The following is a 144179-nucleotide window of genomic DNA, read 5'->3' on the forward strand; positions in this document are numbered from 1 at the left end:
TACTCCTTTTTTGAAATTTTGACACCCATGCCCATCCGGACCAGTCCTGCTTTGACACTACGGTCGCTTCTAAGGCCTGGAGAAAATAGTGAAAAATCCAAAGTTTGAGTGCCAACGTGGTCGGAGGGTCCTGGCCGACCCGCCTGCCGAGTTTCAAGATGTTACTCCTTTTTTGAAATTTTGACACCCATGCCCATCCGGACCAGTCCTGCTTTGACACTACGGTCGCTTCTAAGGCCTGGAGAAAATAGTGAAAAATCCAAAGTTTGAGTGCCAACGTGGTCGGAGGGTCCTGGCCGACCCGCCTGCCGAGTTTCAAGATGTTACTCCTTTTTTGAAATTTTGACACCCATGCCCATCCGGACCAGTCCTGCTTTGACACTACGGTCGCTTCTAAGGCCTGGAGAAAATAGTGAAAAATCCAAAGTTTGAGTGCCAACGTGGTCGGAGGGTCCTGGCCGACCCGCCTGCCGAGTTTCAAGATGTTACTCCTTTTTGAAATTTTGACACCCATGCCCATCCGGACCAGTCCTGCTTTGACACTACGGTCGCTTCTAAGGCCTGGAGAAAATAGTGAAAAATCCAAAGTTTGAGTGCCAACGTGGTCGGAGGGTCCTGGCCGACCCGCCTGCCGAGTTTCAAGATGTTACTCCTTTTTTGAAATTTTGACACCCATGCCCATCCGGACCAGTCCTGCTTTGACACTACGGTCGCTTCTAAGGCCTGGAGAAAATAGTGAAAAATCCAAAGTTTGAGTGCCAACGTGGTCGGAGGGTCCTGGCCGACCCGCCTGCCGAGTTTCAAGATGTTACTCCTTTTTTGAAATTTTGACACCCATGCCCATCCGGACCAGTCCTGCTTTGACACTACGGTCGCTTCTAAGGCCTGGAGAAAATAGTGAAAAATCCAAAGTTTGAGTGCCAACGTGGTCGGAGGGTCCTGGCCGACCCGCCTGCCGAGTTTCAAGATGTTACTCCTTTTTTGAAATTTTGACACCCATGCCCATCCGGACCAGTCCTGCTTTGACACTACGGTCGCTTCTAAGGCCTGGAGAAAATAGTGAAAAATCCAAAGTTTGAGTGCCAACGTGGTCGGAGGGTCCTGGCCGACCCGCCTGCCGAGTTTCAAGATGTTACTCCTTTTTTGAAATTTTGACACCCATGCCCATCCGGACCAGTCCTGCTTTGACACTACGGTCGCTTCTAAGGCCTGGAGAAAATAGTGAAAAATCCAAAGTTTGAGTGCCAACGTGGTCGGAGGGTCCTGGCCGACCCGCCTGCCGAGTTTCAAGATGTTACTCCTTTTTTGAAATTTTGACACCCATGCCCATCCGGACCAGTCCTGCTTTGACACTACGGTCGCTTCTAAGGCCTGGAGAAAATAGTGAAAAATCCAAAGTTTGAGTGCCAACGTGGTCGGAGGGTCCTGGCCGACCCGCCTGCCGAGTTTCAAGATGTTACTCCTTTTTTGAAATTTTGACACCCATGCCCATCCGGACCAGTCCTGCTTTGACACTACGGTCGCTTCTAAGGCCTGGAGAAAATAGTGAAAAATCCAAAGTTTGAGTGCCAACGTGGTCGGAGGGTCCTGGCCGACCCGCCTGCCGAGTTTCAAGATGTTACTCCTTTTTTGAAATTTTGACACCCATGCCCATCCGGACCAGTCCTGCTTTGACACTACGGTCGCTTCTAAGGCCTGGAGAAAATAGTGAAAAATCCAAAGTTTGAGTGCCAACGTGGTCGGAGGGTCCTGGCCGACCCGCCTGCCGAGTTTCAAGATGTTACTCCTTTTTTGAAATTTTGACACCCATGCCCATCCGGACCAGTCCTGCTTTGACACTACGGTCGCTTCTAAGGCCTGGAGAAAATAGTGAAAAATCCAAAGTTTGAGTGCCAACGTGGTCGGAGGGTCCTGGCCGACCCGCCTGCCGAGTTTCAAGATGTTACTCCTTTTTTGAAATTTTGACACCCATGCCCATCCGGACCAGTCCTGCTTTGACACTACGGTCGCTTCTAAGGCCTGGAGAAAATAGTGAAAAATCCAAAGTTTGAGTGCCAACGTGGTCGGAGGGTCCTGGCCGACCCGCCTGCCGAGTTTCAAGATGTTACTCCTTTTTTGAAATTTTGACACCCATGCCCATCCGGACCAGTCCTGCTTTGACACTACGGTCGCTTCTAAGGCCTGGAGAAAATAGTGAAAAATCCAAAGTTTGAGTGCCAACGTGGTCGGAGGGTCCTGGCCGACCCGCCTGCCGAGTTTCAAGATGTTACTCCTTTTTTGAAATTTTGACACCCATGCCCATCCGGACCAGTCCTGCTTTGACACTACGGTCGCTTCTAAGGCCTGGAGAAAATAGTGAAAAATCCAAAGTTTGAGTGCCAACGTGGTCGGAGGGTCCTGGCCGACCCGCCTGCCGAGTTTCAAGATGTTACTCCTTTTTTGAAATTTTGACACCCATGCCCATCCGGACCAGTCCTGCTTTGACACTACGGTCGCTTCTAAGGCCTGGAGAAAATAGTGAAAAATCCAAAGTTTGAGTGCCAACGTGGTCGGAGGGTCCTGGCCGACCCGCCTGCCGAGTTTCAAGATGTTACTCCTTTTTTGAAATTTTGACACCCATGCCCATCCGGACCAGTCCTGCTTTGACACTACGGTCGCTTCTAAGGCCTGGAGAAAATAGTGAAAAATCCAAAGTTTGAGTGCCAACGTGGTCGGAGGGTCCTGGCCGACCCGCCTGCCGAGTTTCAAGATGTTACTCCTTTTTTGAAATTTTGACACCCATGCCCATCCGGACCAGTCCTGCTTTGACACTACGGTCGCTTCTAAGGCCTGGAGAAAATAGTGAAAAATCCAAAGTTTGAGTGCCAACGTGGTCGGAGGGTCCTGGCCGACCCGCCTGCCGAGTTTCAAGATGTTACTCCTTTTTTGAAATTTTGACACCCATGCCCATCCGGACCAGTCCTGCTTTGACACTACGGTCGCTTCTAAGGCCTGGAGAAAATAGTGAAAAATCCAAAGTTTGAGTGCCAACGTGGTCGGAGGGTCCTGGCCGACCCGCCTGCCGAGTTTCAAGATGTTACTCCTTTTTTGAAATTTTGACACCCATGCCCATCCGGACCAGTCCTGCTTTGACACTACGGTCGCTTCTAAGGCCTGGAGAAAATAGTGAAAAATCCAAAGTTTGAGTGCCAACGTGGTCGGAGGGTCCTGGCCGACCCGCCTGCCGAGTTTCAAGATGTTACTCCTTTTTTGAAATTTTGACACCCATGCCCATCCGGACCAGTCCTGCTTTGACACTACGGTCGCTTCTAAGGCCTGGAGAAAATAGTGAAAAATCCAAAGTTTGAGTGCCAACGTGGTCGGAGGGTCCTGGCCGACCCGCCTGCCGAGTTTCAAGATGTTACTCCTTTTTTGAAATTTTGACACCCATGCCCATCCGGACCAGTCCTGCTTTGACACTACGGTCGCTTCTAAGGCCTGGAGAAAATAGTGAAAAATCCAAAGTTTGAGTGCCAACGTGGTCGGAGGGTCCTGGCCGACCCGCCTGCCGAGTTTCAAGATGTTACTCCTTTTTTGAAATTTTGACACCCATGCCCATCCGGACCAGTCCTGCTTTGACACTACGGTCGCTTCTAAGGCCTGGAGAAAATAGTGAAAAATCCAAAGTTTGAGTGCCAACGTGGTCGGAGGGTCCTGGCCGACCCGCCTGCCGAGTTTCAAGATGTTACTCCTTTTTTGAAATTTTGACACCCATGCCCATCCGGACCAGTCCTGCTTTGACACTACGGTCGCTTCTAAGGCCTGGAGAAAATAGTGAAAAATCCAAAGTTTGAGTGCCAACGTGGTCGGAGGGTCCTGGCCGACCCGCCTGCCGAGTTTCAAGATGTTACTCCTTTTTTGAAATTTTGACACCCATGCCCATCCGGACCAGTCCTGCTTTGACACTACGGTCGCTTCTAAGGCCTGGAGAAAATAGTGAAAAATCCAAAGTTTGAGTGCCAACGTGGTCGGAGGGTCCTGGCCGACCCGCCTGCCGAGTTTCAAGATGTTACTCCTTTTTTGAAATTTTGACACCCATGCCCATCCGGACCAGTCCTGCTTTGACACTACGGTCGCTTCTAAGGCCTGGAGAAAATAGTGAAAAATCCAAAGTTTGAGTGCCAACGTGGTCGGAGGGTCCTGGCCGACCCGCCTGCCGAGTTTCAAGATGTTACTCCTTTTTTGAAATTTTGACACCCATGCCCATCCGGACCAGTCCTGCTTTGACACTACGGTCGCTTCTAAGGCCTGGAGAAAATAGTGAAAAATCCAAAGTTTGAGTGCCAACGTGGTCGGAGGGTCCTGGCCGACCCGCCTGCCGAGTTTCAAGATGTTACTCCTTTTTTGAAATTTTGACACCCATGCCCATCCGGACCAGTCCTGCTTTGACACTACGGTCGCTTCTAAGGCCTGGAGAAAATAGTGAAAAATCCAAAGTTTGAGTGCCAACGTGGTCGGAGGGTCCTGGCCGACCCGCCTGCCGAGTTTCAAGATGTTACTCCTTTTTTGAAATTTTGACACCCATGCCCATCCGGACCAGTCCTGCTTTGACACTACGGTCGCTTCTAAGGCCTGGAGAAAATAGTGAAAAATCCAAAGTTTGAGTGCCAACGTGGTCGGAGGGTCCTGGCCGACCCGCCTGCCGAGTTTCAAGATGTTACTCCTTTTTTGAAATTTTGACACCCATGCCCATCCGGACCAGTCCTGCTTTGACACTACGGTCGCTTCTAAGGCCTGGAGAAAATAGTGAAAAATCCAAAGTTTGAGTGCCAACGTGGTCGGAGGGTCCTGGCCGACCCGCCTGCCGAGTTTCAAGATGTTACTCCTTTTTTGAAATTTTGACACCCATGCCCATCCGGACCAGTCCTGCTTTGACACTACGGTCGCTTCTAAGGCCTGGAGAAAATAGTGAAAAATCCAAAGTTTGAGTGCCAACGTGGTCGGAGGGTCCTGGCCGACCCGCCTGCCGAGTTTCAAGATGTTACTCCTTTTTTGAAATTTTGACACCCATGCCCATCCGGACCAGTCCTGCTTTGACACTACGGTCGCTTCTAAGGCCTGGAGAAAATAGTGAAAAATCCAAAGTTTGAGTGCCAACGTGGTCGGAGGGTCCTGGCCGACCCGCCTGCCGAGTTTCAAGATGTTACTCCTTTTTTGAAATTTTGACACCCATGCCCATCCGGACCAGTCCTGCTTTGACACTACGGTCGCTTCTAAGGCCTGGAGAAAATAGTGAAAAATCCAAAGTTTGAGTGCCAACGTGGTCGGAGGGTCCTGGCCGACCCGCCTGCCGAGTTTCAAGATGTTACTCCTTTTTTGAAATTTTGACACCCATGCCCATCCGGACCAGTCCTGCTTTGACACTACGGTCGCTTCTAAGGCCTGGAGAAAATAGTGAAAAATCCAAAGTTTGAGTGCCAACGTGGTCGGAGGGTCCTGGCCGACCCGCCTGCCGAGTTTCAAGATGTTACTCCTTTTTTGAAATTTTGACACCCATGCCCATCCGGACCAGTCCTGCTTTGACACTACGGTCGCTTCTAAGGCCTGGAGAAAATAGTGAAAAATCCAAAGTTTGAGTGCCAACGTGGTCGGAGGGTCCTGGCCGACCCGCCTGCCGAGTTTCAAGATGTTACTCCTTTTTTGAAATTTTGACACCCATGCCCATCCGGACCAGTCCTGCTTTGACACTACGGTCGCTTCTAAGGCCTGGAGAAAATAGTGAAAAATCCAAAGTTTGAGTGCCAACGTGGTCGGAGGGTCCTGGCCGACCCGCCTGCCGAGTTTCAAGATGTTACTCCTTTTTTGAAATTTTGACACCCATGCCCATCCGGACCAGTCCTGCTTTGACACTACGGTCGCTTCTAAGGCCTGGAGAAAATAGTGAAAAATCCAAAGTTTGAGTGCCAACGTGGTCGGAGGGTCCTGGCCGACCCGCCTGCCGAGTTTCAAGATGTTACTCCTTTTTTGAAATTTTGACACCCATGCCCATCCGGACCAGTCCTGCTTTGACACTACGGTCGCTTCTAAGGCCTGGAGAAAATAGTGAAAAATCCAAAGTTTGAGTGCCAACGTGGTCGGAGGGTCCTGGCCGACCCGCCTGCCGAGTTTCAAGATGTTACTCCTTTTTTGAAATTTTGACACCCATGCCCATCCGGACCAGTCCTGCTTTGACACTACGGTCGCTTCTAAGGCCTGGAGAAAATAGTGAAAAATCCAAAGTTTGAGTGCCAACGTGGTCGGAGGGTCCTGGCCGACCCGCCTGCCGAGTTTCAAGATGTTACTCCTTTTTTGAAATTTTGACACCCATGCCCATCCGGACCAGTCCTGCTTTGACACTACGGTCGCTTCTAAGGCCTGGAGAAAATAGTGAAAAATCCAAAGTTTGAGTGCCAACGTGGTCGGAGGGTCCTGGCCGACCCGCCTGCCGAGTTTCAAGATGTTACTCCTTTTTTGAAATTTTGACACCCATGCCCATCCGGACCAGTCCTGCTTTGACACTACGGTCGCCCCACACAAACAATGTATTTCACTTATAATAGCACTCATTGTACACGTTTAAACATTTCTTGGAAAAAATAAATAGTTAAGAGAATGTTGGTGATGGTCCCCAGAAAAGAGAAATTAGTGCAAATTTTCGCACAGTGCCGCGTAGCGAATATAGACAGTTTGGACAAATAACAGCGGCTGAATAATTCAACATAATGTTCCATACACTACTAACAATCAAAAAATGGGGAACGGTCATTTTAACTTTTTCGGAACTTGTTTTTATCAACGACGGCCCACGAATACTCCATATCTGGGAGAATTCCTTTCACAAAATTTCACAAAACAGCTTTACTACCAGCTTGCATGCTATTTACATAGGTCTGGCTCCTTGTAGTTTTTCCTAAGATGTATCTAATTGTCTGTTTAGGGGTCATCATAACGCTGCCAGCGTCCTATTGCGTTCATTCCCTTCCATTCAGAACTGTACGACTTCCTTGCAGCGATTGCTCCCTGCGCCTGTCACGTCAAGTCGCCCATTGCTTATTATCCCAGAGAGGAATATGAAGAGTTCTTTTCACATGGTGTAGGTAGGTTATATTTAGGTTGCATTGAGCAGCACGTGCAAAGGTAAATTGTCTTTGCAGCAACAGAAAATCCAATAGTGCTCCGTCACACGAGTGAGCTTTAGTTTCTGTTAACTGCCACGCCTAATAAACAACGGTGTAGTCGGCATGTCACAATCATTTATTCAGAATGTCGTCCACAGTGACGGAAAAGAAGTCGACTGCATTGGCACGTCATATTATGCCTGCATGTAAGATGCAATGATTTAAAGGAGGCAGCTCACCTGTGGGATTGGTGCCATTGTGGACGAGGTATTGAAGAGAGTAAAATTATGCATCTTCCTTTCCTTCCCACAACAACAACCCCCACCTACACTTCCCTCCCCTCCCCTTGCCATTGGTGAAACAATGTTGCACTGTTAGTAAACCTGCCAGGGCTTTAACTCAGTTATTCCACAATTCATATTGAGACTAACATATCTATTCTGTTTTTTTTGTTGTTTTTTTTTGGGGGGGGGGGGGGGGGGTGTTGCTTTGGTTTGTTTGTTTGTTTGTTTGTTTGTTGTTTAACGCCGCTCACAGCAATATTCCAGCTATATAACGGTGGTCTGTGAATAAGAGCAATGACCAATAGAGGTATCCAGCGCTATAGGTCAGCACTGTGTACTGGGTAAAGTGACACACAGTGAGCCAGCTCACACATCCCGACCACCTGGCTACAGTGGGCTGACAACATGGGTTCTATGGGCCTGATATACAGCAGGCACACTGGGATGATTGGATAGTCACAGAAAGCAAGGCACGCCTTTCTGGGTACCTTTCATTTGGTTTTATTAAAACCCTGCAACTGTCATGGAGGACAACAATGCACTGGTGCTGCATTTGGTATATGATTTCATGTGCACTCTTTGTTTTGTCCAACAGTTTATGTCACTGAAAAAGTTACAAGTTGAACTTGGATCTGATGTGGTTCTCTTCATAATGTAAATAGTTGTAGTCAGCCTCAGTGTCTCCTGGTAGCCTCAGGGTTAAAGTGTTCACTTGTCATGCCAGGTACTGGTTCAATTCCCGAAATGAGTATAATGTGTGAAATGTGTGAAGCCCATTTCTGGTGTCTTCTGCCATAATGTTAATGTCAAAAGTCACATTAAACCATGCAGTCACTCACTCACTGAGAATACAGTTATACTTACACAAATACCACATTAATTTCACCTTGTCAAGCAAACTAATTATACATCTTTCTTTTAAAACTTATGTCAAGGGGTTTAGAGCTACTCAGATTAACATTACGAGACAATGGTCACCAGTCACAGGGTCAAGAGCTCCTGAAGAGTATAATACTAGTTAAATGTTCGGGGGTGCTGAGTAAACCTTGTGGGTTCAGTGATAATTTGTTGAAGACTAAAAGTGACCTACAAATATTCTAGTCATTTAAGGATACTAAGGTAATCAATCTATATTGATATTTCCTGCCACTATTGAATCAATACCTATGTCAATTGCATTACCTATCAATCAAATCAATCAAGCCCCAGTATTGACAACTTTAAGTATGGTAAAAGGCGACTAACGGGATCGGGTGGTCAGGCTCGCTGACTTGGTTGTGCATGTCATCGGTCCCAATTGCATGGATCGATGCTCATGATATCAATCACTGGATTGTCTGGTCCAGATTTGATTATTTACAGACCGCCGTCATATAGCTGGAATATTGCTGAGTGCGGCGTTAACCAACCAACCAACCAACCAAACTTTAAGTATGTTACAACTGTTGTAGCCATTAATATGTGCATATGTATCCCAGATAACATAATGACACAGGCTAGGGTGTGAGGTCTGATTATTTATTTTCTGTCGTGATAAACCGACACCCTGGAACAATGAATACAATAATAAACATACAATTATATCTAGTACATCAAAACCCAAGCAGATTAAATAATAATCTACTACACTTGTAGCTATACATGATATATCATTTATAACATTTCACAATTATAAGCTGAGATATGTAAGTTTAGTGGATTTACACAATCAATATATATATGGTACAATAAATATAATATTATGTAACAATGCAAGCAATATATAAGTAGATCCATATATATATATATATATATATATATATACCCGGTGAATCCCACTGGGGTGTATTTGGGTGGTCACAATCCCTCGTGAAAACCTGTTCATGATTTTAAATACATCATGAAGGTATGTTTATCTACACACATGAACATTACATGTAAACTATCATCAAATTAATACAAAATACAAGTTACTGAAATCACAAATGTCCTAGATTAACACAGACACACATATAGTGAAATGAAATATATCTAGTATACATACACTCACCATACACACTAATACTAGTAAATAAGACATGTTTAAATATAATTTAGGATCTATATAGACATTTAGTAAACTAAAGTGATTTTCATAATTATACTGGCATAAAATACACTTATAACTTTAACTACTAACCTTTATATAAGTATATGCTTTCTTCCAGTCCAGTGCACTGTGAAGTATCGATGCAAAGTGCAGGGTGAAAACAAATGGGTTTGAAAGTGGGACACAGAGATTTAAAACTAGCCAATCCAGAGGACGCCTGGGCTTACACTCTGATTGACCACCAAGCAGTTGACTGACCCACTAAGAAAAACATGAAACTCAGAGTATGCGAAGTAGGTGTCAAGATAGTTTTTTTAATATCAGAATTATTGATCATTTATCATATCTGTATCAGAATGCATGAGCTGGTGGCATGTGGTCCTGTGCACAGCGCACAGGTCACAAATCATGTCAAGTTGAGCAACACTGGTCGATGGGAGTAGTTGGATCGACGTTGTTCAGCAGCTAGGCTGTGAATGGGTACCTGGTAGGATGAGATGTCAATGTGACTTTTTACCTTCTAGTACCTCAAGGCAGTTTGGGTTGTATACTCCCCAGGGAGCTAAGAATGATTGTTAAGTGCACACTGATCCATTGAACGGGGTAATAAGTGTACTTTGAACAACCACATAGTGGATGGAAAACAAATGCACTTGTGTTGTATGAAATGTTGAGACAGTATAGATTCTCAAACGTTAAAAAAAATAATGCCAAACAGGCATAATAAAGAAAGTAAAATGACAGGTTTTCAGATCATCTGTATATAATGTGCATGTTAACCTCTCACACAAGACATGTCAGCACAACAGAGGTGCCCCCACAAGGCTTTTGTTCAGTGACCATGACAAAATGAAGTTCAGAATAAATAATCACAATAAATAAAGATATGCACTGAAAGTCAAGTCCCAGTTTAGATGATTGATGGCAGTAATGCCCTTCTGAGATCATAATTATGTTGACAAAATATAATATAATTGTTCATACAGAATATGCCTGTTTCGTGTGGTTGAACTGTTGAACAGTTTGTTACTCTAAGACCATCTTTCTGCTTTTATTTTGATATGGTTTCTATTTTCTTACTGATACAAAATTGTGTTTTCAGAAATGGATGTAATTACTTTGGCTGCTCTGAAAAGAAACGTTTGAGGAGCTGACCATCTTTACAGATGAGTATGAGTATGGCTTTTTTTCCAATTTGGGTTTTCATTTTGTATTTTGTAAAGCCATCTGCAACCTTCACTTGCCATTGGGCTTGTCTGTCATTTCTGCTTTGATGTTGCATTTCCTCCAGTTTGCTGAAAGCAATAGGGTGTATCTCCGCTTTGTCCAGAGCTAGCTGTGCCAGTCTGTCTGCTGTTTCATTCCCATGAATATCTGTGGGAGACAAGGATAATTTACAGTTCAAACATCTGGTATAGGCACCACTAAACACAGAGTAATAAGTTTGTAGTTTAAGCTTGTTTTAACAATTGCTGAATGTCACTTTGCTGAACCATTGTGCATGACATACCCCTCTTCTCACCGGTATTCGCCCACTTCACCTAATTTACCAGTTGGAGACAAACAAGTAATTAGGTGCTCTGTGCTAGACTGGGTTCATCAATCAGGTGATGTGGGTATGGAAAAGACCCCTCCTGAATTCTCAAGGGGTTACCTGGGGGCCCAATAGTAGAACAAAACATGGGTGATAGTGATACTCACATCGGCCCTGAGTCAGCCCTCCTGAATCAGCCTTGTCTGTAGTGGTTGACGGTTTGCCCCCATTTTGTTTCTAGGTTTGTCAGCACCATACCCCTGCTCGTGGGTTTCACCAAAGTGGTAAACGTGTGAGACCTGCATCACTTCGGGCTTCCCCCCACATTAAGCTGACACGTCGCGATATAACTGGAATACTGCTAAAAGTGGCATTAAACCAACTCACTCACTGTATTGCTCTTGTCTTGTATTAACATTTCACAATTATTTGTGTTTGCAAGTGACTATGTAAGTTTAATTTCATTTTTTGCAGTACCAAGGTAAACAAAATTAGATAAGGTGCAATAAAGTAGCAGTTTTGGCTTGGTGAGGTTTTGCTGAGGTGCCGTTTTAACTGTAACCGTTACAGACAACATTCAAAGAGGGGCAGTATGTAATTTTAAATAATACAGAAGTGAAATAGAATTAACCACAGACAAGGAGACTTTAACAATAATGTTACTTTACTCCCTTGAATAACGACGCTACATGCATAGAATCATTTTTTTCATTCAGTTGATAGTTACAGTTCATGTACATACCTTCTTTAGATAATCTATATCAAGTTTTAGAAAGAGTAGTTGGGGAGACACTCGACTGGCTGAATGAGACACGGAAAAACTCTTCACTGCTCGTGCCGCAATAGGAGGCGCCAAGAGCACTTGCCGGCACCGGAAGTAAAGTGGTCAGCGTCTGTTTACAACTGTGGCTGCACAGTGACAGCAATGTCTACACTCAAGGTAAGTATTCCCATTACTCAGCTGCCATTGAAAAATGTAATCAGATGTAGCAAATACAGTTAAATAGGTAACATAAAGTTGGATTACTGTCTGCGATCACCATGCAGCTGGACAGCTCTTTCCAGAAGTACTTGAATGTCACATGTCTCCTTCCCACACACATTCGTATTTACTTTTATATGATCGTATTTAGGGAATATTGCTCTATAGCTGAAACAATACCGGCGCAACATTAAATTTGAACTACCCCGTATTCGACCCAATAAGCGCCCAGGGCGCTTAAAATAAAGACAGAAGGGGTGGGCGCTTATTGGGACCAATTCAGAGTCAAATTGGCGTAAATTCATCAGTAAGCCTATCGATATTCTTCTGGTGCTGGGGGGCTAGGGAGATAAACTGTTACTTACATTTTACTGGTGAACATCTCCTCATTAACCGACTACAAAAGATTCTTGACCGTATGAAAAAAACAGGTGAGTAAATCTTACTTGGGCATCGGGGAAAACGGGGGGGGGCTTATTGGGACATGGGCGCTTATTGGGTCGAATACGGTAACTGTCTTGAACTGTCAATTTCAGGGCAACCACGACGTTTCGGATCAAATTAACAAATTTCAACTGGTCCCGGTTTATATAAAATACTCATTGAATTACTGCAATTGTGTATTCATCATTAGTCATAATAGTTTTTAATTGAAGCTAATCATGGCTGGATATTTATATCATCCTCTGCATTTGATATGAACTTCAATACTGTCCTCACTTAATAAGCTCAGGTTGCCACCATCAGTGTAAATTTATGTCATAGGTATTGATACTTCCTACACAAGTCATTTGTCAGTCAGTCAGTCAGTCAGTAAGGGAATTGTTTTTGTATCCAAATCGTGTGTGATTCTTGTCTGTATGATAAATCAGGCTTTTATTCACAGTGGATGCCATGAGAGCAATCCCAAGAGTTAAAAATTCTGTGGCACAGTTAAAATTGCAAAGACACACTTGGAAATAACAGTTTTTATCAGCAATGTTTATCATTTAAAGCAAGGGGTGAATGTATTTTCACTCAGATAGGCCTGACAAACACATGGAATATGATGGGCATATCCTCGTTTCATGCACAGTGGGATTATTAAAATGGACAAGGGGATTCAGAAATATTAGAATGGTCTGTTTAGACTAATGACCAGACACATATGGGCCTTTGTTTAGACTAATGACCAGACACATATGGGCCTTTGTTTAGACTAATGACCAGACATATATAGGCCTTTGTTTAGACTAATGACCAGACACATAGAGGCCTTTGTTTAGGTGAGGTGAGGTGAAATTGGGTTTAACGTCGCGTCCAAGATTATTGCACTTATATAGCGACGTGCATGCACGTGTATGTGTGTGTGTGGCTGCTTGTACTAGTCCGGACTGATGCCGATTTATAGTGCTAGCTCACTGAGATACCATGCCGCAGTTTAACATGAATACCCCACTCAGACACAGTATACTGACTCCGAGCCGACCAGTCCTTGTTTTAGCCCCTTAATGCCGAGCGCCAGACAGGGTAACAACAAGTACAATCTTTTAACGTCTTTTTGTATGACGCGGCCCGGGATCGAACCCTGGACCTTCCGCTCTCCGGGCGGACGCTCTACCACAAGACCACGGAGGCGGTCCCTTTGTTTAGACTAATGACCAGACACATAGAGGCCTTTGTTAAGACTAATGACCAGACACATATAGGCCTTTGTTTAGACTAATGACCAGACACACATAGGCCTTTGTTTAGACTAATGACCAGACACATAGAGGCCTTTGGTTAGACTAATGACCAGACACATAGAGGCCTTGGGTTAGACTAATGTCCAGACACACATAGGCCTTTGTTTAGACTAATGACCAGACACATAGAGGCCTTTGTTTAGACTAATGACCAGACACATAGAGGCCTTTGTTTAGACTAATGACCAGACACACATAGGCCTTTGTTTAGACTAATGACCAGACACACATAGGCCTTTGTTTAGACTAATGACCAGACACATATAGGCCTATGTTTAGACTAATGACCAGACACATAGAGGCCATGGTTTAGACTAATGACCAGACACATATAGGCCTTTGGTTAGACTAATGACCAGACACATAGAGGCCTTTGTTTACACTAATGACCAGACGCATATAGGCCTTTGTTTAGACTAATGACCAGACACATATAGGCCTTTGTTTAGACTAATGACCAGACACATAGAGGCCTTTGTTTAGACTAATGACCAGACACATATAGGCCTTTGTTTAGACTAATGACCAGACACATATAGGCCTTTGTTTAGACTAATGACCAGACACATATGGGCCTTTGTTTAGACTAATGACCAGACACATATAGGCCTTTGTTTAGACTAATGACCAGACACATATAGGCCTTTGTTTAGACTAATGACCAGACACATATGGGCCTTTGTTTAGACTAATGACCAGACACATAGAGGCCTTTGTTTAGACTAATGACCAGACACATATAGGCCTTTGTTTAGACTAATGACCAGACACATATAGGCCTTTGTTTAGACTAATGACCAGACACATATGGGCCTTTGTTTAGACTAATGACCAGACACATATAGGCCTTTGTTTAGACTAATGACCAGACACATATAGGCCTTTGTTTAGACTAATGACCAGACACATATGGGCCTTTGTTTAGACTAATGACCAGACACATATAGGCCTTTGTTTAGACTAATGACCAGACACATATGGGCCTTTGTTTAGACTAATGACCAGACACATAGAGGCCTTGGGTTAGACTAATGACCAGACACACATAGGCCTTTGTTTAGACTAATGACCAGACACATAGAGGCCTTTGTTTAGACTAATGACCAGACACATAGAGGCCTTTGTTTAGACTAATGACCAGACACACATAGGCCTTTGTTTAGACTAATGACCAGACACATAGAGGCCTTGGGTTAGACTAATGACCAGACACACATAGGCCTTTGTTTAGACTAATGACCAGACACATAGAGGCCTTTGTTTAGACTAATGACCAGACACATAGAGGCCTTTGTTTAGACTAATGACCAGACACACATAGGCCTTTGTTTAGACTAATGACCAGACACATAGAGGCCTTTGTTTAGACTAATGACCAGACACACATAGGCCTTTGTTTAGACTAATGACCAGACACATAGAGGCCTTTGTTTAGACTAATGACCAGACACATATAGGCCTTTGTTTAGACTAATGACCAGACACATAGAGGCCTATGTTTAGGCTAATGGCCAGACACATATAGGCCTTTGTTTAGGCTAATGACCAGACACATAGAGGCCTATGTTTAGACTAATGACCAGACACATAGAGGCCATGGTTTAGACTAATGACCAGACACACATAGGCCTTTGTTTAGACTAATGACCAGACACATATAGGCCTTTGTTTAGACTAATGACCAGACACATATGGGCCTTTGTTTAGACTAATGACCAGACACATAGAGGCCTTTGTTCAGACTAATGACCAGACACATAGAGGCCTTTGTTCAGACTAATGACCAGACACATATAGGCCATATTTCCACAAAGGATCGAAAGAAGAATGAGAAATGCATAGTGTGAGATAGGATAAGTTTTATGGATATACAATTTTTTGTAAAATTTACAACTTTGTTGCAGCGGAGGAACATGGACCACTGCCACACCACGACGCACAGCAGAGTACCCGGCACACCTGGAGCAGTCGCCGCTGTGGCACTCGAGGGTTGCTGTGAGCACTCTAGGTGAGGACCCGTGAAGATTCCGGGGTAGAATAGGTCTTCAGCAACCCATGCTTGTCGTAAAAGGCGACTAACGGGATCGGGTGGTCAGGCTCGCTGACTTGGTTGATGCATGTCATCGATCCAAATTGCGTGGATCGATGCTCATGACATTAATCACTGGATTGTCTGGTCCAGACTCAATTATTTACAGACTGCCGTCATATAGCTGGAATATTGCTGAGTGGGGCATTAAACAACAAACCAACAACCAACAACTCTAGGTAAGACACTACTAGTTTGGGTGATTAGTTTTTTTAGAAGCTTCAAACGCTTGTTTAGGCCTGTTTCCACTAAGAATTGAAAGAAGAATAAGAAATGCATAAAAAACCATCACAAATCACCCAAAGCGGATATAATGATAATAAATGGAAGAGCTTTGACCATTTTGCGACCTATGAAGAGTTTAAGTGGCCATGTCCACATTCCCACAAGTAGCAGAACTTCTGTGCCACCTTCATAGTATGAGGAATCTCAAGGGTTCAGTATAAAGTACCTTTCTTGCAGTGATTAGTTCAGTGTGAGTGTGAGTGTGAGAGAGAGTTATTGTGTTGTGGACATTTCAGTCTGCATGTATTTGCAATATTTACATATTTGTTTGTGACAGACCGAGATAGCTCATTCTTCAATACAGACAACAGAAATATACGGAAATTTCACACTTTCGATGAATATACAGAAATTTCACACTTTCAATGAAAAAAGACTATGTTGTACTAAAATATAAGAATTAGTAAAGTGAACTTGTAACTAGAGAGATGGGTGAATCTGCTCAGGTCATTCATATTCTTCATGGGATTCATGGCCCATGTCAAAAGTACACAGATAAGGTCACCTGAGTTTGGTTGTTAGCTATCTATAAATGTGACTTTGTCGGACATTCCCCTGGGGTGTAAATTTAATGTATTCCAGCTAGCACTGACATATGTAGACAAAAACCACAAACTTGTGTTTTATCAAAGATGTTTAACTTTGCTTAATTAGCATACAAACAGGGAATCATGTGGATGGATTATAAAATATCAAAAGTAGGGTCGTGATAGTATATCATAATTGCTGAATCTGATTTTGTGTAGCAGAACCTATAGACAAATAAGAAAAATATGCACAAGGCAAATCTGTAATTTATGTATTGTATTTACATGTAGTTTCTCAGACAAGAGTGAAAATGGATATGACTTCAATAATTTTCCTATCTAACATGAATACCACAATACAAAAGAGTTAAAATTATGTTTATTTCAGCAATGTATTACAAAATGTGTTTCTGTATTAAATATAAAAGTTACTACAATCATACACAGAACATGGTAGTTTATTCATGTTTCATAAAAGAAGGTGGTCATGGATCAATTCCATACATGGTTGGGGGGATGGGTGGCCCAGTCGTCTAAGGCGCCACGATTCGCTGTGCAGAGTTGCGTCCCTTGGGCACGCCAGAAACCTATGATTGTGGGTTCGAATCCTTGTTCGCCCCGATTATGTTTCTAGGTTTGTCAGCACCATACCCGTGCTCGTGGGTTTCTCCGAAGTGGTAAACGTCTGAGACCTGCATCACTTCGGGCTTTACTCCCACATTAAGCTGACACGCTGCAATATAACTGGAATACTTTTTTAAGCGACGTTAAACCCAACTCACTCACTCACCCATACATGGTTGAGGCTGTCTAGAAAATATCACCCTAAAACATATTTTCAACTGTAAAAAATGAACAAATCTTTAAAGCTCAAAGCCATTAATGGTCAGTTGTTTGCCTTCCAGGTACAATCAGATCATTGCAGAGCTTTCTACATTTATGGAATATGGTTCTGACATTCATAACATGATGTGATCGTGAGAAATTCCTCAAACTTACAAACACAAATGTTTGGGCTTCTACTACCTCCAACAAGCATCTATGTTATAACCTGGTGACATAAGTAAACATGGAAAGGAATCCAACACATTATTCAAATGTGGACAGAAAGCATGAAATTCAGGCCAGAATTAAGCCAGGGATACATTAAGCAGCTTTAAAGTTCTCATACATGTGAGGCTAGGTAATAAACTTTACCAAAAAGTAGGAAGTAAAGGGGTTGATTTGGGCCAGCAATATCAAACACTGACCAGGTGAGCCACATCGACTGTCAAAGCCAAGGAAGGGAGATGACCCCTCAAGTAGAAGGAAGCTCTTTGAAACCACAACATGCGAGGAAATTACACGACTATCTATTGATTCATTTAGTTAAGACTTTGAAATACTCTCAGGAACTCACAAATATGTTCTGTTTAAATGCTTTTCGGTGGCAATACATGCCAATATCAGTTATTTGTCAGTTTGACGGAAAGAAATTAAAAATTCCATCTAAACTATCCCGACTCAAAACTGCTTGTCGAACAACTGATTCTGATTTGTTGTTGTAGAACCTGTATCCACAGGTGTTTGCATCGTGTTTTCTCTAAACCCCATCAAGCTTGAATAATAATTACTTAGTTTCGTGATAATTAACACAATTGGTAAAATTGTTTCATTAATTGTGTAATAAAATCCAACATAACATACAGTGAGAATGTTGTTAGTAAATATTAATCCATATTTTATTAATGATTCTGTGAAATAATGTGACACTATTCATTTTACCGTATTTTCTTGTGTATAGTGTGCACGTTTTTTCCACAGCTGTGTAGAAGGGGGTGCGCATTATACATGCCATAATGAGTTTTAATTTTTTTTCGTCCAAAATACTGAGTCCGCTAGAGGGGTGTGCGCACTATACTCAAGAAAATATGCTATAAGTCTTTGACTGGCATTGTATTCTTGCACAATCCTGTTTTGGTGCCATGTATGTTTTCCTTGTAAAAGGAGATAACTCGGATTCAAAACTGTATCCTTGGGAGGAAAATATTTGTTATTCTGTTCAAAATGGGAGTAATTTTATGTTCTTATGTTACCAAGTTCTGAGGAATTTTAAGACTGTAACTTTCATCATGATTCCTCTTACTCTTCCCTGGTCCTGTTCTCAGTGTAACACAAGTCACCTCCACACAGCCAGAACATTAGTACTACTGTAACAGGATGAACTGGGAAATGGGGGAACTTGTGCTGATGTGTGCTGCAGACCCGTGCTTCCCGTAAATGGCGACTATGCTTGTGGTAAGAGGCGACTAACGCAATCGGGTGGTCAGGCTCACTGTCTTGGTCAGCGTAACCCACTTGCGTGGATTGATGCTCATGATGTCAATCACTGGATTGTCTGGTCCAGACTTGATTATTTACTGGCGGCCATCATATAGCTGGAATATTGCTGAGTGCGGCAATACATTCTACTCCCTCACTCATACATTCTACTCCCTCACTCATACAGACATTCTACTTCCTCACTCATACAGATATTCTATTCACTCATACAGACGTTCTACCTCCTCACTCATACAAACATTCTATTCACTCATACAGACATTCTACTCACTCATACAGACATTCTGCTAACTCACTCATACAGACATTCTACTCACTCATACAGACATTCTACCTCCTCACTCATACAGACATTCTATTCACTCATACAGACATTCTACTTCCTCACTTATACAGACATTCTACTTCCTCACTTATACAGACATTCTACTTCCTCACTCATACAGACATTCTATTCACTCATACTCACAATCTACCTCCTCACTCATACAGACATTCTACTCACTCATACAGACATTCTGCTAACTCATACAGACATTCTGCTACCTCACTCATACAGACATTCTATTCACTCATACAGACGTTCTACCTCCTCACTCATACAGACATTCTATTCACTCATACAGACATTCTACTAACTCATACAGACATTCTGCTAACTCACTCATACAGACATTCTATTCACTCATACAGACATTCTACTTCCTCCCTTATACAGACATTCTACTTCCTCACTCATACAGATATTCTATTCACTCATACAGACATTCTATTCACTCATACAGACGTTCTACCTCCTCACTCATACAGACATTCTGTTAACTCATACAGACATTCTATTCACTCATACAGACGTTCTACCTCCTCACTCATACAGACATTCAACTCACTCAAACAGACATTCTGCTAACTCACTCATACAGACATTCTACTCACTCATACAGACATTCTGTTAACTCATACAGACATTCTGCTACCTCACTCATACAGACATTCTGCTACCTCACTCATACAGACATTCTATTCACTCATACAGACGTTCTACCTCCTCACTCATACAGACATTCTATTCACTCATACAGACATTCTACTCACTCATACAGACATTCTGCTACCTCACTCATACAGACATTCTATTCACTCATACAGACGTTCTACCTCCTCACTCATACAGACATTCTATTCACTCATACAGACATTCTACTCACTCATACAGACATTCTACTCACTCATACAGACATTCTACTCACTCATACAGACATTCTACTTCCTCACTTATACAGACATTCTACTTCCTCATACAGACATTCTACACACTCATAGAGACATTCTACTTCCTCATACAGACATTCTACACACTCATACAGACATTCTACCTCCTCACTCATACAGACATTCTACACACTCATACAGACATTCTACACACTCATACAGACATTCTACCTCCTCACTCATACAGACATTCTACTTCCTTATACAGACATTCTACTCACTCATACAGAGATTCTACTCTCTCACTCATACATTCTACTCACTCATACAGACATTCTACTTCCTCATGCATACAGACATTCTATTCACTCATACAGACATTCTACTACCTCACTTATACAGACATTCTACTTCCTCACTTATACAGACATTCTACCTCCTCACTCATACAGACGACCGCCTCCGTGGTCTTGTGGTAGAGCGTCCGCCCGGAGAGCGGAAGGTCCAGGGTTCGATCCCGGGCCGCGTCATACAAAAAGACGTTAAAAGATTGTACTTGTTGTTACCCTGTCAGGCGCTCGGCATTAAGGGGCTAAAACAAGGACTGGTCGGCTCGGAGTCAGTATACTGTGTCTGAGTGGGGTATTCATGTTAAACTGCGGCATGGTATCTCAGTGAGCTAGCACTATAAATCGGCATCAGTCCGGACTAGTACAAGCAGCCACACACACACATACACGTGCATGCACGTCGCTATATAAGTGCAATAATCTTGGACGCGACGTTAAACCCAATTTCACATCACCTCATACAGACATTCTACCTCCTCACTCATACAGACATTCTACCTCCTCACTCATACAGACATTCTACTCACTCATACAGACATTCTATTCACTCATACAGACATTCTACTACCTCACTTATACAGACATTCTACCTCCTCACTCATACAGACATTCTATTCACTCATACAGACATTCTACTCACTCATACAGACATTCTACTCACTCATACAGACATTCTATTCACTCATACAGACATTCTACCTCCTCACTCATACAGACATTCTATTCACTCATACAGACATTCTATTCACTCATACAGACATTCTATTCACTCATACAGACATTCTACTACCTCACTTATACAGACATTCTACTTCCTCACTTATACAGACATTCTACCTCCTCACTCATACAGACATTCTACCTCCTCACTCATACAGACATTCTACCTCCTCACTCATACAGACATTCTACTCACTCATACAGACATTCTATTCACTCATACAGACATTCTACTACCTCACTTATACAGACATTCTACCTCCTCACTCATACAGACATTCTATTCACTCATACAGACATTCTACTCACTCATACAGACATTCTACTCACTCATACAGACATTCTATTCACTCATACAGACATTCTACCTCCTCACTCATACAGACATTCTATTCACTCATACAGACATTCTATTCACTCATACAGACATTCTATTCACTCATACAGACATTCTACTACCTCACTTATACAGACATTCTACTTCCTCACTCCTACAGACATTTTACCTCCTCACTCATACAGACATTCTACCTCCTCACTCATACAGACATTCTACCTCCTCACTCATACAGACATTCTACTCACTCATACAGACATTCTATTCACTCATACAGACATTCTACTACCTCACTTATACAGACATTCTACCTCCTCACTCATACAGACATTCTACTCACTCATACAGACATTCTACTCACTCATACAGACATTCTATTCACTCATACAGACATTCTACCTCCTCACTCATACAGACATTCTATTCACTCATACAGACATTCTATTCACTCATACAGACATTCTATTCACTCATACAGACATTCTACTACCTCACTTATACAGACATTCTACTTCCTCACTTATACAGACATTCTACTTCCTCACTCCTACAGACATTTTACCTCCTCACTCATACAGACATTCTACCTCCTCACTCATACAGACATTCTACTCACTCATACAGACATTCTACTCACTCATACAGACATACAGACATTCTACTCACTCATACAGACATTCTGCTAACTCACTCAATCAGACATTCTACTCTCTCATACAGACATTCTACTACCTCACGCATACAGACATTCTATTCACTCATACAGACATTCTACTCTCTCACTCATACATTCTACTCACTCATACAGACATTCTACTTCCTCATGCATACAGACATTCTACTTCCTCACTCCTACAGACATTTTACCTCCTCACTCATACAGACATTCTACCTCCTCACTCATACAGACATTCTACTCACTCATACAGACATTCTACTCACTCATACAGACATTCTACTCACTCATACAGACATACAGACATTCTGCTAACTCACTCAATCAGACATTCTACTCTCTCATACAGACATTCTACTACCTCACGCATACAGACATTCTATTCACTCATACAGACATTCTACCTCCTCACTTATACAGACATTGTACTTCCTCACTTATACAGACATTGTACTTCCTCACTTATGCCTGTCTACTTCCTCACTCATGCAGATGTTCAAATTCCCTTGCCACACAATCAGTACCTGATCGACCTTTACCGGGTGACACTATTCTTCAATGGAAAACATGGAGTCATCTCCTGTTGAAACACAGCTGGTCAGACAGTGGCCAGACAGAGATCCACCTTCTTGTGTCTGCACATTGGGACTCAGTGGCTGGCCAGAGGTTACCATGGATGAAAACTTTGAATTCCTGCAAATACCCAGCCTCTATTACATCATTGCCCTAATCCTGTATTTTGGCTGTCGTCACACAAAAATATCTTCCGAGTTGTAACAGTCGTCTTCACTCTCAGCTATCCATAGTCGTATGGATAATCATCTTCTACTGCCCAATGCCCTTGTGCATGAACAAGGCGGGATTCTCAGCTTTCCTGTGTGTGCTGGCATATTTTCTAGCACACTTTCGTGGTTTGTAATACTATCATGTTTATAGATACTTAGTATCTTGTTATTTTGGTGGGGGGCGGTCGGGTAGCCTAGTGGTTAAAGCGTTCGCTCGTCACGCCCAAGACCGGGGTTCGATTCCCGACATCGGTACAATGTGTGAAGCCAATTTCTGGTGTCCCCCCGCCATGATATCGCTGGAATATTGCTAAAAGCGGCGTAAAACCCCACTCACTCACTCACTGTTATTTTGGTGGATTAAGTTGAATTGATCACATAGGTATGGAGACATGTTCTTGGGTTGGCTGGCATCTACTTCTTCGTTGGTCCTGCCCCATTTGTCAGATACCCCAGTTGTTAGACAGTGGAGTAGAGATGGCTTGTCAAACTATGTGAGATTTACCTGTTGTTAGACAGTGGAGTAGAGATGGCTTGTCAAACTATGTGAGATTTACCTGTTGTGGTAATGGGCCAAGCTAAATAGACTTGATATTCCTCTGTGTCACTGAGATCAAGACGTTTTGAAGTTAATGGGTAACATAACTGATCTACTCATTACGGCTGGGACGAGTCCAAATTTACTACCCGGGTACCCACCACCCTATTATCTGACCCTACCCGGGTACCCGTTGTAGATATTAAGAGATGGGTACAAAGTGTCGTATTTGGAAAAGTTTGACCGTAGCCCTGGCAAAATGTATTTAGATACACGTGTAAAACGATCTGGTCATGCAAACACTAAAGTTTACTGCATGAAGTTTTAACTTTATTCAAACATATAAAAGTCAGAAGGAATGGGCGCATTGTCAGAAAGAAATGGGAACATTAGTGACTTGTAATGTAACCAGTAGTTTCAGATAATTTTTGTCATTAAACAATATATCACGTGACTAACCACGGGTCCGGGTAGTCCTGTGGGTACCCGAGTCCAATTCAGTACCCACCCGACCCGAGTACCCTAGTTACCCGTACCAGCCCTACTACTCAGATATATGATTATATATTGTTTTATTATCCCCCACCGCGCGAAAGCGCGAAGCGGGGGGATATAGTATTCACGACCGTCCGTACGTCCGTCCGTACGTCCGTACGTCCGTCCGTACGTCCCACCTGTTTGTTGCCGCGATATCTCAAGAACTAAACACTGGATTGTCTTCATATTTGGAACTATGGTGTATATACAGACTCCGCAGACACCAGTCGGTTTTGGTGACCTTGATCCCATTTTCAAGGTCACAGCAGGCATATCTGCTTTTGGAGTTGGAAAACAGTGTTGCCGCGATATCTCAAGAACTAAACACTGGATTGTCTTCATATTTGGAACTATGGTGTATATACAGACTCCGCAGACACCAGTCGGTTTTGGTGACCTTGATCCCATTTTCAAGGTCACAGCAGACAAATCTGCTTTTAGAGTTGGAAAACGGTGTTGCCGCGATATCTCAAGAACTAAACACTGGATTGTCTTCATATTTGGAACTATGGTGTATATACAGACACCGCAGACACCAGTCGGTTTTGGTGACCTTGACCCCATTTTCAAGGTCACAGCAGGCAAATCTGCTTTTGGAGTTGGAAAACGGTGTTGCCGCGATATCTCAAGAACTAAACACTGGATTGTCTTCATATTTGGAACTATGGTGTATATACAGACTCCGCAGACACCAGTCGGTTTTGGTGACCTTGATCCCATTTTCAAGGTCACAGCAGGCAAATCTGCTTTTAGAGTTGGAAAACGGTGTTGCCGCGATATCTCAAGAACTAAACCTCTCGATTGTCTTCATATTTGGAACTATGGTGTATATACAGACACCGCAGACACCAGTCGGTTTTGGTGACCTTGACCCCATTTTCAAGGTCACATCAGGCAAATCTGCTTTTGGAGTTAGAAAACGGTGTTGCCGCGATATCTCAAGAACTAATCGCTGGATTGTCTTCATATTTGGAACTATAGTGTATATACAGACACCGCATACACCTGTCAGATTTGGTGACCTTGACCCCATTTTCAAGGTCACAGCAGGCAAATCTGTTTTTGGAGTTGGAAAACGGTGTTGCCACAATATCTCAAGAACTAATCGCTGGATTGTCTTCATATTTGGTACTATGGTGTATATGGCGGGGGATATTTCGTCACTCTGTGACAAATGCTTGTCTTATACCTGTATTGGATTTAACTAATGAACTGTTTGATCATGAAAACAACTGAAATTTATAAGTTCTCTTTATAACTTTCTTTATTTACATGGTACAATCGACACCGAATGTCATTACCATAATATTAGAATTAATCTCAGAATTACCTCTGCTGTACGTTGTAGTCTGACTACTGTAAATCTTGAAATGAATGCACCTCGATCCAATTGAATGATACTGCTGGCCCCTAGCCAAAAACGTTACTCAGTATGAATGTGACTCCTTACCTTAATCCAACCTTAATCCAATCAACCAGTAAATATTATTAGTTGTGTCCTTATGGCAAAATCAATACATAGTGCTTTCCTAAAAACAAGAGATAAAGCATGTGTTTATTCTGTTGACTGGCATTATGGAAGTTCAAAGGAAATAAGATAATTGAACCAACTCAAGTTAAATTTTCATCTCCAATGTTCGACATGAGCGATTAGATCTCTTGACCCCAGCAGTGACAATTCACTGAATGTTTATATGTAATTTCTAGTGTTTGAATGACATTGTTACATACAACTGCTGCTCAATATACAATGATGTGGAATATACATAGTTGTTTGTGTTTATGTCCAAGTTCGTATTTCTGCCATCCAAAATGTGAAGTGAGGCGCCTTATTATTGATTGTCATTTTGAGATATAAATGCAATGTTTAATCAAGGCGAGCAAAGACCACTAGCTTGCATAGTTTGCATTTAGATTAAGCTCACATTAATTTCAAGATTTACAGTATTTGAAGTTTGAAAATATAGTTGATAATATACTCAATATAAAAAGGCGGCCCATGGTGAATACGTCACACATTGTATTATGAACATATTTCTTAAAAGTTTTGTTTTTATAAAATAAATAGCAAAATGTTTGTTTTTTTCCTGTAGAATGACCCAATTAAAGATGTGTCTTTAAGACATGTATAGAAATATTATTACTGGTAATGGTTCCAAAGTGAGAAATGAAGTACCTTGATGTAGTAATACATTACACCTTAATGAATTGGCTATTAAAGCCAATGAAAAACAAAGCCTTTTTAGTATATCCTCATCAGGTGTTTGAGGGTTTTGACAAACGGGGTAGGATCGGGACTAATCCCATCAGTCAGACAGGCCATTTGTCATACACCTTGTTATTGCCAATCGTCATACAGTTGAGTAGGGGGTTAATTAGAGCACTCACCTTAAGCTGTAATGGGATGACCCAACACTCTGAGTTAAGGTCTTTGTTACAACAACAATGTTAAAGTCATAAAGGGTGAGTTGTTGTGAGCTGGTTATCTTGTGAGAAGAGGGTATTAAAATGATCAAAGTCACTGTAAGTTCTTTTACTAACAAATAATTAATATGTTGTTTTAATAAATACTTTGCCCTTTGAGGTTAATAAATGTAATTCATGTAATCCTATGAAAGGAGACTAGAGATGTTTGAGCTGAGAAACTGTCAAACTGATGAGATGTATTTTGTGATTACACACATATGTATAATTACTGTATCAATTGCATCATTCACATTCAACATTCATATTTTTCATGTTGGAAAAGAAAGTCATGTCCCCGGCACGGGAACCCAAACAGCCCTCCTAGGCCATCTCCAGTCATTAACTCACCTCAAACGTCGTTACATCCAAGATCACAGCACTCACCAGCACCAACTGGGATTTCGAACGTCACCATAACACACAAGCCCATATACAGGGATTCGGACATTCATTGTAAGCCGGCCGGCTGCCATTGCAACCGAATGCCTCACCCCCAAGCCAACCCCACGGACTCTCGATACAAAGAACCAAAGCATAGATAAGTTGCTACCTGATCACCCCTACTTCATCAAAACTTATATTTATCCTCCCACTTTTATGTTCCCCAATGCAATGTTTGTACTTCAACGTATAAACCATGTAAATAGACTGTAAATACTCATCAATTCTCATCCAACTGTAAATTATTTCATTGATTGATTGTTTGTATATCACCCATTATCTTGTATATACCCACCTACCCCCACCACCGTTCCCACCCCCCTCTCCCAAATCATGGACACTACATACTCGCCCCCCATGGACCTCCCCTCCCCACTCCTATCCACTTCCATCTTCTCCACACCCGATCCCAAAGAATTTCCAGGCCTTCCCACTACACAAAACATAAATATAATACCCCCAAATTTTGGACTAGACCTGGAAATCATCACCCCCTCCCGACCCATCACTTAAACACCTATCCCCCCCCCCCAAAAAAAAAGAAAATCAACATCAACAAAAATAACAAAAGGTCCATTGACTCCCCAACAGAAATCCAACAAAACACCAAAAAAACCTGTGACAAACAAACACCCCCCCAGAACACTACCCAAAACCCACCCACAAAACAAATTCTCCTAGCCTTCCACGCAAACTCCATTACACCACTAAATGAAACCTTCTCAGCCAACAAATTCGCAGTCTGCCTCAAAAAATTCAAATCTAAACTTCAAATTCATTAACTCCTGCGGGAGAGGTTTTAAAATTACCTTTTACGACCAATCCTCCCTCAACTTGGCTATCAGAACCCCCATCATTGATGGTCTAAATATCAATTGGCAAATTCCCCGATGGCAAACAGAAATACAAGGAGTGATTTACCTCAACACACGTGGCACCTCAGACGACATTCAAGATAACATCAACATGTCCAACCAATTCCCCACACAACCCCAAATTACCAACTTCAGAGCAATAAACAAACGCCAACTCACCCAGGGTAGACTCACCAAACAAACCATCTTTCTTACATTCAAAGCAACCTCATTACCAAACTACATTACCTTCGGAGCACTAAACTACAAAGTTCACCCAATCAGAAAAAACCCGCCCCAATGTATCTACTGCCATTGTTTCGAACATAAGGCCTCCGACTGCAAAAAAACGCCCCTGTGCCCTAAATGTGGCTCTGAAAATCATGCCATCCAGGAATGCTCCTGGGCCCCATACTGCGTTAACTGCAAATCAGAGGGCCACACCTCAAACCAGAATACATGCCCAACAAAACAAAAATACATACTCAATCTAAAAAAAACCCTAAAACAAACTGACCTCCCCAAACCAGCCAAAATCCCGCTCCTCCAGTATTACTCAGAAGACAACCCTGAAGACCCCTACCGCCTCTCCGACCATGACCTTGATTCCTCATTGAGCTCCTACACACAACCACCCCCCCTACCCCCATCCCCCCAGCCCATGCCACCATCAACTTCAACTCACCCACGGGCCACCAACCAAAAACCAACCAAACCCACACCACCCCCTACCACCACAACCACAGTCGACATCCATCCCATACCATCCACAACTACAGCCCCCCCCTCCTCCCCCCTACATACCGTCCCCCACACAAACCTCTACACTCTCAAACAACACTCAGACCACAGCTCTCCTACCATCCCCCCCCAACCCTCATCCACCATACCCAAAAAAACGCTAGCATTCCAAACCCCTACCCCCATACTCCCCACATACCCCCCTCCCCCTTCACATCCCATACACACAACCCCCACCCCCCATCCAATACACACAACCCCCCCTACCAATCCCCACCCCCCCATCCACCCCCCCCACCCCCACACACACACTTCCAATCCACTCCATATCTCCAAACACAGAAGAGAATTCCTAACAAACAAAATACATCAACTTAAGTCCACACCCTCCGCAAACATCACTCCACAAAAACTGTACAATAACTCAAACAAACTAGTCGAATTTATAATCGCAGCCATTATTCTTAAACACCCTACTGCCAAAAAACTCCACACATTAGCTACCAAGTCCAAAATCTACCAGAAGTCTTTTGCATCTCTCCAAACAGCTAGCCTCAAACTAAAAAACTAACATTCCAACCTACCCTACCCCCCCCAGTCCATCCCTACCCCCCAGCACAACCCCCCTTCCAATCAACCCCCCAATCATGTCCATCATCCAATGGAATTGTAATGGCCTTCGGGCCAACGGACACGAACTAAAAGCCCTCATCTCTCTTAAAAAAATACTACCCCTCATTATTGCACTCCAGGAAACCCTACTTTCATCCAAAAAAGACTTCCAAATCCCCCAATTCCAATTTCTACGTAAAGACCGACCCCGACAACCAAACACCCCCGGCCCCCCTCACGGAGGACTTGCACTATTTATCCATAACTCACTAAACTACAGCACCGTCCCCATCCCCACCCCCAACCTGGAAACCCTGGCACTAGATACAACCTTCCACAAAACTAATTTAAGAATAATAAATATCTATCATACTAAAACCAAACCTTTTACCTCCCAGGACCTTGATATTCTGTCCAAGCATATCACCCATAACACCATCCTACTCGGAGACCTTAATGCGCACCACCCGCTCTGGGGAACTAAAAACTATACTGATAAATTCGGGAGACTTCTGGTAAAATGGATAGACAAGGCAAACCTCATCTCACTCAATGATAACCAACCCACAAGATACCCAACATCCAGACTACAAAACCCTACCGCAGTAGACCTATCACTAATAACAAACAGACTGTCCAATCTAATTAGCTGGGATGTTCATAACAACACCTGGGGAAGTGACCACTGCCCCATTAACATCGAAACTAAATGCTCTTCAAATCCCCCTTTATCCACTAACGAACCTCCTTTAGAAACCACCCAGCAAATACAATTCAACTTCCAAAAAGCCAATTGGCAACTCTTTACCAAACTATGCAACCAAACAGACCCCAAAAATATACAAAACAGCAACATAGACACATTCAACACCAACCTTACTAACACGTTATTCCAAATCGCAAACCAATGCATACCCACAACCAAACCCGCCCCCTCCCACAACCCAGTACCCTGGTGGAGCGCGGACATCCAAAACTCTAGAAAATTAAGGAAAAGAGCCCTGAATAGAAGCAAACGAGATAAAACAAAAATTCCTGATTTCATTCATCTCAGAAACCATACCAAACAGCTCATTAAAACGGCCAGAAAAAAACACTGGCAGCTTTTCTGCAAAACCCTCAAACTTGGCGAAAATAATTCAAGAAAAATAAGGAACAAACTTAAATCCCTAAAAGGGACATTTCGAAAATCAGTCCAGCCCAACTTCAAAAACTGCTCATCCAATAAAGATAAAGCCAATCATATAGCTATTCACTTTGCCAAGACCAACCAAACACCAACTACCCCCCCCCCCCCCCCTTCCAAGACACAATAAAAAACCACCACCCCTACGAAAAGCGCCCCGACTTAGCCCATCTCTCCATCAATAAAACCATCAATATACATGAACTTCTACATGCACTCCATAACAAAAACACAGCCTCAGCCACAGGACTCGATAACATAAGCTACATAATACTAAATAAAATCACACCTCAAATACAACAATTATTACTACAACTCTACAACCAAATATGGTCAACAGGCACAACACCACAAACATGGAAACACGCAAAAATCATTCCAGTCCTGAAGCCGGGCAAACCCCCCAATGATCCCGACTCCTTCCGTCCCATATCCCTAACCTCCCACATATGCAAAATCCTTGAATCAATTATCAATAATAGACTTAAGCATCACATCTCCATAAACAGACTAATCAGCCCAGACCAGAGCGGCTTCACAAATAACAGACAAACATTAGACCACATCCTACACCTAGAACAAGACATAAGGACAGCGCAATCAATGAAACAATACACCCTGGACATCTTTATAGATGTCAGCAAAGCTTTCGACATGGTTTGGCATAACGGCCTTCTTAAAAAACTCGAAAACAATCATATCAATGGGAGAATACTAAACTTAATTCACTCTTTCCTAACCGACAGACATATCACTGTTTAATCCCATTAAACCCTATCTGACACTCACCCCATTGAAAACGGCACCCCACAACGAAGCATCTTATCGCCAACTCTATTCAATTTTATGATAAATGACATATTCTCAGATTAAAAAAATAAAGAAAAAATTACCACAGCAAAATTCGCAGATGACGTTTCCCTCTGGACCTCCTCGGCCTCCATCAATTTACAAAAAAACAGAATGCAATCTGCTTTAAACAATATCCAAAATTGGGCTTCCAACTGGGGATTCCAAATCAACACCAAAAAGACCATTGGCATCCTTTTCAAAAAACAATATATGCAAAATTACACACCCAAACTTCACCTTAATGACAAAGAAATTACATACCAAAAAGAAGCTAAGTTCCTAGGGGTTACATTTGATCAACATCTTACATGGGGCCACCATATATCAAAATTGGTCAACTCTTGTGAAAAAGATTTATACCTAATGAGAGCTATTAAAGGGAACGATTGGGGTCTGACAAACAAACCATCCTCAACATCTACAAAACACTTATTCAATCCAAAATCGACTACGCTGCTCCGGTCCTAAGTGGCATTTCAACTACTAACTACAACAAAATTAAATCAATCCAATATAAGGCCCTCAAAATAGCCACCGGCACTAGGACTGGTACCTCACACCATGCCTTACTACTCATGACCAACACTCTCTCCACTACACACAGAATACAACAGACAATCCTCAACTACTGGGCTGGGGCACAACACAATCCAATCTTTAAAACACTCAAACAAAAATATAACAACATTAACAAACAAATGGCAATCAAATTCAATAAATCCCCTGACCAAGCCCCATACATGACCCACCTACTCAAGCTAATACACACCCACAATCTAAGCAATATAACACACACACCCCTCCCTCCAATACATAGCCGACCTCCCATCCCCCCCAGTAGACACACCGCTCCACGAATTATTTATACAAAGCCCCGGTACTCCAACTGCAAAAAAGGCCGAAGCAACCCTTAGACACCTCCACAACAACTGGCCGACACACACTCACATTTACACCGACGCATCACAAAACAATGGGAAAACAGGACTAGGAATACACGTAGACCAACAACCCCCCGTCACAACAAACTTTCACTATAAAAACTTCACTAACAATAACACAGGGGAACTATTAGCCACCCTTACAGCAATTCACGCCATCAAAACAATTAACCAACAAAAATTTCTAATAATATCAGACTCACTAACCGCACTTAAACAAATTCAAAACAAATACTCCAGAACACGCCCAGACCTCATCAACAACATTATTACTCTCATCACCCAACTCAACAATAACAACAAACAAATCAGTCTACTCTGGGCCCCGGGACACACAAATATACCAGGCAGTAACACAGCACACCTCGCAGCAAAGATAGCCACCCAACAGCCCTCATTAGAAATCTATTTCCACACCTCCAAAGCAGAGTTAAAAAACAAATTTAAAAGGTCTTTAAAACTCCAAAACTACAACAATATAATCCAAAACACCAACTCGCAATGGCTCAAAACACTTTTTACGCAATACAATCTCAAATGCCGCAACTTTAACAGCTCTAACCACTTGGACAATATAATATAACGAATCATCAGTGGAAATACCAACCTCAACCACAATTTACACAAACAAGGCAGACACCCGGACGGAAAATGTACATATTGTAATCAACCAGAAGACTTGTATCATATTTTTAACAGCCTTCCTTCATATTGCACCCTTCACTCTGAACTTTATCACGCTATCCCTCCTAACTATAAACAAAACCTCACACTACTTTTCAACCCTTCCAACCCTTTCCCCATCTTCAACGCAATAACCCAATTTATGATCAAAGCCGACCTTATAGACCGATTTTAGAACCTCCCAAACAAATCTATACAACATAACTATGCCCTAGTAAACAAACAACCCAACTTTCAGATCGGGATCGAAATTTCCAACACGAGTCGTCCTCTCCGACGTCCGTGCCTATAACCCCGGTTATCCATACACTAACTTAATACAGTCGTTAAGCCAGCCGGCACCACCAACCAATAACAAGCCCACACCGCTCGCCACCAAACCACTTCACAACACCACCACCCCCCCCCCCCTGGGACAACGGGCTTATACAGCTCTAACATTTAACCCTTTTTTCTTTATTTATCTATTCCCCTTACTTAAATAATGTAGCCTAACTACATATCTTCAATCACCCAATATGCTATACACCTACCTCAGTGTTCCCCTATAATATATAGTAAAGGCCCTTAACGCTCCCTCCTAATAACAACACCCATAATAATACTCTCGAAGTATCATCACAAGTACAATCTAGGTTACCCCCCGGCTAGTTACAGTTTTTTTGGTATGGTGATTTTCATATTTAATCTATTCATCTTTATTTCCCCACCTACCCCGTCCGCGAAATGCAATAAATGCGAAGCGGACGTAAAACCTATAAATCAGTCAGTCATCATTCACAATCATGGCTCTGCGACTTGTAGAATACGTTACGTCAGCCCGCGGTACCCAGCAGGTTCTCTGTGAAGGATACTTGTTTAACAAGAATGCAACAAGACAGACAGCACAACACTGGCGTTGTGTAATTAAATCTTGCTCCGGCAAGTGCACTACTGTTGGCGATTTTGTGAGGAATGTGTCAGAGCACAACCACCCCAGAGAATTCAAACCGAGTTCGTTTTGTCAGCAACTTGAGGAAGAGCAAGATAGGATACAACCCCGATACAGCAGCTCTACAACCAACAGATCGCTGAAGAAGATGATGACCAAGCCCAAGCCCTCCCTGCCTTCCCCAGCATGAGCAGTGCCCTTTACCGCCACAGAAGGAAGACCACACCCGTCCTGCCCCAAACCAGAGCCTAAGTTGACCTAGATGATGCCTGGAGCCATACATCAGATGGGGACCGCTTCCTCCTATTTAACGATGGAGAAAAAAATAAGATCCTTGCCTTTGCCACAGATGAGCAGCTACAGATCCTACAAGGTGCTGAGACGATATACATGGATGGTACCTTTACCGCCTGCCCTGCCCTTTGGGATCAAGTGTACATACTTCACGTCAGAAGTGGATCTGCCAGATATCTTGTAGTTTATGCTTTGCTACCCGACCACCAGATGCCAACATACAGAAGACTGTTCAGCCTTTTGAAGACCAATGTTGCAGCCACCCTGAACAGAGAACTTGCCACCACTCCCCTTCAGACAGATTTTGAACAAGCAGCAATCTGTGCCATCCAGTTGATGCAGATCAACCCCGGTGCACTTGAACCAAGTAGAAAGCGGGTCTACCGTGAGGTTGACAATAGACTCCAGAGACTGAAAGATCAGCTGACCCAAGGAAGGAAAAGTCTGATCCAGTTCCTTGATGCTGCAGGTCACCTATTGAAGCTTGGAAAGCCATTATCCGCCATTATGATGCTTTGAATGTTGAATTAAGTAATTAATTCTTGTTAAACATGGTTCATATTTATAATATTATGTTGAATAAACCATACTAATTTATTAATTACTTTTCTTCTTTACAATTTGTTTTCTTACAATCTGCAAATGAATTAGCACAAGATCATTCATATTTATAATCCTGGTGTTCCCTATAATACAAACTTAAACATAAACACACCATATTGATAGGTAGAAGGCAGGGGGTTAGTGGTCCAGTCATGCATAACCTATGTTGTTTTAAGCTTTATGACAAATGGCCTGTTGTTTTAAGCTGTATGACAAATGGCCTGTATGAACGCCCCCTCTCCCCCCCCCCCCCCCCCCCCCTCCACAGTTAATGTATTTCGGAGATGGGGTATAGGTTGGGAATTATGAATAAGAATATAATAAGAAATATACACTAATCACCATACCCCAAAAACTATAACTGAAGGGAAAATAACTATCTACCAATACCTATGTCTATAGTATACTACTCAAAAGAAGTTAAGGATCACCCGATTCTTTCATATTACTACAGGTAATCTCTCATTTCAGGGCAGATTAACAATTGTAATATGAAAGAATCGATGATCCTTAACTTCTTTTGAGTAGTATATATACTTATAATGTATGTCTATGTATTATATTTTAATTTATTATTACAAGGGGAGGTGTAAATATTTAGATGAATTTGGAAAAATGGTAATAATTTAAAACCCAAGAATTTGATCTGACAATATTATGTTAGCTGGTACAGCTACTGCTACCCTAATATAGTATTAACGAAATATGTATAAAGTATAGCATAATCATGATAATAGGTTATAAATTTATTACAGATAAGCTGTAATTAGAAATGGGGCCTACTAAAGATATAGAAAGGGAATATGAGCCTAGCCTAAGTCTATAATCTGTGGGGTGGGGAGTCGTGGTGGTGGGGTAGGGAGGCGATTGCTGGCAGTGAGAGGTGAGCCTAGTCTAAGTCTATAATCTCTGGGGTGGGGAGTCGTGGTGGTGGGGTAGGGAGGCGATTGCTGGCAGTGAGAGGTGTTGTTATGGCCTTGACATTAGCAGTTAGCTGGATTATTGATGTCCTATGTTAAGAAAGGAAGAGGGGCGAAATGGGCTTAATAAATTGAGAATGTACCGATGTTAAAAGCAAGTATATGGGACAGAATACTATGTTTCAAATAAGATGCCACGAAACTATAGGTCGGCACTAGCCAGGATTAGGTGTGGCATGGCTCCTTTTCGTGTGGAAAAGGGTCGGTATGAAGGTGTACCTGTCCATAGTAGAAAATGTGTTCACTGTTATGACAGCATAGAAGACCATAGGTCCATGTTTGGTTTCACTGCATATTATATGACGATATCAGGGCAACTCTTTTACATGAATGTATTGTGAAATCTTATAATTTTTAGATAAACCTGATATCGACAAACTGTGTTTAATTTTCATTGATACCAGTGTGTGTTTTATATTTGCCAAGGTCTGCTTTTTTAATTCTAAATCGTATAAAGCATGTTTTTTTTGGTTTTTTTATAAAGCATCTTTTATATGGATAACATTTTACTGTATCATCTTTATAGCATATATGTATGAATTTTAAAATAATTTGTCTCTCATAATTCTTGTGAATGGTTCTGTACATTCTATCAACGTTTATTTGTACAAAGCTGTTTTATGTATGTACAGAAGTGAGACACTAATAAACTATTGTCTGTCTATGTTGGGGCGGTCGGGTAGCCTAATGGTTAAAGTGTTCGCTTGTCACGCCGAAGACCCGGGTTCGAATCCCGACATGGGTACAATGTGTGAAGCCCATTTCTGGGGTCCCCGCCGTGAAATGCTGGAACATTGCTAAAAGCGGCGTAAAACCAAAACAAACTCACTCACTCACTCACCCACCCACCCACCCACTCACTCACTCACTCACTCACTCACTCACTCACTCACTCACTCACTCACTCACTCACTCACTCACTCACTCACTCACTCACTCACTCACTCACTCACTCACTCACTCACTCACTCTGTCTTTGTTAGTGGTATGGATAAGTGAGATTTCGCAAGCGGACGTCGTAGAAGACAGTCCCCGCTGGATTTTTCGATCCGATCCCAAATGGGAAAAACATGTGTTTACATTATGATATTTTGAAGCAGAGTTTGTATGGGATGTTCTAAACTTTGTCAGTGATTTTAGCATTAAGAATGAAATTGGTAATTGAGTCGCATATTGCTGGAGGGTTGGATGAATCGTAAGGAAATATTGTGCTGATAGTGACATGGGATAGAGTGATATAGTTGAGAATGGAAAGTGCTATAAAGTGGTCAGTCTTTAAAAAATTGGTCTAGGTCTTCGGGAATGAGTGAGTGAGTATGGTTTTACGCCGCTTTAAGCAATATTCGAGAAATATCTCAGCAGGGGACTCCAGAAATGGGCTTCTCACACTGTACCCATGTTGGGAATCGAACCCTGGTCTTCAGCATGACAAGTGAAAGCTTCAACCACTAGGCTTCCCGACCGCCCCTCTTCAGTTTGAACAGTTAGTATTTTGATGTCTTTTTTGCTTATATAGATAATAGTTTAGATTTGTATCGCCACTGATAAAACGGGATATTATTTTGTCAAAAAGGGTCAAATTGTTAAAGTTGTGGCTTTTATAGATTGGTTTATTAAATAGAGTCTTAATCAAGGTAGAGTTAGAATTTTGAATAAGATTTTGAAAATTTTGAATTTTGATGGATTGTTTAATTTTTGATTTCATCTAGGCTTTAGTAGTGTGAAAATCAATGGTTGGGGATGGATGTGTTATGGCAAGTATTACTGTAATGCCTGCAATGTTGTTACCAGGTGTGTTGGAGTGGCCAGGTACCCAAAGTAGACTTACAGATTTGTTTTCTGATTTTAATTCTGAAATGAAATGGATAATGTTGATTAAATCAGGTCAGATATTTGAATATTTGTTTTGCATTTCTTTTAGTGGGCCAAGGGGGTCTGAAATAATTAAAAAGTTGTTTTGTTCATAATCTATTTTTGATTGTATTTGTGTTCTGTATTTACTAAGAAGTGTTTGGTTGCCCGAACCCCAGTTGGTGCCTCTGATGGCCCTCATTAGATTTAAATCTTTATCACAAGAGTTGACCAGTTTTGATATATGAGGTGTCCAGGTGAGGTGTGGGTCAAATGTGGCTCCTAGAAATTTTGCCTCTTTTTGAAATGTGATTTCTTCATTGTTTTGGTATAATTTGGGTGTATAATTTATCATATGTTATTTTTTAAATAGCATGCCAATAGTTTTTTAGTGATTATTTTGAAAGCCCCACTTATTGGACCATTTTGGAATACTGTTAAGTGCAGACTGTATTTATGTTTTAATTAGGTTTAACAAAGATGAGGAAGGAAATGTCGCCTGCAAATTTGGCTGTAGATATATCATTGTTTTTTAATAGAATTTGGAAACATGTTGTCAATCATGAAATTATATAAAGTTGGTGACAAGGTGCTTCCTTGGTGGGTATCTGATAATGTTTGATGGGATTTAACTGTGATATTTCTGTCTGTTCAGAATGAGTATGAAATTTAAAATTCTCCCATTAATGGCTTTATTTTCTAATTTTTCTAATTTTTGAATGAGTCCATCATGCCAAACCATATCGAAAGCTTTGCTGAAGTCTATAAATATGGCCAGTGTCTGTTGTTTTTATGCCTGTGCTGTCCTGTTCTATATGTAAAGCGTGGTCTAAAGATTGTCTATGGTTTGTGAAGCCACTCTGGTCTGGGCTAATAATAAATGAGATTGTTTACTGAGATATGATGTTTGAGCCTGTTATTATCCCCCGCCACGAAGTGGAAGGGGGTTATAGGAATGGGTGCCGTCCGTCCGTCCTTCCGGCTGTCACATTTCGTTTCCGGAACAGATCTTGAAAACCGTACCATATTTCTTCACCAAACTTGACACATAGATAGATCTAGTGGTGAACTGGTGCCTTTTGATAGTTTGGGATATTAAAAAAATTATTTTTTGAGTTTCCATGGCAACGACTTTGATTTAGACTGAAAATGGTGGTAGTCCTCGTTTCCGGAGCAGATCTTGAAAACCGTACCATATTTCTTCACCAAACTTGGCACATAGATAGATCTAGTGGTGAACTGGTGCCTTTTGATAGTTTGGGATTTTTAAAAAAGTTATTTTTCGAGTTTCCATGGCAACAACTTTGATTTAGACTGAAAATGGCAGTAGTCCTCGTTTCCGGAGCAGATCTTGAAAACCGTACCATATTTCTTCACCATACTTGGCACATAGATAGGTCTAGTGGTGAACTGGTGCCTTTTGATAGTTTGGGATTTTTAAAAAAGTTATGTTTCGAGTTTCCATGGCAACGACTTTGATTTAGACTGAAAATGGAGGTAGTCCTTGTTTCCAGAGCAGATCTTGAAAAACGTACTATATTTCTTTACAAAAAGGCCCAGTGAACATAGTTCACGGGAGCTAATGCATTGCACACCCCTGACATGTCATATTGGCAGGGGATGTGAGTATTTCATGCTTGTTTATAATTGATTCCAAAATTTTACATAAATGGGAAGTTAGAGATATGAGCGGTATGAGTCCGGCTCATTTTTGGGTTTTTCTGGTTTCAAGACTGGTACTACTTTTGCATGTGTCCATGTTGATTGTGTCGTGCCTGTTGTCCATATTTTGTTGTACAATTGTAAAAGTAAATTTTGAATTTTGTTGGGGATTTTATTAAAAATAATGTAACTCTTGTAGTCAAGACCTGTGGCGGAGGCTGTATTTTTGTGTTTTTTTAAAGTCTGTTTTCAATTCATGTATATTAAGTATTTTTTGATTGGTAGGTGGGTGTGGTTTGGCCTTTTTGTGAATGAGGGATGTTTTTTTATGGTGTTTTGGAATCTGGGTGAGTAGTTGGTGGAGCTGCTGGTTTTGGCAAAATGGGCAGCGATAACATTAGCTTTCTCTTTATTTGCAGATAGGTCCTTAATGTTTGGATAAACTTGGTTTTTTTAAGTACCTTTCATGGCTTTAATTTTTTTTCCAAAATTTCTAGTATTATTTTTGCAAAAGGATTGGCAGTGGCTTTTTTTGCTGCCTTTATGAGTTGTTTTGTTTTGTTTCCAAGATTTATGAATAAAGGTAATTTTGAATGGCCTCTCTTTGATTTATTGAGAGCCTTTTTTCTTAATTTTCTTTTTTTTCAATTTCAGAGCTCCACCAGGGGACTGACTGGGTCCTGCATGTGGTTAGTGGTACTAGTGGGGATGCATTTAATGGCTATTTAATGTAATTTGTTAGTTAGTTTTGTGTTGAATGTGACTCTATGTTTATGTCATGGATTTGGTCTGTGTCTGTTTGGTTGCATAGATTTGTAAATAGTTGCCAGTTAGCTTTTTTTTAAATTACATTTCATTTGCCGGGGGTGTCAGTTGAGAGGGTCGGTAGATGGCATATATTTAATGATATTTTAATTGGGCAGTGGTGGCTGCCCCATGTGTCATTAGACCGCCTGGAGAGCGGAAGGTCTGGGGTTCGATCCCCAGCCGCGTCATACCAAAAGATGTTAAAAGATGGTACTTGTTATTACCCTGTCAGGCGCTCGGCATTAAGGGGCTAAAACAAGGACTGGTCGGCTCGGGTTCAGTATACTGTGTCTGAGTGGGGTATTCATGTTAACCTGCGGCATGGTATCTCAGTGTGCTAGCACTATAAATCGGCATCAGTCCGGACTAGTACAAGCAGCCACACACACACACGTGCATGCACATCGCTATGTAAGTGCAATAATCTTGGACGCGACGTTAAACCCCATTTCACCTCACCTCACCATGTGTCATTATGAACTTCCAAGGTAGTTTTTATTTAAGCGATTACTAGTAGTTACTGTTATGCCATCTGCAGATGGATTTTGAAGTTGAATCATTGGATAATGTGTAGCTTGGTTGTCCTTTAATGAAATAAGGTGTGCTGCTATCTATCCAGCCTACTGATAGTCTTCCATATTTATCTGTGTAATTTTTTGTGCCCCACAATGGATGTTGTGCATTGAGGTCCGCGGGGATAATGGTATTGGGTTCAATATATTTTTTTAGTATTTCCAGGTCATCATTATAAAAGGGTATTTTTGACTGAAGATTTGATTTTTGGGTAATAGGAAGTAAAGTTAATTATAGGCTTTAAAGTGGATGTTTGCAGGGTGGCGAAGGACTTTTGGTAGACTTTGGACTTGGTAGCCAGGTTGTGTAATTTTTTTTACAGTGGGTTGTTTCAGAAGGATTGTGGCAATGTTACTCTCCACTATTTTGTTGATGTTGCTGTGTAGCTGTTGTGGGGCGATGTTTGCAGAGGATGCTATTTTCATGTTTTGTATTGTGTTGGCTCGGTAGGTTGGAACAGAGACCATATAATAGAGGGACGGCCCTCACCAACAGTTTATCATAAACCATCAGCGCTACGGTCTGGCATGTAACTGATACACTGACAGTCGGACAGAGTCATACAGGTGGTCCCTGAAACACTGACACTAGGATGGTGTTATACAGGTGGTCCCTGATACACAGACACTAGGACGGTGTTATACAGTTGGTCCCTGATACACTGACAATAGGACTGTGCTATACAGTTGGTCCCTGATACACACACAATAGGACGGTCTTATACAGGTAGTTCCTGATACGCTGACACTAGGACGGTGTTATACAGGTGGTCCCTGATACACTGACACAAGGATGGTGTTATACAGGTGGTCTCTGATAAACTGACACTAGGCCGGTGTTATACAGGTGGTCCCTGATTTACAGGCACTAGTACGGTGTTATACAGGTGGTCCCTGATACGCTGACACTAGGACGGTGTTATACAGGTGGTCCCTGATAAACTGACACTAGGCCGGTGTTATACAGGTGGTCCCTGATTTACAGGCACTAGTACGGTGTTATACAGGTGGTCCCTGATACGCTGACACTAGGACGGTGTTATACAGGTGGTCCCTGATACACTGACACAAGGATGGTGTTATACAGGTGGTCTCTGATAAACTGACACTAGGACGGTGTTATACATGTTGTCACTAATTTACAGACACTAGTACGGTGTTATACAGGTGGTCCCTGATACACTGACACTAGGACGGTGTTATACAGGTTGTCCCTGATGTACAGACACTAGGACACTGTTACACAGGTGGTCCCTGATACACTGACACTAGGATGGTGTTATACAGGTGGTCCCTGATTCATTGACACTAGGACACTGTTACACAGGTGGTCCCTGATACACTGACACTAGGATGGTGTTATACAGGTGGTCCCTGATACACTGACACTAGGACTATTTTATACAGGTGGTCCCCGATACACTGACACTAGGACGGTGTTATACAGGTGGTCTCTGATACACTGACACTAGGATGGTGTTATACAGGTGGTCCCTGATACACTGACACTAGGACTATTTTATACAGGTGGTCCCCGATACACTGACACTAGGACGGTGTTATACAGGTGGTCTCTGATACACTGACACTAGGATGGTGTTATACAGGTGGTCCCTGATACACTGACACTAGGATAGCTTTATTCAGATTGTCCCTGATACACTGACACTAGGACAGTGTTATACAGGTGGTCCCTGATATACTGCCACTAGGACGATGTTATACAGTTGGTCCCTGATACACTGCCACTTGGACTGTGTTATACAGGTAGTCTCTGATACACTGACACTAGGACGGTGTTATACAGGTGGTCCTTGATACACAGACACTAGGACGGTGTTATACAGGTGGTCCCTGATACACTGACACTACGACGGTGTTATACAGGTGGTCCTTGATACACTGACACTAGGACGGTGTTATACAGATGGTCCTTGATACACAGACACTAGGACGGTGTTATACAGGTAGTATACACTGACACTAGGACGGTGTTATACAGGTGGTCCCTGATACACTGACACTAGGATTGTGTTACAGGTGGTCCCTGATACACAGAGGTTGTGCACCTGTACTAACACTTGTAGCCACAGTGAGGATTCCTGGCACAGATCTCTGAAATATCGAAGTATTTAATTCAAAGTATAAAGCTAATTTTAATATTTTAACCACCATACCCTTTCTCGACGGTTTCGTCAAAGAGGTAAACGTCTGTGACCTGCATCACATCGGTCTTTGCTCCCAAAATAAGCTGACACGTCCGTGAATAACCTGAATACTGTTGAAAGCGGCGTTAAACCAAACTCACTCACTGAATTTTTAACAAAGTGTTTTCATATTTTGCAGGTATAAAGTGTTGATGTCTGTGAAAAAGTTTCAAATAAATGTTATGATACAAATTATTCTGAAGTTGTATACTTAGACAAAATACTTTCAGAGGAATCGGTTAAGGTATGGTATGGCTACTGGTGTCTGTGTAGTTCCCACTGTGTTAAAGTACTTACTGGTGGGGTTGTGTACACTTCATACAAAGACTGGGGACAGGGAGCACGGGTGGCCCAGTCGTCTAAGGCGCAGCGATTCGCTGTGCAGAGTTGCGTCCCTTGGGCACGCCAGAAACCTTTGATTGTGGGTTCGAATCCGGGTTCACCCAAATTATGTTTCTAGGTTTGTCAGCACCATACCCGTGCTCGTGGGTTTCACCGAAGTGGTAAACGTCTGAGACCTGCATCACTTCGAGCTTTCCTCCCACATTTAGCTGACACGCCGCCATATAACTTGAATACTGTTTAAAGCGGCGTTAAACCCAACTCACTCACTCAGTCACTCATACAAAGACTGTAAATAAGGTAGTTGAATGACCTTTGTACCAGAGAAGTTACTGTATTCCGACTGACACACTAGATTTGTTGATAGAATACAAAAAGGGTATATTGTTGCAATAAAATAATCAGATAATTTGTCCTTGTTTGTTTTATCACCTGTACGGGGGACGGTGGAGTAGCCACATTTTGGAAATGTTGACTTATTCACCGAGGTTCGAATCCCTGCATGGACACCGTTTCTGTTGTGGTGTTGCTCAGGACACAATGTCCACTACACACCTTTTGTCGAGAGCATTGTGACAGACTCTTGGTAGTCAACATATGGGGACATATCAGGACGCTGATTAACTGCTCCATGGCGATGACCCGAGGTCAATTCGGCGAACAACTTTTAATCCTTCATTGTAAAAAGAAATGTGCTGCTTAACTTCTGAAGTGAATGAACTGTAATCTACACAATGTCACAAATCATCAATCATATATATTCCCAAGTCATTTCTATTTTTTACGGGCGGTGGGGTAGCCCAGTGGTTAAGCGTTCTCTCGTCACAACGAAGGCCCGGGTTCGATTCCCCACATTAGTTCAATAAATGGAACAGGTTGAACAAAAGCATCTGTCAAAAGCAAGCTGGTTTCCACTGTTGTTGACATTTGGATGGATGTATTTGTAAGATGGACGCAGCATTATATCTGTAGCCCAGCCTCTGAACACCGACGGACTGTGCAGTGCCCAGATGGCCACATGTGCATTGAGTCCAGTAGCTTGGTGCAGACAGGATGTGCAGTGCCGGGATGACCATATGAACATCGAGTCCGGTAGCTAGGTACAAGCAACAAACTGTACAGAGAGGATGACGTCCCGTGAATCAGCATCAAGCCCAACCATTCCACCAGAGGTGTATGACGAGCTTTTCAAAGACCTTTTCAAAGATGACGTTTGTGATGAGATGCATCAAGATAATCGGACCCGTGAAGATCCTGGGAAGAATAGGTCTCCAGCAACCCATGCTTGCCATAAAAGGCGACCCTGCTTGCGCGAATCGATGCTAATGATGTCAATCACTGGATTGTCTGTTCCAGACTCGATTATTTACAGACCGCCGTCATATAGCCAGAATATTGCTGAGTGCGGTGTTACACAACAAACAAACAAAGCATCAAGGTAATTGTGTTCCCTACATACGTAATTAGTCACACATCCAGAACTTGGTCCAAGGCAATGTGGACAGGAATACGGTTTGAACTTTACGATGTGAAACGGCAACAAACATACATGGCAACCAATGGCGACCATTAAAATATGGATAACCCTGAATTGTGTGACTCTGTGTTCTTCAATAACCTGAGAAAAACTGATGGTAGCAACTATGAACAATCCACTTGGAGAGGTATGCAACCAAGTACTGAAAGACATCTACATTCAAATCACTTGGAGTATGTTGCTTACCGATGGTACTTTTTCAAAGCTGAATCATGTTATCAAAAAATAATCAAAAGGTGCTCACTTTGGATGTTTGCTTGTTTGTTGGGAGCATGATACTCACACACTTGTTTTTTTAATGTGAACAGCGCACAATGATTGGTTAGCTATTACGTGATCATAAAAAGCACACTTTAGCTTAACCGTAAATAATGCTTACGCAATCCCGTGAGTATGGTGCAAACAGGAATGCCGCAAAACGAATTTGCCACACATATCAATTTGATTAATAATGTCCATTAAAATAATATCATCTCTTCGGAAATGTTTTCTACGGCAGAACAACAATCATGTATATATCATATAACCAAAATATACAATGTTGAATCTTTAATATAACCAAAATGTACAATGTTGTATCTTTAATATAACCAAAAAATACATTGTTGATTCTTTAATATAACCAAAATATACAATGTTCTATCATTCATATAACCAAAATATGCAATTCTTTATCTTTCATGTAACCAAAATATACAATTTTGTATATTTTTTGCATCCAAAAGATTCCAAAGTTTGTCTTCATGGATAGATTTTACCACTGCTTCATTCAGTTTCCTTCAGTAAGAGAATCCTTGGTTCCATACAGTGTTATTGATTGTTATTTCTTGTAAATACCTTCACTGAAAATATCACTTACAGTTCCGTACTGGACAGTATTCTTGTGCATGTGACAGTGACGTGTTGATACTATTTTCATTATCACAACTATATTTGGAGGGTTATGATATAATTTGTAATAACAGATGTTGAGAGCATCTTACATAATAAACAAGAGTTTGCCACTAACGTGGCTATATCCCCCGCCCCTGTTGCAGAATTAATGACATAATTAAATCTAAACAAAACATAACCTTTTTTAACCGAGGTGGAACTTGTTGTCATGGAAATTGTAAAAAAAAGTAGAGTTTGCCTCTGACGTGGCCAAGTCTCCTGCCCAGCACATGAAGTGTATCTCATGTCATCAATAGTTAAATTTGATCACACAAACACATACATTTGAAAATATTCAAAATTTTGCAAAAGGCAGCAGTTGAGCATCTACTTAATGTAAATGCAAAATATCCTGAAGAAACAAAATAAAATTCTGCAAAACACAATTTCTGTGAAGTTCAAGAAAAAAACGAAACCTTCTCAACAAAAACATGATGGAAGTACAAACTGACAAAATCTGTTACTATATTTACTACTGAATTCATTAGGGTGGGAGTAAGAAAAAAACATTACAAGTCACATTTTGACTCGTAATAATATCAATATGGAATATTTGTTAAGAAACATAAATGGTATTAGTTTGTGATATGTGACTATGGTCATTACCAGTTCAATCCAACGATGTTGCTTTGGACATAGTAGATTAAATGCAAAATATTAAGATTCAGAAAGTTCAGTTCATTACCACATTGATTAACATACAAAGAAATAGTGATGGTCACTTCAATATACTACACTTTTTCCGTCACACCCCATACAAGATGATGGCCAGTGTATGGAAGGGGAACGACTCCTGTTGAGATGGGCTCATTAGATGACAACAACCAAGAGAGTAATACTGGCCCCAGTGTAGCATCCGAGAGCCTCTACAGCAGGAGGTATTTCTAGTTCTGTTGCCTCTCTGTACTGAAGGGCTTCTTTGTTTACCATAGCTAGTCCATGTTGGGAATACTTCAACAGAACATTGTGACCTGGCATAGGAAAATCATTACCATTGGAAGTCTCATCCGTTCTTCATGATGGTGCACAGATATATCAGACATAAGATCTGTAAAGAGTCTTGGAAGTGATCTTATATTTAAATGCCCAACAGACGTCTTGTCCTTTGGCAAAGAACAAAGAGAATGCCATTGTTCCTCAAGCGCTCCATTTCTTGTTTTGCCGATTCATTAACAAGTACTTTCTTTTGAGAGAAGTTGATAAGGTTGAATCCCTTTCTTGATTATGAGCAGCTTAACATTGTGTGTGTTGACCCTCGTGCCATTGTTGGGGGGAGTGTTAAATCAGCAACAATATATTAGTAAGTACTGCCCTGAGATTTGTGAGTTGTTCAACCAAAAGTTAGCATTCCTGGGTAGTTTTCTTTCAACAGGTACTGGGACTGTTTGTGGCAGAAGGAAACGTGCTGTAGCTGCACCTACTGCACAAAAGTCTTCATATCAACATGTGCTGAAAACTGTAAAAAGTTTCATAGAGAAGTATGCCATCTTATCGCACACTCATCCCTGTCATAATCAATGCAGAGGTAGGGATGATGTACTTGATAATGAAGTCATTAAACGAAGGTTACCCTCAACCATTATTGAGTCACATACAGACAACTTGGTAGAAGGCATGCACAGTTTCCCTTACTATGGGAGATACCTTCAATTGATGACAAACACAAAATGTAGCCACACAAACAAACTTTATTATGACTTATAAGAGTCCTTAACACATCAGGTTAAATGGGTACCAGGTTGAATTTTTTGGCATTTAAAAGAATAATCCATAAATTTCTAAAAGTTCAACTTGTTGCCATGGAAAATTAAAAGAAATAATGGGAAAAGGCACCAGTTCAGCATGTACCTGAAAGACATGCAAAGTCTCTTGAAAAAATATCTAACGGTTTCTAAGTTATGCTCCGGAAACGAAACGTGACGGACGGACGGACGTACGGAGCCCGTTTCTATAATTAAGTACATGCAGGACAACAATGTTTGGCGGGGGATAAACAATAGAACATTTGAGCATACTTTATTAACGGAAAGATCAGTAATTACACATAATGTATACCAGCTTCTTACAAATAAGAAGATATGTATACAATTAGTTCACGAATAGTTTTGTACAAATAAACATAATAACATGGATACCATCTTTTTACAAATATGAATGTCGGGGGGTAAGCAATATAACATTTACAATCAAACATAGGCCATTTCCTTTAAACTATCCCATATCTGTTCTTCGGCAACACAAACATTACATCTTTCTTTGGACACTTTCTGAGTATCTTCATGAATTTACGTTTGATGCGTGTTTGAATTAGTATGTAAGATGCGGTTACAGTGTCAATATACACCACGTGACATACGTCATGGCCCACTCGCCATGCCGGTGTCACGTGAAAGGCCATTAACCAATTGATTTGCACAACCAATTCCTGACAACAAATTGCCGCATCCACAACGATGCGCGGCTGAGGTAATAAACTCTCATTAGGCGTGAACCAAATGTGACGTTATTGTTCAATTAATTGACGTCATAATTTCGACGTCATGTCACGAGACTTGCATGTTTTCTTGGAACGTTGCCACAGTGAAAAGGAAACATTGTGACAACATTTTGTTGTTTGCTGTGAGATGCAGTTTGTTTCTTGTTTAACGCCGCACTCAGCAATATTCCAGCTAAATGACGGGGGTCTGTAAATAATCGAGACTTGACAAGACAATCCAGTGTTTGACGTCATGAGCATCGATCCACACAAATGACATGCATTATTTCAGCGAGCCTGACCACCCGATCCCGGTAGTAGCCTTTCACGGCAAACATGGGTTGCTGAAGAACTATTGTACCCCGGATCTTCACGGGTGTTGAGGTTGTTTTTGGCATTGATATTTACTGCAAATGTATACTGAACAACAAAAGTTCCTGTGCCATTGAATAAGATTTAATGCAAAGTTATGTTTATCTTATATCTGTCCATATCTGCTGGAGCATGTTTTGAAGTTCCTGGAGTGTCTGTGGAACACGTGGATGACGTCGAAGGCGCCGAGCCATCTCATCCCACATGTGCCCGATTGGTGAGAGATCAGAGGAGCGAGCCGGCCAGGGGATGACATTCACGTTGTTTTGTTGAAGAGAATCCTGAACAAATCGAGTAATATGAGGCCGGGCGTTGTCATGTTGAAAGGTAATGCCTGGGCCATGACGATGAGAAAACGGTAGAACAACAGGGCCGATGATCTCGTCGCGGTAATGCTGTCCATTGAGATTTCCCACTACCACTATCAAACGGGTCCTCTGTCTTGCTGTAATCCCACCCCAAACCATAACGCTGCCGCCCCCGAACTGATCTTCTTCCATGACACAATGATTGTTGACGTAACGTTCACCTCGACGTCGGTACACTCGAATCCGTCCATCGTTGTGGCTGAGGTGAAAACGAGATTAGTCAGTGAATAGAACTTGTCCCCATTGCATGGCCGTCCAGTGTAGACGCTGTCTGCACCACTGTAGACGTGCTTGACGGTGGTTTCCTGTCAAAATGGGACGTCTGGCTGATCTTCTGACGACAATCCCTGCACATCTGAGGCGACGACGTACGGTTTGTGAAGATAATCGTCGATGGCCAGGGATGTTTCTTGCAGTCATTGTTGCTGGCTGGAATCGATTTCGTAGGTGTGCTGTTCGAATCCAGTTGTCTTGTCGATTATTGGTTACGCGTGGCCTGCCACTCCGAGGATGGTCTCTGACTGCATTCGTCTGTTGCCAACGTTGCCATAAACACCAAATGGTGTTTCTGTGGACGTTAAATTGTCTTCCAACATCACGTTGACTCGATCTTGCTTCAAGCATACCAATGGTTTACAGACGCTCATTTTCGGACAGGTGGGGCATTTCGTAATGTTGAATAATTGCGTAACTTTGTTGTTTTTCTGAGTGGTTGTTACCAGCACGGGCTAAAGAATGCATGCGCCGGACAAACACGAATTTTCGCCGGGGAGTACCCGGCGAGGGAGCAGCCAGTGAGGCAGCACCCGTCCCGGCTTGGGTCCAATCACTCGGGCGAGCGCCCGTCCGACCGCTCGGAACCTCGCCAGTTCGGCTTGGGTCAAGCTGAAGGTGAATGAGTTAAAATTTGACGGCACGTCGGCATTATCAGGCGAAAAGATGACTGTTTAGCTTAAATTCTTCAGTAATTAGTGACGAGTTCCATAATGTATTCAACTGTAATTCCTCTTTAACCTTACACGCTGAATGAGTTAATGAATACTACACACACTTGCTAAACATAAGTAGATATCGTAAATTGTTCACAAATGGTAAAGTAGGTACTTTAAAAAAACCTCTGAAAGGTTCTCAGACATTTAAATGCTAAACTGTGGACGTATGCTACAATATATGTCATCAAGCTGTATATCTATTACTGTAGTTTTTGTTGCTGTACAACTCATGTACTACCAATGGTTGTTGTCGAGTAATGAGAGAGAGAGAGAGAGAGAGAGAGAGAGAGAGAGAGAGAGAGAGAGAGAGAGAGAGAGAGAGAGAGAGGGAGAGAAGAAAAAGAATCCCTGGGAAAACATTTGCTTTTCGCGTAACCCCAAACCACGAGTGCGCATGCGCCGGACAAAGACCGATTTTCGCCGGGGAGCAGCCGGGGAGGCGCCGGCGAGGGAGCAGCCGGTGAGGGAGCACCCGTCCCGGCTTGGGTCCAATCACTCGGGCGAGCGCCCGTCCGACCGCTCGGAACCTCGCCAGTTCGGCTTGGGTCAAGCTGAAGGTGAATGAGTTAAAATTTGACGGCACGTCGGCATTATCAGGCGAAAAGATGACTGTTTAGCTTAAATTCTTCAAAATAATATTTCATACTGGTAAGACACCAGAAGAATGGTTGGTTAAATGGGGTGTAATTAAGCCAATTTATAAGAAGGGTAAGCCTTTGTTACCAAACAACTACAAACCACTGCCATTAACGCTTGTAAGATGCTTGGGTAAAGTTTTTACTTTTCTTGTTGACAATATATTCACTACTTTCATTGAAGTAAATGGATATTATTTTATCTGAAGTCTGAACTGGTTTCAGAAAGAACTACTTTACAACACTGAGACTGCTGGCGCCAGCCTACAGGATGTCAACAACTTCCACACCAAATCAGAATCAGTCGTTCGGCCAGCAGCTTTGGTAGAGAAAGATACAATGTGGATTGAGAGATCTGGCAGCTGTGTTTGGATGATCTTGTGTGAGAATTGATGATTTTGTCAAATGTACATCTATTGAGTAAATTAAAAGTGTCCAAGTTTTTCCAATATTTAGTGTTATCTTTTTGAACAGGGTGATATGTAATATTTACTTTTCACTGATCATATTTCTAAACTTTTACTGTTTCTGGAACTGGTAAGCACAAACTACCAATAAGACAGGCCGATGGGAAATTATCTCACGAGAACTAAAGATATGAATATTGTGTGACTGCCAAGTAATTGGTTGTTGTCGAGTAATGAAAGAGAGAGATAGAAAAAAAAAAAAAAGCAGTCGCTGGGGAAACATTTGCTTTCCGCGTTAACCCAAAACGCGTGCGCCTGCACCGGATATAATGAACAAACGAAGAAATGCACATCCAAACTATCATTGTATCGTCTCGATCCGTGTCTAGACTGACTGTGACCGTCTCCAGCAAACTACGAATTACCTTATTGTCTGTTTGACGCATCTTTAATCACCTTTCCATGATCGGCCAGTTGATGAATGATGACTAACACATGTAACAGCCACAGGTTCATTAAGAACTTCGGAAATCTCTCCCGTCACGTTTATTGTGTCGGCCATTTTGACGTCTTGAACCTGATGTAAACGTATTACTTCGCGCTGTCATTGTGACTGACTTACTGAGGTATTTCTTTACCGACCTTTCACTGCAAACACGAAAACGTCGTTTTTTTCCGTATATGGTCATTGGACGGAATACGACTAAAAATTCATTAAAATTGATTAATTGGTCAGCGTCTAGAAAGTGTCCAGAAAAGGGTCGAGTTTTTCAAGCGTAAAATGGACGGAAAAACGATGCTTTTTGCTCCGCCTTGTACAACTGTTAACGGCCAATCAGATGGCGCTGGTCCCCCGACGCACGTGATGTCCAAGGCTTCCTTTCGGAAGCTTTAGGTTTCGTATTTCTGGCATGCCTTGCTCTAGTATCTGTCGCGCGCAGTGCAGCGAGATTTGCTGATAAGCTAGTTTTAGGATATGTTACATGTTAATGGAATTCAGACACGCGCCAAGAAGTCAAACCAAACAATGTTACTAAGTTTATTGTGGTAACGGCTATGTACAGTTACCCCTATCGCACAATGGGTTGTGTTTCATTTGGTTATAACAATAACTAAGTTTTTAATGTGAAGTTTACAAGATATACGACTTGGACGCGAGGTCGGTCACATGACGTTCTTCACGTGACTGTATTCTTGAAAAGGCGTAAACACTGACTACTTCCACATTCCTGGGGAAAACCCTTGGAATTCCCTGGTACGAATTCATACAGAAGCGTGGTTGCAAGCCCGTTTAAGTATACCCTCGCTACAACCCATCCCAGAGAGAAAAAAACACGAAAAAAAATCCAAACTGTCGCAGTGACAATTTACAGAAATCTATGAATTGACCTTAGTATCTATTTGACACATCTTCACAATCACCTTTCAATGATCGGCCAATTGATCAGTGATGCCAAAGGCTTGAAATAGCCACAGGTTAATTAACAACTTCGGAAATATCTCCCGTCACGTTTATCGTGTCGGCCATTTTGACGTATTGTACTTGATGTAAATGTATTACGACGCTGTCATTGTAATTGACTCACTGAGGTAATTCTGTAAAAGATCTTCTCATCTAATGAGGATATTGTTTGGAATATATTTCTTGTAAACATACTAAAACATATGTTCCTCGCTTTGGGGGGAACTATTTTATTCCGGGGTGGCCTATTTAATCTAGTAGTAAGTCAAGTCACCATGCGTGATCTGTTATTTTATGTGTTTAAATTACGATTTGGGGCGTTAATAAAATACACTGACGCAAGTATATTCTATTCAAATGAATTGGATAATTGAATATGCTTTCTTTTACATATTACATAACATCACTGCACAAAATATGAACAGTTGCAGTAACACACTACGGTAATCGCATTAAACATCATTTTCAACTGTACAGTATTTCAGTATTTCAGTTATATCATGGTGTATCAAACTGATGTGGGATAAAAATCCGAAGTGGTTCAGGTCATCCAATGGGTGTTCGGGAAAAGGTGAGCGTATCCTGCCACACAAGTGGCACCTGTCACAAACACATGCAAGGACAAGTCAATTGTTCACCTGAACAAAGCACGGAAACACACAATGATGCCCGTCCTCAGTTTTACCGAGCATGTAAATTATTTTGTCCGTCAAAAACATGGACGAGTATAAACAATATGTTCATTCACGTAATACATGTCATACATTTGACAAAATGTATTGACTCGGAGCATTATTGTTAATCACAGCGTATGCAGTTGAACTCATCACCCATCCCATTATTGATAACCCTTCTTGAAGATCTATGAAATCAGAAGCTGCAACACTCTATCTTTTAACTGGCATGTCAGACTTCTATTTCATTACTCAGTTTCATTTGCACGGATTACTATGGAAGGGACATTGTCTCGTTGTCGCATTGTCGCATTGACGCCTTTACAAAAACAAGCAAAACGTGTCAAAATTAACAAAAGCGCGACAATTGGCCATTTGTCGCATTGTCGCGTGTTCGCATTGTCGCTCTTTGATAATCCTTTTCTTTATTTTACAAAAGGGCGACGATGCCGTAACGCGACATTTTCAAGGTCAAAATATGTCTCGTTGTCGCATTGGCGCCCCATCACAAATGTGTATAAAAGGCGTAAAGTTCAGTTATTGTTACAGTTAGGAAGTTCAACCTGATAAATGTACGTCTTGAAATGAAAACACAAGTCCGTCCGCGAGTCCATAACGTTTTATTGTGAGCTCTTCTCCAAAGGTGCTTAGTGTTCAACTCCCAGTTCCAAACACGTAGTACCTCCTCAATAATCCACATACCTCCAGTGCAGTGGTCTTCCGGAAGATCTTACTCTTGACCGTATTAGACAACTGACGAGTGCACGCCTGACCTATGACCTCGTTGCAACCCTCGTGATGTGTTTGCCGAAGGGAGAGGTGTAGGAAATGTGTGCTCCAGCCCAGCGCAGAGCTCGCGACACACTGTATACTGATGTATACAGTGTATTGCAGTTGATATACTGTATACTGCATGTGATATTTATTTGCGGAAATGTTACAACTTTCAAGATTCAAGATTCAATTTGCATATATTTCATATACAACAGACCGCCGTCATATATCACTGGAATACTGCTGAGAGCGGCGTTAAAACAAATTGTTTTCATAATGGAGGCTGCAGTCATTTAAAATAGAACCATATACATATGTACAGAAAATATATTATTAACCAGGTCTTTGGGAAAAGATATCAGATTTTTATAAGCAGCCACATAGGGATGATAAAGGACCCCTCGCTGATTAGGTTCTTGTTTACTTAAGAGCAGAGTTGGCCATGTTAGATAATATAACCAAAATCCGGGAGCTCCGGCGGGGGGCAAGCTGGTCTTGTTAGTGTATGGTATGAGCTGTGACGTTGACCCAAGAGAATAATGTAAAACATGAGACCAACTCAAGTCTATAATGATTGGGAAAGTCTAGATTTCCACAGCTCTAGCCTGAAATTAAGAATTGTTCTATGCTCCATTTTAATTGTATTATTTTCATTTTGTAGACATGGATGGACCAACCAGGAAAGAAATTGATGGAATATTAATATCACATGTTACCACTGATCCAGTTAAATTCATCACACAATAATAAATTAGTATTTGACATTACGGCATTTCATTATTAGGGCATGATCATGTACATGTTCACTGTAGTAATGTACACACCAGTCAACTTGATTATAATTTTTATCAAAGTGTAGCGCGGCATCAACGATTACTTTATGATATCCTCACTTGTCATCGATGTATTGACATCGAACAATGGACGGCAATTCGAAATTCTTATGGATAGCTTCAATAGGGACAGCGCCGGTGTCAGTACAATTTTCCTAGTTAAAATAAGTATCTACAACATATAATCAGAAGCAGACAAGAACAATATTTTTTTATTAATGCTTACTTTCATGGATAGAATTAAGGCAATCTAGGCTTGCCAAGTCGTTCTAGACTTGAGCTGGATTCCTTTTAAATTTATTCTGTATGGTCTGGGAGACGAACGGGCGTCAGTATCGCATGGAGAACTGGGACAGCCTTAATCAGTGTAATCGGATATGTTGTGGAGTTTCGGTTTTGGGCTGTTTGCTGAATATATAGAATTGCGAGTTATGTATACTCTGTATTCTTTCGTCATGGTAGCATATATATTTTCTATGTTGCTTTTTGAATTATCCACAAATAATGAGAACTACAATGTTAACCTCTCTCTGGAGATATGCAATACTACTACTGAAGGGCATATCTGAAAAATGGGACTTCTCGACAAATATTTCTTTCTTAAATACTACCCGTTACAGGCATTCTGATCATTATATCATACTTTGTACAGTTTAAAAGTCAAATAATGGCAAATTGTGTATCTTTCTACATTTTGAATTAATTATATTTTCTGAAATAAAACCTTAGCATCAGATAGTGATATACACGAATATGATCTATACTATTATAAATGAATTATCAATTTCGTATTATGAATTAGATAAACAGAAATATGATAGTAAAACAAATTATTTTAATCTATTCTTGTGAATAGGTAACGAGAGATCTAGGCAACGCACTAACGGAGCCATTTATGAAATGAAATATTAAAAGTTTAGGGGTTTGAACATGCACATTGAATGACAGGGAAGAAAGCAACGCAATAATTAAATTATGTAAATGGTATATGCATTAATTTAAATGCAAATGATTCAATGATGAGTTCTTTCACAAGTCCATATTTCAAGGCATGTATTTGATATTCATAATAACTCCACAAAAGCTACACAATGACAACAAAACGGTACCAGCATCACATATATCAATAATACATGAGATACATATAATTACTTTAAAGTTAAAACATGTATCTAAATAGAAAATTAGAAGGATACACTTCCGACATTTTTCGTATTTTGTTTTCGTTTGGAGAGAGAAGTTGTGATTGGTATCTGATGGGTGCAAACAGGTGTTCCCTTCCGCCAAGGCCTTGCGGCAATGCTATAGCCCAAAATTAAACAAGCCTTGTTCAACAGGTTCAGACTCAAATTTCTATCCCACTTGGGCTCCTTTTAAATTTAAATATAATTTCTCGTGTCGATATGTGTCAGAAGAAATGAAATATTACAGCACTGGTGAATAGGTTACATGCGCATGTCAGCGTCGATCCTATAATATCCTTTTATGCAAAATACATATATACTGATGAATTAAGGTAGTAATACTACGCAAATATATGTCCAGATGCATACATCAGTATCATCTCGTGATCTTAATTCGTGCTTTGAGCCCATTTTCTACCGGAGATTCTGGGGTGTTACATCACACCAGAAAGCCAGGTCCAAATTCAAGTCATAATTTCATGGTCCGTCTTGTATGTTGGAAATCAATATCGCAATATGGCTAAACATTGCTGAACGTGGTATTAACCCGATTACTCACATAATTATTCCATTTTCTACAGTCATCTACGAACACTGTACTATCTTTAAGGAGGTATATCTGTATCATCCAAATGTCCATACATATATGTCCACATTTATATGTATAAAGCAAGTCGTCCTGCACTCTTCCTTAAAAGATAAATGTTAAGCATTTCCTCTGTGTGGATTTATATAATGTAATATCGTTTTAATGTAATGCTGATGCACTAAACGTACCACAGACCTGATGCTAGAATAACATCTAATTTCTGAAATGAACATATTTTACAGAAAAAACAGTTGTCGGCCATTTTGACGTATTGTACTTGATGTAAATGTATTACGACGCTGTTATTGTAATTGACTCACTGAGGTAATTCTGTAAAAGATCTTCTCATCTGATGGGGATATTATTTGAACACATGTGTTGCGTAAGATCTTTCTGAAGAGCAAGTTGTGCATCCATGCGCTCATGTCACCTCTCTTTTTGAGGAACTATTTTATTCCGCGATATAGCTAGTTGTTGTATGGCTGTCAGTGTAAACGTGAAGTCACATGTACTAAATAAAACTGTGTTTAGATCTTGGCCTATTCTACATCCTTTGAGGTAAGAAATTGTGATACAAACATTATAAGAATTGACCTTCACTTTGTGTGAGTTCATTGGAGTATGAACCTTCATAGAGTAGGGGCCAAACTGTATGAACGTCGGAGCTTCACACAAAGTGAAGATAAATTCTTAAATAATACAAATATTATCTCAAAGGTTTGAAATGACTCAGCTGATGTGTCAATTTTGATACATATATGCACACTGTCTAAGACAATTGTAAATGCAGCTGTGGAGTGCAATTCCTGGGAGTGCAATGCTTGGGTTCCCAAAGCGGAAGGAACGCTTATCGCATTAACTGAAGTTCAGGAATCGAAAACGTTACACGCATGCGCACCTAATTATTTACAGTACAAGAGGGAGGATGTTACAACAACAAACACAGATACTAAGTTCTGTTGGGTTTTTTTTCACCAAAATTCTCAATCGCTGTATAAAAAATATAATTTATCAAACCATGTTTGTTGGCAAATTGTTTCTTTCCACAGAACCGTATTGAGCTGTGCATATGAGCTGTGCCATGAGATATAGAGGTTATCACGCGAGTGTGTTTGGGGATGGTAAATATCCTCCATTAGGAATGAAAATGGTATTTAGCGAGCCTTGGGAGGATATGTACGTACCATCCCCAAACACACAAGCGTGATAACCTCTTTATCATATAATGTCATTCTTCAATTCTGTGCTTGAAAATCGCTTCCCCTCACTCACAGACATTACCTAATCATTGCGAGTTTTCCTGGAATGCGCGCATTAATATTTATTACGTCACAGGGTAAGTGATGTGTCAGTCGGACAGTGACAGTAGCCAATATAGTTCCAACTGAAATCTGTTTCTTATACAGTGGCGAAGCAACATATACGCAAAACAACAATTGTTTTACTTGCCTTTCCCGGCAATCCATCGGTCTGTCCGCTAGAGTAACTGCCCTTTGTCAAAGGGAAGCTACTCCAACCCTAGTCTATGAGACATCACGGCCACGGTCAGACGTTGTTGACAGTCGGCCTGTCCTGTCATAACGTTAAGAAGTGCAGTCAGGTGTACACACAGCGCCAAAACGAAACAAGGTAACAATTCATACATATTTCGCCTAAATCCAACTATTTGTATTTGTGGAAAGGGTTTCAAGCCGCAGAGGTCTACAAGCACAGATATGGCTACTGCTCCCGCTTGGCTAGGCCTCGCGCCCTCGCAAAATTGTTTCGAAATTTATCTCTCCAAAGTTGCCAAAACTTATAAAATGCCTTAGTTACGTCGCAGTTCGACACTGATTTTCAGTATATTAGACTGATCTTTTGATAATTGTAGCAATTATCCCTGTAGTTTATCCAGATTCACAATGGTTAATTCTGACTCGATCGCCGAATGACAAGTGCGACGCCATGTTTGTTTATAAACACTCAAAGTAGTCGCTACTTGACGTTTGATATTTGCATCTCTCTCCGCATATGACCCAAACAGATATCGTTTTTATCCGTTGGCTTTATCCTGCCGAGGAACCTACCCATGATATGATAAAACTTTGTATTATGTCATAATACAAAGCTCTGCATGGCATATACGGTTGAATCTGCTTCAGTAAGTTCTCGCCATTGTGTACAAGTGCAGAGATTCTGCTTCTAATCTAGTAAAGAAAAACGTTGACGAAACATATCCGATTTGCAACACAGTGGGGATGTTATATGGTCTCCCCCCCCCCCCCCAACATCTGCTTGATCGATAACAAATTACTCATAGATTATTCAATTATTGTCTTTTATGTCACGCGCAACGTTTGTATTGTACAAAGAAGGATTTTAGGATTTTGCCTGTCATCTTGCAGATTTAGACTGGGAATGTGTTCATTCGAATTAAGAACGAGAATAATTGATTATCATGAATGTATATTGTGCAGTTGAAAGTCATACATATACATGTACACTGTAAATGCATTCACTTCAAAGTCGTATACGACCTTCGCGAGCGAGTTGAATGGTCATTTTCCATTGGAACGCAATGTTGGTTGGTTGGTTTGTTGTTCAACGCCGCACTCAGCAATATTTCAGCTATATGACGGCGGTCTGTAAATATTCGAGCCTGGACCAGACAATCTAGTGGCTAATGTCATGAGCATCGAGCAACGCAATTGGGATCGATGACATGTCACCGAGCCTGATCACCCGATCCCGTTAGCCGCCTCTTACGACAAGCATAGACGCCTTTTACGGCAAGCATGCGAAATAGAGCTGGCTTGATGGGAGATGTGACGTTAGCTAGCTGAGACTGTACATGTCGACACACATTGCATCGCTTACACCATACATGTGGGATCTTTGTTCAAGAATGAAATTACAGGAAATGATATGTTACAATCCTCCGTGTCCAAATTACAAGTTTGGATGTTATCGGTTCTGCGTTCTGAGATACAGTGATGTAAGTATCTACTACAATTAACAATATATGATGTAAAAAAAATCAAACTCTCTGATGGAATGTGTGGTGCCAATCATTCGATAAAGTAAGAATCGTAAAATGTATGACGAGACGAGCCAAATATTCACACACAATAAAATAAAAACCTGCCCGCTTTTTGTAACAGTGCGATTGAAAATTCTAACTAGCAGATAATTAGAGTGAGTGAGTGAGTGAGTATGGTTTTACGCCGCTTTTAGCAATATTCCAGCAATATCACGGCGGGGGACACCGGAAATGGGCTTCACACATTGTACCCATGTCGGAAATCGAACCCGGGTTTTCGGCGTGACGAGCAAACGCTTTAACCACTAGGCTACCCGACCACCCCAGATAATTAGAGAAACTGGTGACATGTACGTCACCCCTGTTAATCAAAGTTGTCAATAAACTGAACATCATATCTATCGGAGACAACCCAAGTTACTTTGAGTTACCAAGTTTAATTCATTACTAAATGTTCAAGAATTTAAAATACTTTAGTGTTACATTTTTTAGAGGAACGGGCATACACACAAGAAATATATTGCTTCCGTGTGTGAATGCAGGTAATACTGGGCATCTCAGTTCTCAGATTCGTAATGCTTCACACAGGTGGTGTATCTTTATGTGTAATTGCGCATGTCAGTCACTGATTTCAACCGCTTGTTTGGGTGTTCCCAAATCTCGTGTATCATTAAACACTTTAATGTTTCTCCTGCTACGTTAACGTTGTAACATTTCAGATCATAACCATCATAACCATCATCTAATACACAGCATATGCATAGACATATTTTATTTGGTTGTTTTGTCTGTTCGGTTTTAAAATTGATTTTCTTTAAATCTTATGTCCAGTGCATATTTTCACAAACAGGGCTGTTAGCTGATATTAGGAGTATAACATCCAGTGTATCTTTAGTTGTCGTACTGCTCTTGTCAAATAAGAGGACTGTATATCACATACGTCAGTCAATTAACGAAGTTTTGACAATTGATATTTTGGAAAAGACAGGTAAACGACAGTTGTGACAGGATTGTATGGTAGTGTCATAAGGTTAAAATGCATACACAACATTAGAACATTGTAACACATTAAACCTAGGATTGTATGGTAGTGTCATAAGGTTAAAATGCATACACAACATTAGAACATTGTAACACATTTAACCTAGGATTGTATGGTGGTGTCATAAGGTTAAAATGCATACACAACATTAGAACATTGTAACACATTAAACCTAGGATAGCTTCAATGATGTGGTTTGCTTTGGGTTTAGAAGGGAATCGATGGAGTAAAGACATTTCCCATTTATCATCGGAATGTCTCCACGTTGCCGTCGATTAGTAAATGAGTGAGTGAGTATTGTTTTACGCCGCATTTAGCAATATTCCAGCAATATCACGGCGGGGGACACCAGAAATGGGATTCACACATTGTACCCATGTCGGGAATTGGACCCGGGGCTTCGGCGTGACGAGCGAACGCTTTAACCACTAGGCTACCCGACTGCCCCGATTAGTTAATGAACCAGCAGAGAGAAAGAACACTTTTTCATCTGTAGAATCCAGAGTGAGTCAGAATATCAATAGAGAGATGCTCAATCTGCCACGTAGGCTCTGGTACTTTATATGCCACCCCGTTTTCACACTCTGTGAGGAGTCTAGCCTGTCGGATTGTCGGAAGCGTAATTAAAATGATGTGAGTATAACCCGTACGTTGTGCTGGTCAATGACAGGAAGGGCAGGAATAGGGGCCTTGTAGAATGTTACTTTATTTTGAGGATTCCTGTGGCCAGTGACGGACGTAATTCAAACTTATTCTCTGCTGACACCGCATCAAAGTTATTTGTGTACCGATTGAGCCGGTGAAGTGGGGTGGTAGTTCACGCGAAACGGACGACACTGTCTGGGTCTGCTGGGCGGCGCCTTTGACGTCGTGTTCAAACATACATGCAGTCTGCTTCTTCTTCGAGTGCTGGGTAACGCTAATAGCTCTTCCCCCGTGTGGACCCGGGGTAGAATGTGTCCTCAGTACCACATTGCTTGTCGTACGAGGCGACAAAATCTTACTACTCATCTTCAAGCTGTAGCAGTCCGTGTACCGTTGCACATTGTTTTCACATTGTGCTCACTTTATATTGAGCCTTGTATTATTATGGGTGATTTACGTCCACGAAGACCTCTGTGGCAGTGATCATTTCCCAACCATTTTAAAACCCGTCTTACCTTCAGATGTTACTCCTTCAACAAGATGGACCTTTACTAAGGCCAACTGGCCTTTATTTAAATTACTTACATCCAGTAAATTAAAACCTGATCTGTTTCTTGACGCTACTGACCATGTACAAATATTTTCTAATGAGTTAAACAACATCGCTGATGAATGTATTCCTAAGTCCTCTACAAATCCACACATTCGTAAACCATGATCTAACTATGACTGCAAACAGGCTGGGAAGGCGTGGACAAAAGCTGAGCACTATTTTCGTCGCCATCCCATGGTCCATAATTTTAATAGATATAAAATCTTAAATGCTAAAGCCAGGCGTACGTTTAAGCAAAATAAACGCCAATCTTGGCAAAATTATGTTTCCAAAATAAATTTTGAACGCCCATGTCTAAGTGAGTGAGTGAGTATGGTTTTACGCCGCTTTTAGCAATATTCCAGCAATATCACGGCGGGGGACACCAGAAATGGACTTCACACATTGTGCCCATGTCGGGAATCGAACCCGGGTCTTCGGCGTGACGAACTAACGCTTTAACCACTAGGCTACCCGACCGTGTCTAAGGTATGGAACATGATACAGAAAATAAAAGGTAAGGGTTCTGACTCTAGCATCCACCATCTTAAGAAATGGGGATCAATTATTATCTAGTAAATCAGATATTGCAAATATACTCGGTGAAACGTTAGCAAAACATTCTTCTTCCTCAAATTATGTCCCTCAATTCCCAAAAAATAAAAACAGCAAGAAAACTCAGGGAAGTTTCCTTCTTCTTGGCGTGATGCCATAGTTGTACCCATACCGAAACCTGGTCGGGATCATTGTGATCCCTCAAATGGACCCATTTCATTGGCCAGCTGCGTTTGTAAAACCATGGAACGCATGGTCAACAATAGATTAGCATGGTACTTAGAATCAAATAATTGAATTACAAATATTCAGTGTGGCTTTCGAAAGAATCGAAGTACTGTTGACCATTTAGTTTGGTTAGAATAATTTGTGAAAAATGCAACCATTAATAACCAGCATACAGTGTCTAAATTTTTCGATTTAGAAAAAGCGTATGATACAACGTGGAAACACGGGATTTTAAAGGATTTACATGATTTTGGATTGACAGGCCGTTTGCCTCAATTTATGTCCACATTTTTAACTGACACACAATTTCAAATCCGCGTGGGATCTACCCTGTCTGATCATTATCATCAGGATCAGGGTGTCCCACAAGGCAGTATTGTGTCTGTAACTTTATTTAGTATCAAAATAAATAGTCTTTCAAAGGTTTTAAGTGATTCAGTAGATTGATCACTTTTTGTGGATGATTTTAATGCTTCTTGTCGTGGAAAAAATATGCATACAATAGAGAGGCAGTTACAAATCTGTCTCAATAAAATTCATAAATGGTCCCTTGAAAACGGGTTTAAATTTTCCATTTCTCTGCAGAAAATATAAGTCGCATAAGGACCCCAAACTATTTTCAAATGGCTACCTTATCAAAGTTGTAAACGAGGCCAATTCTTGGGCCTTTTTTTCGATAGTCATTTAACTTTCCTTCCGCATATTAAATACCTAAAAGCTAAATGTCTGAAGGCACTCGATTTGTTGAAAGTAGTTTCTAATTCTAAGTGGGGAGGGGATCAAACACTTGTACAGATCACTGATCCGTTCCAAACTTGATTTCGGCTCCATAGTCTATGGTGGAGCCTGCAAAACTACTGATGATAATATCCATCATCAGGGCCTGGGGCGTTTCCTTGGAGCCTTTAGAACGTCTCCAATTCACAGTCTGTATGTACGAGGTCTCTTAAACAACGCCGTCAGAAAGTATCTCTACAATATGTCACTAAATTATATTCTAATCAGTCAAATCCAGCTTTTAATTGCGTCTTAAATCCTCTTTACCAAGATATTTACAATAAAAAAAATTCTCTTGTTCCAACACTCGGAATCAGAATCAAGTCTGCCTTGTTTGCTTCTAATATTAAACTGCACCATATTGCTCGTTCTCAACTGTTTTCATCACCTCCTTGGCAAATGGAAAGGCCAGAGGTTGATCTCACATTAACCAAACTAAAAAAATCTGAACCAAATCAACTAATTTATCAACAACAATATACTGAATTAACACTTATGATACTTACAAATCCATATTTACAGATGGATCCAAGGATGGTGACGCTGTTGCCAGCGCCACTGTCTTTGTATACAGAACCATATCATCTAGATTACCGAATGACAGTTCCATTTTTTCAGCAGAATCACAGGCAATATTAACTGCTGTCAACTATATTAATACTCAATCTAAACATAAAAGGTTCATTATCTTTTCTGATTCACTTCCCTGTCTTCAGGCAATTAAGAATATATCTTGTGAACATCAACTATTATGTGAAATTATTGACCTACATAATGATCTTGCTACTGTCCAGTACGACATGGTCTTTTGCTGGTTACCAAGCCATGTTGGTATCACTGGTAACACAATGGCCGATGCTGTTACTAAAGCAGCACTCATCAAATCTATGACACCACTTCTTATCCCATACAGTGATAATAAACCTATAATTAGATCTTACATCCGGGATCTTATGCAAAAGAAGTGGGACACCCAAGTAGATATCAATAAAGTACATGAAATTAAACCAAATATCGGTTACACCTACTTGAGTTGTCAGTCCACATTTGAAGAGGTCATTTTACGACGTTGTCGTATTGGCCTTAGTAGATATACTCACGAATATTTGTTGAAAGGTGAAGGACCTCCATTTTGTTTCCCTTATGAGAGAATCACGGTCAATCATGTCCTGCTTGACTGTATTGATTTTGCCATCACAAGGGATAAATGTTTCAAATCATCATCTCTCAAGGATCTGTTTTATAATATTAATTCTCATTTAGTAATTGGGATTTAAAAGAGATAGAATTGGTCAATAAATTTTGATAATATGTCTTGTATAAAATTATTTTATTTTTTAAATTGGTAGTATGAAATTACATCTGAGTTTGTTACTGGCCGTATCCTCAAATAGGGTTGACGTTGTGTAAAATTATTGCCCCCCCCCCCCCCCCCCCCCCCTTTGAGAGGGCATCGTAAGTTCATGTGATTCAAAGAATATTTCCGCCTACTACTCTTTTAGACGTAGACATCCTGCTGGGGTCCATGCAGGTAGAAAATGTACTGTAAGTCCCCATGGTCCCCAGTATGGTGGCCTACCTTCAGTTGCTGACTATCTATAGCCCGTTTGTATCTTGTATCGTTATGTATAGTGCTATTCTCTTTAATGATTCCGTACTGGTTTTATATCTTTTTCTGTTATATATCTAGTTACTTTACTGTCCTTCGTTGACAGGTTTTTATTTAAGTTTCAATATATGTATTATGTTTAACTATTGATAGTCACGATATGGCTGAAATATTGCCGATGTTACTTAAAATTTTAACTCACTCACTCACTCACTCCACCCGATCTGCTTTGGTTCAGTGATGAACTGATACATGCTCCGGCAATCTCATCTTATGGCCCAACTGTATTGTGCTGGTTCCAAAGGCCACAAGGAAAGCGTGGTCAACCAACGTTGCTGTGACAAAGTTGTTAAATTGTTGAGTGTTTTCTGAAACAAAGCTTAATTACTGTTGGTGACCTTCTTCACCTTAGGTTCAAGGTTAATTGTGCCAGTTTGGATTTTGTACACATTTGTAATGATGAATATTTCGCTTTAGTGTCCCCTTACAAGATAACTACCTTTGCAAATTGATACATTTTATTAGGCGATCAATATTAAATGAGCTTGTGCTACACAGATTATGTTTTGTTTGTTTGTTTGTTTGTTGTTTATCGCCGCACTGAGCAATATTCCAGCTATATGACGGCGGTCTGTAAATAGTCGAGTCTGGACAAGTCAATCCAGTGATTAATTTGAACATCGATCCACACAATTGGGATCGATGACATGCATCAACCAAGCCAGCGAGCCTGACCACCCGATCCCGTTAGTCGCCTCTTACGACAGGCATAGTCGCCTTTTACGGCAAGCATGGGTTGCTGAAGACCAATTTACCCCGGATCTTCACGGGCCCACAGATTATGCAGCCGAATTATAGCAGCCATAAATTACTTAACTCTCATGGTGACTGATTATGCTAAAGTTGCGGTTCAAAAAACATTGTGTAAAAATCGTCGCAACGCTTCTACTTGGACATCAACCTCTTGCTGCCTGACACTAGTATAGTTGAGTCAGTTGGGTTTAACGCCGCTTTGAACAGTATTCCAATCATATCACGGCGTGTCAACTTAATTTGGGAGGAAAGCCCGAAGTGATGCAGGTTTCAGACGTTTACCACCTAAGTAAAACCTACATGTACGTGCATGGGTATGGTGCTGACAAACCTAGAAATATAATCGGGGTGAACCAGGATTCGATCCCACAATCATAGGTTTCTGGTGTGCCCAAGGGACGCAACTCTGCACAGCGAATCGCGGCGCCTCAGACGACTGGGCCGCCCGTGCCCCCAACACAAGTACATGCTTTGGTGATGTTGGTTAATGATCAGAGTGGGTTTTTTATCTTTTGATTCACATAAAATATGAAATATAATGAATATAATAAAGACAAATATCAAACATATTTAGATGAGGCAACTTGGGTCCCAGTTGATTCACACATCGCTTTGTTGATGCAAACACTAATCTAACGCATCATGTGTGGTACCGGTCTGATAAACATGTTTAACAAACCAATCTATATGTAAATTGAAGCAACATAAAAATACTATTTTGCGCGGCATAACAAATTGTTTGCATGTCACATGCTTCAATACGTTCTCGCCACCGTGTCCAAGTGCAGAGATTCTGCTTCTTATTAAGTAAAGAAAAGCGTTGAAGAAATATATTAGTTTGGCAACACGGTTGGGGGCAGTTTTTATGTCTCGCCTAAAACATTTTTTTTATAGCTGTCTAAGCATAGATAAATGCTACTTTTGATGAAACTCGGGAGCTTCGGGCCCCCAACAGAGACATCGACCCAGTTCAAGTAAATATGATTTATCAATGCAAGAGAAAAACCAGTCTAGATTTAACAGATAAAAAAATAATAGCTGCGAAAATTACATGAAAACGATATGTTAATCATGAATTACGTCTGCTGTCGAAACATAAAAGACAGTCACCCGTATGACTGGCGAAGCTGATCTTTCTTTGCTCCATAATTGGCTCCGTTTTTTTTGGAAAAAATACATTACAAAATTCTTTTGAATGCATGCAGCATAAAGGATAACGTGTTACGAGGCACCCACGTGACTGGCGAAACTGGTATAACAGGTTGCACTGGTTTAAACCAGTTTATTTTCAATTGTATATAAAGATTGTTATGAATCTGTCAAGACTTTTTTGTCTCGTTTTTCAGAGACATGTCCATGAGGTATAAGGGCCCCCTGCACCACAGCCTCACGACCTCGTAACAGAAGAATCAGTGTCCTGAGGTTAACATGCGATTTGTCTTTGTGTTACTTGAAGAACATAAGCAAAAAAAGGTAAGATCTCGGGACACATACTGTTTTTACAAGTATTACACGGCTGGCAATTGCAAAGTCTCTGGTACGTTCTTACACTGTCGACCGCCTCCGTGGTCTAATGGTAGAGCTTCCGCCCGGGGAGCGGAAGGTCCGGGGTTTGATCCCCGGCCGCGTCATACCAAAAGACGTTAAAAGATGGTACTTGTTGTTACCCTGTCTGGCGCTCGGCATTAAGGGGCTAAAACAATGACTGGTCGGCTCGGAGTCAGTATACTGTGTCTGAGTTGGGTATTCATGTTAAACTGCGGCATGGTATCTCAGTCAGCTAGTACTATAAATCGGCATCAGTCCGGACTAGTACAAGCAGCCACACAAACACACACACGTACATGCACGTCGCTCTATAAGTGCAATAATCTTAAAACATTAAATTACACCTCACCTCTTACACTGTACTTCATGGTGTTGATACATGTATATTGCTTATACGAGAGGGCCACATCTAATCCATTCCGTAGCTATTTCCAAGCCACATGAAAGAAACGATTCATTAAAATACAGAAACGGTCCATGATGTTTCAGAATGATCGAGGTAACGGTAATGTAAACACATACGTGCTCTGTATGAGTTGAAGGCATGTTTCTATATTTGACATTCGGTGAATATGGGCAGTTTTTCAGCCGACTGTTAAACCAGGAATCCGGATGACTCATCCTAGAATCCGGGTGCCAGAAATCACATATAATCGTGGTAATGGTCATTCCCAGTGATCAGTTTTCTTTGCTTCTGTTTGGGTCTAAAACCAAATATATTTAAGCAAAATATTTTCTCGTGTTTTCTGAAACAGAGCTTCGTTACTTATGCTGACCTCCTTGACCTTAGTTTCAAGGTTAATTGTGGTAGTTTGGATTGTTTCGTCCAAGGTTTTAGCAGCCATACGTATTTTCACACTGTGGGTACATTAAAAGATGATATGTTGCTGACCCTCTATCAAAATGCATTTATCCTTTCCAAAAATGTCCAAAAATGGAGATGGTCAGAGATTGAGATGATGAATATTTCGCTTTAGTTTCACCTCACAAGATAAACTACCTTTGCCAGTTAATACAGTTTAAATGGCTATCGAAATAAGATGGTGTAGTGCTGCACAGATTAAGTAAATAGTCCGAATTAAAGCAACCATAAATTACTTAACTCTCATGCTGCCTGATTATGCTAAAGTTGCAGTTTAAAAAGACACTGTTTGAAAATGTGTCACAACGCTCCTACTTTGACATCAACGTCTGCCTGAAACTAGTCCAGGCTTTGGTGATGTTGATTCATGGGGAATTCATGTTGTGAATTTGTTCAAAGTGGGGTTTTTGTCTTTTGATTTAACATGAAATATGAAATAGAAATGGAATATAATAAAGACAAATATGAAATATATAGAGATGAGGCAACTTTTAGATTGGGTTGCATTGTATGCACGCATCGCTTTGTTGATGCAACCACTAATCACACGTATACAGGGTAGATTATCGGTCTGATAAACACATTTCAGAATCCTATCAAAATGCAAGTTGAAGCAACATAAAAGAATAATCTTGCCCCATTACTCGATGCAATGCCTACATGTACAAACAACCTTTGTGTGACGTTCCCATTTTTTAGAAGGTATTCACTTTGTGTGTGTTTCTGTCAGCAAGCATGGCTGCACATGATTTGAAGCTATATATTAAAATGAGTGGTTTAATCTGGCATTGCATTCATATACGGTTTCAAAACCTTCATCAGTGTATGAATATACATTTTATTTGTTGCCTAAAGGTATGTGCTAGCATATCATATTTAGGACTTGGACACTCCGTCATACGATTCTTGCTGAAGAGTTGTTTGATCAAGGTTACATACAACATTCAAGGCCTACAGTAAAGCTTCCGAAAAGTTTTTTAGACATTTCGAAATTTGACGCATCAGTGACAAAAATGATGTCCGATGTAATTCATTATTTTGACTTGTACCACATGTTCCTATGTACATGTTTTTTTGACGGGTGGGGCAGGATACGCTCACCTTTTCGCAAACACCTGGTATCTTTAACTATTTGATAGTGACTCATAAACACATTTCATGATATAGTCGGAATTGTACAATGTACAGATTAAAATAAAAAAATACAGCTAGAGGGTTTAGGTGATCCTGGCACAGTCAAGCTGGTTAGGTTCATCATCAGCTCAGGGCCTTTGACCCTTCTACACGCAGCCCAGAATGGACGTCTCCTAGGAAGTGCTGCCTAGTCAAACCCACCCAGAACTTTGCGGAGAATGTGAAGACTCCCCAACACTGCAGCCTTCTGCACTACCCAGATTGTCAGAAGGGCTTTATTCCTGGTAGCAAACCCGGGTACTCTGTCAGTCAACAGATTGGGAGGTACCAAACCTAAGGCACCGAGAACAATGGGGAGTCGGACAACTTGGTACTTGGGATGCAAGCATGACATTTCAAAAGCGTGATCCGCATATTTGCCATGTTTTTCATGAATCTTGTCAATCACATTTGTGTCAAGAGGGACAGAAAATTCAATAATATAAATGATTTCATTGGATTTATCAGGTTTGTTGGCCTAGATACGTCTGAGGCTGTATACGGGCCTATTCCAAAGAATTTTGTATTTATCATTTTCCATGACGCCCTCTACATTTTCAAGATCGTACCATGGATGGACCACTGTGTCAAAACCACAAGCATTGCGGGTATGGTAATACAAGGATCGAGCTACACCATCATCAAGATACTGTGTCTGTGCCAAGGATGGGCATCAACTGACAATGTGCTGGACTGTGTCATTAAGTTACATTAATCTACATTTCATATTTACATTTTGATGAAAAATCACACATTGACGGTTTCGAGTGGGAAGTGACTGGTCCTGTGCAGCAAACAGAAAACCTTCTGTTTCACTTTTCAGGCCAGCCAACTTCATCCAAGCGAAGGACTCTGCAGGGTTGCTGATCAACACATTGCATGTAAACTTGATGCAGTGGTCGTTCAGAAAGACTCTCCTAGAAAACATGAGCCTGGGCCGATTTGATATGGCATTTCGCTTGGCTGACACTCATTTCTGTACCGTCCAGCAGTACAGAACCATCAACAAAATCAAAACTGACATTGGGATTATGTCCCACATCCTTGGCTCGTTTTAGAAAACTGTGGAATGCCTTATCATGAATCTTGACATGCTTCACAGGAGAATCATCAGACAAATGGGTGCGAATGTGCACAAAACAATTCTATTATGAAGAGCCCAAACGTTAATCAAACCACGCCCTTCCATCATGTTGTTAAATATGAGCGATACAGTGAAGGGCGAGGGTGGTGGGATCTATTGTCTGACATGATTCTTCGTGTGAGGGTGTCAATACCCTGGATTTCTTGTTTCGTCCAATCAACAACACCAAAAGAATACGACAGGACGAGTACAGCATCAGCATTTGTGGCTTTGACTTTATTGCGAACGTTCAACTCTGAACTCCAGATTTTCTTAAGTCTACATTTGTACTCTGCCCGAAGTTTGACCTTGCTATGGGCATTCTGGAGTACGTATAGGGCTGACCTTCCACGAGATGGTCAATAACTCCTCCGTAAAGTAAACTGACTGATCTTTCCCCTCTACCTTGCCACGTTTCAAATGAAGAATGTTGCATTTGTCGAGTCCAAAGGACATGCCGATATCATAAGAAAAAGACTCGACAAGCAAAATCTGTTTTTTTGTTTCTTCATTAGCCACTTATCTAATATTAAGTATCAGAGTGCTGTACAAAAATATCATAATAGTGAGTGAGTTGGGTTTAACGCAGGTTTTAACAGTTTTCCGGTTATATCACAATGTGTCAGCTTAATTTTGGAGGAAAGCCCAAATTGATGCAGTTCTCAGACATTTACCACTTCGGTTAAACCCACGAGCACGGGTATGGTGCTAACAAACCTAGAAACATAATCGAGGCAAACCGGGATTCGAACCCACAATCATAGGTTTCTGGCGTTCCCAAGGGACGCAACTCTGCACAGCGAATCGTGGCGCCTTTGACACTTGGATATCTCCAGAACAATGGTTAAACGGAATTATTCGTCCGATCTGCAAAGGTAAAGGAAGTACGGATGACCCTGGAAACTTTCGGCCCATAAGTCTTATCAGTTGCCACGGAAAATTGTTTCCCTGAGTTATTATAAAAGATTAAACGATTATGTTGAAAGTAATAACATTCTGTCTGAATCACAAGCGGGTTTTAGACATGGATACTCCACAAATGATCATATTTTTTACCGTGTATGCAATTATTGATTTTCTAAAAAATAGAAAGAAAAATTTGTATTGTGGTTTCGTTGATTTCAAAAAGGCAATTGACAATGTTTGGCGTATCGGTTTACGGAAAACAAATTTCAGCACAAGGTATTGATGGAAAACTCATTCGTACTATTGTTAATATGTACGATGCCATTAAATCATGTGTGTGTTCAAACGGTGTATATTCAGAACAGTCACTTAATGGTCTGTTAGATCTCTGAGTTGTTCGCATTACTCTATGCAGATGGTACAGTTTTGTAAGCTTTTAATTATGAAAGTTTACAAAATATGTTTGTATTTTTTTCACTTTACTGCAGAAAATGGAGATTGCATATCAATACCAGTAAAACAAAAAATATAGTTTTTGGTGGTACAAGAAGAGACAAGAGTAAACATATAGTATTAAATGGCTCACCGATTGAATATGTGACTGATTTTAAATATCTTGGAATTCACTTATCAAATAAAAGCTCTTTCAAAACTTCTATAAAAGCAAATTGTGAAGGCCATGTATTTTGTATTACGTAAAAGTAAAACATTTACTCTACCCATAAAATGTCAATATATCTCTTCGATGCTATGGTAAAACCAATTCTATTATATGGTTGTGAAATCTGGGGTTTTGAAAATTGTAAACAGTTGTTCACCTGTTCACCTTAACTTTCTACGTAAATTGCTTCCCATTAAGAAAAGTACATCTTTATACATGTTGTATGGAGAACTTGGAACAGCCCCTTTGAGTAATTCTATCAAATGTCGAATGGTATGTGTTGGGGCTAAGGTCTTATCTGGCACAGAACAATAGTTATCAAGAATTCTATATCAAATGTTACACGATGAAGTCTGTACAAACAATAGCTGTAATAAATGGATAAAATGTTTGGAAATTATTTTCAATGAAACGGGCTTCCGTTTCTATTTGTTAAGCCAACAAGCAGCTCCTCATAATGTCCTTAAATCTATCATGTCGTTAGGATTATCTGACATAGCAACTCAAACATGGAATGCAGAGATTACAAATTCTTCTAAAGATATCACATATCGCATATTAAAACTGAACTCGTCCTTGAAAAGTATTTATTAGTTATCCCTTTCTCGTTGGCTGTAAAATTTGACTCGCTGACTTGGTTGATGCATGTCATCGATCCCAATTGCGTGGATCGATGCTCATGATATTAATCACTGGATTGTCTGGTCCAGACTCGATTATTTACAGACCGCCGTCACATAGCTGGAATATTGCTGAGTGCGGCGTTAAACAACAAACCAACCAACCAACCTGAGCGTAAGTAAAGTTCTGTTCTGACGACTGGGCCACCCGTGCCCCATAATACCATAATAAAACATGTGTAGCATCATTGCATGATAATATACTGAACAACAAAAGTTCCTGTGACATTGAATAAGATTTAATTCAAAGTTATGTTTTTTACCAAATCTGAAACAATTTCGGTTTGCAACAGATAAAAGACTCATGTTGGTGTTCAAATGGTTTAATTTGCCATACTGACTTCAGAAAATGCGTGATTTCATAAAAATAACATGAACATGCCAAAATGTCAATTTACAAATCAATAGCGTGTGTGTCCACCTCTGGTTGCGACCCAAGCAACACATCTTCGTCTCATGGAATGGACCAGGCGTCGCACAAAGTCCTGTTGGATATCTGTCCATATCTGCTGGAGCATGTTTCGAAGTTCCTGGAGTGTCTGTGGAACACGTGGTTGACGTCGAAGGCGCCGATCAATCTCATCCCACATGTGCTTGATTGGTAACAGAACAGGGGAGCGAGCCGGCCAGGGGGATGACATTAACGTTGTTTTGTTAAGGAGAGAATCCTGAACAAGTCGAGCAATATGAGGCCGGGCGTTGTCAAGTTGAAAGGTAATGCCTTGGCCATGACGACGCAAAAACGGTAGAACAACAGGGCCGATGATCTCGTCGCGGTAGCGCTGTCCCTCTACCACTATCAAACGGGTCCTCTGTCTTGCTGTAATACCAACCAATACCATGATGCTGCCGCCCCCGAACCGTTCTTCTTCCATGACACAATGATTGACGTAACGTTCACCTCGACGTCGGTACACTCGAATCCGTCCATCGTTGTGGCTGAGATGAAAACGAGACTCGTCAGTGAATAGAACTTGTACCCACTGCATGGCCATCCAGCGTAAACGCTGCACCACTGTAGACGTGTTTGACGGTGGTTTCCTGTCAAAATGGGACGTCTGGCGGATCTTCTGGCGACAATCCCTGCACATCTGAGGCGACGATGTACGGTTTGTGAAGATATTCGTCGAAGCCCAGGGATGCTTCTTGCTGTCACTGTTGCTGGCTGGAATCGATTTCGTAGGTGTGTTGTTCGAATCCTTTTGTCTTGTCGATTATTGGTTACGCGTGGCCTGCCACTCCGAGAATGGTCTCTGACTGCATTCGTCTGTTGCCAACGATGCCATAAACATCAAATGGTGTCTCTGTGGACGTTAAATTGTCTTGCAACATGACGTTGACTCGATCCTGCATTAAGCACACCAATGGCTCGCAGACGCTCATTTTCGGACAGGCGTGGCATTTAGTAATTTTGAATACTTGCAAAATTTTGCTGTTTTTCTGAGTGGTTGTCAGCACGATGCTAAACAATGCATTTGGAATCCCCTTAACGCACATGTTTTTTATACCCATTTTGGGGTAGTGAAATGCATGGGACTTGCATAAAAGTCAACTTTTGCGTGGAATTCATGCTTTTCTGTAGCAGTTGCGTTTTTGTGACCTGATTCCATACATGTACTACAATATTGAAAACCAAACTTTACTTGTTTAAAAAATATACTAAAATATTGGTGTCTCAGGAACTTTTGTTGTTGAGTATATTTGTTTCGATTTCGGCTATTTCTGTGCATTTTGGGGAATGCTTCTGATTAGATCATGAATGTTTTAATTATAAAAATTCTCCATTGTAGTTCCATATATTATGATTACTTTCCTGTGTTAATTGAGTCGCATATATTTGTCTTTGAACGTCAAACATGTCACAAAAACAACATACTCCATGGTTGAATACCTTCTTTGACACTAATCAGAACCGATTTTATTTATAGAATATACTAACGGAAAAACGTAACTGTCTTTCATATAGAGTTAAAAAATAAATCTATTCTGAAATGTAATATTGCACCTTTTCAATGCATATTCATGAAGGCATCTCCTCGACATTAAGGGTTTGATTCACACAATTTGGATGTTGGAAGCATGATGATCACGCACAGGCTTTTTAAAAGTGAATAGCACACAATGATCGTTGACTCATCAGGTGCTCATTAAAACACTTTTCTTTAACCGTAAATAACGCTTACACAAGGCCACGTCCTGCTGAAAGTCAACGTCTACACGCCTTGGGTATGCTTCAAACAACAGTTGCGAAAAGTGAAGTTGCGAAACATTTTAATGTTCATCAATACACAATATCATCTCTTTGGAAACGTTATCTACAGCAGGCAACACTGATGACTTGCCACGGGCCGGTCGTCCACGTATGGAGTCACGTCAAGAAAACAACCATATTCGGTTTGTGCATCTACGGAATCGATACCAAACTGCAACATTAACAGTTCGGACTTCCTGGGTTGATACCAGTTAATAGCAGAAGCTGCCACGTTAACGTCGGGCACGCATAGCTTGGTGTAGACACCATCTGAGGTACAGAAGAGAAGACTGGTGCAGTATCCTGTTATCCTGTCTTGCAAAGGTCAACAGGCGCCGTACGGTACAAATACCAGAACGTAATGTCACGTTGAAGCAGGATAATGCCCGCCCACCCACATGTTGCACATGTTGTAACAGACTTTCTGATGCAAAGACCAGGACAAGCTGGTAACGCAAGTTCATTTTGGGCAATCTTTGGTTGGTAATGCGCCGCTTTATTGCAGTTGACAGTTTTCTAACAATATCACCACACTTGATCCACAGGAAAGTCACCGATTTTGAAACTGATGTTATGTGAAATGATTTTTAGTAAGGATAAGATATATGGATGAACAACTTGTTTATTATCCCCCGACATATAATGCAGGGGGATAAAGCGATCAGCCAGTCTGCCTGTCCGTCTGTCTGTCCGCCCGTCCGTCTGTCTGTCCGTCTGTCTGTCCGCAATCATTTCCTTTTCCGAGGCAGAACTCGAAAACCATTCAGTGTATTTGATCGAAACTTGTCAAATCTATCAGTCACATAGTGAAGTGGTGCCTTTTGATATTTTGGGATTTTTCGAATTTTTATTTTTTTTAAATTGTTATGGAAAGAAGTTGGACATAGACTCCATTGGGGATGGGGTTCGTTTCCGGGGCAGAATTCAAAAACAATTCAGTATATTTGATCGAAACTTGAAAGATGTATCATTCCACGCTGAAGTGGTACCTTTTGCTATTTTGAAATTTTGAAAGGACACGATTGCTGGTTTCACGGATAATTATTTCGCGACTTTTTTGGGGGGCTTCTTCAGCGTAACTCGAAAACCGTTCTGTATTTTTTAACAAAACTTGGCAGATATATCACACAGATCCTGATGTGGTGGCTTTGGGTATTTGCGGATTATTGGCATTTTTATTTTTTCTTGATTTCCATGGGAACAATTTGGACTTAGTCTAAGAATGTAGGGGTAGGTGTCGTTTCCGGAGCACAACTTGAAAACTGTGAAAGACTTTTCATCCTAACCTGGTACATGTATTAACCAAGTGCTGAAGTGGTTGTTTTTTTTGTTATTTAGAAATTATTTTCCATGGCAACAAGTTTGACTTGGACTCTGTTCATAGTGGTGTGTTTGTCCTGACCATATCTCTAAAACTGATAGGTATTCTTTCATGACACTTTGCACACACCAGTTTGCCTTTTGCTACTTCGGGGTGTTTAGAAAACAAATTCCCATGGCAACAACTTCGATTTTGACTGTTCATATTGGTGTGTACTTCACAGAAATACAAAATTCCGAATCCCAATCCAATGGTATTGTTTTGATAGAACAATAGCTACTCTTGTATACGGACAGACAGATTACAGAGAAATACTCTAATCGATTAATCATTTGAACAGGACGAATTTTGCATTTGTTCTGCTCTGAATCAAAGTGGTTAATCGATTGGATATGAAGAACCGGTTGTGAATAGTGACCAAAAGCATGTTTGAGTATTTGGACATATATACAGCTAGAATGGTACTCTAATGGCTTCTCATTTGTTTGTATGAACGTGTTTCAGAATAACGCAGGACCTCAATATACCACGTGGACAAGTTTACAGTTCTCTGAAGCTAAAATCTCATTTTGACGCACAACGTAAGCATCAATAATGTGTTACATTTTTGTTACAGTAATCACTTTTGTATCAGCAGTATTTTTTAAATTGTTTAGCGCGTCTCTTGTTTGAAATACATTTCCACCACACTGACTATTCCCAATCTCTGGCCAGTAATACAATACTAAGTACCACAAAAAGAAATGAATAATGGTCAAGGATACAGACGTTCATGTTCTATTAATATTTCATAAAATTTGGGCGTCAGGAAAATTTCTGTCTTCATGGCGTGATGCCATAGTTGTTGCCATACCTAAACCTTGACGGGATCACACTGCTCCTTCCAATTATAGATCTATTTCCTTGACCAGATTCGTTTGCAAAACCACGGAACGCATGGTCAACAATAGATTGATATGGAACTTTGGATGTAATAATTTATTAACAAATATTCAGTGCGGATTTCTGAAAAATCGAAGTATTGTTGACCATTTCGTTAGAGTATTTTGTTCAACATGAAGTTTTTAATAACCAACATCCAGTGTCCATCTTTGCCTTGGATCCATCAAAACATCCATTCCTGCTGCCAATATCAATCTTCAAAATATAACTCAGCTTTTTCTTCTCCACCATGGCAGTTGGTACAGTTGGTTGACCTGTCATTAACTAAAGTCAAGAAATCAGAAAGAAACTAACTAATCTACTTACGACAATATAATCAGTTGCGTAACACATATAGCACTTACAAATATATATTTCCAGATGAATACAAAGATGGTGATGTACTTGCGACTGCCAACTATGTCATCAAGATTACCAAATATAGTTTAATTTTAACAGAAGAATCAAACGCAATGTTTACAGCTCTTAAATGTATATATGCTCAATCTAAACATAAACAGTTCATACTAATTCCCGATTCCCTGTCTTCAGGCCATGAAGAACATTTCCTATGAAAACTTCCACTTTTACTTGATATTTTAGAATTAGATGTTACATCAATATTTCCTAAGCAAAAGAAATGGGACACGCAAGTATGTATAAAGATATCACATGAAATAAAACCAACTTTCTGTTACACTTGTCTAGGTTGTCTGTCCAGATTTGAAGAGGTCATAATATGACCTTGTAGAATTGGCCATAGCAAATATACACATGAATACTTATTGAACGGTTGGGATCCTCCATTTTGATGAGAGAATCACAGTCAAGCATGTTCCGATTGACTATTGGTTTTGCCATGACGAGGGATAAATATTTCAAATCATCATCTCTCAAGTATCTTTTTAATGGTTATATTTCTCGCTTGATTACTGGATTTTAACAGGAAATTGAATTGTTGGAAAGAAATTGATTTTCTAAAAGATCTTAATGTCGTTTAAATATTAGTAGATTAAGTCTGCAAATGAGATTTCAGTGGCTGTACTGTTGAAGGGGGTTAACGGAAGTTCCACATCATTCAAAGTACATTTAGGCCTACCCCATTTTTTCTGTGATACTTTTAGTTATTTTACTGTCCTGTGTCCGCAGGTGTTTATATAGTGTAAATGAATTTATTATGTTTAGCCCTTGATAGTCACGATATGGCTGAAATATTGCCGATGAGACTTTTATTTTAACTCAATCACTCACTCAATTGTTTTTAATGTAATTCAATTCAAATTCAAATACCTTTTCACTTTAGAGAATGTCATTTATGGAGCCCTTCCGCATTAAGATGGTGGAGCCATTGCCGAATCCAACCAGAGAAGAACGCTTGAAAATTCTACATGAAAGCGGCTACAATCCGTTCCAGATCAAAGACAAGTATGTTATCTTTGACCTTTGGAGTGATTCCGGCATGGCTTCAATGAGCCAACACCAGTGGGCTGCCATGGTGGATACAAGCGAAGGTTGCATCAATCCCGAGAGCTTTGACACTTTTGTTGATAGCATCAAACGTTTAACTGGATTTCCATACATTCTTCCCGTTCACCAAGGCAGAGCAGCAGAACATATTCTCTTCTCAGTCCTAGCTAGGCCAGGTCTCACTGTATTCAGTAACACAATGTATATCACAGGGCGTACAAATGCTGAACTTAGTGGAGCGATAGTGGTAGATGTTCCTTGCAAACAAGTTGTAGGTGGAAACTTCAATGGAGATCTTGACTGTGCACGGTTACAGGAAGAGCTCAGAGAGGTGGATGCAGGCAAGGCTATTGTCATCTTGACCCTAACCAGCAACAATCAAGCAGGACAGCCAGTATCCATGGCAAACATCAAACATGTTTCTGAAATCTGCAAGATGCATGATACCCCTCTGTTTATGGATGGATGTCGTTTTGCAGAAAATGCATATTTCATCAAAACACGAAACAAAGTGTATCAAGGTGTTCCCGCAAGAGATATAGCTCTGGAAATGTTCTCCTACTTTGATGGAATGTACATGTCTGCTAAAAAGGATGGATTGTGTAACATTGGTGGCTTTTTCGCCACTCGACTCTCTGATATATACGGAAAATTCAAAAGACGAATGATCTACATTGAAGGCAATTCCAACCATGGTGGGATATCTAGCCGGGATATGGAAGCTGTAGCCAGAGGCCTCAGGGAAGGAACGGATGACGGGTATCTGAAGTACAGAATCGAAAGTTTGTCCACGTTTGGAGACATCTTGAAGAAGGCCGGCGTCCCATTAGTTGAGCCAGTAGGAAGTGCCATCTACATTAACGCTGCTAAATGTTTACCCCACATTCCCACAGCACAGTATCCAGCTTGGGCCCTGCACTGTGCCCTGTATGTAGAAGGTGGCATACGATGTAAACATCTCCATGATGTCTTGAAAGTCGATGATACCAACGAACGGGAGAATCCCAAGCAACAGCACTTTATCCGACTAAGCTTACCAAGGAGAATGTACACCTTGTCTCATCTCATACATATAGGAGATGTATTCAAGAACATTTTGGGGGAAAGGAGGAGTATTTCAGGTGTGCTCATCAAGTGCCCTTCTGAGCATTATTTCGCGGCTATCATGGAGCCAGTGAGGAAATGCTAGATTTGTCTTCCGCTTTCCACTCGCTGATTTAAATATAATGATTTACAAGAAGCAAAGGGACTGGAGGACATGCTACTTTAGATTGCATCTCCCTGGTATTTAATTCAGTATGTATACATACAATACTGAGTGTGTCTGTGAGATAGAGAGAGGAGAGAAAGATGCATTGTTCAGAGAACAGTTCTTTACACATATATAATGTTAGGCTGTCTTACATATATTATCTCATTATCATTATCTGTAAAAACATGTTATGCCGTGTAACAGAAGATTCACACCACCATGTATGTTGTGAACAATATTTTAAAGGCTGTTAATCATAGATACACACTGGTGACTAAACAATATTCATTTAATGGGATAAACACGTACATGTATGGTGTTCTTTTATACCAATTCCATATAAATCATAATTTGATTGACTGCACATGTATCCGCAGTTTTGTATGTAAGATATTATAGTGTAGTTATTCAAGTACGTGGGTGACGTAGGGGGTACTTTTGTAAAGAACAGAAAATCGTAGAATTTTGGTCTGATAATGGAAAATAAGAACAGCACTTGTATTTTCAGAGTTTCTTAAGAGTTATTGTAGCAACAGTGTTTGGTAGAATATCTGCCAGATAGGAATTTGTTTTGAAGAAAAGACAAAGTTAATGTTTCTTTCTAAGCTCAACTAAAGGTTCTCACCCGGTTTCTCAATAAAAATGCTGCCTGGAGCATATTGAGGTAGGCTAGTTACAATGTGTGCAGCTTCTAATTGTAATTTTCTAATATTCCACGTTGTTCTTCAAGGCAACCATCCCATACCTCACATATGTATTCAAAGCATGCTCTGAGTTTTCTCATTGAGTAATTCATCTTGGAAGTTGTTTTTATTATGATATCCATATGAAATAAAGCAACAATACCCTTTCTATATCCAATAGAAATATCTGCATAACGTAGAGTCGCTTTAGGAGCTAAACCTACTGTGTTTTGAAATTTGATGTAGTCCCACTGTAGAGTAGATACCTCTTAGTTTAATTTGGAACTGAGCACTTCAGCGCGAGGTTTCAAGTGTATAGTGAGTGAGTATGGTTTTACGCCGCTTTTAGCAATATTCCAGCAATATCACGGCGGGGGACACCAGAAATGGGCTTCACACATTGTACCCATGTCGGGAATCGAACCCGGGTCTTCGGCGTGATGAGCTAACGCTTTAACCACTAGGCTACCCGACCGCCCCTTCAAGTGTATAAATAAGAGGTATCTTCTCTACAGTGCGAGTACATCAAATTTCAAAATACAGTAGGTTTATCGCCATTCTACCATGATGGCAACAACGCTTTGAAAACGGTGCTCTCTTGCAATGTGTAATAACACAGGGTACAAAAGTCCACAATCTTAGAACATTCCAAAAAGTGGTCACAGGTAGTTATATATGTAGCAATCATTACTAATGTACAGGATAAAAAAACAACGTAGTCTTGAGTAGTTCAAAATAAGTGTTCAAAACACATCGTTAGTCAAACAGAAGTTGATAAATAACCCTCCAAACTTAGTCCAAAGACAGATGTTTTAATTTCAATTCAACAAACCTGCTCCGCACTGTTTGGACTCACCAAGTTATTTCTTGTAAATCACCGAGAGAAGTCATTTCCAAAATAGAACATGCCATTTTCATTGTAGGGGTGACAGGTTGTAGAAGTTCTTAAAATGCATAACGAATATATTTTTACAATAAACTTCATGAATAAACATTCTACTATATATTTTGCATGTGTTAGTGTTATTAGTTTGTTAGCAATCAACCCCAGTAAATAATAAAAAAATCAAGATAAACAAACACCTCTCCACAACGATGTGGCAGAACTTGACCTACATCACAGTTACTCACACTTCAAAACTGTCGGGGACACGGGTGGCCCAGTCGTCTCAGGCACAGCGATTCGCTGTGCAGAGTTGCGTTCCTTAGGCACGCCAGAAACCTATGATTGTTGGTTCGAATCCCGGTTCGCCCCGATTATGTTTCTAGGTTTGTCAGCACCATACCCGTGCTCGTTGGTTTCACCGAAGTGATAAACGTCTGACACCTGCATCACTTCGGGCTTTCCTCCCACACTAAGCTGACACGCCGTGATATGACTGGAATACTGTTGTTAAAAGCGGCGTTAAACCAAACTCACTCACTCACTCAAAACTGTCAATAAGGCTGTCATTGTTTACATTTTCTGTGCCTCAGCAGACAGGTTACAAAGCAAGATGACAACCCCGATCTATGATGTGGTTCAACATTAACCTGTAGATACACTGGGATTGAGCCTGCTGGTACGATGTGATTACCAATGGAACTAGAGTATGGCTGAACGGCCGCGTTTTAGGGTGCAGGCAAGACGCTTTTACGGCTGCAAACAAGTCGGCTCCTTTGACATCAGGAATCTGCATGATTTGACCTGTCAATTTGAAGTTATCACCGATTTAACGCAAACGTGTGAAAGAAAATTATTATGACAGTTGTGGCCCAGAAACAATGATTTGTTTGTGATTTTCCTAATTGTGCATGTTCTGAAATGATCTTCTCATCAAGTTTGATAAGTTGCTATGATCAAGTGTAATCCCTTTGAACCTCCTCGCCAATTCAACGGAGAGGGTCTTCCTCCCGCGCACGATCTCCAGTGAAACCCCCATGAGTTGTTCTGCTATCCCTAATACAATGGAATTGTCGAGGACTTCTGAACAATCTAATGACCATCAGCTTGGGTGTAACCAGCCAGTGTCCCAAAACACATGTATCACAGGACACACGTTTCGCTCTCGTGATCTATCGTTATAACACAACATTGCATAACCATAATCTGATACACAACAGGTTTTGCTTCAACATATTGTATTTCGGTTCCATATATATATATATATATATATATATATATATATATATATATTTATATATATATATATTTATATATATTTATATATATATACAACTGTATATCAACTTTATATCAACTGTGAAAACACACGGTGTTGTTTATGTAAGAGGTGACTAACGGGATCGGGTGGTCAGGCTCGCTGACTTGGTTGATGCATGGTATCGTATCCCTCCCAATTGCGTGGATCGATGCGCATCATATAGTTAGAGTTGGATTAATTATAGAGTATTGCCGTAAACCGGAACGTGATAGTCCAACAGCTAATTAGGGCCATAAAATAATGAATTAGTTTTCGCAATGTTTGTCGACTTATGGTCTCTGTTGATTTTTCGCATTTTTACTGAAGGACACAATAACACACTTTTGCATTGGAGTGTATAGTAACAAATATATAGTGTATATATTTACATACAAATAACACCTCCTGAAATCCAACTGGAATTCATTCTGATTCCGTCAATATCTTCACCAGACATAAACTTCAACATAAGCCCAATTTCAACCAGATTTATTGAAGCGGACTTAAAATAGACCTGTTACCGCTGAGACGACGTTCATGACTGATCACGTGGTCCTCACTGGTCCACTCTGGGTGAGGTGAAATAGGGTTTAACGTCGCGTCCAAGATGATTGCACTTATATAGCGACGTGCATGCACGTGTATGTGTGTGGCTGCTTGTACTAGTCCGGACTGATGCCGATTTATAGTGCTAGCTCACTGAGATACCATGCCGCAGTATAACATGAATACCCCACTCAGACACGGTATACTGACTCCGAGCCGACCAGTCCTTGTTTTAGCCCCTTAATGCCGAGCGCCAGACAGGGTAACAACAAGTACCATCTTTTAACGTCTTTTGGTATGACGCAGTCGGGGATCGAACCCCGATCGCGACCTTCCGCTCTCCGGGTGGACGCTCTTCCATTAGACCACGGTGGCGGTCTTGGTCCACACTGGGAATCCATCCATTTTAACAGGAGCTACCACATCCCGGGTGTACCTCCGTTACAGCAGGACATCACCCACTCTCAGCAGACGTCTATTACAGGGGGAGATCACCCACTCTCAGTAGACATCTGTTACAGTAGGAGATCACTCACTCTCAGTAGACATCTATCACAGGGGAGATCACCCACTCTCAGTAGACATCTGTTACAGTAGGAGATCACCCACTCTCAGTAGACATCTATTACAGTAGGAGATCACTCACTCTCAGTAGACATCTATTACAGGGGAGATCACCCACTCTCAGTAGACATCTATTACAGCAGAAGATCACCCACTCTCAGTAGACATCTATTACAGGGGGAGATCACCCACTCTCAGTAGACATCTATTACAGGGGAGATCACCCACTCTCAGCAGACGTCTATTACAGCAGGAGATCACCCACTCTCAGTAGACATCTATTACAGTAGGAGATCACCCACTCTCAGTAGACATCTATTACAGCAGGAGATCACCCACTCTCAGTAGACATCTATTACAGCAGAAGATCACCCACTCTCAGTAGACATCTATTACAGGGGGAGATCACCCACACTCAGTAGACATCTATTACAGGGGAGATCACCCACTCTCAGCAGACGTCTATTACAGCAGGAGATCACTCACTTTCAGCAGCAGACGTCTATTACAGCAGGAGATCACCCACTCTCAGCAGACGTCTATTACAGCAGGAGGTCACCCATTCTTAGTAGACATCTATTACAGCAGATCACCCACTCTCAGTAGACATCTATCACAGTAGGAGATCACCCACTCTCAGTGGACATCTATTACAGCAGGAGCTCACCCACTCTCAGTAGACATCTATTACAGCAGGAGATCACCCACTCTCAGTAGACATCTATCACAGGAGGAGATCACCCATTCTCAGTAGACATCTATTACAGCAGGAGATCACCAACTCTCAGTAGACATCTATACAGCAGGAGATCTCCCACTCTCAGCAGACATCTATTGCAGCAGGAGATCACCCACTCTCAGTAGACATCTATCACAGTAGGAGATCACCCACTCTCAGTAGACATCTCTTACAGCAGGAGATCACCCACTCTCAGTAGACATCTATCACAGGAGGAGATCACCCACTCTCAGTAGACATCTATTACAGCAGGAGATCACCAACTCTCAGTAGACATCTATTACAGCAGGAGATCTCCCACTCTCAGCAGACATCTATTGCAGCAGGAGATCACCCACTCTCAGTAGACATCTATCACAGTAGGAGATCACCCACTCTCAGTAGACATCTATTACAGCAGGAGATCACCCACTCTCAGTAGACATCTCTTACAGCAGGAGATCACCCACTCTCAGTAGACATATATCACAGGAGGTGATCACCCACTCTCAGTAGACATCTATTACAGCAGGTGATCACCCACTCTCAGTAAACATCTATTCAACAGGAGATCCCCCACTCTCAGCAGACATCTATTGCAGCAGGAGATCACCCACTCTCAGTAGAGATCTATCACAGCAGGAGATCACCCACTCTCAGTAGACATCTATTACAGCAGGAGATCACAAACTCTCAGTAGACATCTATCACAGGAGGAGATCACCCACTCTCAGTAGACATCTATTACAGCAGGAGATCACCCACTCTCAGCAGACATCTATCACAGTAGGAGATCACCCACTCTCAGCAGACATCTATTACAGCAGGAGATCACTCACTACCAGCAGACATCTATTACAGCAGGAGATCACCCACTCTCAGTAGACATCTATTACAGGAGGCGATCACCCACTCTCAGCAGCAGACGTCTATTACAGCAGGAGATCACAAACTCTCAGCAGCAGACGTCTATTACAGCAGGAGATCACCCACTCTCAGTAGACATCTATCACAGCAGGAGATCACCCACTCTCAGTAGACATCTATCACAGGAGGAGATCACCCACTATCAGTAGACATCTATTACAGCAGGACATCACCCACTCTCAGTAGACATCTATTACAGGGGAGATCACCCACTCTCAGCAGCAGACGTCTATTACAGCAGGAGGTCAACCACTCTCAGAGACATCTATTACAGCAGGAGATCACCCACTCTCAGTAGACACCTATTACAGGGGGAGATCAACCACTCTCAGTAGACATCTATTACAGCAGGAGATCACCCACTCTCAGTAGACATCTATCACAGGAGGAGATCACCCACTCTCAGTAGACATCTATTACAGGAGGCGATCACCCACTCTCAGCAGACGTCTATTACAGCAGGAGATCACCCACTCTCAGTAGACATCTATTACAGGAGGCGATCACCCACTCTCAGCAGACGTCTATTACAGCAGGAGATCACCCACTCTCAGAGACATCTATTACAGCAGGAGATCACCCACTCTCAGTAGACATCTATTGCAGCAGGAGATCACCCACTCTCAGTAGACATCTATCACAGTAGGAGATCACCCACTCTCAGTAGACATCTATTACAGCAGGAGATCACCTACTCTCAGTAGACATCTATTACAGCAGGAGATCTCCCACTCTCAGCAGACATCTATTGCAGCAGGGGATCACCCACTCTCAGTAGACATCTATCACAGCAGAAGATCACCCACTCTCAGTAGACATCTATTACAGCAGGAGATCACCCATTCTCAGTAGACATCTATTACAGCAGGAGATCACAAACTCTCAGTAGACATCTATCACAGGAGGAGATCACCCACTCTCAGTAGACATCTATTACAGCAGGAGATCACCCACTCTCAGTAAACATCTATTACAGCAGGAGATCACCTATCCGGGGTAGAATATTAGAATCTATTATATATATATATATATACACACACAAATGTATATCGACTTTGATAACACACGGTTGTGTTTATCAAACTACTTTCTGCATGTACAAATTATGTAGATTTCTCTTGAAGAGTTAGAAGGTTAGTAGATGTCTTCAGCAACCCATGCTTGCCGTGAAAGGCGACTTTCCATGCCGTAGAAGGCGACTAACGGGATCGGGTGGTCAGGGTCGCCGACTTGGTTGATGCGTGCCACCGAATCCCAATTACGTAGATCGACGTTCATGATATAAATCGCTGGATTGTCTGGTTGAGACTCGATTATTGACACGCCACCGTCATATAGCTGGAATATTACTGAGTGCGCCGTTAAACAACAAACAAACAATATAACAGAGGATTACCCTATCACAGAAGACATCCATTACAGGACATCACCTATGCACGGTGTACATCACTGACGAACATCTGACCATCTTGACCCAACCCTTTTCCATCCTATTCTCCAGCTTCACGCCACTGGCGTCCCCGATTTTGACAACAAGATAGAAACATCACAAAAACACATTTTATTCATAATTATGATACAGGTTGAAAGCCGTTATACGTCACAGGAGGTCAGACAACCCTACTTCAGTCGGGTCTCGTCACACGCGTACATTGACGATCATGTTCTCCACGGAGTTACAGAATATCAGTGTTTGATGTCAGTGTCAAGTATCAGTGTTTGATGTCAGTGTCAAGTATCAGTGTTTGATGTCAGTGTCAAGTATCAGTGTTTGATGTCAGTGTCAAGTATCAGTGTTTGATGTCAGTGTCAAGTATATACACATCTAACCAATCGTGCGTGCGATGATCAATACACAGTATTCAGAGTGATAGTTCTGGCGCCTGGGGCAGGTGCGAAAGCATGGGTGAATGTACATGTCCTGGGTAAGCGTAAGTACGTGTGTATTATACATAAGCTACGTGATGAGTCTAGCAATTGCCTTGTGCCATTTAAAGGAGCCATACATTCTACAGCATCCTTGTATATTTCAAAGAGATCATGAGACTTTGGAGTAATATATTATAACTTATATAAGACGAAGGCATACAGTGTCTAATGATGCCATGAAATGTTTGTGTCGAGAGTCGTGTTGAATGAAATGTATATGAGACCGAGATTTTGAATCTATCGCCAGACGGTGGTCGGCGGAAGAAATGCAACTGTTGAAGTTTTGGGCCTCAAGATTAACTGTAACCTATCACACTAAAGCAGCTCTGCATAGTGCACGGCTTCTGGGCGTGAATACATATTTAACATTTACAGAATTCATATAGAGCGCTAACGAAATAAGCTTCTACAGTACCAATTTCTTTACTATACGTCCTGGGATTTTGTTCATGCATTAGGTCCTGAAGTAAATCGTCTACCTTCTACTACCAATCCTCTACGTGGGGATCCCTGCACCCCTCTGCTTCATCTCGTACATCGGCGTGGCTCCCACCCCAGCTGACACGGATCTATATTATGACTGAGTGAGGAAATCATGGTCTCCTGGAGAAGCATTAACGATCTTCGTACTGGGAATGTTTCGCTAACGTAAACCATCTTGGTTACAATTCATTTTGGAAAGTTTGGATATCAATTCAACTTGAAGTGATTGATAATTTGTATGACATAAATGATATTTTACACATACACAGTTAATTGGAATTATGTGTGTTCTTTTGTTTGAAATGTGTTGTTAACGTTGAGTGTTTCCTTCAAAATATGTGAATGTTCGTCAATGGCGGTTTTAACATCACAGGCAGCATGTGAAACAGACGAAGATCATTAGCGTCTCTTAGGATGGCCATTTGTGAATTAATGGGAGATGAGCGGTCATGCTGGAATGGAAGCATTTCGATATGGTGGACAGCATCACAATACATACTTTGGTGAGCAGGAATATTTACAATGACAAACACAGATGAGACATGGGTATCAGGAGATGATGTGATATGAGGAGCCGTTTTTTGTCCTAGGCTAACAGTCAATCTTGTTGGCGTGGTTGCAGATTTTGAGTTCGTCATCGAATTTGGTGCCCTTGGGACACACCATCTTGAGTGCCCTCAAGCCTTTGGGGTCGGCAGGAACACACAGGTTGAAGTGGAGGCAGGATGCGTCGTCTTTGTAGATGCCGAGGCCGACTTTGTTGCAGTCAATGTTGCCTGGAGAATATACAAGATGTTAAAGTACCAGATAAGGACCTTCAGAGGTGTTCTCACTCTGCAATTTGCCTGGAGAATATACAAGATGGTAAAGTACCAGATAAGGTCCTTTAGAGGTGTTCTCACTCTGCAATGTGCACTTCTATTCATAGTATATTAATTGTCAATATTGAAGTTGAAAAAACAATATGGTATAGATCGAAATGTGAATTGTAAATGAAGATACATGCATACGGGTAAGCCAATCAGTGAACATATGCTGGATATCAACGTTCTAGGAATGACTTAGTTCTTACGAGTAAGTGCAAGAGACAGTTACATATTGAGAACACCGTTAATAAAAACATAGAGCGATAGAAAATATATAAATAAAAGTATGAATGACAGGTATACGCTGTGTTAAACACCTCCCGCGACTGCTTACCGACATATGGCAGACCACCTACCACAGACGAGCACCATGTCATGTCGCCGAGATACCCCTAGCCATTGGATACATGCCGTGTCACCACCACAACCACCTCATGTTTCCTAGGTAAACTATAAACCGATTCCATGCATCCGTTGCTTATGTGGATACCATTATATTTCCAATATAACACCTGAACGCCAAGTAATATTAAACCTCAGTGTCTTCAGTCATCTGCTGTTATAGTTGGGAATAGCGCTGATCATACAGCCGCATCACTGTAACTTTGATGTGACCATTATACCGTTATACACAGGCGCACCGCTGTCCCTCACATCATACCGCGTCATATATAAAGACTTATCGCTGTCCCTACCAACATATTTTTGCATTTTTAAAGGCTTATCGCTGTTCCTTCTATTATACTGCTATATACATAAAGGCTTATCGCAGTCCCTACAATTATTCCTCTACATACATCAAGCTGTAGCGCTGACCCTACCATTATTCCATGATATACATCAAGGTGAAGCGCTGACCCTACCATTATTCCATGATATACATCAAGGTGAAGCGCTGACCCTACCATTATTCCATGATATACATCAAAGTGTAGCGCTGACCCTACCATTGTACCACGATATACATCAAAGTGTAGCGCTGACCCTACCATTGTACCACGATATACATCCAGGTGAAGCGCTGACCCTACCATTGTACCGCACTATATATCAAGGTATAGCGCTGACCCTACCATTGTACCACGATATACATCAAGGTGTAGCGCTGACTCTACCATTTATACCACGATATACATCAAGGTGAAGCGCTGACCCTACCATTGTACCACGATATACATCAAGGTGTAGCGCTGACCCTACCATTGTACCACGATATACCTCAAGGTATAGTGCTAACCCTACCATTGTACCACGATATACATCAAGGTATAGCGCTAACCCTACCATTGTTCCACGATATACATCAAGGTGAAGCACTGACCCTACCACTGTACCACGATATACATCAAGGTGTAGCGCTGACACTACCATTGTACCACGATATACATCAAGGTATAGCACTAACCCTACAACTGTACCACGATATACATCAAAGTGTAGCGCTAACCCTATCATTGTACCACGATATATATAAAGGTGTAGCGCTGACCCTACCACTGTACCACGATATATATCAAGGTGTTGCGCTGACCCTACCACTGTACCACGATATACATCAAGGTGTAGCGCTGACCCTACCATTGTACCACGATATATATCAAGGTGAAGCGCTGACCCTATCATCATAGCAAACTATACATCAAGATGTAGCGCTGACCCTACCATTGTACCACGATATACATCAAGGTGTAGCGCTGACCCTACCATTGTACCGCGATATACATCAAAGTGTAGCGCTGACCCTACCATTGTATCACGATAAACATTAAGGTGTAGCGCTGACCCTACCATTGTACCGCGATATACATCAAGGTGTAGCGCTGACCCTACCATTGTACCACGATATACATCAAGGTGTAGCGCTGACCCTACTATTGTACCACGATATACATCAAGGTGAAGCGCTGACCCTACCATTGTACCACGATATACATCAAGGTATAGCGCTGACCCTACCATTGTAGCACGATATACATCAAGGTGTAGCGCTGACCCTACCATTGTACCACGATATACATCAAAGTGAAGCGCTGACCCTACTATTTATACCACGATATACACCACGGTGAAGCGCTGACCGAACCATTTAACCACGATATACATCAAGGTGTAGCGCTGACCCTACCATTGTACCACGATATACATCAAGGTGTAGCGCTGACCCTACCAGTGTACCGCAATATATATCAAGGTGTAGCGCTGACCCTACCATTGTACCGCAATATACATCAAGGTGTAGCGCTGACCCTACCATTGTACCGCAATATACATCAAGGTGTAGCTCTGACCCTACCATTGTACCGCGATATACATCAAGGTGTAGCGCTGACCCTACCATTGTACCGCGGTATACATCAAGGTGAAGCGCTCCGCCACAACATAGAATCAATGCCCCTTGATAAGTACACAGACACCAGGTGTCAGTAGCGGCTTATTTTCATCTCAACTGATGACCAAGCTCTTATAAGATTGTCTTACTGTAAATGTGCTAATTCGCCGACCTAAGACGTATATAAAAGCATATGAGAGGTATACAAACACAAGGCAGTTTATATGGCATTGACACTTATAAGTAATGATGTGAGCCATGCTCAACGCCGCTTTAAACAGATTTTCAGTTACATCACAGGCCCATCTTGACGTCGGAGTGAAGGCTCACGTCGTAGACTTTGCTGTTACCCGTGACTGGGGTTTAAAGTTTTGACAAACCAAAGATCATAATCATGGCGAATGTTGGAGTCGAACCGACGAGCGGCAGTTCCTGGTGACTAAGGGACTCAACTCTGAAGTAGTAGGACCGTAGACGACAGAGCTACCTGTGCCCCAAACACGAATGACGTCATTTACCGTTATATCTATGTAAAACTACCAGATGATTAGCAATCTCTTGTCCAGCATCTTTGTTTTCGCTAGGGTCTTCAAATACAATGATGTATTTTTAAGCGAACCTTTCTTTTATTCGTTGTTTTCAATTCAGACTATCTCTTACAAAAATCATTAAACGAAGAAGATTCAACTCGTAAAATGTATTAATATCTAATTTAGTTTAACAGGATAAAACAATACTGATTATACAAGCAATCAAAAAGGTTACACATACAAAGTCTCACCAGGGTCGGGTTGTTTGTCCGTGTGTCCAGCAACACTGGTCACCTTGGTGCCGTGCTCGGTCAGGAGGATGTCGTGAATGGTACGGAGTAGTGGGTACTTAGCACCACCGCAGTGGCCGCTGAAGTCGTCCATCTCCACTGACCACACGAAGGCACCAGCAAGACCGCGCTTGATGATATTCTTAGCCTGTGAATAAACCAAGTGGCATTAGATTAGGTGAGGTGCGGTAAAATGGGGTTTAAAGTCGCGTTCAGGGTAATTTCACTTATATAGCGACGTGCGTGTAGGTGTGTATACGGCTGCTTGTACAGGTCCGGGCGTGAGCCGGTTTTATAGAAGAAGCCCACTCAGATGCCATGTTGCAGTTTAACACGGATACCCCATACAGACTCCAAGCAGAGCAGCTTTTGTTTTATTCCCGTGCGGCCGAGCGCCAGGCAGCGTAACAACAGGTACCATCTTTTAACGTCTTTTGATATGACGCGGCCAGGGATCGAACCGCCGACCTTCTACTCTCCAGCCCGACGCTCTATTCAATATCCCCCGGAGGTGGTCCAAAGCGTCATTTCAAGTCATGTTGGGATAACTGAGCAATGTGAACAAGGTCATGTGAATTGTTTGACCTTTGCAACGTACATGTTCTGTAGAAAGTATGACATCTCCCACTTTCAGAGTTTCCTTGTCACACCAAACACCCAACCCACTGCATCTAATACAACAGTATGGCAACTCCGCCGCGACTTGACCTTGTCAGGTGACCGTGTACAGGGATTTACGTTCCGAGAACAAACATTCCTCTTGACGGACACAAACATTGATGTGTGGAATAAGAATTCTAAACTGATTGCATTGGCGAAACAATGAAACATCCCAAAGTTGAAAGGAATGTCACCTTATTCCTGACTGTCACCTTACTCCTGACTGTCACCTTACTCGTTCTTACTCCTGATTGTCACCATACTCCATCTTACTCCTGACTGTCACCTTACTCGTTCTTACTCCTGATTGTCACCTTACTCCATCTTACTCCTGACTGTCACCTTACTCGTTCTTACTCCTGATTGTCACCTTACTCCATCTTACTCCTGACTGTCACCTTACTCCTGACTATCACCTTACTCCTGACTGTCACCTTACTCCTGACTGTCAATACTTGTAAAATGCATGTAAAGTGAGCATTTAGTTTCTTATATCTGTTAACACCTCAATGATAATGCTACCTGATTACCATTTAAGAATTTTTAACTGTAAAAAGAAAGATTTCAATTCAGTGTATCCCATTGTTTGTGGCATTAAATGTCCATGGGTATAAGTAAGTTAAATACGTTTTTGTTCATGGGATCAGAATGTTTTTAATTTTAAACTTTCTTCCTTGTGTCAAACTATGTCCTACATCTTGTTAACAACTTAAACCTGCATCAAAGTGTTCATATTTCACTAAGTTTCAAAAGAAGAATACAGGTTTAAAATGTAGACATAACAAGAAAAAAAACTCATCACGATGCAATGACAACGGCTGCCATGCCACCAGACAAGGCAATGGATTTAACACAGTGGGGCGACCTATGCAGATATGTAGTGTGTGCAGATTTACCATTCGTCATCATTATTACATAACCACTTCCCCTCACACTCAGGCATGCATGTACTCGCTGGCCCTGGTTGCCAGTAATCCTGCCTCTAAATGTGTCTTGGTGACGAACAGCCGGTCTTCCAGTGGCGACACTGGACATGGGGGGACCATGAGCTAAACAAATAACACCAAGGCGATCATAAACTGGACTGTGTGTGGAGGGTTTCGCAGATGTTCGACACCTAAACCACACTCTGCCACGTGGGTTCTGCCTGACGGATGACCAGCACATGTTCCGGGATTAAAATATTAAAAAGCTTCCGTCCTTCAAGGACTGGGGGCTTCATTTCTATCTCTCCCCTATCTTCTGTGAACATTGCAACAAGTGCGTGTTTGCTGTCAGCTTCAGTATTATCCTTTCTGGGTTTCCGCACCATTTCCTTGGCCAACTTTTTATGACTTAGTAAACTTTGGTTTTAAGAAGACTTTTTAGACTTTGTAAAGGATCATCCAATTCCGTTTCACACACTTGTGGTAATTGCTGTCACGTTACAGACACTCACAACACACTTTTAAACAAACATTACTCAGGGCGGCCATAGAAACAGTGCCATAATGTGCGTGAGTGATGGAGGTTAAACACCGCTTTCAATAACATGTAAGTTAGGCAACTCCAAGCAGGCGCAGGTCGTGGACGCTGAAATCATATTTGAATTAGGTCTTTTACTTCGGTACGGTAACTCTCTGCGTGAGACCCGTGAAGATCCGGGGTAGAATAAGTGTCTAACGGGATCGGGTTGTCAGACTCGCTGACTTGGCTCATGCATGTCATCGTATCCCAATCGCGTGCATCGATGCGCATGATATCAATCACTGGATTGTCTGGTCCAGACTCCATTATTTACAGACCGCCGTCATATAGCTGGAATATTGTTGAGTTGGGCATTAAACAAACAAACAAACAACCCATTATGCGTGAAGATCTGACAAACCCTTGACAGGAATTTTGACCGCCCAGTCTACATTAAAGATGTATCAGTACTTGAGTTGATCACATATCAGCTTTCTAAAACGATTCGCTTTAACCTCGATTCGCAAATCACGACAAAAGAAAACCGAAAACAGCAAACAAATACTCTGTTATTGTACTCCCTTTTGTATGGAAATGTTATCGCCCTCGAATCGAATGCGTGAATTAAATGTCCACAGCATTACAACAGCATGGTCTTTATTATTTGCATCCAGAACTACTCATTAATATCCATTTTTGAGAAATAAACATTGGATAGTCTGCATTAAATACTTCGCTCTCGCTGGTACCGAGACTGTAGACGCTTCAATGGCTGAAATAAAACTCACTTAACGCGACCTACGGTTGATTTGTCATGTCGTCATGCTAGGATGCACGGCATGGAGTGACAGATGAAATTGTTGAACCGGCGGATCCTAGCATCTAAGGGACTCAACGAAATACGGCGTTACAGTCCACTTCGCCACCTGCAGCCCACGAGGACCACTGGTTTTGCACTCATATTGTACTTATGTGCAATGTTGCACTCCACAACACGAACATCAAATGTGAAGGGAAACAGATGACGGATGTATTGTTTGACGGATGCATTAACGTAACTGGCCATGTCATGTATCGTATACACGGTACCTGGTAGATTTGGGATGAGTCATCATGAGGTTGGGTACATTACCTTCAGTGCTATGCTGTCAGGAGACTCGAAGCCGACCCATTCCCCCTTGCCGTGAGCGTACGGCACTCTCTGGTCCAGGATCCACTCCACCTTCCAATTTTCGTGCTGGATCTTCTCACAGATCTACATCAGGGAGACAAGGGGAGTGTTAGAGATATTCATGTGTGAAGAACATATTCCGATCTTGTCACAGATCTACATCAGGGAGACAAGGGGAGTGATAGAGATATTCATGTGTGAAGAACATATTCCGATCTTGTCACAGATCTACATCAAGGAGACAAGGGGAGTGTTAGAGATATTCATGTGTGAAGAACATATTCCGATCTTGTCACAGATCTACATCAGGCAGACAAGGGGAGTGTTAGAGATATTCATGTGTGAAGAACATATTCCGATCTTGTCACAGATCTACATCAGGCAGACAAGGGGAGTGTTAGAGATATTCATGTGTGAAGAACATATTCCGATCTTGTCACAGATCTACATCAGGGAGACAAGGGGAGTGTTAGAGATATTCATGTGTGAAGAACATATTCCGATCTTGTCACAGATCTACATCAAGGAGAGAAGGGGAGTGTTAGAGATATTCATGTGTGAAGAACATATTCCGATCTTGTCACAGATCTACATCAGGTAGACAAGGGGAGTGTTAGAGATATTCATGTGTGAAGAACATATTCCGATCTTGTCACAGATCTACATCAGGGAGACAAGGGAAGTGTTAAAGATATTCGTGTGTGAAGAACAAATTCCGATCTTGTCACAGATCTACATCAGGGAGACAAGGGGAGTGTTAGAGATATTCATGTGTGAAGAACATATTCCGATCTTGTCACAGATCTACATCGGACTAAACAGATGGGGAATATTCGAGAAAAGCATGTGTGTGGAAAATAAGTATCTTGTCACAGATCTACATCGGACGAATAAGATTGGGTTATAGCATGTGTGAAGAAAATATATATCTTGTCACAGATCCACATCGGACTAACAAGATGGGGTTATTCGAGAGAAGCGTGTGTGAAGAATTTATATATCTTGTCAGAGATCACATCGGGCAGTCAGTATGGGCAGGTAAGGTAAAATGGGGTTTAAAGTTACACCCAAGATTTTTGCACTTATACAGCGACATAGCCACTGTGGTGAATATGAGAGATATGGCTGTGTGCAGAACATATTTGATTCACTCTGCAGTCAGTTTAACATCTCCCATTGAATTCCCTTCCTTACATGTTCATTTCTAGCTTTCTCCTTTTATATAGTTAGCTCCAATGTTGATTTGGGTGTTCCTATCTTTCTTTCATACAACAAGTCTTGTAATATGTATTGTATATGAATATTTAATATATGCATTGTTATGTTGATATGAAAATGGCGAATGCACAAGCTAAGTAGGACTCAGTGTCGTACCTCGTATAAAGACAGGATGCCAGATTCCCCGGTATATTTCCCTTTAGTGTTTCCTCCCTCGGCACTGGCTCTGATCCCGTGCTTCTTCTCGTCAGTCAGCTTGTAACCAAGGCCGTATGTTGGGAGACCCACAATCAACTTGGACTTGGGAACACCGATCTTCAACCAGTAACTGATAGACCATTGCTAAAACAGAAATACGTTGTTCCTTCATCACCTTCATATTTAGAATATGTGAATGTGTGAATGTGAGAATGTGAGAATGCGAGAATGTGATAATGTATGAATATGAGAATGTGAGAATGTGTGAATGTGAGAATGCAAGAATGTGATAATGTGTGAATATGAAAATGTGAGAATGTGTGAATGTGAGAATGTGTGAATGTGATAATGTATGAATGTGAGAATGTGTGAATGTGAGAATGCGAGAATGTGAGAATGTATGAATATGAGAATGTGTGAATGTGAGAATGTGAGAATGTGTGAATGTGTGAATAATATATATGGTATGGCTTTATCAACCAAGTTCAAAATACAAAGCGAAAGCGTATATAATTGGTCTACAAAGTACAGCTCTATTCTGAATTAATGTACTTTCTATGATTTACATTGCACTTATATTTCCCCTTCATGATGATATATAAAGTGGTTATGATGTTGATATAAAGTAGATATGAGATATATGTTTGTTATTTTTATAAAAATATTATTGATTTGATTTTCTCTTATTTTCCCGACGCCATGTCCCCTCACCTGGTACAACTGTCTCTGTTCGCCCTCGGGGTCGCTTCTGTGGGGGAGGAGGGGACTGTGGTGACCCACGGACTTCTCCCAGCCGGACCCGTGGTAGTTGTACGTCATCAACAACATGTAGTCGATGTACCTGCACAACGTGAACATTCACATAGTCAGCACGTGACGACGTAACAAAAAAAATATCACGTACACGGAAACATCGCCTCGCTCATGATAGGTGATGGGATGATCTTGTATCGTCCCCTCTTTGAATGGTGTTATGAAATATCATGTTGGGTTGTTGTCATGTTATGTAATGATGACAGACAGACAGACAGGTTTATTCAGTATAGTATGGCTCATAATACGATGTCACGTGCATATACAGAAATTACATCTTCTTGAATCTGATATTAAAAACATGCTTATATAGGTAGCCAGTGAAAAGATAACATGTTTATTTTGTGAGTTGATAATATTAATCATTAATATTTCAGATTTATAGTCATTATTTGGAATACTCGTTACATATAAAAATAAGAATTTATCTTCAATTTCACCTCTGTCACAATTGATACAGACACTATTAACAGCATTAATATCTTTCGATTTACGCCACATAAATCATTGAAATGATGTAATGAGATTTTAAATTTACAAAAGGATCTTATTAATGACTTGTCGGGTAAGACAGATAAATACATTTCCTGTGACGATGTGACTTTAATTTACCATAACTGCTAAGACAATGCGAAGATGAAACAGTTTCGAACCAGTTTTGGGCAAATATATCTTTCACTCGCTGCTTAAATATGCCCATAAACACATGAATGTTACCAATTTCCTGTACAATCTACGCAAATGAAAGACCACATGTAAATAATAGATTTCTTACTTCAGATACCCAGTTATGTTTACCTTTATTATCTAACATTACTGCTTTAACAATTTATAACATTAAAGAGGATATCTGCATTCTTCCATTCTTAATTTTTGACCAGTAACTACTCCTACTTGGCTATGCACATACATATTGCAGCGTCCAGTTTCAACAAGAATTGCTTTATTTTAGGAATATTTACCAAAACCCAAAAAACATGATATTTTGTTCCCCATATTTCCGAACCATAAAGTAAAATAGGAGCAAAAGTTGCATGCTCTTGAAAATAACATATCCTTTTTTTCTTTTAACAATTTGTACACAGACATACATGCTTTTGAAGCTTGAATTAGCAAGTTGTTTAGAAGCTACTGGCCACATTAAAGTAGAAGATACCCAAATATGTATAGTAAGTTACAACCTCGATCGAAGCATTTCCATGAGTCCATTTTTCCCTTTTGGCAAATATACCACCATTTCTAAACACAATTATGTTTGTTTATTCAAATTTACCTCAAATCCCCATTCCAAACAAAATGATTGCTTTACATTTAATCGTTTGTTTTTTTAAACCACTTACTGGAAATGAAAACATTACAATATCATTGGCAAACAATAGCATAATAATATCAACAATATCGTGAAGCACATATATACCATAATTACATTGTTTATGAACTTCAATAACAAGTTCATTCATAAAGAAAATTGACAAAACAGGACTCAAAATCCATCCCTGTCTTACACCTCAGGACATTGAAACATAATTTGTTTTACCCTTGTCAGTCATTATACATGCATTTACTGATGAATACATACTTTGCACAACTTTAAACATTTTCCCATTACAACCCTTGATTACAAGTAAATACAATAACTTTTGCCTATTCACAAAATCGAAGGCTTTCTTAAAATCACCGAAAGCACAGTAAACACGGCCCTTCGATTTGCATTTAAATTTCGAGCACATTGACTGTAAAATGTACATATTATCAATGGGAGAATAATTAGAGCGAAAACAAGCTTGAGATTCCGAAATAAATCATTAATTTCCATCCGTGTTCTTAACTCTTCTTCTTCTAACACAAAAGTAAATAACTTGCCAGTAACATTTAAAAGAGAAATACCTCTGTAATAAGTTGAGTCCGCCTTTTGTAAGGATAAGACTACCCCTCAAGAACTTGCAGGTGTCACTTACAAATTTACCTACTCGGTTATAGAAAATATGGCACTTGACAAAACGTGACGGATATATAGTATGTACCCAACCGTATTATGTATCCTGTTAAACGATGAGCTAAACATCCGCCAGCTTTACTATTCAATGTAGGGCATCATCCATGCATTACAACATGGGTTACGCGCTCCCACACGGGCTAATCAAAGCCAGCAGTATCGCCAGTAAGGAATTATACAGTAACGTACTTGTATATTTCAGATGCCTCGTAGGCCTTGTCAATGTAGAATGTGCTGGATGCAGTGGCGAGAGTCAAGACCAGCTTTTCCTTCCCAGATGCCTTAGAGTCTTCAGCAAACGCGTCATACAGTCCCTGTAACCAAACCATCCTTTTAGATAACTGACAAACAACGTGACATCTGTCTACAAAAGGTGTTACAACTTGCTACAACTTGTTACAACTTAGTGCCGCAACAGGCTGCAAAATAGTTCAACAAATGGTAACAACATAGTTTAACAACTGGCTACAAACTAATGTAACAACTGTCTACAATGTGTGGCACTTCCGAAACAGTCACGTTCTCTCCCACGTGCTGGTGGTTCAGCCATACCTACAAGAATGTACACAATAGAGTGAGTGAGTGAGTGAGTGAGTGACAGAGTGAGCCCAATTTACTTCCACATCGTTCTATAGGACCATGTAAAGCACTGACAGCCATGTGAGTGGATTGGATCATACTTTATCTTATGTGCAATAATTTAAAAATGTAAAAAGAAGAAGAAATTTTATGTAGCTTTTATTGATGTTAAAAAAAGCTTTTGATTATGTCAATCGGGCAACGCTATGGAATTTATTGTCTTCCTATATCTTAAATGGTAAAATACTGAGGGCTTTACAAAGTGTATACCGATCAGTTAATGCATGTGTTAGATGTGATACAGATTTCACAGATTATTGTTTTATTGTCCATTTGGTTTAAGACAATGATGTATGCTGAGCCCTCTGCTATTCTCATCATTTGTGAATGAATAAGTTACAGATGTTGTTGTATATGGAACTCATGAGGTTCAACTCTTTCCACATATAGTAGAGGTAGTAATGTTGCTATGTGTCGATGATGCAATTATGATTTCTGATACTATATGTGGTTTACAGAGTAAGATACATATTCTAGATTCATATGCAGATAAGTGGGGAATGACTGTTAACTTGCACAAATCAAATGTTGTTGTTCTTAGACGAGGGGGAAACGAATCAGCTTAAGAAGTATGGTATTAAAGAGGACAAGCTTGTTAATACTTATAATTGTCTAGGATTAGGCTTCACTTGTAAGTTTCGCCTTAGAAAATATGTTGCTGATCTAGCCCTACGTGCCAAAATGGCTTTATATCAGTGACTTACTACAACTAGAAAAAATTATATTTCTGCCCCAAATTTCAGATTGTAGAGAATATCCACCTACTGGCTTGTAAAAACTTCTTACAAACGGGACCACAAACACCTAGTGCTATAGTTTATGGTGAATGTGGCCGATATCCAATGTATATCCACTCACTTGTTCGTAGTGTTGGATACAAGTGTTAAATATTATCAATGCATGAAGACCGCCTCTCCTAAAAAGCGTACATTTACATGTAAATTTATTTAGATAATGTAGGATATAAAATTGGGCTTCAGATATTAGATATCTACTATTTTCTTATGGTTTCGGTTTTTGTTTGGCTGTCATAAACAGTTGGAGATAAAAAAAATGTTTAATAAGTATGTTGAAGAATTGGGCAATTAATGTTTCATCAAAATTGGATATCTACTATAAATCTCAATTCTAGATATAACCTTTATGGAGAATACAAAAGAACCAGGAAAGTATCTTTATACAATTGGCGAATTAAAGCTTCGAAATGTATTTGAGAAGTTTGGCGGGGGACAATTACGATTAAGAAATAATGGCGGTAGGTTTGCAACAGAATCGATATAAGCATGAGAAGGTGTTTTTTTGTGTATTCGAGGCACAGAGGACGAGTATCATTTTCTTCTTTTATGTGCTTGTTTTGATGCTATTTGAATTAAATATCTACCTGAGACATGTATAACTAATGTAAAAATGCATACATTTAAAAGGATAATTGCCACAAACGATACAGAACAAATAAAATCACTATGCCTGTTTATTTATCATGCGTATGAAAGAAGAAAGTATTTGTCAAATAATGTTTAGAATTATGAATTTTGCCCCTACATAGTTGTAAACTGTTATTTGTATACGGGACTATGGGCCTCGTAATGAATTAAGTACTGATTGATTGATTTATTGGTTGATTGATTGATTACCTTCATCAAGATGGTGAATCCATATTTATCCTCCGGTTTGCTGCCCCTCCAAGCAGGAAACTCCCAGTCCATGTCCAGACCATCAAAACCGTATCTGTGGAAAATAGGCGATGTTCATCAAACACTGTTTCGTAATGGTAACAGTTTTTTATTAACATTTCATTTACTTTACGTTATACATCAATGAATGTTATGACCTGCCATGGCCGCTATGATATGAGTTGATGAGCGGTGTTTTAAACATTGATTTCAACAATACGTTTCGACCTCATTTGAGCAGAGTCGGTGCATTATACATATACACACTTCCCGCATCACATGCAACATTATCCTTCATAGCCAAACACTTGAGGTGTAAATACCACAAGACTGTATGAGAAGAGCAATGACTTCAACTTCCCATTAGCGTACCTTCTCTTTATGACGAACACTACTTCAGCAGCTCCAGCCTTTGGAGCGAACATTTCACAACTTTTGAGGTACAATCGACAATGCTCTGTCTACGAAAATTTCAAAGAGCGTCATACGACTCTAGCTCAGAAGTTGTTTCAACTTTCATGGCCTTAATAAAACTTTCAAAAACGTTTTATAGAAGACGTGCGGAGGACATTGTTTTCTTCAAATATGACGCATCCCAGAGTAAAGTGTTATGTCTAATGCAATTCCTTGTTTTGACGTGTATTTTATCTTCCCGTGTTCTTTTTTTCATTTGAACAATTGATTTTCCTTTAAATGTGTTTATGATGGGTGATATCGGTGGCCAGGATACGTTCACCTTTTTGCAAACACCTGGTACCATCACTATTTGGCAGTGATTCATAAACACATGATAGTCGGAATTTAGTGTACAATTCACACGTCTTCAGCATATATTTCTTAGGAATAAGGAAAATGGTTTAATGATTGTGATATAGTCGGTATTGTACAATAGGCTCTGCTTTTAGTAGAGACTTACGAGTGCTACGGGTTGGGAAGAATATAGTTTCCCTTTTCGTGAACACCTTGTGTCAGCACTTATTTTCAGTAATCCATTCATACACTTTTAAGAGCTTTTTTGCCTTTTACGAGACTGTTTTTTCTCTGGTGTTGACGTTTCATGTGTTTGACTGAGAAAGGGGTTTTAACTATTGCGTTAAAACCCATGTTGCAAAAAGTGTACTAACTTCCTGAGGTATTTCACGACGTTCTTCACCCAGGCCTTCATGTTTTCTTCGCTCTCCATGATTGGGATGAAGGGCTTGGAGCCAATCTTCCATCCGCCCACAGCCAGCAGGATCTTCAGTTTCGGGTTCTTCTCCTTCAACTTCATGGTTCGTGCATACAGACCTACATACAAGACGGGGGTTACAAGAATGTTTAACGTCAAGCGCTTCATGGTTCATGCACATATGCTTACTTACAACACGGATGTCCTAAAGAATGTTTGGTAGTAAGTGGAACACTTCGCTTGTTGCTTCCCGCCGCACTGCAGCAATATTCCAGCTATATGAAGGTATTGTGTAAATCGAGTCTGGACCAGACACCCAGTGACTGACATCATGAGCATCGATCCATGCAACTCGTCTAGGACCTTCTATTCCTACCCAGGATACACACGTGTTATTGTAAGGGTTCTTTGGAGACCTATTACTACATTCCATGAGGTTCGATGTCCTCCAACTACGTCTTTTGACATTCTGAAGTTTAGTATTCATTAAATGAAAGAACACTTAGACGACGTGTACTGTAAATCCGTTACATGGGAGGGGGTGTACTAAATGATCTGCCCAGACTTTTATACCAGCGTTTGTGGAAAAAAGTATAGTAGAAGAACCGTTATTGATTCATGGTTAAATATTCTTGACGTGTAATGATGTTGACACAAACGGAAGCTGTATGCCTCCCGTCATGTTCCTGTCCGTGTATAGAGAATATGTTCAATCAGTGAGACAAGATAATCTACCAGGTGCTTATGTACAAAAGTAAAGGTCCTTATCCACACAATCAGCCCTGTAATCTACACAAGAAATGCCAACCTATACAGATATTATATGGACTACTAAGCTGGTCTCAAGAAGGTGCCCAAGATTTACCATCAGCCCCCAAATCGTTCCAGTTGTTGGGTTTGAGGTCCTTTCCATCTTCAGTGATATCAACGAAGGCAAAGATAATATGTGTGCAGAGGAAGGGGTCTAAATGCTCAGGCCAGAACTTCCCCACGCTCGGCCTAGCGTTTGCAGAACTGCTGTAGTAGCAGAATATCTTCTTGTCTCCTGAAGTGGTGGCGATAGCTGAAATAGTACAGCTTATGTTATACACGGAAAATATATGACAAAAAGATATTACAATTCGAATAAAGACATTTTTGACATATTATGTATATGTCTTGGATTAGAGGGTTGAAGACTGCTTAATGGGAAAGTATGTATATTCATCAAAAACAAAACAAAATGTTCAGGGCATAAAATACTGTCATGTGATTATTTACAATGCTTTAGCTTAATAAATGATGTCATCACTGTGTCTCTTGCTTCTGAATGTGACAATACGCTCCTCGTTAAACTTGCCACGTATGTTTACATACATGTCAGGACAAATAAAAATATGAATACAACTTCATATCGCTGATACCATGATAGGTTATTTTCGCATGCATATATACACTTTTTGTAGATGAGAATAGCTATGAATAAAAATGGACCCACCATGGCTCTTTTTGTCTTGCGAGTAGGCAGTGTGAAGACAAAGGGCAGCCAGCAAGAGGCTGAACGTCTGGAGGTAGATCATTCTCCTGAAACAACAGACAGAGATAGTAGAGCTCTCTCTCACTGGACGCGGATGCTAGAAATGAAACTTTGCAATCTGGATATTTAAAAATAGCTGAAAGTATTTGTAAATCCTCGCCAAGCGTGGGATTTTAACGACTGGCATCCGGACGGGGGTTTTTAACTCCTAGTTAGCCGCCTCGGCCATACACAGAGCAGCAAATACTAACAACTGGATCCTAAACAGACATGGGCACGTGCTGCAAACATGACGTCATGACGTGTTGTTACATCACATGACCTCTGGGCCCCCAGGGCATCTCTTCACGTAGATACAGCACTTGGGTGAGAAACAAACGTTTGCTTATAGATAATGTGTAAACAATGGATTAAACTTAAAGAGTCTGAGAGGGAGAGGTACACAAATATATAACACTTGGTACGAGAAGGTCTATTTGAAAAAAGCCTAGGAATTTAGAACAAATATGTATGCAAAACTATGTCACACTTTTGAAAATATTTCATTGGTAACAATGTGTTATTGTGTAAAATACTGCAACTGTTGCCTAGAGGGACCGCAAAAGATAAAAATGTGACTTTTTCATATTCCTGTGATTTCTTTCGAGGCCAGTTAACCACATATAAGGGAACGTTTGACAGAACATACATCAGAAAGAGGTAGTATTGATAGAGATAGGCATGGATATATCTCCGGTTAGATGACATGTCATTATTCGCATTTATCCGTATGGATACATTACTGATTACACTAAGATATGCATCAGTAATTTAGATGTTTATGGGCTTAAATTAGCACGTTTCATATAACAGTATTTACATCTATGATTAAGGTAATTAAATCTACATACATGTGGTATATAATGATCATGTACAGTGCAAGAATCCCGGGTGTTGGAGTAATTCGGTAATGAGACAATATTAAACGTCCTCCGTGTCAGTGTTTGTGTAAATCGCCATAATTACGTGTTGTGATCCTTATGAAGTCGGTTGAAGAAAACAAGGTGAGAACTTCCGACACAACCTGTCCTTCCAGATTTGAAAACTAACGTTCCAAATTGCACAAATATGAACTGTCACAAACGAAGCAAACCCAGTGCTGGTACAGCTTGTATATATGTCCATGTAGGATATCCTTCAACGATAAAGAATTCTAAGGCGATTCTCAGATGTATGCCATATTTCCACTGGACGACAGGCCGTGAGTCTGGACAACTAGAATGTGCCGGGGATGTTTTGTCATCTGACTTATATTCAGTTTGGCACGGGGGGCACACAAGACGCTGGTGGTCTCCAAATTTAGACTTAAGAGCCCCAAATGCCAATTGTGTCCGTATTTACACGAACAATTAATCCGTGGATTAGGAATCATGTAAGCGGATTTCTCTTCATAATGCATTCTGAGATGTTTTGTAATGCACAAGTGGACGTTGTATGTGGCACTACATGAACACTAAATGTTTATTATCATATCACAATACTATTATATAAGTGTGTAAATATTATATTTTAATGCACGTGAAACGGGATTGGTTGGCAATGAATGTATTTACATAATATCCCTCAATAACTCGAGCCAGGAAATCGTTAACATTTCCGAGTTACCTGTCCAGATTAGAGACAGGGATTAGTATCCAGATATAAAGATTACCGTGGACCCCGGTGTGAACTGTTGGTGCAGAGGGTCTTTAATATTCTCTTCCTTATTAGTAGGTTCATGCATCCTGCTCACAAGAATCTAAAAAACATATTTTGGCCAAAAAAGATGCAATCTTCTCAAAGTGACACCTTGTGCTGATTAGCTAAGGAAACAAGGTGTATTTGTGGTTGAGAGTGGCAATTTGTTTTGTACACGTGTTGCAACTAGGTAAACTTGCGTCGCCCATTAACCAGTTCCTGCTGATAAACACGTCAATAAGGATCGTCAGAACACACAGTGTCTCAAGCAGCAGCGGTGATTGAGGAGTAGAAGATTCGTGTCGGCAATGGAGGTTGTGCAAATGATTGTTTCCCGAAATCTTTTTTCAATAAATATTGATTGCTTGCACAACCAATGAAAGAGGATGGGTGGCTATGTCGGCGACACGGTAGCTGCACATGTACTATAATGTGAGGTATAAGAAGATCTCCCCTCAAATCCAAATTTGAATACTTGTATGAACATGCTGTCAAACCAGTTGTTTGGTTTCTACCACAACTGATATTTAATCTATGGAATATTGTCACTTAAACATACTTCGTGTACACAGCACTACCAATGAGACCACTGTCTAATCCCGAAAGGATATAACATCACATGTCTGTATCCCCCACTACCAATGAGACCACCGTCTATCCTTGAAAGGATATAACTTCACATGTCTGTATCCCCCACTACCAATGAGACCACTGTCTATCCTTCAAAGGCTATAACTTCACATGTCTTATCCCCCACTACCAATGAGACCACTGTCTATCCTTCAAAGCATATAACTTCACATGTCTGGACCCACCACTACCAATGAGACCACTGTCTATCCTTGAAAGGATATAACATCATATGTCTGTACCCACGACTACCAATGACAACACTGTCTGTCCTACAAACACGTGACATGCAGATTGGAACGATTTAAGCGTACTGATTTTGAAAACATAAATGTTTCTGCATATCGGCTGTATAATGAGAATATGTTCAATAATGGACAATAATTCGACAATTTTACCCAGCTCAGCTGGCAATAAAAGCAACTGGTGAGGTCGCCTCATCTGTTTCATATTTAGGTCTATCCATAAAAATTCAGAGTGACAAAAAGTATTTATAAAACTGTATAACAAGAGGGATTTAATTTTCCAACATTCAACTTTCCTTTAATGGCGAGCAATACTTCAGCAGCTCCAGCCTTTGGTGTCAACATTTCACAACCTTTGTGGTACAATCGACTATGTTCCGTTTACGAGGATCATGTGGCGGATATTTCCTAATTTGACGCATCACTTCAAAATATTCTATCTGTTTATTCCCTGTTTTGACTGGTACCAAATGTTCTCCTGGTTGTTGTTTTTTTCAAGTGTTTTACCGTTGCAAACGTTTGGGTACTATCGGCGGAGCAGGACAGCCTCACCTTTGCGCGAACACCTGGTATCATCACTATTTGGTAGTGATTTATAAACACATGACTCTGGTATTGTCGGAATTGTACCATTAACTGTGCTCAGAGTGGAGATCCCTTATGATTATGGATGAAACGCTTTCATTATTGTGATTTTGAAAATGTTTGTCGCTGTTATTTACAATGCGATGGTTTTGCGATATGGTCATTGACATGAAATGACCTTCTCTGAGCTAGAGAGTTATTCTAGTTTATATAATATACTAATGGGATTAACAGATGTATTACGTAATGGTGTTGTCACTGACATATAACGATAAAGTAATCTACGAGTTTGCGACTAAAACTTTTTTTACAAAGGATCAAGTTTTCTTGTGGTTTCATGAAACCGCTCCCATCTAACTCCTCCAACATCCACAACAGCTTCAACGCCTGCATATGTAAGTATGACATCTATGTAACAATTCTAGGGGTTAAGGTTGGTAAACAACATGTCCGTTATGTGACGTTGTTTCTCCTTGCAGAATAAAAACCACACGAAACAAGACAATCTGACAACTTCCTCATCACTTGTATAACCCGCTTGTTATGTAGCCATTAATGAATAAACGGCAGTGAAGGTGAGCATCTCCGTCAACCCTGGTTTCCGACCGTTATTGGTGACGAGACAACAGAGACCCATGAGCTGGCTGTAAGAGGTTGTCGCAGTCACACCACACGATGCAGAGGATGTCGTCATCACTGTTTGGACACGTTCTATCATCGCAAAAAATGAACATATTTCTTTTCACCTAGTTGTGACAACTTGAAGCTTGGAAAGAAATGACTTTGAAGAGAGCTCAAGCAAAATACCTGAAATTTGTGTCCGACATTCTGTCTCCCCGAAAAACAAACACAAACGTTGTTTTTATTTAAGGAATAAATCCGTTACATACACCAATCCTTCTATAACGGTGAGCAGTGGGTCAACTATGGTACAAATATAATTTTCATTGATGATACAAGTCTAGGTTATGCGGTCAGAGTTAAAAATGCGATCATTATAACAATATAACATTGAATACATTAGATATTACGTATACCATTTCAGTGCATACATGTTCCCGTTGACAGTAGTAATAGTTGTAGGGGAAATGTCACTTTTGACGTTACAATATGCAATGAGCTTGTTTTACCTGAAACAATTTTGTTTTAAAATCTAATCGGAGAACATTTATTTATTTTGTCAAACTCGTCGTAATGACAAATACAAACTGGACACAATCAAAATCACAAATACAGTGATTAAAGTGGAATCGGATGGTTTTTGGTGGCCATATGGCAGAAATAATGCCGATGCGACGTTAAACTTTAACTCACTCACTCATATGGTTTTGATTAATTCTGTTTTTCAGCTTGAATACAAATGTCTGGAGAAACCGCTATGATTATCTTCGTAAAATCAGACAAGAAGTGGGGCAGGTATAGTCAGGGTGCTCTGTAGCGAATCCGAACAGATCGTAATATTCTGTTTTATGATAAACTTAAGTGTGAATGAATCAGATTTCTAAAGTCATGTCTGATAACATATGCTTGAACTATCGGTACGAAGTGACCCGCCCCTGTGCCTGTCGCATGCGGCTGTCGTCGGGCTTCCACACAATTACATTTCTGTCTTGACAGTGAACATGTTTCACATCCAGTGAAAGATTTACGGGTTAAAACCTCTTCTGATGCGTTTTCTGTTTGCAACTCTTCCTATTTTAACAGATATGCTTCAAATGCATTGCTAAGCGATCGCCCCGGAGTCGTTCGGCGCCATGTTTGTAAAATTTGATATTTTATTGCGCTTGTCAGTTAGATTAAATACCTCAAACAGATCATGAGTATTCATTAATTCAAACGGTGTGGAATAAAATCTCAGCGGTACGTAAATTAACAAAAAATAATTCAAGTATTTTAAGGAGTTTAATATTATTTGTTTTTCAATTACCACACTATTTTGTTTGCGTGCAGGAAGCCGTGTGTGAAGAGGTCTATGTGTAAAGTAGGGAGAATTTAGATTTTGCGTTTTAATTGCTTTGTGTAAACACTGTCAACAATAAATGAAGTATATAATAAAAAAGTCACGAGATAACAGATAGATTCAATGAGACTAGGCACGTGGAATATCCTCTATAAAGGACATTTAATGAATTTAATGAATTCAAGTCACGTTTGCATCATCCAGGGGGTCCACTCTGACAAGGCGATGGCCGTTAAAGCATTCACAAGATATTGGTTTCCGTAGACTGTGGCAGCGTGCAATGCATTTGTATGCTGGAGTCATGTGATACAGACCAATTCCAAACGCTTCGTCATCCCCGCCTTGAGTGTGTAGATTCCGATTCGCAATTTAAGGGTAAAATGAATCCATTTTGCAAACATATTCTAGAAGCTACACGCAACAACCTACATGCACAAGGCTACACATGACAACCTACATGCATAAAGCTACACGTGGCAACCTACATGCATAAAGCTACACGTGACAACCTACATGCATCACGCTACACGTGACAACCTTCATGCATCACGCTACACGTGACCACCTACATGCATCAATCTACACGTGACAACCTACATGCATCACGCTACACGTGACAACCTACATGCATCACGCTACACGTGACCACCTACATGCATCAATCTACACGTGACAACCTACATGCATCACGCTACACGTGACAACCTAGTATGCATCACGCTTCACGTGACAACCTACATGCATCAATCTACACGTGACCACCTACATCCATCACGCTACACGTGACAACCTACATGCATCTATCTACACGTGACAACCTACTGGCATCACGCTACACGTGACAACCTACATGCATCAATCTACACGTGACAACCTACATGCATCACGCTACACGTGACAACCTACATGCATCACGCTACACGTGACAACCTACATGCATCAATCTGCACGTGACAACCTACATGCATCACGCTACACGTGACAACCTACATGCATCAATCTACACGTGACAACCTACATGCATCAATCTACACGTGACAACCTACATGCATCACGCTACACGTGACAACCTACATGCATCAGGGCACACGTGACAACTTACATGCATCACGCTTCACGTGACAACCTACATGCATCACGCTACACGTGGCAACCTACATGCATCAATCTACACGTGACAACCTACATGCATCACGCTACACGTGACAACCTACATGCATCAAGCTACACGTGACAACTTACATGCATCACGCTACACGTGACAACCTACATGCATCACGCTACACGTGACCACCTACATGCATCACGCTACACATTATTTATATACTTATCAACTACAGTTAGCTTACAGCCGTGGTTTGACACTGCCCCGCCATGTCTCATGCAACAAAAGTCTTAACACTGATTGCATGTCTGCGATGCAAGCCAACAATTGCAGTATCGACAGATCTTACTTCGTGTTACAGTTGTTTCTACGTTGGTATAACAACAGACGTATCATTGACTTAAACTATAGTTGACTCCTTTCACGTCACCAATTGTCAAAACCGATGAGGACAAAATCAAGATCAAAATGTCAGACCACATCTATAACCCGGGGCTGATGACAAGCGGGCAACTTACATGGACTCTGTGTTGATACTCCAGGAACTTCTACTACCGTCGACGATGTCAGTGTCGCGGTGGGGTTGTGCTCAAAGTACTGACTCCTTCCTCCTAATCCCCCTGGTTATAACGTTATGTTCCCCTGTAGCCAAGGCTTGGCACAAGACCAAACACCGGCACATTCTACACCGTGGATGACGCAGGTTGTGCATGCCTCAATTATTGTCAAAATTAACCGGGCCTTGAAACAACACAAATGTCGATTAAACGTATATACTGAACGCCGGCTGAAGAAAACAGTGATTAATTAGGCTCCACCTTTTTACGTGAACGTTCAGCAGTCGACCGTGTGAAGGTTTCTCCGGAAAATCTTGTAAAAATTTACAAAAAAAGTAAATTTAAGAAGAAAAAAAGTTCCTAGACTTCATGACGATTTTCAAATGTTCGCCTAACACTGGGCATCGATTGGTTAATATAACAACAATACGACGAAACTAGTTCTAATATTAATTTGGCCAAATGAAAGTACTGGATTGACAAAAGAATGCCAATGAATATAAAAAACTGATAGCATGGCATTACAATTTATTGAACGCTTGATTTCTGTTTGGACATGACCTTGATACCAGAAGGAATGATGATGTAATAATGGTTGTATTGTGCGTTAGCGACAAACACTGTACACTTTATATCAAAGGTAGAAGAGATGCTTCTGTTGGGATTCACCTTCATCCCTCGTGCTGGGTCCCCGAAAGGATGTGAAACTCGGAAACTACAGATGTTTACAGAGGAGGAATATTCACCTTTTTGGACTCGTTTTCCACGATATTAAGTATTATTTGTATTATTAGTCTTCTCCAAGCAAGCCACCATTTGATATTTTGGACGGTGAATAGGCTGAGATTTTGGTCAGAGACGGATATTTTGCGGTCACATCTTCAAAACAGATAATATTGTTTTTGTGTTAAAGGAGTAACCGTACAATTTCTTTTTCTTTTCAACACAGGACAAACAGCATGTCCAGAGAATCTATGTTCGATCCCTCAGAACAGATATGACCATGTTCTATATATCTTTTGGGAAACCCACGAGGATGATGCTGATGGACCACGGATCAGAGGATCTGAGAACTAACCACCATCCCCAATTGCGCAATTTGGTGAAAGAAAGTACAAGCAAACGTGTATATGTAGTTAAATATCATACCATTCCACGTTGCGTTCTATGAACCTGCTATTCTATCCTTTGAATAGTTCCTGTGACGGTACCAGGAAATGCTATGGTCAAATCGTTTTATGAAGGAGGGGAGAACCGCCTCCGTGGTATAGTGGTAGAGCGTCCGCCCGGTCCGCGTCATACCAAAAGACGTTAAAAGATGGTACTTGTTGTTACCCTGCCTGGTTCTCGGCATTAAGGGGATAAAACAAGGACTGGTCGGCTCGGAATCAGTATACTGTGGCTGAGTGGGGTATTCATGTTAAACTGTCGCATGCTGTCTCAGTGGGCAGAAACAGTTACCGATTCTGCAAGGTTTCCTGACATGGAATAAAATGAGGATGCTATTTCAAACTAGAGCTAGGCTAACTATAAAAATAATCGAGCTCAACTGAATGTCGAATCAACGTCACAGTCAGCTGTAGAAAAGCAAAAAATCTCAATATTTCTGTTGTCCGCAAACCTTGAAATACACTCTCTCAGTCGATTTCAAATGTGTTTTCAAAACGTATTGCCACACATACATTAAATATTCCGCACATGATTAACCTATACATGTACATATCATTATTTAAAAGTTTGTTTGTTTGTTGTTTAACGCCGCAGTCAGCAATATTCCAGCTATATGACGGCGGTCTGTAAATAATAGAGTCGGGACCAGACAATCCAATGATTGACATCATGAACAACGATCCACGCAATTGGAATCGATGACATGCACCAACCAAGTCAGCGAGCCTGACCACCCGATCCCGTTAGTCGCCTCTTACGACAAGCATAGTCGCCTTTTGCGGCAAACATGGGTTGCTGAAGACCTATTCTACCCCGGATCTTCATGGGTTATTTAAAAGTAGTTACCGACAATGCCAGAGAAGGCAGAACTTTTATGTTACAATTATCTTTCGTTAAATCGGCTGTTTCAATCAGAGATGGTTATTGTGATTTGATACCACTAAGTGACCAATCAGAATCGAGTTTTTCCCCAATTCATGGTAGAATTCGTTATTACCCCCTAAACTGTGTGGATGGACACAGCTGAAGTGTGTCATGTAGTTCGATACTTATTACGTTTTTGTAGAACACAGTCAAAATAACTCTAAAATTAATATAATTCACGGTAAGCTTGTAACTTATGAATAGAAGAAAACCTAGTCAACTGCATTTATCGTAAATATTCAGAATAATCAGATCAGATTTTCTGCCGAAATAGATTCAATTCGGCGTGAAGGGCAAAGTGGTGATGAAAAGTATAGGTATCGATCACTTAAAATCCAGTTTTCTAAAACAATGATTCAAGGGTTTCTTTGCATTTATGTGTGCATTCGAAGATTTGATATAGCAGCATGCACAACAAATTGCACCTTTCCAATATGTTAGTCACACAAGTGCTGTCACCGTTACCCGACACAGGATTGCAGAATCTAGGAAAACATGACTGGCACTGTGACCGACGTCAGTATGGACGCTCATACAATTATCTCCTAAGAGCAATGTCTTTATATTCTTTGCATTTATTATTACCCCATTCAACCTTGTCGCGGCTTCTGAGAAAGCGAAACACTTTCTCACTCCAACATACAACATTGTGCAGTTAAAACAGAAAGCATAAACATTTAGTTAGCCTAAATCTATCAAAATACCGCATAGCATTACATTAAGATATCAAAACATAAAAAAGATGTAGAACTTCTAAAACTTATTCTTTGTCTAATAAACACAACAAAGGGCCCATCCTGAATGGTTACTAATGATCTTCGAAACCAAACCAAAATATTTTATTTATAATTTTTGTATCATACTCGCATAAAAACTTACCCTTATCCATATTCACAAACAACGGAGAACATATACCATACCCATAGGTCATATACATGTCCTAGTATTGTGTATATCCAGGACATAGATGTTAGACATATAGGATTAATATCTTGTGCACCTGGGACTAATATCGTGTACACCTAGGACTAAAATCGTGTACACCTAGGACTAAAATCGTGTACACCTAGGACTAAAATCGTGTACACCTAGGACTAAAATCGTGTACACCTAGGACTAATATCGTGTACACCTAGAACCTCTGGCATAAACTTTCTGGGAACATATCAATGTACACCCCTGATGTTTATCACAGAGACCTACTACGCTGAGATTCAAACTAACCTTCAATCTTGAGTATTCAAATAATCCGGTTGTTAAATGATTCTCCTCCTCCTCCTCTCGAGAAGACAGTTAGACTTGCCGGCGTCCCCCCTCGCTTCCCCATTTTATATGAGCAGCAGTGATGCATTGTTGTCTGAACAAACGACACACTGGTTCGTTCAAATGTTGCGAGTAAATACGACTTTGAAACAATAGAAAGAAACAGAATCCAAGATTCGGCGTTAAGACGGGGTCTTTAGTTGGAAATGTAGGCCACGAGTTGACGGCAATGGCCCTTGGCCAGCGTGGCTGTATCTGAGTGATCCTATTGCTCATTAACAGTTTGGCGACATAAATATGCACGTCATTTCCACCAACGTCAGTTCAGAATGTAAAAATCAAACTTTGTTGCAAGAAAACGTGTTAAAACAAATAGTTAGGATGGCATGTAGAGGTGTGTATGCCAACAAAACGATATTAGCTTTTCGAATGTTCAGTTTAAGTATTAACTAAGGTTTTTTATTTTGTTTAAAATATTGGGGTTGGAACAGGTTACACAAAGTTGCATGTGAAGACAAGCCTTGCGGTTGTTAAACACTTGTGGTGCAAGCGATGCTACACATACATGCGAATGTCTCACACAGAGGGTTGAAAGTTGTATTATATGTTGAACCCACGTGATAGATGCACAGTTCGCAAACCATCTAACAGTCCCCTAGTGTTTGATCGTGCGATCTGTGACTAACTACATGGGAGGTGGTCCGGGTACCTAGTACAGGGAGTACAGTGGTTGCTCTTCACACAGTCCACCAGAGTTCCATCTCCCATATGGTTACACTTTGTGAAGTCGTTACGTTGCCCTGATACTTCTGACAAATTTTCGGGGCGATCGAGTAGCCTCGTGGTTAAAGTGTTCGATCGTCACGCCGAAGACCCGGGTTCGAATCCCGACATGGGTACAATGAGTGAAGCCCATTTCTGGTGTCCCCACTGTGATATTGCTGGAATATTCTGTAAGCGGCGTAAAGCCTCACTCACTCACTCACTCACTCACTCACTCACTCACTCACTCACTCGTACAAAAATCAAGTAGTCTGTCACTCCTTTGCCATACCATAAATAACGTTTATTCCAGATACGAAGTTTCATCAATCAAAGCTAAAGAAACCATTTTCATAATCATTATAATAAAAGCGACAAATACATATTCTACAGAAATCTCGATTACCGATTGTACGATTCCGACTATATCATGACCATGCGTCCATGAACCACCAATAGTGATGATACCAGGTGTTCAAGGTGAGCTTATCCTGACCTAAGGGTGGCAATCGTCACACAATTAATGTAAACTGTTCACCTCAAAAACACGGAAACATATGGTTCACGTCAAAATAAGGAATTGCATCGGACATCATTTTTGTCACTGCTGCGTCAAATTTGGAAATGTCCTCCACATGTCTACCACAAAACCTTTTTTGAAAGCCTTACTGAGGCCTTGAATATTGTCACCTTAATCAAACAACTTTTGAGCAAGAGTCGTATGACGTTCTTTGAAATGTTCGTAGAACGATCATGTTCGATCGTACCTCAAAAGTTGTGAATTGTAGACACCAAAGTCTAGACCTGCTGACATTAAAGGGAAAGTTGACTATTGGAAAGTCATCCGCTCTTGTGGAAAGTGTTTTGTCACTCTGAATCTTTATGCAAGATCCAAATATGAAACGGAGGAGGCGGTTTCGCTGGTCTTCTGTATTTTAAGCTCAGATGGATGGATCAGTGGAAGAGAAAAGGCCAATTCATGGTTGTTGAACGATATCAGATCATCGATACACCTGACGCTTAAGTTGAACTTACTTACCTTGTTTTGACTTTGCCAATCCGAGCAGAAATTCCTTATCATATGCATATGTAAATCAATTGTTCACCTAAAACAAACACGGTAACATATGGTACACGTCAAAATAGGGACTTGCATCAGACATCATTCTTGTCACTGATACGTCAAATTTGGAAATTTCCTCCACAAAACTGTTTGAAAACTTTAGTGAAGCCTTGAACATTGTCACCTCCATCAAACAACTTTTGAACAAGATTTGTATGACGAAGTTGTGAAACGTAGACACCAAAGGCTGGAGTTGCATTCCCTGACCTCCAGAGGAAAAAACCGATGAATATTACTTGAATGGGTATAAGCACAAATGATGGGGCCTATATTACGAATACAAAACCTCCTGACAACAATCTTTGTGTACACAGGCTACGACAGAGGATACTGTAAGATGCACGGGTTTGCAATGAATCAACTTTTTTATGGTCGTATTTGTTTAGACAAGGGCAAGGTAAACATGTCATGTTTATACAGTAGAATGTATATTGTTTAGCTTGAATCATATATTAACAAAGTTAGCTCTGGGGCTTGGACACTTCACAAGATAAGTTTGTTTTAGAAGCCGCTTGTGTGTAGATGTAAACGTATTGCAATACACAAACATCGACGCCGGGGACAAACATACACGTATCGTTAAACCGGGTGAAGTGGTAAGCCACCCTGTAAAAAGTAATATTACCTTAAGCCCCATTGCAACATTGTGTTTTCTGTGAAAAGATGTTTCCGAAGGCTGTACGTTAGATATCTAGTTACGAATGCTTGATAGGAAACTAACAGCTTGTCAGAGAAGAGGTTGGTTGGTTGGTTTGTTGTTTAACGCCGCAGTCAGCAATATTCCAGCTATATGACGGCGGTCTGTAAATAATAGAGTCTGGACCAGACATACCAGTAATTGATATCATGAGCATCGATCTACGCATTTGGGATACGATGACATGCATCAACCAAGTCAGCGAGCCTGACAACCCGATCCCGTTAGTCGCCTCTTACGACAAGCATAGTCGCCTTTTACGGCGAGCATGGGTTGCTGAAGACCTATTCTACCCCGGATCTTCACGGGTCCAGAGAAGATGTAATATGTATACCCGGGTCAGGACGTTCATTAGCAGCCCCATCGTGTGCAGGTATTGTCTACGATTTCTTATGGCCCGAACAGAACAAAAGAAAGTTGCATGCATTAGTTTTTCCAGAAACCTACAGTTGGGGGTACCATTCCTAAAGTCGCCCTGATTATGTTTCTAGGTCAGCTCTTGTCAGCTCCAGACACGTGTTCGTGGGTTTTACCCAGTGGTACAGGTCACAGTCCTGCATCATCGAGGTCAACCGCCATGTGTACATGTCATGACAGATTAACTATGGTGATGTCAAAGAATCGGGTTTTGTTCATGTTCATGTTTTTATATTCAATGTTTTATGTTCGATGTTCCATGCTGTATGTTCCACGTTCAATGTTCCATGTTCCTGTTCCATGTTCAGTGTTATATGTTCGATGTTCAATGTTCAATATTCCATGTTCAATGTTCAAAGTTGTATGTTCCATGTTCGATTTTCAATGTTTATGTTCCACGTTCCATGTTGTATGTTCAATATTCCATGTTTTATGTTCAATGTTGTATGTTCAATATTCCATGTTGTATGTTCAATGTTGTATGTTCCATGTTCCACGTTCAATGTTGTATGTTCAATATTCCATGTTTCATGTTCAATGTTGTATGTTCCATGTTCCACGTTCAATGTTGTATGTTCAATATTCCATGTTTTATGTTCAATATTCCATGTTTTATGTTCAATGTTCCATGTTCAATGTTGTATGTTCCACGTTCCATGTTCCATGTTGTATGTTTAATATTCCATGTTTTATGTTCCATGTTCCATGTTCAATGTTGTGTGTTGTATGTTCGATGTTCCATGTTCCATGTTGTATGTTCAATATTCCATGTTTCATGTTCAATAATCCATGTTCAATGTTGTATGTTCAATATTCCATGTTTCATGTTCAGTATTCCATGTTTTATGTTCCATGTTCCATGTTCAATGTTGTATGTTCCACGTTCCATGTTCCATATTGTATGTTCAATATTCCATGTTTTATGTTCCATGTTCCATGTTCAATGTTGTGTGTTGTATGTTCGATGTTCCACGTTCAATGTTGTATGTTCAATATTCCATGTTGTATGTTCAATATTCCATGTTTTATGTTCCATGTTCCATGTTCAATGTTGCATGTTCCACGTTCCATGTTCCATGTTGTATGTTCAATATTCCATGTTTTATGTTCCATGTTCAATATTCCATGTTGTGTGTTGTATGTTCGATGTTCCATGTTCAATGTTGTATGTTCCACGTTCCATGTTCCATGTTGTATGTTCAATATTCCATGTTTTATGTTCCACGTTCCATGTTCAATGTTGTATGTTCAATATTCCATGTTTCATGTTCAGTATTCCATGTTTTATGTTCCATGTTCCATGTTCAATGTTGTATGTTCCACGTTCCATGTTCCATGTTGTATGTTCAATATTCCATGTTTTATGTTCCATGTTCCATGTTCAATGTTGTATGTTCCACGTTCCATGTTCCATGTTGTATGTTCAATATTCCAAGGGGCGGTCGGGTAGCCTAGTGGTTAAAGCGTTCGCTCGTCACGCCGAAGACCCGGGTTCGATTCCCGACATGGGTACAATGTGTGAAGCCCATTTCTGGTGTCCCCCGCCGTGATATTGCTGGAATATTGCTAAAAGCGGCATAAAACCATACTCAGTCAGTCAGTCAATATTCCATGTTTTATGTTCATATTCCATGTTTTATGTTCCATGTTCCATGTTCAATGTTGTATGTTCCACGTTCCATGTTCCATGTTGTATGTTCAATATTCCATGTTTTATGTTCCATGTTCCATGTTCAATGTTGTATGTTCCATGTTCCATGTTCAATGTTGTATGTTCAATATTCCATGTTTTATGTTCAATATTCCATGTTTTATGTTCCATGTTCCATGTTCAATGTTGTGTGTTGTATGTTCGATGTTCCATGTTCAATGTTGTATGTTCAATATTCCATGTTGTATGTTCAATATTCCATGTTTCATGTTCAATATTCCATGTTTTATGTTCAATGTTCCATGTTCAATGTTGTATGTTCCACGTTCCATGTTCCATGTTGTATGTTCAATATTCCATGTTTTATGTTCCATGTTCCATGTTCAATGTTGTGTGTTGTATGTTCGATGTTCCATGTTCAATGTTGTATGTTCAATATTCCATGTTGTATGTTCAATATTCCATGTTTCATGTTCAATATTCCATGTTTTATGTTCAATGTTCCATGTTCAATGTTGTATGTTCCACGTTCCACGTTCAATGTTGTATGTTCAATATTCCATGTTGTATGTTCAATATTCCATGTTTTATGTTCCATGTTCCATGTTCAATGTTGTATGTTCCACGTTCCATGTTCCATATTGTATGTTCAATATTCCATGTTTTATGTTCCATGTTCCATGTTCAATGTTGTGTGTTGTATGTTCCATGTTCCACGTTCAATGTTGTATGTTCAATATTCCATGTTTTATGTTCAATATTCCATGTTTTATGTTCCATGTTCCATGTTCCATGTTCAATGTTGTATGTTCCACGTTCCATGTTCCATGTTGTATGTTCAATATTCCATGTTTTATGTTCCATGTTCAATATTCCATGTTGTGTGTTGTATGTTCGATGTTCGATGTTCCATGTTCAATGTTGTATGTTCCACGTTCCATGTTCCATGTTGTATGTTCAATATTCCATGTTTCATGTTCAATATTCCATGTTTTATGTTCCATGTTCCATGTTCAATGTTGTATGTTCAATATTCCATGTTTCATGTTCAGTATTCCATGTTTTATGTTCCATGTTCCATGTTCAATGTTCAATGTTGTATGTTCCACGTTCCATGTTCCATGTTGTATGTTCAATATTCCATGTTTTATGTTCCATGTTCCATGTTCAATGTTGTATGTTCCACGTTCCATGTTCCATGTTGTATGTTCAATATTCCATGTTTTATGTTCATATTCCATGTTTTATGTTCCATGTTCAATGTTGTATGTTCCACGTTCCATGTTCCATGTTGTATGTTCAATATTCCATGTTTTATGTTCCATGTTCCATGTTGTGTGTTGTATGTTCAATATTCCATGTTTTATGTTCCATGTTCCATGTTCCATGTTGTGTGTTGTATGTTCCAGGTTTCTTGTTCCATGTTGTATGTTCCATAGTCAATTTTTGAATGTTCCATGTTCTATGTTCTATGTTCCATGTTCTATGTTCTAAGTTGTATATTGGATGATCCATGTTCCATGTTCCATGTTCTAAGTTGTATATTGGATGATCTGTGTTCGATGTTTGATATTCCACGTTCCACGTTCCATCCCATGTTCATTGACGTTTGTTACAAAAGAAGCAAAAACGAATAATAATCTATTTTCCTCATGCTATTTTTCTTATTTAGGCTAATGGCATACAACACGAAAAATAACATAATGCATTCCTAACTTTGCGACCAAAGTGGTATTTAAGTACATGACCACTAGTCTGCACTGTCTAACGTTTAACTGAAGCTTCAGGGACAATCAGTAATCGTTGTCTGTTCATTAAGGCATCTTAAAATATAATCCATTTAATCCTAAAGTAACTTTAACCCTAATCGGAACACACAGCATAATCCTTCTCTGAAGGAAAGAAAAGCACGTGGTCCAGTTTCCATTTACTTGCACTAACTCCTACATTACCTGTGACTGTTCAGCACGGTGGTAGGAGTGTTTATGTGAGCAGGGATCACTTTTCATAACTCCCTGTATGTATCGCTTGTGGCGTATTTGTCATTGTGTTCGGACGTGACGTGGTCAGAAAATGAGGAGCCAAGTGGAATCTTAGTCACACGTTCACATCATTCACACTGGGGCCATCAGTAGCTGACATATATTTGAGATTAACGTTATGGCCCCATGTTCAGGAAGGAGTGGTATCATCAGCGGGGAATTAGTGGGCAGACTGGAAGCAGTCCCTCTTAACTATATGAATTAAAAAAATATTTATAAGAAAGAAGATATAGATTTTCCTATTCCCGGGAGTTCTCCGAATGCATGAGAATTTCAGGAAATATTGTTTAACCTTTAAGAACACAGTTTCATTTTTTGCATTTTGTTTGTTTACTTGTTTGATGTTTTTTGATGCTGTAATAAAATGGAGGCTACTTCAGTTTACATATATGGGAGTGTATAAATTGTATCACATAGTATTTCAGCCCCAAACATAATCCCTCCTTAGGCCTAATGTCTGTCCTTCCAAAGAAAACTACATATGTGAACCGTAATTAAGATCATCAATGATCGACGATTTAATCAACTGCGTGTCTTCTTAAAACAACACATGGTTACTTATGGTAACATCATATTTTTGTAAGCTGAGTTAAGCTTGTTTAAGTTCAAGTTCTTCAAATGTTGTTGTTTTTAATGTTTTAAAAGTATGTTATACCAATCGATGACCGATTATTAATGCTGACAGTATGTGGAGATGGTATGAGAGGAAGAAGAAACTGAAATGCCCCTGAATGTTGACCAAATCACATCAAATCTACACCTAGTCAAATCAACACATTTACGTTGGCACTGCTACCTTACAGACAAAGCTGGCGTCTTTCTAAACAATAGACACTGAACTGCCTAAATAATTAACAACATATTTGTTCCAATCAAATTTGGAGGTTTTTTTGTAATTTGGATCACAATTAAAGGAGATGGATATTCCCTTTCTAATGTTTAATTTTCCCGAAGCCGAAGTATTTTATTTTTCCATGTTTTCCTTCCAAACCTTGTTACGTCCAACTAATTCCTAAAAGAGACAAAGGCCATCTGTTTGGGCTCACTTTTTAAGCTTTCATTAACGTAGATAAAAAGTAGAACAGGTATCTAAAATTAGAGTAGCAAGTACATTGAAATAATCTGTGAGCACATTGCCAAACATGTTTAAGGTCTTCACAATCATTGTATAATTATCTCACACACACAGTAATTGGAAGGTGATTGCTGATGAATTCAGGATTACATCACAAACACGTGTGAACATCACATGACCGTATTGTCCCTGGGCAGGTAGAGGAGATCAATCGGGAAGACAATCAAATAAAGCCTAACTAAACACGATTTACAGGCTGTGGGGTCCGGTCATCAGCACTGTGTAGCGTCCACTTGCTGTTGTGTGTATCAGGAAGTTGCACCCGTCCATACATCAGATTCTTGGCCAAGATTCGGAAGTTGTTGAGCAAAACATCCGATGTCCATCGACTTTTTAACTTGTGCTGCAGTAGGTAGATTAGGACCTAGACTACACGCCCCCTTTACAAATGTAAAAACATTCCCCTTTCATGCCCGCGTTTTCCAGTACTCTGACATCCAGGACCGGAAATAGGGACACCTCGTCGTGGTCATCGTGTGTTCATCCGTACATATCATATATCCTGGACAATCCATACAAAAAACGTAAGATGGATGGATGGATGGATGGATATGAAAGAAATAAATGTTACTTTGTTTGCAAAGAAATGTGAGAACCCCGTTCTCGGGGAAACTGACAAAATATACTTTGATCCAATTGTAAACCAAGGTGATGGAAGGAAATCTGATATTTTCGTGAAATATCTTCTTCAAATTAGGGTATGTATAACATTTTGAAATTTACCAATCAAACAATAAACAAGGAGCGACGAAATTTGTGTATCAAAAATAGAAAACATTACCGTAGGGCTACCGAAGAGGATATACGCAATCTTCTGATAATATCAAACATTGTAGTTCAAAAAGAATAATTCTTATTTATGTAAGGCTGAGATTGTCGAAGAGGAGTACACATACTTAAAAAACTGAAAGATGTCTTCAACATCTATTTGGAGTGATTGCAAGAGACATGCAAGATTCATGTTGCAAGAAACAAAAAATACTTTTAAATATTTAATATCTTCAGGATCATCATGATGAAAAAATAACAACGTTTCTCATTGTTGAGCATTCTTATCGGATAAATAAATATGAGGTTTTAATTAAATATGATTGGAGTGCGTTGTTTCCGGTCGTCCCGACAACAACACCGGTCTGAACGGAAGGTGAGTGGAGGGACATCTATTGATATTTCCACGTGTGTGTTTGACCCAACTTATGCTTCGTCCACTTAGGAAATGGTCTGAGCAAGACCATATGAAAACAGTTCAGTTTATAAACTGTGTCAGCCTGCTGCCAGTGACGCCTTTTCCGTTTGGTCTGGTTACCTAATAGACACGTTGGCAAGCGGGCGACACGTCTGGGTGTTTGGAATCCATGACACAATGACCCTGCAATGTGACTGGTCATCTATAGAGTTACGTGATGAACTTAGCTACCGCCATAGTCAGGTCTACAGTGGAAAGTACGATGGTCATTGTTACCTTGATAAAAGGGGTCTCGCTCACAGACGTTCAGACAGACGAATAGACAGACATGCTGACAGACAGACACAAGCATACAGATAGACAGTCAAGCAGACATTCAGACAGACGGACTGAAGTACGGCCTAGCAGACAGTCTGACATGCAAATATACAGACATGCAGTTCGACTGACAGACAGACAGACATATGTAGATAGAAAAACTTAAATATCTTTATGAGTGAGAGAGTTTTACGCCGCTTTTAGCAATATTCCAGCAAAATCACGGCGGGGGACACCAGAAATGGCCTTCACACATTGTTACCATATGGGGAATCGAACCCGGGCCTTCGACGAGCCAACGCTTTAACCACCAGGCTACCCCACCGCCCCACAGATCTTTGTGAATTAGATATTGGTCACGATGAGTCAAATGTGATACAGACAGTGATGGAGGATACAGCATTTGATGACCTAAGTCTGCCAAAGACGTCCATTACTTAAAGATGTGGTGTTAATATGTGGCACTGTATGACAAGAGGGATGACGTCAACTTTCCAATTGTCAACTTACCTTTTATGTCGAATAATATTCCAGCAGCTTCAGCCTTTGGTGTCTATCTTTCATAACTTTTGAGGTACAATCGACCATACTCTTTCCACGAAGATTTAAAAGAGTGTCATACGAATGTTGCTCAGAAACTGTTTGATGAAGGTTACAACATTCAAGGCCTCAGTAAAGTTTTATGGTAGACCTGTGGAGGCCATTTCCAAATTTCTCGTGGGGTTTTTTTTCAGGTGAAAAGTTTACTTGCCTTAGCATGTGTTTGTGACGAGTGCCACCGGTGGGGCGGGACACGCTCACCTTTTCCCGAACACCTGGTATCATCACTATCTTATAGTGATTCATAAACACATGCTCATGGTATAGTCGGATTCGTGAAATATAGCTAAATGCGCTATATTCGTAGACAATTGCAAGTTCTTGGTACATGAGTCATATCAATTGATAATTCCGGAACAAAGATTTTGTGACAATAGCCTTTTACTATATTTTATACACATTGAGTTTCAGTTTGATATTCCTGTGTGTTCCTGTCAAATATCTTATGTCGGGTTCAACTACAACTATTTTCCCAAACACACTGCAGCTATTCATGCGAAATATGATGACATTTTAAGCCGTTGTCAAGATCCCCATCGGTTATTGTGGAAAATCAAATGCCTTGATTTTTTTCCAGTAATACAAAGGTCATTCATGTGAGATCAATGACATAGTTTCGATTGTTTCCTAATTACCAATTGGTTATTATGAGAGATCGAATGCTTTCTTCAACTGTATCCCTAGCCACACAGATAGTACGTTGTAACAGACAGCCGACGGCAACTTTTACTTGTGTCTTGCCTAAACATAAAAGGTCAACGCCAGAGATCAACCCATCTCGATTATCCGTCGAAATATATTCCATAGGGGATAAAGCACAAAATATTGATGAATGTAATTAGAATGTATCAAAAGTCCCGTGTTAGAAAGGATAATATTGAATGACACATGTAAAAATATCTTTCCTCCTTTGACATCAAACCAATCAAAACGCTAAGAGGGGTGGCACGTTCTACCAAAGCCTGTCACATTTAGTCGACATATGTTGGTATATTTGACATTAAAGAAGCTTTTCGCTGAAAACAGTAACAGTTCCAAACCCTTAACGGTTTGTTTGGATTCGATGTGAAAAAATGAAGATAGATGTCTGTCTTCGCTCAGAAATCACGTTTTGAGATGTTTTTACCATGGTTCAGAACGTTGAATAGCGTGAGTGTCGACCATGTTGTTTACCACGTAACTTGAGATAACTACACGATCTGAATCAACCTTTGCCAACATGTATCAAGACAGGGGCAGAGAAGATATGCAAGAAGTCCATCCAGCTAGTCTGGTGTTCCAAAACGTCATCAAAATAAAGCTGTTTTAATTACCCTCACACCCAATTGGACATACACCCGCAGCTGGAGATTACTGAAAGTCGTCGTTCAAACGGGTTTTCCGTCATTCAAATATAACTTTAGGATTACAAAACAGCAGCCAAACATCCCAAATGCCATGCAAATGCTACCTTGATCCTGGGCACCACTTTTTGTCTAAAACTGAATTCTAGGAGAGGAGAAATACCCAGGCCAGGTTCACTGTTTTAACCTTACAAATTTACCTGGAGTAAACAGAGGCATACCGGAGTGACTGTTTCCCAGACAAGCAGCGAGGATGTTCTGTCACTTGTGTCCAGGTAGGGTGTGTTAACAGTGTACTAATACAGGCTGGGGGTCAGTGGTAGCCAGGTGTTGACTCGGCGAGAGATTGCAGCCACCATACCTCGCTATAGTTTCATCCATATTCAGAGAAATATTTCGTTATCCAAGCTTAAGCTCTTCCACAAATAACATATTACACAGTCAAATGTTTAAATACAACAATTTAATAAATACACAAAAAGGAAGAAATTCATTGGTCCTCATGTTACTCATGTTTTCATAGAAACATATTGCGTGTTTTCAAGAAGTGACACAACAAATATCCTTATAAGCAGTTCGATATTGGGAGAGGAACAACAACATCGGACCAACAAAAAAAGTGATGCAAGCACATGTGGTCATGACTTTGTAAGACTTTGTCATGAAGCGAATAATCGGCTAGCAATAAGTGGATAACCGGCAATATACGTTTCTTTATAACGAATTGCTTTCATCGACCTCTTGGATTTGTTGGATCCAGTGTTGAATGTGACACACTAAATAGCAAAATTAAGCATGTAGAAGCAGAGAGGCAGGCACAAAGTGACGCCGACTGTACATGTGTGTAGCACTACATTTGAGCAGGAAAGCTGCGGGGACATATTCTGAAGAAGACGAACACCAAAAACTATTTTTTTAATTCAATCGTTGTAATATTTGAAACCGTAACTGTAGTTTGCACAATAAGGACATTCTGAAACATTTCTTACTTCACAATAGTGTTGAAAGACATATTAAATTCAATTGTTTAATTTAAAAGACTACCTCGAACATGTTGATCGAATGATACTAACTTTAAAGAATGAGGTTGGCTCAGTGATGTATGGCCACGTTATTCGTTATGCACAGTTTAGGCACAACAGAATTCAATGATAGAACCACAGAATCTCCCTGTTTGTGATGTTTAGTATGGCAGCACCGTAAGTGTGCTGGCGAGTTTCACCCAATTGGTAAACGTCTAAGACCGGCGTCACTGTCCTCCCACATTATATCGACGTTACACTAACTCACTCATTCTATTCTTTATATTTCTAGTTTATTTTGAAAAACATAGTTTTTGTTCTCTACTTTAAAAGGTTTGTTTTAATTTTGTTTTCAGGTGAACAATTGACTTGACTTTGCATGTGTTTGCGGTGGGTGCATCCAGTGGAGGAGGATAGTTCACCTTTCCGGAACACTTGGTATCGTCATTATAAGAAAATGAGTTATAAACACAGACTTAAAGTCAGAATCGTACAATTAACTATCCCTTTAGCCGATATTTCTTATGATGAAGGAAAGTGTTTTCACGCTTATATTAGGGGCGGTCGGGTAGCCTAGTGGTTAAAGCGTTCGCTCGTCACGCCGAAGACCCGGGTTCGATTCCCGACATGGGTACAATGTGTGAAGCCCATTTCTGGTGTCCCCCGCCGTGATATTGCTGGAACATTGCTGAAAGCGGCGTAAAACCATACTCACTCACTCACGCTTATGTTAACAAAAGGTAAAATCAAAAGAAGAATTCATCTAATCTAGAAAGGTATGATCTCATGGTGTTAATAACAGGTGTAATATTTAGGAAAGCCTTGCTTAACACGCATTCCCCTATTGGATCCACAGAGCACATAAATATCATAACGTGTGTTCAGAATGGTTCCTCTTTAAGTGCAATATCAGATCAGACTAAATCTCCGTACTGTGACAATAGAAGCATCCTATAAATACATGTTCACCTATTAGCCAAACAAAGCATAGCTTGTGTTCGAAAGATATGCACGTTTCCGTTCGATGTTAATGTATGCACAACAAATGATTGTAGGGGTTGTCCGTGTAATGTCTCATATATTGGTAATAATATCCAAACCCCGCGCAGTTCGATACACTTATCCATCTCCACTGAGTGTAAACAAATACTTGTTGGCAAATAATGAAGTACAAATTGTCCCTTAGGCCGCAGATAGTGGCAGGAAGCTCAACAAATCTCCCAGGAACCCCTCACCAATAACTTGAATTTATTTACATTTCCGCTTTGTGGTGGTGTAGTGTTTACCCGGATAAGGAAACTGTATGTATTTGCCAAGTAATCAGAGACATACCCTTCACCGCTAGTACAGGTGAACTTCTACTTTGAAGCTCTTAACGCTCTTTAAGTCGAGAGACATTAGCATGGTTTACACTGGCCTCCTGTGCTGTCTGCAGGTGTTGATCTGTTTGTTGCAACAATTATATCTCCTCCTTGGCACACAATTCTGTTTTGCTCGAAAAATGTTTCAAGTTGGGTAATCCATGTAACGCGCCACAGTTTACGACTGAGTGTGAAAGTAGAGGTACGTGTAATTAACTAAATTTGCTTTTTTAAAATGTATATAGGGAGAGGGTTTGGGTTGATTTACGTATATGTCCTGTAATCTTGAGATAGAAAATGAATTTCATTTTACTTTAATATGTAATTCCTCTAAGAACATAATAAACCTATATCTATATAAAATTAATTATTATCCGAATATGTATAAATGTAGAACGCTTTTGTCTTCTAACGACGTAAGGTTACTAAGAAACTTATGTAAATATCTAAAATATATCAAAATATATATAATCATATAATATAATTATATATACCAAATGAGGCAAAGTTTTGCAACTACTGGAATAATATGATGTAAATATACATTGTCAATAATAACCTTTTCAGATTGTTCGCCGTTATGTATAAATTTATGCCATTGTGATGTGTATATATGCACTTTCGAACTGTATATGGGCTTGTGGCCTTCATACGAATAAAGATTATACTTGAGGGTTTTCTGTTTCTATGAATAGAATATGGTATAATACAGAAACAATTTTAAATTTAATTTTCTGGTCCATGTAATCGGAATTTCTGCTCGGATTAGGAAACTCAAAACATGTAATTTGGCCAAGAAATTTAACTTATAAGTTTCAGGTGTATCGATGATCTGTTATTGTCCCGTTTAAAAGCCATCACATAGTCGGTTCTCTTCCACTGATTTACCCACCGGAACTAGAAGAAGAGGAGACCAGTGAGACCGCCACACCTGTTTCATATTTAGTGCTGTGCATAGAGACACGCCTGTATGACAAGAGAGACTGCTTCACCTTTACAATAGTCAATACAATAACTTTTTAGGTACAATCGAGCCTGCTTATTCTACCAAGATTTCAAGGAGCGTCACACGACTGTTTGATCAAGCTTCGAACATTTAAGGCGTCAGAAAAGCTTTCAAATTTTTTTTAGGTATACATGCGGAGAACATTTCGAAATTTAAGGCATCATTGACAAAAATTATGTTCGATGCAATTCCCTATTTTGACTTGAACCATATGTTCTCGTGTTTATTTAGGTGGACGATTGACTCGCCTTACCCGTGGGGCAGGATACGCTGACCTTGTTTCGAACACCTGGTATCAATACTATTTGATAGTGATTCTCATAAACTCTGAAATTTCTGATGAATATGGAAATTGTTCTCGCTTTTATTTGGTATAAGCGTCACCTTTTTTGTATTAAGAATTATCGTAGTTGGTGTGATTGTGGTTGGAGCATACTTTTTGTATAGTATAATTACAATAATTAATGTGTATACATTAACAGTCTGTAACTATACTTTTTCTGGTTTCAAGACCAAAATAGGTATGAATCAATTATAGCAAGAATGTTAACATTACCAACATGTACAGCATAGTTATTACCAACAAGATTCTAGTTGTGCGTTAGTTTGGAATAGACAAACGTTTCAGCATTTATAATTACAACATTCGCATTCGCAAATGAACTCCTACCAACCCCTTTTTCAATACAGATTACAGACACAAAGAGTGAGTGAGTGAGTACGGTTTTACGCCGCATTTAGCAATATTCCAGCAATATCACGACGGGGGATACCAGAAATGGGCTTCACACATTGTACCCATGTCGGGAATCGAACCCGGGTCTTCGGCATGACGAGCGAACGCTTTAACCACTAGGCTACCGACCGCCTCCAGACACAAAGAACCAATCATGTAACCATATATAATGAATACTGTGTGAGCCGAGTCTATGTTAATTGTGATTATTTCAAGACAGAATGCACACGCTTTTAAGAGACTGGTTCATCAACTCCCCTACACATCATGCAAGACACAGGGGTTCTGATGGCCATTCTCAAGAACAAATGTCCACACACACACGACATTTAAAGGAGTTAAAACAGTTTATTTAGTCACAGTGGAAATTTTGAAAATCGTCATCATTAGTAGCTGCCTAATGTGGATTGTGTGTTTAAGCTGAATCTCACCAAGTTCATTGTATTGGCAGGGATGTCTTCTTAAAACGCCTCAAAGTCAATCATTTACTGATAATATTATCAACATCTGAGATTAAAGGGATGACATGTGACTATTTTGATAGAGGTGGTGCATGCCGCAGTGACCGAGTTAGATAATGACATAATCAAATTCAGATCTTCACACGGAATAACTTTCAAATCCAAGGAAGGTCAAGTGTCCTACAAGCATTCATAATTTGGTGTGAAAACAGACTGGGCCTTTACTTGCCTGCCAAATCATCTTTCTGACTATTCGCTGCTTATATTGTTAGCTTTACACAGTTCGGTCTTGTGGCTTCAACGCAGAGAACGGTCGTGGATAGGAGACCATAGTGTCTTGTCCTATTTTCGTTGGAAAGTCTGATAAACGTCTTAAGCTGCATTTTTCGTGGGACATGTTTTGAGAATCATGTGTGACCTTGGTTTGTTAGCTCTTATCGTCAACAGTGAAACAGGCTCCGTCGGGCAGTTTTCGTATAACTGCTGGTATTTAAGGTGTCAATATACCTTTGCCTACAATTTACTGATATATAACCGCCGGCGGAATTCCCACACTGAATATAAAAAAACTGAAAAAACTGGAATGATCTTACCCAAATGAAAACCTTTAACCCTAAACAATCATATATGTATAGCCCATCCACAGCCCCGAGTTGACAGACGCACGAGGCTTGCCTCCGTGTTGCCTCTTCATACCGGCTCTGTTGTGGCAGGCATCAGAAAGCTTTACCCAGGATACGGAAGGGGAGCACAGTTAGTGTGTGTCCTTTCATGTCCAGTAAGCCTGCTGGCAAGTTGTTGACCTAAATGGTCAGGGATCAGCGCCGCTGTCCCACGTGCAAGGACAGGGCCATGTTGACCTAAGTCAAGTCGATGACTTTCTGGACCAGAGAAAGACTTAAGGACTATCTTCTCACATGTGCAGTATTTGTCTGAGGAACCACCGACCTTATTTACGACCCTGGGGAGATTCGGGCTTAGATGTACAAGCGGTATATAGCATAAAAACATACATATTTTCTTGTTGAGTTAGCATGGCGGTGTCAGTAATAGAGATCTCGATGTCGTCCATTGTCACGTGTTTCATCTCCACCATGTCGGCTTGTAAGTTAGGACCAGGCAAACCTGTCTCTGAAAGCTCCATGAGACCAAGGGTCAGTGTACGCTGTCAGACAACCAACCAGGTCCCACAATGGAATGGCAACTTGCCCATTGTGGTCAGATCGCGTCTAGTGCTAAGAGAGTGGGGCGGTTGTGCGAAGATGCCGTAAGGTCCTCAGAATAAAGCTTTCCATTATGAGCTTTATAACCAACTTTGGTGTTTTATTCGAATCCTACTAATTTGCATCATGTATGCAAATATTTACCACCCACGTGCGCACCTACATGCACACACGAACGCAAACGCACGGACAGACATACACACATACATAGACACTCGTATTTGTAAAGAACAAACATTAATGCTTTGAAGAGGTAGCACGTGGTCACACATCAGATGAAGCTAAGGGACGTTGGTCGCAGAGAGTATTCGGATGGGCGACCGTTTTCGTCAGTTTAACTCTGAGAGTTTCTAGAGCTCCGGTCCTGCCCCACACTGAAGAACATGCGGCACATGTGGCGTCTCCTTGGGCAAGTGACCTTCTTTGAAATATGCCCAGTTCACCCAGCAGTGAATGCGCACCCGGTAGGATGAGGTGGTAAAGTGACCGCTAATCTTCTAGCACCTGTCAGTACCGTCAGTGTAAGGAATATAGATCCTGTGATATAGTATTATCTGATACTCGACTAGCTGAGTGTATAATATATGATTCCTCTTTGATATTCACCCTACAACAAACCGTTTACAGTTTTGACTTTCAATGTCAACGGTCACACAATGCTAACTTTGTATGACAATACAATTTGAATTGTTACAGAATTTTGTCAAATGAGCCTCGTGTCCTCCGATGAATATAGGTCAACTAAGTTTTAATTTATTCGTCCCTAGTTCAAAATAAACCTTTGACACAAACCTCCTGTTTGACAAATCACTTTTGTCAATTCCAAAATATATCCACTGAATATATACGCAACCAAATCATTATGACTTTGTATGATCAAGGCCTTGCGAGTATCTTTGAAGTGACCTACAATCGCACATTTCCCCCTATGTAAAAACGTGTCTATATTTTCATTTCCGAGGTCAGTGCTCATGAGGAAATCTTAATATTTATTAATATCAGATTACCTTCTCAGTAATAAGTACTGCAGCTGGTCGGACACTTGCTTGAGGATGGAGATCCAACAGGTCCCTGCATTGGTCTAAGCCTGTGCTTAGGGGTAATTAATACGAAATGCCAAATCTTAAAGGTTAATAAGCTGATATATTAATAAGGCTGCACACAAGAATGTGTTCAACACTAATGCAATGTGGATATAAAAATTAATGGTGGAAGCATTACTGTAGCGTATCACTTTGTATTCCTGCATATGACGTGGGTTTTTTTTGTAACGTCGTACTTCGCAATATTCCCGTAATATGACGGCGGCTTATAGTAAACAATCCAGTCGGACCAGACAATCCAGTGAGTAATATTGTGAGCAACGATCCACGCTGGAGGGTACAAGTTTGTTTTTTGTTTTTTTTGTTTAACGCCGCACGCAGCAATTTTCAAGCTATGTGACGGCGGTCTGTAAATAATCGAGTCTGGCCCGGACAATCCAGTGATTGACATCATGAGCATCGATCCATGCAATTGGAATACGATGACAGGTATCAACCAGGTCAGCGAACAAGACCACCCGATCCCGTAAGTCCCATCTTACGACCAGCATAGTCGCCTATTACGGCAAGCATAGGCTGTTGAAGGCCAATTTTAACCCGGATCTTCACGGATCTGGAATCAATCAGAAGTGCGTTTACGAGCTGACATATAGAACAAAACTGGCGCTTCCCCAATGACCGCATATGCTTGGTGTGTTGGTAATTATTAGCTAAAGAACGCTGACTCAGCTTCAGAAACCAAAATGGACGAGTAGGTTACTTGTAAAAACTATCAACCACCTTCGTGACGCGCTCCGTGTATTTTGAAAACGTTGCCGTCCCGCCATGTCGTACCGGTAGTTGCTATTTCCTATGAAACACAAATCTAAGACATAAAACAATCTTTGCTCTCATATTTCAAATTTGCTCTTCCATACTTTTCTTTTTCATCTGTAATGATCACGTCCATGCAGGGTGGTGATTGTTAGCACGCTCATGACAGTCACCTGATTGCATGGAGATGTATGATGAAGTGAAGTCAGAGCGACAAGAACAGGCGACAACATAACATTATTTTTAATGTGACGTTTGCGATACACTCGGCTTTTCCGTTGGACGAGAGACAGGTCACCTGAAGGCGGAGCTCATTGTATGAACGACACAGTTGGACGTTACTACTTTTTTACAAGCTGTACTCCACATTGAACGTAAACACCGACGGACTACTTCCACATTCCGCTGGGGAACCATAGGAATTCCATCGCGTGACATAATACAGATTCGTGGTTTGTGATACCCCAGGCACTTTAATCTTGAACTGAGGGAGTTTGCACACAATGAAAAATGTCAGAGAACCCGTTAGTGCATCTCCCCTGCATCCTGTTCAACAAAGGGGGACGGAACTGACTCCTGGACTGATGGTTGCACTCAGAAGGATGCTGCCGTGATCAACTTCATCACAATGGTCAGTTCAGTGATGACTAAATGGAAACACTTTCGAAACGTTGCCCTTCGCGTTGATGTGTCGGCCATTTTGACGTCGTCTACTTGAAATCAATGATTCACACAAAGTTGAATGTTAAATTTAAGTAATGACTTGTCGCCTCAACATACACTGGGGACTTATATCATCATATATTCCATCAAATATGTTAGTTGGTTCAGCTGTAGTAACGATACCAAAGTGCCAGACACGATGAGATGAATACCCATTGAAAGTAGAAGTGAGTGAGTGAGTGAAGTGGGTTTAACGCCGTTTTTAACAGTATTACAGTTTTATCACGGCGTGTCAGCTTAATGTGGGAGGAAAACCCGAAGTAATGCAGATAGTAGACGTTTACCTCTTCGGGGAAACCCAAGAGCACGGGTATGGTGCTGACAAACCTAGAAACATAATCCGGGGAAGGTAGAAAACAGCCTATAAGAGCGAATGTGTTGCTACAACGATTGTCGGAACATGTCACCTTTGAGTGTGATCATCTAACTTATTTACAGGGGAGTCACATGAGCTGTTTCGATCTACGAGTGAGTCAGTGTGGTCTTAGCAATATTCCCCCAATATAACGGCAACGAACACCAGAAACAGGTTCCCACATTGTGCCCGTATAGAGAATAAAACCCGGGCCATCGACATGACGCGCGAACGCTTTAACCACTGCCTTCTACATCCATTGGAAATGTAGATATTACTCCATGTGTTCTTCCATATGATAAATTTATGTGTTTTTAAGGACTGTGGGGTGATATTCATAATCATCATCATAAATGTCTTTCAAAGGCTTCTGTTATCTTAACCATCACCGTCACCATCATTTGGAGAGCGTCTGTCTTGTTTTTGAGATAACTGTCCAAGAGCTCTAAGGAAAGAACAGTTGGACATGTGGTTCAGTGGTATGCCTGTCTGACGAAGTGAGTCTCTAGCTGAGTCTTGAAGGAACAGTTATTAAATACATCCTACCTAACCTGGGAGATTTTCCACAGTACTGGTCCCGCTTTGACAAAGACTCGATCGCCGCGATTCCTCTATAGCTGTTCAAGCACATCAACTCATTCCCCGGGGTAAAACAAGTGTTGTTTGTGAGCCAAGTTCCTACAAATTCCTGATATAGAATAATTCTCTTAGTCACACCTTGGAATAGCTCCTGCCATTCATAACCGATCGTGGCGGGTGTCGTTACACGGGCCGGAATGTCAGCATGCCAGGTCTATTTCTGGCACTGTCAATCTCCTGCCATGTGTGACACAGTGTGACAACACAAGACGCAGAAACTGTAAACAATAAACTCTCAGACAAAACATGGCTGCCCTCATTCCCGGCTGTCACGAATAAGAAAGTTTAGCACCGAGAGAGTTTGCAAGAGTTCATTTTGATCCTAATCATTTGACCGTATTCAAATTTGGTTTAGCTTTTTTTTATAAATGCAGCGAATGCCAAATATCATGATGAACCACAAACGCACCGAATTATTACTTCCTGTTAAAAAACGGCACACGTTATCGCAGATCGCAATATGTATTCACTCTGAAATATTTCAGGTTCGCCTCCGTGGTCTAGTGGAAGAGCGTCTGCCCGGAGAGCGGAAGGTCCGGTGTTCGATCCCCGGCCGCATCATGGCAAAAGACGTTGAAAGATGGTACTTGTTCCTACTCTGTGTGGCGCTCAGCATTAAGGGGCAAAAACAAGGACTGGTCGGCTTGGAGTCAGTATACTGACATGGTATCTCAGTGAACTAGCACTATAAATCGGCATCAGTCCGGACTAGTACAAGCAGCCACACACACACGCACGCACGCACGCACGCACGCACACACACACAAACACAGACACACACACACACCAACACACACGTGCCGTATATAAATACAATAATCTTGCACGCGACGTTAAACCCATTTTCACCTCACCTCACCTTTTATCAGAAAAAAGCGACGAGCACTATTTCATTTCTGTCTGTTGTAAATTGCGACACAACCCCTTTTTGTAATGTTAAACCCACGAGGGCTTAATAAGGACATGCTTGACTTCACATTCAGAGGTATCAATCTATCATTTTGACTTCATATTCATCCTAGAGGTATCAATCTATCATATAATATACCTCTAAATTAAAACCTCGATCCATCGTGGTCGAGGATTATAACATCATTGTGTGTGGACGTCATAGTTACGTGAGGAAATAGGCCGCGAATTGCCCGGTCGTCTCAGGCTACTCCATTTGCTGTGCGAGTCGCTTCCCTTAATTGCACTAGGATATGCTGATCGCGCATTAGAACTTCAGATACGTACGGATTATGAATATTGGTTTATCAATTTCATACCCGTTCTGGACGGTTCCACCGTGGCATGGCAGGAGTAATGCTGTGCGGTGTCAGGCAACAATACATAGGTTTACGGAGACGACCCAGGTCACCCTCCATTCTGACATACATGGGTTATTCGTAATGTTCTTAATTAATATAGCACACAGCTCTGCGTGTAAATAGCTCCAAATGTATCCAGTTAAATGCTAATCAAACAACAAATATGGCTAACATCGACAGCACGATGGATTAGGACCAGAGTTAGGCCCCATTAGGCTTCATCTGGTGCTTTTAGGTGGAATGTGACTTGTATCAGTACGCATGCGGTGTCACAGAAAGTGTTCGACACATACGATGTTCGACACATCCGACTCGACACTCTCTAATTGTTTATTGACCTAATCATCAGGCAACCGAAAGCAAAGTACCACTTCGTGCATGTTATGTTGATATCATCCTTATAATAAGAAATAAAGACAGAAGCATTTTTGTCATGTCTACCTTTTTGGTTTGAATTTTATTCGTATGAAATAATCAGCAACTGATTCTGTGCCGTGTCCCAACAAATTCCCAATATAAAATAATTCACTTGAATCACAACCGTGAATACTTCCTGCCATTCATTACCGATTAAGACGGATGTTGTAAAACAGGCTGGAATGTACCAAATTGCGCGTTAGAAAACCTTTCGCCTTAACAGGGTAAATATTAACTTCAAGACAACCAATCATTCGACACATCCTATTCGACACTTCACGGTTAAAATATTTATAAATATTATAATAGTAATCGTTTGCCGGGTCCGGGCAGTACACTTCGACACAACCGAGGAGTCGACACAACGGGGTTTGGTTGTCTTTGATAGTCTGCAAGACATGGGCGCAAATTTGAACGATAGAATGTGACCATTAGTGTCATTGAGTGTCTTCTGTGGGGATGGTATGTGTATTGATAAGACGAATGATGCGGTAGCCTAGTGGTTAAAACGTTCGCTCGTCACGCTGAAGGCCCAGGTTCGATTCCCCACATGGGTACAATGTGTCGCCTAGTTGCTGTGACATTGCTGGAATATCGCAATCATCGAAGTAACATTTGCATGTCTTCAATTTAAACAAATACCTATTGAAACTAATAACTGTTGTGATTTGTTAGGATGCACTGGTGTGCACGATGAATGCTCAGTCAGGAGACATGCTGAAGAAAGTAAGCATATTGCAAAAACAGAAAGCAAAATAATTTCAGTAGAAGTTCAGGCAATTCAGAAGCTCGGATGAAAGTTTCATTTTTCCTTTCGCTTAGTGATTAGTGATTAGTGATTTCAAAGATACACCATCGACATTCATACAACAGTCGCACGTGCAGCGTATTGGACGCAGGAACATAACACGAGCTTGGAGAGAACAATACTTTCCGGGGTGATTGTGAACATGAATAGTGACGAGATTGTGTGTATATTGTCTTGATTTACACGATGAGACTCTGCTAACCGTTCCACAAGACAGAAAAACTGAGTTACACATAAGTTTTAAATTTGTTTTTGTTTTTAGTACTAATGATCAAACAGAACTTGCCCATGGTTCGAAAGCAAGCGAGTAACGAATGTCGTAGTCTCGGAAACGAAGACTGGCAGTGACAACACGATGTTTGCTGCAAGTGCGTGTTTGTAACACAGGTGTTTAGTTATATAAAACTCACAGAGATTCATTGTCATTCACTGGCGTCGGTGAGAACTCGACAAGGTGGGGGTCAAGCTTTACAATCGGCGGTAAACTCCACGTGCATCGCGATCACGTTATACTATTACAATCCGTTTGTTATATCTAACTTGATTAACTAAAAACATGTTCACAGATTATTTTTGTTAAATTAATCTCATATACAGTTTGTAAATGTTTTACATTTTATATTTTAAATTAACCGTCGCAGTGTTTGCCGATAAAAACAGAAAAGAATTTTAACTCGGTTTAACATAACAATGTTAATTTAAAAATCTTCTGAATCATGAAAAAATCTTTTTTTAATTTGTGTTTTTTGTATGTTGTAAGACCAGTCCATTGCGGATGGAGGGAATAGGCAGGGGATTAGCTGCCCTCTGGACCATTAACTGTGTTGTTTTAGATTTCGGCATGTAGTTATTGGCTGAGGATACCCGGTGATGCATTTAAAACTAATCTTCTGTCCTGAGAGAGGAAATGCTCAGTACAGATGTACTTAACCGTCTCATTACCGTTACCTTATCAACGCTTGGACATTCGGCGCATGTCAGTTTGCTAAACTCCGACTGCAAACAACGCTGATCAAAGTGTAACGTGAGCGTCGTGGCGAGGTATGGCACTTGTCGTAGAGGTGAACTTTCCCTTGACTTGCAGGAATCAATTCACCTGCCCTTCATGCATCCAAACAATGTTTACAAAATCGAATTTATGTTGTTAGATTAAACCGCGTGTTGATTATAATGGTTTTTTTCTTATTTTTTCCCTTTAAAACCAAATTTAATATGGAAGACAATTTCAATTGAATTAACTTTTCTGCTGTTACCTCTTGCGTTGAATGATGTAAATAATTTTAATATTTTAACGAAAGGATTTTTAAGAACTTTCCGAGTACAAAGTAAGGTCAGAAGGAATAGAATACCTGTTCATACGTTTTCTTCTATTGGCCTTCAGTGCCACTGTAGGTATCCACTGAAGTACTGATCTGACCCACGGCATGGATCGGTGCTTATGCTATCAACCACTGGACTGCCTGGCCTAGACAAAACCAGAATAACGCATGTTCGTCGCCCTTTAATAATAGCTTAGTTTCATCACGACACAAAGCCAAACTGGGTGAGTTAGTGAAGCTGGTTTTACGCCGCTTTTAGCAATATTCCAGCAACATCACGGCGGGGGACACCAGAAATGGGCTTCACTCATTGTACCCATGTCGGGAATCGAACCCGGGTCCTCGGCGTGACGAGCGAACACCTTAACCACTAGGCTACCCGACCGCCCCCAAAACTGAGACATCTGATAGATGTTTAGTATATTTGTGCATGCATGTTGCTGACAAACCAAAACTTATAAAGGAGATAAATCTTGGATATTTTCAGCCGCGGCAACTTGACTGATACTGACAAAAGTGGATCGATAATCACATCGTTTGCCAGGGGTTTGCTTGGTCTAACACGGATTCCAGCCGGCTGTGGCAGCTGTGTCGCTGTTACGGTGCTAAAAGGGACTCACCCAATCACGAACTGTCGGTATCAGAGTCTGGATGACTGTCTGCATCGCTGTAAAACACTGCCTTCACCACTGTCTGCGTCTCTGTCTGCACCACTTCATCTCTGTTTGTACGACTGCCTTTGCCACTGATATCAGTGAGTGAGTGAGTTGAGTTTAACGCCGATTTAAACAGTATTCCAGTTATATCACGGCGTGTCAGCTTAATGTGGGAGGAAAGCCCGGAGTGATGCAGGTCTCAGACGTTTACCACTTCGGTGAAACCCACGAGCACGGGTATGGTGCTGACAAACCTAGAAACATAATCGGGGCGAACCGGGATTCGAGCCAGCAATCATAGGTTTCTGGCGTGCCCAAGGGACGCAACTCTGCACAGCGAATCGCGGCGCCTTAGACGACTTGGCCACCCGTGCCCCCGCGATATCAGTAAAGAACCACACGCGATCAACGAACGATCAACAAATCATATTGAAATACACAGGATTAGGTTTACAATAATAATGGCAATACAATGGGTCAAAATATTTGGCAACAGCAATAAATAATGTGTCGTATTACAGTAGACTGAATACTGTCCACTGCTTGGCACAGATGAATGTTTTGAATGAGGCACGTGCTCCGATTTTGAATGTTAGTACCACAGTCTGTTTGTATCACGGTCTCCATCACTGTCTGCATCACCATCTACATCTCTGTCTACATCATCGTGGCAGTCACGAATCATAAAATCGTCTGTGAAAACCGAATACAACTTGATCTGCTTGAAAGAATGTTTGTTTGTTGTTTAACGCCGCACTTAGTAATATTCCAGCTATATGACGGCGGTCTGTAAATAATCGAGTCTGGTCCAGACAATCCAGTGATTGATGTCATGAGCATCGATCCACGCAATTGGGATACGATGACAAGCATCAACCATGTCAGCGAGCCTGACCACCCGATCCAGTTAGTCGCCTTTTACGACAAGCATGGGTTGCGGAAGACCTATTTAACCCCGGATCTTCACGGGTCCTTGAAAGAATGAATAATGTGGTATATTTAACACTGTTACAGCGTGTAGCAAGAAAACAATTTGTGACATCCCCGTTAAAGGACAACACAAACAACATGTGAGGAAACATAAACAAAACTAAATATAACAATTGCCACAACACAACACAACACAACACAACACTGACGTCCAAACGCATCCATCATTCTCAACAAAGAATATTTGGAGATTATTTTGGAGTCGATTCAGTCGACGTTACATAGGATTCTCCGTCCAAACAAATTGCCGAAAATAAAATCGAAAATACCTCCCCATGCTCGGCATATGGAGAATATGTGTTATGTGCATTCGTCATGGTGATACATTTTTAGAGCATTTTACACAGGTAACACGTGCCAAATCGCGTTTACTTGTGACTTAATGATTAACGGTATCACAAAGATTTAGGTACACGTTACAAATGCGGCCTTAAGAAGTACCTGCACGTTTAGGAGGACGTTAAACCAGAGATCAATGCGACTTCTGGTTTGGTAATGCTTGGTAATCGACTTCGTTATGTAACAACACCTGCAGGTGCATTTATGCTGCAGCACTTACGTACACCTTCAGATCGGCATGCACTTTTCAATCTATCCACAGTCAAATTAAATCTGCAGTAAATCGGTGACTCCGCCCCACAAGAAAGCGCATTCTACTACATTTCTGCTAGAGGCGCACCGAAAATGGTCACAGATAATGACTTCACAAATATATTGTACCCGAAATTCTATCGGCAATGACGTTAAAATATTAAATTCGTCTCAAGTTTTCCAGACAAAATAATTTCCTCCAAATGTTTGTGAATCCAATAGATCATTTTCTTATCACATAATGATTTCGACACTTCTTATGTCGTTTTTATCTAAAGATCAACAGCTTGTCTGTGTTATTTGGACTTTAGGTGGTCCCCGTAGGTTTTCTGGATATTTGTTTCTTTTTTAATTAAATTTGAACAAATTTGAAATTTTGCTTTCATTATGCATGTTGTGGTGAAATGTGGTGAAATGTCCACATTAGATGTGTCAGTACGCCAGTACAAAAGAGAGACGAGGAGTTTAATTAAGTGTACGTCTACTTTACCTGCCCACACGACATCTTGCTTTGTTGTGTACAGTTTGACAGTTGACAGTTGACAGTTTGACAACCTGTGTCAAATCAGATATTAGCATTATAAATTTTAAGTTATCAATTGTTCATGTGACCACAGTTTGCGTTTGAATTTGTTACACAATGTAACATAATTCTTAGTTGTGACGTATGGCGACCGACCTACAGTTCACAGACGGTAGCAAGGCTCCGCAACAACGCGTGCCACATCAGCATCCTAACACAAGGTTAGATTGTTGCATTCTAGTAAATCAGTATTGGGTCATATTCTATGTTGATCCTGGTATAGTAATACACCAATAATAATATTATGATAATAATAATCATTGGATGCTCAGCTTTGGAAAAACACAATATCGTAAGCGTCATGATAACATGCCTCGATCATTTTATTACCGTCTTGTGGTTTTTGACTCGGAAGTCCATCCATGGTACGATCCAGAATATGTTGATGACGTCATGGAAAATGATGAGTGTAAACATTCTTTGGAATAGGCCCGTATACAACCTCAGACGTATCCAGGCCATCAAACCTGACCTTGTGCTTCTTGATACATTCAATGAAATCATTGCTATCATTGAATTATCTGTCATATTTGACGATGTGATTGAAAAGATTCAGGAAAACATTGCACATATGCGGACCTCGCAAATGTCATGCTTGTATTACAAGTAGTAAGTTGTCTGACTCCCCATGGATCTTGGTACCTTTGGTTTGGTACCTCAAAATATGTTGGCTGACATTGGGAGAGTACCCGGGTTTGCTACCAGGAACACAGCCCTTCTGACAATCTGGGTAATGCAGAAGGCCGCAGTGTTGGGGAGTCTTCACATCTCTAAAAAGTTCTGGGTGGGTTTGACTAGGCAGCGCTTCCTGGGAGAAGTCCCATTCGTTTTCAGGGCTGCGTGTAGACGGGGCAAGGGCCCTGAGCTGATGATGGGCCTAACCAGCCTGACTGTGCCAGTATCACCCAAACCCTCTTTCCTGCATTTATTTATTTAATCTGCAAAATATGATGATGTTTATTTGATGATGATGATGATGATGATGATGATGATGATGATGATGATAACAATCGTAGTTACTTCTGCCTTTAATAGTATTACAATTCTCAAAGCTTCTTTAGTTAAGGAGCTCGTTAAGGTATGGGAGTTACGATCGTCTGCTCTGAAATCACTTTGTGGAACGGGTCCCATGGCCAGAAACTACCGAGATTAACCAGATATACATATGCGTGCTATAACAACACCGACTTTCTCGGCGAACAGGAGCGCAGTACAATAGCCTCAAGGTAAAACGAAGACTTGTATTCACGATCAAAGCAACACATACACAAAAGCCTGTATGGCATAATTTCTGCTCCATGTTGCATGCGATGCTATTTCGTTCTAGTTTTCGTTCCTCAACAGTTTGTTTATATTTTCAAGCAAATTTAACGAGTTTAAACATTGCCGATAATTTTGGTCACACAGCAGCTGTTTTCTTAATAAACATTTGTCACGCCACTCAACAATGTTCATTGATCTAATAGAAGCCGTTCATTGTATTACAACATAATTCAAGGTCGACGGCGGGAGGTCAAAGAAAGGTTCCTTTTACAAACATTTCTAAACCGTCTACATCATATTTGCTTGTGACGGCTGCATATTGGGTAAGTCTTATTTGTTTCTACGTCATAATATTCGGCAAATACAGCCGACAGTGTGACGTCACATTACATTTAGGTTGATATTTACTGTTACGTGATAAAACCATATATCAACATTATCTTTAAACTAAGAGTTGGCACTGTAGTCGCTGAATCAGTTCTGTGTGTGTTTTGCAGTAGAGGGGTGTGTGGTGGGGTGGGTGGGGTTGTGAGGGAGGGGGGGGGGGGGTGTTTATTTTTTTATTATTTCTCGTACGGCTGCGTCGTGAACGGCCGTGACGTCAATAGCAGGGCAACGCCGAATGTAAAATGGCTAATGCCTAACGACTAGTCCCCCGTTCACATGCACATTTACTCACGTAAGTAATGTTGCACACATATAACTTTACATACGTGTGTATATGTAAATTTATTATGCGTTCACCTGAAAATTAACTTAGGTGTGTAAATAAGGTATGTAAATTGTGTAACGCACACACATCCATCTGTCTGTTCACTACTTTCAACGTGGAAAGGTTGTTTTCATTTCAAAGTTAAATGACAAGAGAGTTACCTACAGCAATCATCGCATGAAGCAATATGTGTGTCATTTAACCTGTACAAAAAATTTTGACTTCTCGAAACCCTAAGAAAACATCGCCCGTGTAGCTGTGGATGTACGTTGTATACTGAACGGCGTCGACTTCAGAACACAGAACTGTTGACAATTTGTTTTATGTTGGCAAATCAACATATATTAATTCGATCAT

General features: G+C 40.7%; 3 protein-coding genes across 8 annotated transcripts; 2 read left to right on the forward strand and 1 right to left on the reverse strand.

Moving 5' to 3' along the window:
• The first annotated feature begins 11366 nt into the window (after positions 1-11366).
• Positions 11367-40048, forward strand: LOC124117287. Of its 2 annotated transcripts, none has more exons than XM_048388497.1 (3): positions 11367-11962; positions 15636-15739; positions 39862-40048. In XM_048388497.1, exons 1-3 carry the CDS (start codon positions 11828-11830, stop codon positions 39878-39880), a joined length of 258 nt encoding a protein of 85 aa, XP_048244454.1. In that variant the 5' UTR covers positions 11367-11827; the 3' UTR covers positions 39881-40048. The 2 variants fall into 2 exon arrangements, with proteins under 2 accessions (XP_048244454.1, XP_048244453.1); XM_048388496.1 differs by lacking the exon at positions 39862-40048 and adding an exon at positions 17538-18365.
• Positions 40049-67009: 26961 nt separating this feature from the next.
• Positions 67010-80856, forward strand: LOC124117266 (tryptophanase-like). The gene is made up of 3 exons (XM_046479071.2): positions 67010-67124; positions 76681-76757; positions 78401-80856. The coding sequence occupies exon 3, from the start codon at positions 78404-78406 to the stop codon at positions 79751-79753; it is 1350 nt and encodes a 449-aa protein (XP_046335027.2). The 5' UTR covers positions 67010-67124; positions 76681-76757; positions 78401-78403; the 3' UTR covers positions 79754-80856.
• A 6123-nt stretch (positions 80857-86979) lies between these two features.
• LOC124117282 (chitinase-3-like protein 1) lies at positions 86980-114572 on the reverse strand. Of its 5 annotated transcripts, none has more exons than XM_046479092.2 (11): positions 114479-114572; positions 104324-104409; positions 103712-103909; positions 102803-102965; positions 101640-101733; positions 99556-99680; positions 97269-97398; positions 96516-96701; positions 95103-95225; positions 91826-92012; positions 86980-88625 (listed from the first exon to the last, which is right to left on the reverse strand). In XM_046479092.2, the coding sequence occupies exons 2-11, from the start codon at positions 104403-104405 to the stop codon at positions 88441-88443; spliced, it is 1473 nt and encodes a 490-aa protein (XP_046335048.1). In that variant the 5' UTR covers positions 104406-104409; positions 114479-114572; the 3' UTR covers positions 86980-88440. The 5 variants fall into 5 exon arrangements, with proteins under 5 accessions (XP_046335048.1, XP_046335047.1, XP_048244478.1 ...); XM_046479091.2 differs by lacking the exon at positions 114479-114572 and adding an exon at positions 111122-111201; XM_048388521.1 differs by lacking the exon at positions 114479-114572 and adding an exon at positions 105368-105582.
• Between the last annotated feature and the right edge of the window lie 29607 nt (positions 114573-144179).

Source organism: Haliotis rufescens, unplaced genomic scaffold (assembly GCF_023055435.1).
Source record: "Haliotis rufescens isolate VD_foot unplaced genomic scaffold, xgHalRufe1.0.p SCAF_72, whole genome shotgun sequence".
Lineage (NCBI taxonomy): Eukaryota > Metazoa > Mollusca > Gastropoda > Lepetellida > Haliotidae > Haliotis > Haliotis rufescens.

Coding starts and splice junctions, on each gene's coding strand:
- LOC124117287 (XM_048388496.1), top strand. CDS start 11,828: ATGAGACACGGAAAAACTCTTCACTGCTCGTGCCGCAATAGGAGGCGC. Junction 11,963..15,635: donor CAGCAATGTCTACACTCAAG/GTAAGTATTCCC, acceptor ACTTTGTTGCAG/CGGAGGAACATGGACCACTG. Junction 15,740..17,537: donor GGTTGCTGTGAGCACTCTAG/GTGAGGACCCGT, acceptor TTTGCCTTCCAG/GTACAATCAGATCATTGCAG.
- LOC124117266 (XM_046479071.2), top strand. CDS start 78,404: ATGTCATTTATGGAGCCCTTCCGCATTAAGATGGTGGAGCCATTGCCG.
- LOC124117282 (XM_048388520.1), bottom strand. CDS start 105,272: ATGATCATTATATACCACAT. Junction 104,410..105,252: donor ATGATCATTATATACCACAT/GTATGTAGATTT, acceptor CTGTTGTTTCAG/GAGAATGATCTACCTCCAGA. Junction 92,013..95,102: donor CTGACAGCATAGCACTGAAG/GTAATGTACCCA, acceptor GTTTATTCACAG/GCTAAGAATATCATCAAGCG.